The sequence below is a fragment of the Panicum virgatum genome, chromosome 9K (assembly GCF_016808335.1).
Source record: "Panicum virgatum strain AP13 chromosome 9K, P.virgatum_v5, whole genome shotgun sequence".
NCBI classification, from domain to species: Eukaryota; Viridiplantae; Streptophyta; class Magnoliopsida; order Poales; family Poaceae; genus Panicum; species Panicum virgatum.
In genome coordinates this window covers 61,080,747-61,212,402 of record NC_053144.1, presented here as the reverse complement: position 1 = coordinate 61,212,402, position 131,656 = coordinate 61,080,747, and the positions used below count along the sequence as shown (strand labels likewise).

At 48.5% G+C, this 131,656-nt stretch overlaps 13 protein-coding genes and 1 non-coding gene across 24 annotated transcripts; 7 read left to right on the top strand and 7 right to left on the bottom strand.

Annotated features, from left to right (window-relative positions):
- Positions 1 to 10,138: 10,138 nt before the first annotated feature.
- On the top strand, positions 10,139 to 18,281 carry LOC120646690 (cell cycle checkpoint protein RAD17-like). Of its 5 annotated transcripts, none has more exons than XM_039923115.1 (12): positions 10,139 to 10,538; positions 10,950 to 11,010; positions 11,956 to 12,038; positions 12,313 to 12,360; positions 13,279 to 13,374; positions 13,755 to 13,854; positions 14,224 to 14,369; positions 14,464 to 14,833; positions 15,854 to 15,979; positions 17,166 to 17,355; positions 17,438 to 17,498; positions 17,771 to 18,281. In XM_039923115.1, exons 1-12 carry the CDS (start codon positions 10,314 to 10,316, stop codon positions 17,978 to 17,980), a joined length of 1,716 nt encoding a protein of 571 aa, XP_039779049.1. In that variant the 5' UTR covers positions 10,139 to 10,313; the 3' UTR covers positions 17,981 to 18,281. The 5 variants fall into 5 exon arrangements, with proteins under 5 accessions (XP_039779049.1, XP_039779047.1, XP_039779048.1 ...); XM_039923113.1 differs by having other exon boundaries at positions 10,140 to 10,538; positions 14,059 to 14,369; XM_039923114.1 differs by having other exon boundaries at positions 10,141 to 10,538; positions 13,318 to 13,374; positions 14,059 to 14,369.
- A 313-nt stretch (positions 18,282 to 18,594) lies between these two features.
- Positions 18,595 to 22,856, top strand: LOC120646689 (small GTPase LIP1-like). Of its 2 annotated transcripts, XM_039923112.1 has the most exons (8): positions 18,596 to 18,974; positions 19,543 to 19,580; positions 20,802 to 20,893; positions 20,977 to 21,115; positions 21,516 to 21,820; positions 21,923 to 21,976; positions 22,058 to 22,185; positions 22,361 to 22,856. In XM_039923112.1, the coding sequence occupies exons 2-8, from the start codon at positions 19,544 to 19,546 to the stop codon at positions 22,551 to 22,553; spliced, it is 948 nt and encodes a 315-aa protein (XP_039779046.1). In that variant the 5' UTR covers positions 18,596 to 18,974; position 19,543; the 3' UTR covers positions 22,554 to 22,856. The 2 variants fall into 2 exon arrangements, with proteins under 2 accessions (XP_039779045.1, XP_039779046.1); XM_039923111.1 differs by lacking the exon at positions 19,543 to 19,580 and having other exon boundaries at positions 18,595 to 18,974.
- Positions 22,857 to 24,754: 1,898 nt separating this feature from the next.
- Positions 24,755 to 26,447, bottom strand: LOC120646688 (predicted GPI-anchored protein 58). The gene has a single exon (XM_039923110.1). The coding sequence runs from the start codon at positions 26,020 to 26,022 to the stop codon at positions 25,282 to 25,284; it is 741 nt and encodes a 246-aa protein (XP_039779044.1). The 5' UTR covers positions 26,023 to 26,447; the 3' UTR covers positions 24,755 to 25,281.
- Positions 26,448 to 37,603: 11,156 nt separating this feature from the next.
- Positions 37,604 to 40,646, bottom strand: LOC120646687 (subtilisin-like protease SBT1.6). The gene has a single exon (XM_039923108.1). The coding sequence runs from the start codon at positions 40,511 to 40,513 to the stop codon at positions 38,168 to 38,170; it is 2,346 nt and encodes a 781-aa protein (XP_039779042.1). The 5' UTR covers positions 40,514 to 40,646; the 3' UTR covers positions 37,604 to 38,167.
- Positions 40,647 to 45,661: 5,015 nt separating this feature from the next.
- Positions 45,662 to 49,149, bottom strand: LOC120646686 (actin-depolymerizing factor 5-like). Its single transcript, XM_039923107.1, has 3 exons — positions 49,023 to 49,149; positions 48,650 to 48,909; positions 45,662 to 46,225 (listed from the first exon to the last, which is right to left on the bottom strand). Exons 1-3 carry the CDS (start codon positions 49,143 to 49,145, stop codon positions 46,075 to 46,077), a joined length of 534 nt encoding a protein of 177 aa, XP_039779041.1. The 5' UTR covers positions 49,146 to 49,149; the 3' UTR covers positions 45,662 to 46,074.
- Positions 49,150 to 54,130: 4,981 nt separating this feature from the next.
- On the bottom strand, positions 54,131 to 58,735 carry LOC120646685 (26S proteasome non-ATPase regulatory subunit 4 homolog). 3 transcript variants are annotated; one of them, XM_039923106.1, is made up of 11 exons: positions 58,573 to 58,735; positions 58,371 to 58,484; positions 58,127 to 58,232; positions 57,835 to 57,949; positions 57,539 to 57,748; positions 57,148 to 57,457; positions 56,160 to 56,280; positions 55,346 to 55,443; positions 55,182 to 55,250; positions 54,702 to 54,784; positions 54,131 to 54,352 (listed from the first exon to the last, which is right to left on the bottom strand). In XM_039923106.1, the coding sequence occupies exons 1-10, from the start codon at positions 58,582 to 58,584 to the stop codon at positions 54,725 to 54,727; spliced, it is 1,215 nt and encodes a 404-aa protein (XP_039779040.1). In that variant the 5' UTR covers positions 58,585 to 58,735; the 3' UTR covers positions 54,131 to 54,352; positions 54,702 to 54,724. The 3 variants fall into 3 exon arrangements, with proteins under 3 accessions (XP_039779040.1, XP_039779038.1, XP_039779039.1); XM_039923104.1 differs by having other exon boundaries at positions 56,160 to 56,283; positions 58,573 to 58,734; XM_039923105.1 differs by having other exon boundaries at positions 54,702 to 54,781; positions 56,160 to 56,283; positions 58,573 to 58,734.
- Positions 58,736 to 70,158: 11,423 nt separating this feature from the next.
- Positions 70,159 to 75,276, top strand: LOC120646684 (acyl-CoA-binding domain-containing protein 5-like). 3 transcript variants are annotated; one of them, XR_005664542.1, is made up of 5 exons: positions 70,159 to 71,821; positions 73,855 to 73,960; positions 74,044 to 74,102; positions 74,450 to 74,530; positions 74,928 to 75,276. XR_005664542.1 is itself a non-coding variant. In XM_039923103.1 (4 exons), the coding sequence occupies exons 1-4, from the start codon at positions 70,329 to 70,331 to the stop codon at positions 74,938 to 74,940; spliced, it is 1,671 nt and encodes a 556-aa protein (XP_039779037.1). In that variant the 5' UTR covers positions 70,159 to 70,328; the 3' UTR covers positions 74,941 to 75,276. The 3 variants fall into 3 exon arrangements, 1 of the variants encoding a protein (XP_039779037.1); XR_005664541.1 differs by having other exon boundaries at positions 74,433 to 74,530; XM_039923103.1 differs by lacking the exon at positions 74,450 to 74,530.
- Positions 75,277 to 77,838: 2,562 nt separating this feature from the next.
- Positions 77,839 to 81,205, top strand: LOC120646683 (endo-1,4-beta-xylanase 5-like). The gene is made up of 6 exons (XM_039923102.1): positions 77,839 to 78,110; positions 78,222 to 78,253; positions 79,163 to 79,319; positions 79,404 to 79,576; positions 79,680 to 79,781; positions 79,923 to 81,205. Exons 1-6 carry the CDS (start codon positions 78,008 to 78,010, stop codon positions 81,045 to 81,047), a joined length of 1,692 nt encoding a protein of 563 aa, XP_039779036.1. The 5' UTR covers positions 77,839 to 78,007; the 3' UTR covers positions 81,048 to 81,205.
- A 1,201-nt stretch (positions 81,206 to 82,406) lies between these two features.
- Positions 82,407 to 82,601, bottom strand: LOC120653140. Its single transcript, XR_005666821.1, has one exon. It is a non-coding gene; the product is annotated as a U2 spliceosomal RNA (small nuclear RNA).
- A 177-nt stretch (positions 82,602 to 82,778) lies between these two features.
- On the top strand, positions 82,779 to 87,318 carry LOC120646682 (calmodulin-lysine N-methyltransferase-like). 2 transcript variants are annotated; one of them, XM_039923100.1, is made up of 7 exons: positions 82,779 to 82,984; positions 83,838 to 84,057; positions 84,273 to 84,352; positions 85,002 to 85,062; positions 85,963 to 86,078; positions 86,239 to 86,371; positions 86,749 to 87,318. In XM_039923100.1, the coding sequence occupies exons 1-7, from the start codon at positions 82,858 to 82,860 to the stop codon at positions 87,035 to 87,037; spliced, it is 1,026 nt and encodes a 341-aa protein (XP_039779034.1). In that variant the 5' UTR covers positions 82,779 to 82,857; the 3' UTR covers positions 87,038 to 87,318. The 2 variants fall into 2 exon arrangements, with proteins under 2 accessions (XP_039779034.1, XP_039779033.1); XM_039923099.1 differs by having other exon boundaries at positions 82,780 to 82,984; positions 83,835 to 84,057.
- Positions 87,319 to 90,860: 3,542 nt separating this feature from the next.
- LOC120646681 (thaumatin-like protein 1) lies at positions 90,861 to 93,822 on the bottom strand. Its single transcript, XM_039923098.1, has 3 exons — positions 93,155 to 93,822; positions 92,379 to 93,066; positions 90,861 to 91,554 (listed from the first exon to the last, which is right to left on the bottom strand). The coding sequence occupies exons 1-3, from the start codon at positions 93,210 to 93,212 to the stop codon at positions 91,308 to 91,310; spliced, it is 993 nt and encodes a 330-aa protein (XP_039779032.1). The 5' UTR covers positions 93,213 to 93,822; the 3' UTR covers positions 90,861 to 91,307.
- A 6,429-nt stretch (positions 93,823 to 100,251) lies between these two features.
- Positions 100,252 to 103,502, top strand: LOC120646680 (thaumatin-like protein 1b). Its single transcript, XM_039923097.1, has 3 exons — positions 100,252 to 100,848; positions 100,972 to 101,725; positions 102,902 to 103,502. Exons 1-3 carry the CDS (start codon positions 100,788 to 100,790, stop codon positions 103,071 to 103,073), a joined length of 987 nt encoding a protein of 328 aa, XP_039779031.1. The 5' UTR covers positions 100,252 to 100,787; the 3' UTR covers positions 103,074 to 103,502.
- An 8,555-nt stretch (positions 103,503 to 112,057) lies between these two features.
- Positions 112,058 to 116,609, top strand: LOC120646679 (auxin transporter-like protein 3). The gene is made up of 7 exons (XM_039923096.1): positions 112,058 to 112,460; positions 112,609 to 112,794; positions 112,901 to 113,013; positions 113,109 to 113,292; positions 113,379 to 113,476; positions 114,476 to 114,941; positions 115,973 to 116,609. Exons 1-7 carry the CDS (start codon positions 112,272 to 112,274, stop codon positions 116,294 to 116,296), a joined length of 1,560 nt encoding a protein of 519 aa, XP_039779030.1. The 5' UTR covers positions 112,058 to 112,271; the 3' UTR covers positions 116,297 to 116,609.
- Positions 116,610 to 124,410: 7,801 nt separating this feature from the next.
- LOC120646678 lies at positions 124,411 to 127,017 on the bottom strand. Its single transcript, XM_039923095.1, has 2 exons — positions 126,806 to 127,017; positions 124,411 to 126,765 (listed from the first exon to the last, which is right to left on the bottom strand). Exon 2 carries the CDS (start codon positions 126,597 to 126,599, stop codon positions 124,650 to 124,652), a length of 1,950 nt encoding a protein of 649 aa, XP_039779029.1. The 5' UTR covers positions 126,600 to 126,765; positions 126,806 to 127,017; the 3' UTR covers positions 124,411 to 124,649.
- Between the last annotated feature and the right edge of the window lie 4,639 nt (positions 127,018 to 131,656).

Here is a 131,656-nt window from a genome sequence, read left to right as displayed (position 1 = left end):
GTCTCCACGACCTACCACCCCTCTGCATTGCGGCAGATGAACTTGGCACAGCAGGGGCAGAAGTCAACGTCCTGGGGTTCTGAAATAATTTGGGTAACAACAAACTCTGAGCATCTAATACTCAGCAAGACTTACCCGACCAGTGGGTATAACTTAGCCCACATACCTAGACATGCAAGACTTTCTGGCTGTTGGTTGGTTTTGCAGAAAAATACGACTAAAGTAACTCCTTACTTTCATTATTTTAGCTCCAGATTCTATGTAAATCAACCATAATCTAAGCATTTGCATAACCCAACTATAGCAGACATGGTAGAGCATTAAATAATAGTGCAATGTACTCATCATCATATATTCATATATATAATCATCCTGCTATCATAAAACTACGATGTGACGCAGTTGATCAAGGTGCTCATATCCGAGAGCGACTGACGGCGAATCGATCCGATTTAACCTTGAAACGTGAACCTAACCAACACGGTACGCGTATGCCCCATCGGACCACACGCACCAACCATTCCCCTCGCCGCCTCGAACTATAGGAACCAGCCCAACGACATATGGTCAGCCGAGCTCAACGTGAGACCACCAAAAGTAAACATATGCATCCCCATTTCTCCGCGACTACTCAACTACCCCAGGAGTTGGGTGCGGGTTCCTGTACTTTCGAAGCAAGGCAGTACTCGGCTTACCGGTTTCAACTACCTCCTACTCCCGGCATGCGGCTAATACAATTCAAACATGATCAGCAGGGCCAACAATGGTACGGTCCTTAACTGACTCAGACGGGACTAAGACAACCAGTAACCCTATCCTGCTGCCATACCTATATATCATCATCAATTCCCGTCCGGTCTCAAATTTTCATGCATTCTATATCAATTTCAACAGCTCATGTATTGGAATATAAATATATCTCATAACTCGCGAGTAACCGGAAATTACTCGACTTCTAAATATACTATATCTCGCGAGTGACATGAAATCACTCGACTTCTACCGAGAACTATTAAGTATAGCATTTCTATCGTCCTATACATACTAGTATAACTCAAGTAAACCTAAGGATCATGAAACTAGGGTTCCAAATAATTTCTAAACTTAATGCACAAGTAATAGACACATATATAGGTGTCATAATTTAAAATAATAGGACATGCACCAGGGCTTGCCTTCTGGCTGCTGCTCAGGACTAGGGTGAACTGGGCCTTGGGCCGGGTGCTCACAAATCTCCTGCTGCGGATCTTGCTCTTGCGGCTCCTGTGGCTCCGCAATCACCTCATAAACCACCCCCTCCGCTGTGGATGCTACACGTATGCATATGATATAAGTCAATGTAAATATTATGTGTAACTTTAAAATAAATAACCATTGAACGAGTATACTACTAATGATTTATATTACTTTAAGTAGTTCTGATAAAAAAAACCGGTGGCACCAAATTTCCAAAACCGGTGGCACTGGTTTCGGCACCGGTCAGGCTAAAACCGGTGGCACTGGATTTACCAAACCGGTGGCACCGGTTTCGGCCTGTGGCGCACAACTTGGTGCACAGCGCCCAGAACGGAAGAAGGGAGGGTTTGGGAAGGTTGAGGGGGATGCTGTGATGCTTACCCCATGCTTAGTTTGCACGGCAAAGGCGACGTGGCGCATCCTCGGCGCAGCTCAACGACGGCGACGCTTGGCAAGCCGAGATGCGTGCTCTACCCCTGACCCGCGGAAAAACCGGTGGCACTGGTTTCCAAGCCGGTTTTGGTCCAGTCAGACAGAAAAATACTTAACTAAGGGTTTTGGTCGTGTAAGTTTAACTAATGGCTGTGATTAGCTTAATTCTAGGTGATTAACACCTGAGGTGTTACAGCTGAGGAGGATGAATAGCACCCCATGAAGACTCACAATGCGTGCCATATATATCTTAGCATATTGATGGGATGAATATCGCGTCTTCACGGAAAGAAAATGAGCGGATTTAGTGAGGCGGTCAACTATAACCCAAATATAATCATATCCCTTTGAGGTGGGAGGCAAGCCAACAATGAAGTCCATACTATTATCCTCCCACTTCCATGAAGGAATATCCCGCAGCTGAAGCATACCGGTGGGTTTAAAGTGACTCGCTTTAACTCTCCGACAGATGTCACACTCGGAAACATAATTAGCGATCTCCCGCTTCATCCTTGTCCACCAGAGCCGCTGTTTCAAATCTTGATACATTTTATTGCTACCCGGGTAAATTGAATACCTAGAGAGGTGAGCTTCATCAAGAATTAATCTTCGTAGCTCAAAATCCTTAGGTACCATTAGCCGGTTCTTAAACCATAAAACACCCTCGCCGTCTAGCTGGTGCCACACGAGGGTCACCTTCTCTGAGCCTTTGCCTAATCTTTTCCATGCCAATATTATTCCTCTGAGCAGCAATAATCTGATCTCGAAGCGTAGGGGTGAGGGTAATATTAGCAATTGTGCCTTCAAATACAATAGCCAAATTCATCTTCTCCATTTCTTGGCACAAAATTTCATGCCGAACTGTAGCTGAGACACAGCTGCAACTTGCCTTGCGACTCAGTGCATCGGCAACGACATTAGCCTTGCCGGGGTGATAATGAATCTCCAGATCATAGTCCTCGATCAATTCTAACCATCGCCTCTGGCGCAAATTTAGCTCACTCTGGGTAAAGATATACTTGAGACTCTTGTGGTCAGAGTATACATGCACCGAATTGCCCAGAAGATAATGGCGCCAAATCTTTAAGGCATGCACTACTGCTACCAGCTCCAGGTAATGGGTAGCATAATTCTCCTCATGCCGCCTGAGGGCTCTGGAAGCATAACCAATTACCCTCTGATCTTGCATGAGTACACAGTCGAGACCCGTACCTGATGAACTACAATAAATATCAAAGGGCCCAGGAATAACGGGCTGAGTCAACACAAAAGTGAGAACGCAGCGAAAACTCGTACCTGATGCATCACAATACACATCAAAAGGTCGAGTAATATCCTGCTGAGCCAAGACAGGGGCCGGCGTTAAGAGCTTTCTCAATGTCTGAAAAGACCGCTCACATTTGTCATCCCAATTAAATCTCACCCCTTTCTTGAGTAATTCAGTCATGGGCCTAGCAATTTTTGAGAAGTTCGGAACAAACCGCCGGTAATACCCTGCTAGCCCAAGGAAACTCCGGATCTCTGGAACAGAGGTGGGAGCGCTCCAATTCAGGACATCCTGAATCTTGCTAGGATCAACAGAAACACCATCCTTTGAAATGATATGGCCCAAGAATTGGACCTCTGTGAGCCAGAAATTACATTTGCTAAACTTGGCGTATAGCTTGTGCTCTCTGAGGCGTTGGAGAACAACGCGAAGATGCTCTGCATGCTCCTCTTCATTCTTGGAATATATAAGGATGTCGTCAATGAAAACCACGACAAACTTATCCAGCTCAGACATGAACACCGAGTTCATGAGGTACATGAAGTGAGCAGGGACATTGGTCAGCCCAAATGACATAACCAGATACTCATAGAGCCCGTATCTGGTAGAGAAGGCCGTCTTGGGAATATCCTCAGCTCTGATTTTTATCTGATGATAACCGGAGCGGAAATCAATTTTTGAGAATACTTTAGCCCCGACTAACTGATCAAACAGAATATCAATTCGGGGTAAAGGATATTTGTTCTTGATGGTGACGGCATTTAAAGGCCGATAGGCCACGCACATTCGGAGGCTCTGATCTTTCTTCTTGACAAAAAGTGCAGGACAGCCCCAAGGTGAAGTGCTAGGGCGGATATACCCTTTATCAAGCAGTTCTTGCAATTGCTTCTTTAGCTCTGCTAGCTCATTGGGTGGCATCCGGTAAAGCCTCCTAGAAATCGGTGCCGTACCCGGTTGCAATTCAATGGCAAATTCCACATCACGGTCAGGTGGCATTTCTGGCAGATCCTCCGGAAATACATCCGGATACTCACATACCACTGGTATGTCAGCCAAATTCCTGCCCTCAACCTGATTCACCGTATGTGTCAAAGACATATGATCCCTCAATTTCAAAGTCATAGAACCATGAACAGGGGATTTCATGTGCACAGAGTGGGAGGTCGTGTCCAGAATAACTCCCTGACCTTCCATCCAGTTCATGCCCAATATAGTATCTACCCTCTGGCTTGGTAACATTATAAGAGCCGTAGGAAAAAAATTTCCTTGCAACTGTAGGGGTACTTGCTTGACAAATTAATTTGTGATTAACGTTCCCCCAGGTGAGTGAATATGGTATGGCTTGGGCATACTTTCTATCTTCAGCCCCAGTCTAATAGCACATTCCTTACTAATTAAAGTATATGATGCCCCTGAATCAAATAATGTTGTAACGGGTTGATTGTTTACTGAGAACGTATCCGCCATCACTAAAGCTCCCTCCGGAATGCCCTCGAGGGTGGTGTAGTGCACTTGCCTCGGCTTGAAATGAGCCATTTGCTACTTCTGACTCTACTGACCGGACGATTGGCCCTGCTTTGGTGGCATCGGGCAGTTCCGTGCAAAGTGTCCAGACTGCCCACAGTTGTAGCTCGGAAACAAATTGGGGCGCATCCCCGGCTACTGCACCCAAACCTTCTGCTCACTTTGTTGAGGAACAGGAGGTCTGACTGTGCCCTGTGACAGTGTGTACTGAGGGGGGCGATAGCTCCACTGCTGCTGCGACTGGTGCTGAAAGGGGGCTCGCTGCGGGCCCGACTGCACCAAGCGAAACCTCTAGGGAGCGCTGCTTGAAGATCCCGCTGCCGGCGCCTTTCTTTTCTTCTCTGCCTTGTGAGCTAGGTGAGCGTCCTCCTGAATGATAGCCCCATTGACTAGCTCACTGAAAGTGTCAAACTTAATTATTGCCAGGGGATCTTGGAGCTTGCTGCTAAGCCCCTGCCTGAAGCACGCTTGTTTCTTCTCATCAGTGTCTACGTGATATCCAGCACACTGCGATAAATTATTGAAGGCATGGGAATACTGTAGGACACTGTTGTTACCCTGTTTCAGGGCCAAAAACTCTGTGAGCTTCCTTCTAATCACTCCTGCTGGAATGTGGTGTGCCCTGAATGTTTCCTTGAACTGTGCCCAGGTGAACCGAGTGCCCTCGGGGAATATGGCCACGTGATTGTCCCACCAGGTGCGTGCGGGACCCCTGAGCTGCTGGCTGCAAATCCTGCCTTGTCCCCATCATTGTACGGGTGCAGAGTGAACTTAGACTCAATGGTCCGGAGCCAGCTATCTGCTTCCAGTGGCTCGTCTGCTTTGTGAAATAGTGGCGGTTGAGTGCTCAGAAACTGCTCATATCCGGGGACAGCTGGCTGGAGGTGATGTTCATGCCGCTGCGCTCTGCCCTGCTCCACAATCTCCCGAAGGAGTGCCGTCTGCTCATCGCGTCCGGTGAGCATGGCCGCAATGGCCTGAGCCAAATCGGGAGGGTTCGGGGGCCCTGCCATTCTGTATTCAACCATGATTGGATTAGTCACATTTTTCTGATTACATAAAAATAATCCTGACAGCAACTAATATCCGAATCATGGAAGAAATCGCATAGAACAAATTATCTGAACACGACTTAGAGGCTTCTGTCTGCGCTCAACCGGCCAGACCGGTCTGCATGGCTCTGCACAGTACTGTAACTGACCCAACGTAGAGCAACCGATCAGACCGGTGTCAAGGACCGGTCAGACCGGTCGCCACCCAGAAACTAAACTTCACTTCTAAACTTGGGTGACAACCCTTAAACTAATTCCATACATGCAAACAAAAATAATAGATGCCATGATGCATGATATAGTGCATGAACTCCTATAAAAACTTTCAAATGTAACTGAAAGTTCAATGACATGATGCATGAACGTCTTACGTTTCCCCTTCTCACAAAACCCCCATATACCCACTCGATCACTACTTACTACATAGGGCTTGTGCTAGCTAATACCAACCATACCACTAAATGACTTTTACCCTAAATTAAAAACTCATTTTTAATTTGCAAACCCTTAAAATTAGTCATGCTCGTACCACCCCCGATGCGTTTCGGCTCTGATACCAGCTGTGACAGAACCGCCAAATTAAAACTCTAAATTAAGCATAATGGCCGTCATTTGATCACATCAAGTGCATTTGCTTAATGGTTTAATTCGATGGTCCTTTGTCAACCCACGGCCCGATCGAAACAATACCGGTAGTCCCACGCGAAGGCGGACGCAGATGGTACAAGCACGACAATTACTTGAAAATATAAAGAGGTACACGCGATAGAAATTTAAGTTTTACAAACCGAGTTCAAATATACAAAAGCTTGCATAATTTACATGAATTAAATAATTTACAACAATAACCAAAATTCAGAAGGATAAGAAAAACTATAACTACATTAACCTCACTGGTTCAAGTTCATTACAACCGGTCAGACCGGTACACCTCACCGGTCAGACCGGTGCTCAACGGCCTACCCCAACCACCGGTCAGACCGGTCCACTGACCGATCAGACCGGTTTGAACAAAACTGAGCGCTGCACACTCTGCCCTCAAGTGTACGACCCGCCACAACCCTATCCTAAGGGTCTCTCTCCACGACCTGCCACCCCTCTGCATTTGCGGCAGATGAACTTGGCATAGCAGGGGCAGAAGTCAACGTCCGGGGGTCCTGAAATAATTTGGGTAGCAACAAACTCTGAGCATCTAATACTCAGCAAGACTTACCCGACCAGTGGGTATAACTTAGCCCACATACCTAGACATGCAAGACTTTCTGGCTGGTGGTTGGTTTTGCAGAAAAATACAACTAAAGTAACTCCTTACTTTTATTATTTTAGCTCTAGATTCTATGTAAATCAACCATAATCTAAGCATTTGCATAACCCAACTATAGCAGACATGGTAGAGCATTAAATAATAGTGCAATGTACTCATCATCATATATTCATATATATAATCATCCTGCTATCATAAAACTACGATGTGACGCAGTTGATCAAGGTGCTCATATTCGAGAGCGACTGACGGCGAATCGATCCAATTTAACCTTGCAACGTGAACCTAACCAACACGGCACACGTATGCCCCGTCGGACCACACGCACCAACCATTCCCCTCGCCGCCTCGAACTATAGGAACCAGCCCAACGGCATATGGTCAGCCGAGCTCAACGTGAGACCACCAAAAGTAAACATATGCATCCCCATTTCTCCGTGACTACAAAACTACCCCAGGAGTTGGGTGCGTGTTCCTGTACTTTCGAAGCAAGGCAGTACTTGGCTTACCGGTTTCAACTACCTCCTACTCCCGGCATGCGGCTAATACAATTCAAACATGATCAGCAGGGCCAACAACGGTACGGTCCTTAATTGACTCAGACGGGACTAAGACAACCAGTAACCCTGTCCTGCTGCCATACCTATATATCATCATCAATTCCCGTCCGGTCTCAAATTTCCATGCATTCTATATCAATTTCAACAGCTCATGTATTGGAATATAAATATATCTCATAACTCGCGAGTAACCGGAAATTACTCGACTTCTAAATATCCTATATCTCGCGAGTGACATGAAATCACTCGACTTCTACCGAGAACTATTAAGCATAGCATTTCTATCGTCCTATACATACTAGTATAACTCAAGGAAACCTAAGGATCATGCAACTAGGGTTCCAAATAATTTCTAAACTTAATGCACAAGTAATAGAGACATATATAGGTGTCATAATTTGAAATAATAGGACATGCACCGGGGCTTGCCTTCTGGCTGCTGCTCAGGACTAGGGTGAACCGGGCCTTGGGCCGGGTGCTCACAAATCTCCTGCTGCGGATCTTGCTATTGCGGCTCCTGTGGCTCCGCGATCACCTCATAAACCACCCCCTCCGCTGTGGATGCTACACGTATGCATATGATATAAGCCAATGTAAATATGATGTGTAACTTTAAAATAAATAACCATTGAACGAGTATACTACTAATGATTTATATTACTTTAAGTAGTTCTGATAAAAAAACCGGTGGCACCGGATTTCCAAAACCGGTGGCACTGGTTTCGGCACCGGTCAGGCTAAAACCGGTGGCATTGGATTTACCAAACCGGTGGCACCGGTTTCGGCCTGTGGCGCACAACTTGGTGCACAACGCCCAGAACGGAAGAAGGGAGGGTTTGGGAAGGTTGAGGGGGATGCTGTGATGCTTACCCCATGCTTAGTTTGCACGGCAAAGGCTGGAGAATGGAGATCGACGCGTGAGGCGAATCTTCAAGCGGCCACGTTGGTGAGGAAGTAGTTTCTGCCGTGGAACGGCTCAAGTGAGCTCGAGGTTGGGTGGAGGACGAGGCGAGGTAGGTTTGGGTGGGAGGAATCGACGCACGGTGACCGGAGACGGCTGGACGGCGATGGGGGTGGCTCAACCTTGAGCTAGGGCACGGGAGGAGAAGGAGAATGGAGGAGAGAGAGAGTTACGGTGCCCAAAGGGGATAAGTGAGGCCGGGATAAGGCGACGTGGCGCATCCTCGGCGTAGCTCACCGACGGCGACGCTTGGCACGCCGAGATGCGTGCTCTGCCCTTGACCCGCGGAAAAACCGGTGGCACTGGTTTCCAAACCGGTTTTGGTCCAGTCAGACAGAAAAATGCTTAGCTAAGGGTTTTGGTCGTGTAAGTTTAACTAATGGCCGTGATTAGCTTAATTCTAGGTGATTAACACCCGAGGTGTTACAGCTGAGGAGGCGCGTTGACGAGGACAGGGTCAACTCGACGGCGACGAGGCGGCTTGTCCACAAGAGGCGGCGGAATATTCTTCGTAACATTGCTGATGAAGTCCTCCATGACTGCGAAATTGCCGTCCTTCGACGCTCCGACCATGCCGGTTGCCTCCTCAGAAGTCGGCATTACAATCTCGGCCGATGGTGGCACCTCCACAGCCGGCACCACCTCGGTCGCTGGTGGCACCTCCACAACCGGCATCACCACAGCCGACACCACCTCAGTCGATGGTGGCACCTCCATAGGCGGCACCTCCACAGGTACCACGGGTGTGGCAGCCCCAGAATACCCCAGCAGACCACTGGAGAGCGATAGCCTCTTCTGGGAAACACTCGTCGCCGAAACTCGATCTCGGAGCTCCTGAGATCGGATGGCGGCCACGAATAGCTCGGGGAAGGCAGGCCCGAGGGTGAAGTCGTCCCCCTCGACGCGAAGTGATCTCATATCCCAACTATGGAATAATGGTTTTTGCACAGTGATCTCATATCTCCAACCTCAAGCAGGAGCTTGGATTTCACGATAAGAACATTCCCCGTGGGTGTGCCATCGAATGCATTGGGAGTACACGCGAGCGGTAGTTCTAAAAGAGGAGAACTTGAATGAAGCAGATATTTGGCCGATGGGCTACACACAATGAAAGGTGATAACCGGAAATACAACATTGTCTATGCATGTAAATTTATATGGTGAGTATACATTCGAGTGAGTATCTTGCATAACGTCTCTTAGACACTTACAAGGTTCCATTGTAGTTATACACGTGTCAAGATCCACAATTTAGCAATGTCACACTTCGGTTAAATTCTTTCTTCTCAACGTTGGTTCTACAATAATCTTGGCTTCACTTGAATTTTGTATCCTTATTCGCTGGCTCTACAATCTTCAAAGCAATCCATTTCTCTTTTTACCGCTCACTCACCAGGCCTAGTAGTTACCGAGGACGGGTAGTGACCGTAGTCGCCAATGCCTTGTTCAGTTCATCTGGTTAATTATTTTGAAATGGAATCTTTTCTTTGAAGTATTAAACATAGACTAAGCACAAAACTAATTATAGAACTCGTCTGTAAATTACGAGACAAATTTATTAAGACTATTTTATCTGTAATTAGCACATGTTTACTTTAGCAATTTATTGTCTAAAATCACGGACTAATTAGGTTTTTCGCAATTTATAGGCAATGTGCGAAAACTAATTTTTTCGTCTATATTTAATACGCCATGTATGTGTTCAAATACTGATGTGATTAATGGGTAAAGTTTTTAAGGAGAACTAAACAAGGTGAGTGGATTTCATGTAAAGCTGTGAATGGCTAACAAAAAAATAAAAAGGACTGAAGGAGTGTGTGGATCTGGCGGCCGCAGAGGATCCTCACCTCCTCGTCGCCCCGACGCCGCCTCTCCCTGCAGGCTGCAGTCCCATTTTCCCTGTTTCCTTCCTTCCCCGCCGCCTAGACTCCGCCCAAAACCCCCAAAATCGCGCGGAGCGAATAAATCTTTTTCGAAAACGAAGCCCCAAAGCCCAACCATCTCGCCGCCGCCACCAATGGGGAAGCGGCCGCCGGTGGTCGTCCTCTCATCTTCCTCCGGCGAAGATGACGGCGGGGGGCGCCGCGGCCCTTCGGCGCGTAGGTCGAGGACGCCTGCGTCGGCGCCGGCGCGGGCGCAGTCTCAGGCAGCGAGCGGCTCCAGGAAAAAGCCGCGCCGCGAGAGCAGCGCGGGGAGAGGCCGCCGCCGCTGCTCCGAACCCGCGGCTTCGGACTCCTTGAAGGTGATAAAACTCGACCTAGAGTTTGGTTGGGATTCGATCCACATTTCTCCATTTTATTTTTCATCTAAATAGCAAATGCAACAATGGTTCTATTTCAATGTATTATAGTTTCTCATCTGTTTTTCGCTGGAATAAGTATTAGTGAGGAATGATCATTTCTGCTTCATTTTGTATTTGTAAGTAGTTTGGACGTGTGGTCTCTTGTGTTACTATTGATATAAGCTACAACTGGATGTGGATGGATAGTTTTACACGAACAGGGATAAAACATTCATTTAAATTATTTCCTGCCGTACCTTTTTCTTAGTCTTATATATACCTTTTCTATCCACTATCATCTAGTCGTTTTCTTACTTGAGCTGATCCTTTTGTGTAATTGATCACTGATACTTTGTTACCTTATCTGAAAAGGCTGAATTTGATATGCTCTCTGAGGATTTTTCAGAATGTTTTGATGACTTGGTCATGTCAGGTATATTTACTTCACCTCCGTTCTTGTATAATTTTATTTTTTTGAGTGTATTTTGAACTTCATATAACAGAACAAAGTTATGAACATAGAGTTTCTATGGAATTTTTTTCCAAATAGTGTGTATTTCGGCCATCCAATAAACGTTATGTGTGAAGCAGTTCTGAGTTTAGTTGTTTCTTTGTTTGTATGGTCTGGAAGTCTTCTACATTGCACAATGTTCAGTTTGCTCCATTCACTGTGTTACCGTACTGTATTGCACTGTTAAATCCTGTATACTGCTGAGAAACCAAGCAAAGTAGACTGTGAGATATGGAACACAAAAGAGATGCCTAATGCCTTGGATGCTGATAAATTAGCAATGTGAACTGCCCAAAAAACAGAATAATAAACAGCAGCAATGCTATACTGAATCAGCACCTGAGAAAGTTACATCTCCTTTTCCCCCATTCCATCCTTTTGGATTTTTCATCTAGTTTGTGAAATTCTTTTGGATAACCCATGACATTTGCTATGTAAATTTTAAGGGCATGTGGATGACACTGCACAGCTTTAATATCGGTAAGAGAATCTTCACACGTAATGAACGCTGTGCTAGTTTGCTGAATATATAAGACAAATAAGAAATTTGAGAAAATAAATATGTACAAGCTATACATTGATCGAAAAAGAGCAGTGCGGATTTCGGAAAGATATTTCTGTCGTTGATAGCAAATGAAACATCCAGATCAGCATATAGGAGTATTTCACTGGATTCACATGTATACATATTTTTTGCTTTTAGATGAACCTTCAGTTTCCTGTTTTTATCTGGAAACCCTTTGGCTTGGAACATATCTTTCTTTCCTTGATCCTGTGATGTTCTGATGTTCTCAAACCTTTGTGAATGTGAAGTTACACTATTTCACTGTTTCGATTTCTTCTGCTGATTAGCCTACTTCTAGGCAGGATCCAAACGGAAAGCAAAAGAGCTTTGGGTTGACAAGTACGCGCCCCGCTCGTTAGCAGAGCTTGCTGTTCATAAAAAGAAGGTCGGATCTTTTGTTACGGATTTACAAGTTACATATATTATGCTGTACACCTTTAGAATCATTTGAATTAGCTCATCCTTTGATGGGGTATGTATAGGTATACTCAATCTATTATATTTCCTGTTTTATGTTTCTCGCTTGATCAATAATTTTTTTAGTGAGAATATATCAGGGTGTTGATTTATTATTTCTGTCTTTTCATAGTTTGTCACCATGCATGAGCAATGAATAGGTATGAACTTCATGTGATATTTTGCACAATCTGTTTTTACAGGTTGAAGATGTAAAGAAATGGTTGGAAGAAAAGCTGATGGCGCCAAAGGTGATTGTTCTTCAAATTGAAACAAATTCAATTGCGAGTTTAACTTAGTCGAATATATTTCGATGATATGCAGATTCGCTGAGTGCATGTACGTAGTGTATAATCTAAATCTTCTCTGACATAGTAGAACTTTTTTTTAGGTTATCAACATATCTGTTCCGACGGATCAGATAGAGCTATAGCATTTTGTTATTTTTTTTCCTTTGGTTATGTTATTGTTCAAAATGCATTGGATGGGGATTTGGTCCCTTTGATGAACTCTCTGCTAGAGTAGAGGAGAAGCCATGCTATTGTATATGCCCTTCCTAGCAGTGCAATTTGACCAGCATTGTGGGTTGTACTGATGTTGCAGTCTGGTGTCGACTCATGAGAGTATCTCATGAAAGCACGAGTAATCAGGCCAGTAAAAAAATTCAGCAAAATTTCATGTTTATTGCTGTGGTCAGATGAATTTATGTAACAAAATATCTTGTAACGAGTCTATCTAATGTGTTATACTTATGATACATTGTCTAATTTCTTTGTTCTTATACAATTTATGATGCATCATGGACAGTTTTTAGCGAAATCATGATAGTCAAAATTCAAAAAATCTTGGCGAAATTCTGAGAACATTTCTGGAATTTCATGTTTACCAGCAGGGTTCGATAAATTTTATTTTGCAATATTTTTCTTTTCCAAATCAGGAACCTTTTTCTTAGCATGTTAAAATATTTTAATTGTTAGGATCAAGTGAAGTTCTTGTGCATTCCTTCATGGCATAAGAACCATGTATTGATAGAACTAATTTAAATTTTGAATTGCAAAATTATTGTTCAATTTTTATTCCTGCTGTAGGCAGATCAAAATTACCAAAATATCAACTCTGCTCAGCTACTTTTATCTATTTCTATTATTTATATATTTCAACTTTGACAGAGGATTAGAGATACTAATAGTGCAAAGGCAAATTTGCAGCAAACAGTTGGAGGATGGACTCTTGTCCTAACTGGGCAAACTGGTGTTGGAAAATCAGTATGTCCTTCCCTTAGATTTTCTTCTCTGAAATTTTTGTACCAAATGATGAAATTGAGTTTGGGCTCATCGTCCTTAAGTTCAATAGTTAGTTCACTGCACCTGTTTGATCCCTAGTTGGTTAGATTGATTTGGTGCATCATCAACCACAACGTGGCACAACATGTTGACAGCTCTAAATTATTCACCATATCATTGCAAGAATTTGATCAATTTAAGGCTGGAATTTGTTATTAAAAAAATAATGGCACATCTCAAAAATCTAACAATATCCTATGTTGTCTTTTTTTATATGGTTTTATATGTTAATTATGCTATACTAGTGAAGAACATGGTTCTGTTGCTCTGGAACTGTATTTAGCTAGTTAATTGTATCGCAGGCAACTGTGAAAGCGATTGCTGCTGACCTTGGAGCGGAATTATGTGAGTGGACAACTCCAGTACCAACGCTGTGGGCTGAACATCTTCATGCTAATTCAGGTAGCGTTGTTGTCGTCTAAACATTCTCTCTCCTATTTGTTGGGATTTTGAAGAGCTGTTCGAAGTATGTATGAACTCCACATCCACACACTTCTGTCATACTGATGAACTAGTCCACGGTACTCTGGCATATTGTCAAAGCATTCTAATTGCCAGAACTTTTCTGTTAAATATTTATTATTTTTCTTCAATGTTCAATTGAAGGATTACGCTATATATCCAAGCTGGAAGAATTTGAAAACTTTGTGGAGAAAATAAGAAAATATGCAATGCTTTGTCCAATGAGCATCACTTCCAAAAGAAAGCTGATTATTAATCTGATTGATGACATCCCTGTAACAAGTGGACATGCTGCTTTTGCAAGACTAGGAAAATGCTTAACTGGTTTGATTCAAAGTACCCAAGTACCAACTGTCATTTCACTTACTCACTATCACAACAGTGAGAGTAATGATACTGCGACGTGGAACTCTGAGGACCTTGACTCCTTACTTCAAGGTTCTGGTGCTCATAAGGTAAAAAAGACCAAATGTTGACAGATTTTATGATGATGGTTACATATGTTTTTTTACCGCTTGTTTCTAAAAGGGCACCACCAATTTCTTGCAGATTGCTTTCAATCCGGTAACCACAAATTCTATCAAGAAAATTCTTATTCGAATATGCAAAGAAGAAAGATATGATGCACCTGAAGAACTACTGCATCAAATAGCAACATCCAGTGGAGGTGACATCAGACATGCAATAATGTCTCTTCAATATTATTGCCTTGATCCTAGAAGGCATAGTTCTGCACTGGCAACAAGTGCTACTTGTGCTGGTTCAAAGAGTCGTAATTCTCTGGTTCCACGGCAGGAGAGCTATGGCCTCAGCAGTGTACTACCCTCTCCATGTGGAAGAGATGAGACTCTTACACTATTTCATGCCTTGGGGAAATTTTTGCACAATAAGAGGGAAACTAATTGTGAAGTTAATATTGGTATGTAAGAACTAAGCATTATCTCACCCTTTCAACAATTCACCTTCAAATGTTTTTAATTTTGCAAGAAAATATTTCCTGTGTCTTCATGTTGTGATATTGCTATGTACACTCTTCCATTCAAATTTGAGGGTATGTATGTTGCGTGTGAGCAATACTGCGTGTGAGTATATTCTGGCACCCTGTTTTTTGTTGACATGTTGTATTTAGTTCAACTTGAACTGTCAGTGCATTTTTGGCCACTGTTTATTTATTTTATTCATTACTAATTGGTTATTAAGAAGGGCGGGCCTGGTGCAGCAGTAGAGCGTACCGTCTGTAACCGGAAGGTCCCGGGTTCGAGCCCCAGCCTCTGCACATTTGTGTGGGTAAGGCTTGGGGCTTAAAAACAACCCTTCCCCAGACCCCGCACAGTGCGGGAAGCCTACGGCACTGGGTACGCCCTTTTTTTTTATTACTAATTGGTTATTAGGCAATGGCTGACCATCCTTTTCAGTTTGCTGGATCTAATTTTAACATATACTTAGAGAGTTAGAATGCAGGAATTTCGCGAGAAATAATTCAATTTCAACAAGACTAGGGAGAAATAATCCCTGTGAACCAGATGTTGGCTTGTGCACTTCTGCCCCCTGTTTAGGATTTACATTGGACTCTTTCGATGAAAAGAAGGATTTACATTGGGTTTATTTGGCTATGATGACCAACATTCAGTAATCCAACAATTTACTTTTTAAAGTTCCAGTATACTTTTGCACTTTACAAGGTCGAGATTAGTGTTTCTTTATTAAATTATCAAATTCGTTTGCTCTGATCATTGTCTAATACCGACCAGATATCCATACTCTTGACTTCCATATTTTTCAATTTAGTGCCCTATTATTAGATAAACACTACAATTGTATGCTGTGGCTTCTATTTGGACTGACTACTAACAATAGTGTGCTTCAGAAAATCCGTAAGAGGATTTGTTCATCATTTACTTTTGTTTTCTCTCTGAAATTTATGATGTTTCATTCCTAGACCTGGATCCGTTCCCTCTTCAAGAAAAACTGAGAAGAAATTCACTCAAAATGGATGTTCCTGAAAAGATTCTTTCACAAGCACACGGAAAAGTACGGACAGTCGCAGATTTCTTACATGAAAATGGTAAGTAACTATTTTTGATCATAGGAGTAGAGAACATACACTTGACCTGTGTTTGCCTCCCATGTATTATATAGTTCTCTCAGGCATGTTAATGAATGTATATTGGGAACAGCATTATTTATATTTTTCTCAAGTTTGCCGGTGCTGTCAGTTGATCCTATGTTGATTTGTGAAGCACTAATTCTTGAGCTTCCAATTTTTTTCATGCAGATGAAGTGGAGCATTTGAAAATTACTGACTAAATGGCTAAATAATAGTAGTAGTATGCCTTTTTTTTGTTAGTGCTGTTTTGTATGCCTTTTTTGTGGGCTGATAATTTATCAGGTTTTTACCTTGTATAACTTCTGTTAGCATTTTGTTCCGATGGGCAAATGAGTTGGACCAACTAACAAACTACTAACAAAGTATAAATGCATTCCATTAGGATTTAACCTTGTATCATTTCTGTTAGCATTTTGTTCCGATGGGCAAATCAGTTGGACCAACTAACAAACTACTAAACTAACAAAGTATAAATGCATTCCAGTAGGATTTCTACAGCAAATTAACCTCTGACTGGTGGCCCTGAAGTTATTCACACACTGCTATTACTATTATTGACACTAGGATGCTACTACCGGTGCTAGCTTGCTACTGTTTATCCAGGGGGCTCAACCCAACTAGAGTCTCAGCTTTGTGGCTATTGCTTCCTTGATGTCTTGGGTCTTCCTCTAGTCTTTTAGGATTAACTAATGTGCATCATCAAACTAGGTGGGTAGTTGAAAGGACAGAGGATCTTTTAATTGTATAGAAAATAACTGTGCACGGATTCACAGGCTAGCAGGCTACTGAATTATATGCTGCAAAAAGTATGTGTGCTCACCTTGAATATTGTTAAGGCTTCTTTTCTTTTAATGTGCTTTTACTTAGCAGAAGTAGCAACTGGTCTGATTCAATTTGCAGTAATATGCGATGCTAAGCATCTCTTGGGGCCAAATGGGTAGCTCATTCATAATTCCGTCATTGCTTTTATGGATTCCTTATTGTTTCAGTTTTTTTTTAAATGTTCATTTGCTTTGTCGTATTTGAACTCAGAAGTGTGCCTTTTGAAGCCGCTGCTCCCTCAGGGAAAATGTGTACTCAATAACTGATTGTTCACTCACTATTTAAATAGATTAACGAATAGTTGATATCTGATGTTTTGCAGTTCTTGATTTCATTGATGATGAAGCTGTAGATGATGCATGGGTTGTGTTATCATATTTGAGTGATGCAGACTGTCTTCTTACTGGTAGTCCATTCACATCATACAACTCAGAAAATATGGCACAACTCATTGCCGCATCTGTTGCAGCACGAGGGGTTCTTTTCGGAAATGCTCATGTGGCTCCCTCACGGTATTTTAACTGACAACATAATTTTATCTGACAGAGCTAGGTGTTCATGTTTATTTGGTTCACTATGATTTGGCATAAGCAGGTGGCATACTATCCGGAGCCCGAAGCTTTGGCAAACTGAGCAGTCATTTCGATCTAATAAGGTAAATTCAATAGCTAAACCCTACAATGTTTTATGCAATTACCAAAATGATGTACGGAAAATTGGTATGCTTATTGCCTTATTCTCAACCAATTTCTTATACCATACACATACCTTTTCATGGCTCTTAGAGCTTGTCTTCTGAAGTCAATCTGTTCATACATTATTCACGTCTAGTTGACGGAATCAATACAGTGATTATATCCATTATTATCCTTACTAAACAGCTGGTACATGACAACCTGTATTTTTAATTTGTTGGGGAAAATGCAGAACCAGATTTTAAAGGAAAGATTTGATTGTTCAAGTTCCTGTGGTTCCTGCAACTTCTCTGACATAGTCAGAGAATTCAGACCGTTGGAGAGATGGATTGGTCCTCGCAGCGATGGATTGCCTCATGGCAGTAGCTCGCTCTTGGTTGATAAACTCGATGCTGATGGAAGTCAGGATGAAGAAGATGACGACGTGATAGAAGAATGCTAAAAGTTAGATCATGCATCCTTACTGCATTATCCTAAAGCACCAAATTTTTCAGTGACCTCACATCCTGAAGCGCATGTTCAATCGAGCAAGTTACCTTTTTATTTTGGTTGATCACTGATGCGGCTGTTGAACTGGAGCTGGCAATGCAGTAGGATCGTTCTCACCAAATGTTAGGCAGGTGTCAATGAATGTTCATTTTGGCGAGCTGATTTATCCTGTTCATATGTACCATGATGACTCACCCTACAGAATCATTTATGATCTGACATGTAAATCATCTGAGCGGGTCTCTTCCACATCATATTGTCTCGCAAATGTGTTTCTTCTTGTTTTCCCCCCACCTTTTGCATATTCGATCGTGCCGCACGCACGGGATTGTGCTGTTAAACCTAACCGCGCTGCGCGTTTGGCCGCATGGCAACAAATCGAGCTAAACCTCTCTTTTTGTCGGAAAAAAAAATCGTTGAGCGATCCGACGAGCACAAAATCTGAGTTGACTAATTTTGGGCATCATGTGCCCACGATCTAAGCGCACATATTTTATTGCCAGTCAATCGTACTCGTAGAGTGTAATCAACTTAAAATCTAAAAAAAATGAGTGTAATCACCTTAATGAAGGCTTGAACCGAAAGAAAAACAGTGGGAGAGATTCACGTCTTCGGCCATCCGGTCGCGGCCATTCACGGCCTCCGTTGTCGGTGCTCGGACCCTCGCCTGAGAGAGAGCCGTCCCTTGATCCCTTGCTTCCCGGAATCCTGCCTCCTCCGGGCCGGCGCGTCGAATTGCGCTCGGGGCGGGCGGGTCCCCGTCGAGGCCGATCCGGCGATCCCAACGTCGGGGCGTTTCGTCGGTGCCGTGGGGTTCGTGCCGCGGGCGCCGGCGCCGGCGATGTTTTGGAAGGATAGCGGCAGCCGGAGCAGCAGTGGCAGCGGCCGGGATCAGAACGGCGTGGGGCCCTTCGGCCAAGTGCGCGTCCTCATCGTCGGTGATTCAGGTGTGCCTTTTGCAACTTGTCATGAACCTGATACTTGGCGTATTTACGAGAATCTGGGAACACGAGTAGGCACTGATTTTGAGCGATTCTGCATTGTCCATTTTGAGGTCTTTTTTTTTTAAGAAGGAAAGGCCGCACGGCCCCTGCCCCATTTCATAGAAATCAAGCAGAACGTAGCATGCTCAAGCATGTTCAGTACAAGTTTTCAGCAACTAAGGCCAAGGGAAGGGGAAAACCTGATACTTGCCATCAGCAAGATCAGCCCCAGGTCCCGACGAGACACAGAAAGAAACTGAAGGTTCAAAAACCATTTTTCGGTCTTGTTAGAATACGATATGAAATGACTTGATCATAAATTCAGAATTAAAACAAGGCCTGAAGCTTCTTGAATCAGTGATCCTTGTAGTCTGAACTCAAAACTGTTACGACCTGCTGTTTGCTCGGCGATGTAAAATGTTTGAAGTTCGAACCTGGTGGTCCTTTATGCGATGCAATCTGACTGGGGTGATCCCTGTAATTCTTAAAAAACAGAACGTCACATTCCTAAACCTATATTCAAATTTTTCAGGATGGTGTATTGCAGTATTGGTGTAGCTCTGCTTGAAGGTGTGGTTATTCTGTTAACCTTTTGGCCTGCTTTGACGTAGGGAATTGGATGACATATATAGGTGCAGTGGTAAGCATGGGATCAGTAGAATCGAAACCATACAAAGGTCGACACATTTGTTTGCCTTGTGGAGACTTGGATTTTCTGAACTGTGGAATGGGAACCATCATCATACAGAGTCACTGAATTTATCATACTTGAAAGCAGTATCTCTAAGTGACAATGGCCAATGTTCCAGTTTTGAACTTTATCCAGTATCTGAAACTTAATTGGAAATTTATTCCGGGTGTTCGGTGATTTAATTATTCATCAGGCCCTCACCTTTATCGGTGGTGTACTGTTGCATGTATTCTGAGATTGAATCCTTCTCGGAGCTAGTTTGTCTTTAGCCTGGAAACTTGATCCTTCAGAACCTTTGCAAGAATACCTGCAACATCGTCTTCTTTAATTTCTTATTGTATCCATCACCTTTTTAAATACCTGCAACATCGTGCTTATCCTGCTTTCCATCATATTACGAGCTAAAAGATTGAAATAGCATAGAGCAAACTGAGCTTTGTTCAATTTCTTTTGTTTTGAGAACAATCAGTGCACATATTTCATTTTTAAGAAGTAACAAATACCAAATATATAAGGGCCAGTTAAGTGGTAGGCTAGTAGTAGCCTGACTTGGTAAGTGTCCTAGGATAGAATTCTGGACCTAGCAAGTACATGAATCAGTAGGAAAGAAAAGAAAAAAAAAGAGGTTTCTAATAAAAACCCGCGTGGATGAAAGAAACTATTCAATTCTATGAAAACAACACCACAATTACTACAGCAGATGTTGATAATGACACGGGCACACGGCCTGGCTCCAGTTCAAACTTGAGAGCTTCATTGGCAATTTTGTGACTTCTTTAATCGTGCATGTATGCTATTTCTGTATGGAGGTGATATTTTGCTCTAAAGAATTGGCAACTGAACCTCTACAATACACAGTGGCGGAGCTATGTTGGGGCCATAGAGGGCCATGGCCCCCCTTAGCATGCAAACTTTCCATTACTTAAACAGTAATTTAACACTGTTCATTGCTTTAGCGGCTAAATTAACAAAGGCTGGCTCCTCCTAATTCTTTGGTAAGGCTCCGCCAGTGACAATACATTTGCATGTTTCTGAATATTACACTGCTGGCTATAGTGCTTCAGTTGTATGCTTTGTCCTTAACTTTTCTCCATTCTTAGGTGTTGGGAAATCTTCACTGGTGCATCTTATTTTAAAAGGTTCTGCTATTGCTCGGCCAGCACAAACAGTAGGATGCACAGTGGGCATTAAAGTAAGTACATTTTCTGTGCTTTCCTGACTTGTAGGTTTTGCAATTTATGCCTAACTTACATTTTGTACTTTTTGTCATTTCAGCATATTACTTATGGAAGTACAGGTGGTTCATCCAACAATGTCAGTGATGCTGAAAGGAACTTCTTTGTTGAGCTTTGGGATGTCTCAGGACATGACCGATACAAAGCATGTCGGTCAATATTCTATACACAAATCAACGGTACATGCCATGTCTCTTCTTATTAGCAACATATTACTGTCTTTGTCACGCATCTTTGTAAGCATCATGGCTTGATTTTGGCAGTCTTTTCCTACGTGAGAGTGAGAGCCATTTGATAGTTTCAATTGACGTTCGACTCTAAAAACTGTTGACGGTAGCTCTCTAAATTATACTACGTTGTAGTGCTAATGCTTCAATCTGCATAACCTACTCGTACCAGTTCTTGATCGGCACCCTTTGTATTTCTATATCATTTTTGTCAGGGCTCTGGTTTATTTATAATTTGGTTCTAAATTTCTTTCGACTTCAATCTGCCAGCTACCAGAACCTCTAGTTTTGTGCTTCTTATCAATCAATACTGTAAGCATTTGAACTCACTGTTTCTGACTTTGTCCGTCAGGGGTCATATTTGTTTATGACCTTTCTCAGAGGAAGTCCAAGTCAAACTTGAGCAAATGGGCTGTTGAAGTTGCTGAAATGGGCACCTTCTTAGCTCCTCTCGGATCTGGTGGACCTGGAGGACTTCCAGTGCCTTATCTGGTAATCGCTAATAAAGTGGATCTCGTGCCAAGAGATGGTACAAGAGCAAGCAGCGGGAATCTTGTTGATCTTGCTCGCCAATGGGCTGAGAAGCAGGGCTTTCTTCGGTGTAGTGAAGAACTCCCACTCACAGAGAGCTTTCCGGGGAACTCCGGCCTCCTGTCGGTTAGATCTCATATTGTCCTACTCCCATCTGACTGACTTTACTTTTACACTCTGTTTGTGCTTATCGAACGTGTTGCAGTGCTAAATATTTATTGATTCCAGGCTGCCAAGCAAGCAAGATATGACAAAGAAGCTCTGATCAAGTTTTTCCGCATGGTTTGTATAGACGAGTTTCATTGATTTATTTTCTCCGCTCCATGAATTTCACGTTTAATGCTGTTAAACCAAACCTTTCAGTTGATCAGGAGAAGATACTTTTCAAATGAGCCTCCTGCCCCAAATCCCTGGTCTCTTACTCCAAGAGAAGATACCATCCTTCCTGTAGAGACTCTTGGAGATAGCACGGATAGCTTCCAAAGGAAAAGGTGAGCGTGCCTAACATGAAAGAGACCCTTAGAAAGAAAACTCGAATGAACCAAATAAAATAATGCAGAAACGGGAACACTTAATTCATCTGTGGCTGGGGCGCAATTCTGGCGTAGATTGCAAAAATGCAGAGGTCGTGTACTTATCTATAGTTCTCTTTATTTATTTTTGCAGCCTTAGTGGTGAGGGCTTTTTGTACAATGGAGTGGTCCCACTTCCAGCTCAGAGGAACCTCGCACCGCCACCCACTCTGAATCCGCAGCAGCCCGTGTTGTCCTTGGATAACTACAGGTATCACCGGTTCTCCTCCTCGTCGCTTCCAGACGTGAGCAGCGGTCGAACAAGCCGAGAAGATATGAATGTATGATACACGCCATCATACCCGCAAAATGTGGTAAGCATATGGTGCCCTGGAATTGAGTTCCTACCGGCATCTTGAACTGCCTAGTGCCTTGCTTGCAGCATTTGAATGGTGCCAAGGCGAGCTCTTGTTTCGGTTTAATTGTCCTGTCATTATCTGATCACTAGGTGATTCCTTCTCTCCTTTTCCTTTTCTTTCCCTCCCATCTGTATTCACTTAGAAGAAATGCATAACTGTCATGAGGACAATGTGCATAACGGTGCCTATATGACTATATACTAAAAGCAATAGAATAATTCTTTCTTTTTTCGGTGGTGACTTGATCTGTCCTTACCTCCCGAGCTTAACTAGTCGAATTATATTAAGAAGCAAATTCACATCCAGGCTAAGCTGAGAGCCTGAACCGGTGTGAAGCCCTTCTGAGTTGTGACCATGAGGGCGCGAGCCTTGATTAGATGGACCTCGCACACCATTCTGCCGGGGGCGAGTGGCGACCCCGTCACGCAACTTGGACGGACCGGGCAGGCATGGGTATCATATCGCGCGCACGTTTGTCTTCAGCAGCTAAGCCGACGCCAGCTACCGGCGCGACCGCGACCGGCGCGGCGCGGCGGACGGCGACGCCACGGGGGCGTCTATTCCATAGTACGCGGCCCATCTATCCGTCGATCGCAGCGGCCGCCGCACTGCGCTGCGCGTCTCGTGTCGGAGGGGTACGACGTCGACGGTCGCCGCCGTGGAGTGGAGACGTGGCGCGCGAGCAGGCCCAGATGGTGCTCGGCGTGCGTCGGCCGCGGTCGCGCGCCGCCCAGAACGAACTCGACGCGACGACCGTGACCCCGCCCGTGGACACTCCTCCGGTTCGCGCGCGGAGGCCGGAGAGGGGCAACCGGACCGGCCGGTCCTACGCGTTCACGCTGCGGCCGAGGAATCCGGTACTACTACTACTGAGTACGAGTTCCTATACGGTCTCGCAGATGTAGGTATGTTGCTTAGGCCTTGTTTAGTTCGCGAAAATTTTCACTTTCGTTGTTATTTTTGTTGTTATTTGATAATTAATATCTTATTGTGGATTAATTAGATTTAAAAGATTCGTCTCGTCGTTTACAGTTAAACTGTGTAATTACTTATTTTTTCAACTGTATTTAATGCTCCATGCATATGTTCAAAAATTCGATGTAACGAGTTCTGTAGGAAAATTTTTGAGAACTAAACATGACCTTAATAAATCGTCTTCATGATCGTGATTTACAACCACCTTAATTAATTATCCCTGCACTTTATAGCGTCAAAATGTATTAAGATGTTTTTTTTGTCTTTCGATTGCAACGGTTTCTTTACTTTAATGAAGGTGAAGTTGTATATCCAATGATATACTGGCATACTGCCGATGTGTATGCGTCCCTTAGCTAGGGAACTTACTAATGATGCTCAAGGCGTTCATTATCACCTCCTTTTTTTTTCCATATGCAATTGTACAAAGTGAACAAAATCATTGTCCACATTTCAGTTTCAACACGTCAAGCGGGCATTATATTCCAATAATGATACAATTTCCTTTATTTGTCAACTTCATTTTGTTACCATGTGTTTGATTGTCAAATTAAGGTACTCGTAGGCCCATTGTTTTATTTTAAAAATTAACGTACATTTAACAATCTAGATGTTATCTTAGCTTCTTGTAATATCGATCTACTCTGTTGGCGTTATTGGAGAAGAAAAACATCGGTTAGTTTTTACAAAAACTTAACCCAATACAAATACAGAATGTTTTTCCCAGATGAAGAGCTAGTTCGGTTCTCTGCTTCAAACAAACTTTCATCCCTTGCTATATGAGTACAAACAAAACTGTTCATTATTTTAAATAGTTCATCATCTTAGCACGAGCCTCGCACGGTTATAATTAAGTGTATTTTGTTCGCTATGGTCACTTAGTTATCCCAGGACAGTACAAATTAACAATTTTAAGATGCTAATGTTCATCAGTACATCATACATGTGTTTGTTTTCTTCCATTTCCAAGTGCTCAAAACACATAATAATGCTCAATTTCCAAGCACTCAAAACACATAATAATAGCATTAGGAAATTTGAAGAAAAAAGGTCACAAGTACTTGTTTTGAGGAGATTATTGCAAAATAAATGAGCATCAAGACTATAATTTTCTCGACCCATAACATGCATATGAATTCTTGCTGCCGCTTTCATAACATATTTAATACAGGTGGATTTAGATCACAAGGAAGCAACATTTTCTCACTTCAATACTTTGCCAAGCACACAATTTTTTTTGTATATATATATAAGTAAAAGCCACACCACTTGAATACACCATATATGTAGTAATCTCTTGATACAAGGTAATTCAAAAACCCATCACCCAATCAAGAAAAGCTGTACTGCTTCGTACACAGTAGTTACGTACTCACGTCGGTAGACATCACGTAAAACCCTAGATATCTACCACATGGCGTCTTCCACAGACTAACCTCATTAGCTGACATCGTCTTCTTCCTCTCGCTTTTGCACCGCCAGAGATAGCATCCATCCAACGCCGCCATCACAGTCACACTACGGACAGCTCGACCGACCATAGCTCGAGCATCACATATTTTCTCCCAATATTTTTCCTACCTTTAGTACGCATTTAATTTTCCCGGCCAAAAAAATAGTATTGGAGGGAAATATTATAGAGAATACCAAAACGCGGCGGAGAAACGGCCTTGCTTCTCTCCTACAGGCGGAGGAGGCCGTGGATGCCGTCGGCGGTGGCGGCCTCCACGTTGCAGGACGGAGCGGCCGGCGCCACCGTCCTGGAGGCTGTGGCAGGGGCTTTCATGACGAGGGAGAACCTGGGCATCGGCAGGCTGCTGGGCGGCGGCGCGAGCGCGTGCAGCAGTTCCTGGACGAAGTTCCTGGCCACCTCCTGCTCGAGGTCGTCCAGCGCCTCGGTCACCACAGGCGCGGGCGGCAGAGGCGTCGCCCGCTCCAGCGGCTTCTTCTTCTGCGCCCTGGGCGCCTCCGCCGTCGACGGCTTTGCCGGCCTCCTCCTCCTGTCTCTCTCACGCCGCGCAGGTGCTGGCGCTGCCTCTGCTGCTGGAACTGTGGTGGTTACCGCTGCGCCCCGGCCGGCGCGTGGCGCCGGCGGTGGTGGAGGCGGAGCTGCTGGTAGGCAGGGGAAAGTGGCGTACTTGGCGGCGGTGGGTGGGAGCGGCAGGAGCGGCGGTTGGTTGGACGGTAGGAGAGGCAGAGATGGCGACGAGTATATCGGAGGCCTCGCGTACGGAAGCGCGGGAGCGGAGGTCCACGCGCCACCGTTGTGGAGGTGGTTGTATGGCTGGAGCATCGGGAAGGAGCCGTACGCGCCGCCCGGCGCCGCCGGCTTCGCGCCGGGGCCCCGCCGGATGCGGCCGAGGGACCTCGTCTTGGGGAACTCGAGGCTTCCAGACGATCGATCCAGGAGAACGTTTTCCATCTTGTTGATCTGGGATGAAAGGTCTTACTTCTTAGGTCTCTCTGCGCTATTTTGCTCTAAGAAAGACACAGGTAAGGGAAAAGGAAATCAAAAGGAGAACTGCTGATGAGAAGGAAGGTTAAAAGCTGAAAGAACTGTATTAGTTTGAGTGAAAACTGCAAGATCGAAAAAGCTAGCTAGATCCTTGGGGAAGAAAAACAGCAAGGATGCTAGATTGCTAGGATTGATCGATGCAGCGGCTTTAGATCAAGAGCAGAAGAAAGAAACAGAAAAAAAAAACCGAGGAAGAAGCTCTATCTATTCTTGTGTGGAGACTGGAGAAGATGTTGTCTTCCTCCAGCTGCTGTCTAAGGTAGAGAGGGAATGGCCATGCACCGAGACCAAGCCCACCCTCCACCACCGGGCTACAGCGCGGTGGCATGCGATGGCCCCCTCTTTATAGCCGAGAGATGAAGGTTGAGAGATGGGTTAGGTGTCACACCGTCTAACGTTGGGGAAAATATGGGAGGGGATTTGACAAAAAAAATTGCGAAAAGGGATTTGACAATTGACCACAAACTACCGTCCTCGGTTTCTTCTCTAGCGCTAATGGCAAGTTTGCACGTGTTCTTCCAGGTTAAGTTAAAAAATACTTTTGGTGATGCCCCCTGAGAGAATGGTATTTTGTTCTTTGCCAATTGTGAGCATATTGTTCCGAGAACACTACCACGAGGACTTTAGGAGCAAAAGATAAGCTATGTCTACTCCCGAAAAGAAAATACTACCGGCATAATTAGGACAAATATATGGGAGCGATACTTCACGTATTATTTGTTGTATAGCCCAATTTGTTATAATTCAGACAAACGCTTAATTAACTACACACATTTAAACTTCAAAATAATCAAGGACATAAATGTAGTCAAATTAAACTGCTCATATATACTGTATCAGCATAACAAACAAACGCCTAGATTGTTTGAGAGACAAGGGATTATGGAATAAAATAAAATCCAAGTGGGGGTAGTTTTGCATTTTTGCAGAGCGAAAATGCCGACAGCCACAGTAGACCAGCCTAGTCAGCCAACCATTGCCAACCACAGGACTCGGTGGGGGAAAAAAACAACGCGCAAAAACAAAATGCTCCATATTTCAAAGAACCCGCAGCACGTAGATGACAGTGGGTCCACGACGCCCGCACAAAAATCGTCGGCCCCACAGCACAGTGAGCGTAGAGCGCGCCGCGCCACAAAGACCCCCCCCTCCCTGGGCGAGTGATTTAGGAGTAGGTTTTTACTGTAGCTAGCGCGAATCTTGAGGACAGGGACCGACTGCGGCGGGTAGGCCGGCAACCGCCAAACCGACGCCGGCCGCCGGATGGGGATTCCGGCAGGTGCCGCTCGGCCGCATCGGGCCGTCCGTCGATCGCCGCCGCGCGAGAGGACGCGCGGAAAGCGACGCCGCCTTGCTTTTCCTCCGGGCCTTTTGCCGGGGTCCACCGGCCGGCGGGCGGCGGCTCACTCTCCCCGCGCCTGCGCAGCACGCGGGTTTTTTCTGCAGGCTTTCTTCTTCTTTTTTTTCAAAGACTCGCGTCAAAGGGGAGGCTCCGGCTGCCGGCCGGCTTTGCCACTTTCTCTGAACGAGGGCTGTAGCACGCCACCGCCAAAACCACAGGGATTTTTTTGTTGATGCTCCCATGCACGAATGGAGGTTGAGGCGTTGAGCTGTTGCTGTTTGACATGCATGTTGCCGATGCAAATGCAAGACAGAAAAGAGTCGGATCGACGGTGCTGCTGGATGGAATCTTTGTACTTTCGGTCGGTAGTCGAAATGATGGTTTTGTACTGAAAAAGAAAATGACCTCAGTGCCACAAGCCTACGAAGAATATATTTATTAACGTCTACCATATGCGATCAGCCTACCAGTGATCATTTGGTTCAACTTTAACAACAACATTGCAGTAGTGATGTTCTTACATACAGTGTATAAAAAGAGGAAAATGCATTAGAAAATAAAATGTTTTAGACTCAAATCTTATCATGTAGTTTGAAAAAAATAGCATGGTGTTCAAGTAGAATACTACTTTGGACACAAACATACTCTTTTCGTTTTTCCAAATTGAAGTTTTCAAAATAAATCATGCATGGTTTAAGTTACGCAACTCAAAATGTGTCCTTTTCCTAATTAAAATCATCGTTTTGCGAGAGAGAGAGAGAAGATTTCATGATTGAGGAGGAGATACGAAATGTGTCCTTCTCTAAGTAAAGACATTGTGTTATTTGAACTTTTTGCATAATAGAGTGTCTAGAACAATGCTACTTATGTATTACATCATTACGTGAATTTCTTTAGAGAGGATGGAAAGAATGCATTGCAAAGATCTCTCTCTCTCTCTCTCTCTCTCTCTCTCTCTCTCTCTCTCTCTCTCTCTCTCTCTCTCTCTCTCTCTCTCTCTCTCTCTCTCTCTCTCTCTCTCTCGCTCGCTCGCTCGCTCAACAAAGAACCTCTCTTGGTAGGATGTTAATCTGCAGGAGCTTTGAAAGGTGCAATGAATATGCATATTTTCTATTTGTGCATTTGGCGCAGCTGGAACCTTATGAAGGGAAAAGAAGAAGGATAGTTGCGTAGGTAGTAAAATAAAACGGTAGATAGATGCCTGAATCGATAGTCGTTGGCTAAAGATGTGAAGCTTACCGGAAAGGAAAAGTGTATATATTGACATGGCTGTAGACTAATACTAGTACATGCATGTGTGTAACATGTAAAGAGAAGGGTCGATCTATTCTTTACCACTGGTCGAAGCCCAAGCATCTCTCATACTGTCATACACCAGCTTGCTGATGGGGATTTTGATAAAAAGGCAGATTTATTTAGAGAAATTAAAGTGATGCGGTGATGACCCTTTTGGTGCTGTTCCCCGAGAGGGAAGAGATCTACCGTGAGCATCGTGGAAACCGCGTGGGATCACGATGAGGTGAATATCTACTTTTATTCGAGGATAGACTCTTGAAGATTTGTTAAGCACCGACCAGGTTGAAAAAAGGAGCTTTTAGTGAAATATTCCTGCAGAGAAGTTAAAAACTATACTAAGGAACTGGTAAAATACTCTTATATTAATTAAGGCTAGCATGTGCCTGCGTTTCGTGTCAATAGCTTGGAGGAATTTGTTTTGCTTGTAAAGCAAGAAGTACACGCGAGGAAAAATTCCAGCAGAACTCTCCTAGCATTACGTATCTTGTGTGTTTTGCCATATTTATTTGTTTATTGGCAAAAAAAAGTAATTTTTTGAGGAAAAAATAAAGTAAATTTGTTTGGCCATATCCAATTTCCCTGCAATTTCAAGGCCTCGCTCGTGTAGAAAACATTTGTGATTGTTAAATGGTCGTCACTTGTTGATTGTTGAGTGCTAACTGTATATCATATGCAGCTAGCATCTTTTCTTATGAATGTACCATGCGATGCGAATATACCGCAATGTTATAAATATTACTCCCTTTGTTCCAAACTATAAGACATTCCAAGAATCTTGGAGAGTCAAAGCAATATCAAGTTTGACTAAAATTATAGAGAGAAATATAAAGATTTATGATATCAAATTGATGTACTAAGAAAATATAACTAATAAAAAATCTAATGGTACTTAGTTTATATAATAAATATTATTATTCTATTATATAAATTTGGTCAAACATAAAATTTTTTGACTCTTCAAGATTGTTGGAATATCTTATAATTTGGAACGGAGGGAGTAGAGTTTACAGGAAACGCAAAACTAATTGCTCTGGTTGCATTAGCTGTATAGCTGCATCTTTTTTTTCTTTTTGAGTGGGTATAGCTGCATCCGTTTTATTTGTGGCTATTGAAAGATGCCATTTATAGTCACCTTGTTTACTACTCGATTAAGATAGCGCAACCTCGATAGCATCGATCGGTTGGATCTTTTCTTAGTTTCTCCAAGTGGGCGTATACAACGCATGTGCAGGTCAAACAACCTCCATGGGCGGCGCTCCACAGAATTTCTTACGCCCAATTGCGCATTCTCTTCTCCTCCTCATGACGTACGAGACCAATCGATTAAGCTAATACCACTACTCTTTCCCATAAACAAACTGGCCGCCATCATTAGCGCCAAGCCTTTCCGAACATAGTTATTTCTCTGGAATCGTCTCGAACCCATAGCAGTAGCAACTAGCAACCACTCCTGCATAGAAAAAGAAACGCCATGTATTTCTCCGATCCCATGAGGCCATGACCCGTGAGAAGGATCCATAACAACCTTAGTTATTCTGAGCTGAGGTAGCCATCCAGGACGCACGGGAGGGGCCCGTTTCGGAGCTAGAGTAATTCGGAAAGCTACCGCTAACTAATTCGGGAGAGCGAAATGGCATTCCGCTGATCACGCTCAGCTCAGCTACCATCAGCATGCTATGCTGCTCGCGGGACACCACACGGCCGCCACCGCCCATACAAAAAATGTCTCCGTCTCCGGTAGATCGACGGCGGTTCGGAGCGCGATCTGCGCATGATAAATATCGGCCGGCCATCGATCGGTCGCATTCGACCGGCCGGGCAGGCGCCGGTCGAGAGCCAGAACTTTTTGCCGTAAGCGAGCGAGCGAGCTGCCCCGCCGCGCGGCGGCCGGTTTTCCCTTTCAGAGAAGGAAAGGTCGGCGCGCCACCGCCACCCTCCGCGCGCGGGTCGCGCGGCGGGCAGCGTCAGCGGCGCCGCCACGACTGCTGGCTGGCTGGCTGGCTCCGGGGCAAAGCTGTGGATTTGTCGGCTGATCTCTGCGGTGACGTGTGGCGTCCTGGTCGCCTTTTTCGCTCGCCATCGATCCTGAGGTGAGGCGCCCGAGCAGGAAAGGAAACGCCACGCCGCCGCGCTTCTGCCGCTGCAGCAGTCAGCGCGCGCGTATCTTTCTAGGCGTGCGTGCGAGCTGCGATGTGACGGTAGCTAGCACAAGAAAAGTAGGGAGCTCGGGAGGTCGGAAGAGTGACTACTACTGACTTGCAAATGCCGTCACAGCAATGGCGGCAAATTAACAGGCTGCGATGGTCTGACCTGTCAAAATATAAATCGCATGGTTGTAACACACACGCACGCACAGACTCAGTGTGATCGTCAACTAACTCCCGTTTGACATTTGCTATCACCAATTCCATGCTGGGCGTTTACTTAGATCAGTAGTGCAGGACAATAGAATACTACAGGATAACCCCGCCGCCGGATCGGCGTCGCGCTGGGCGCCGACCATCGCATCACGTCCACAACACCTCCGTCAAGTTGCGAGGCGGGGTACCTACGTGACGGACAGGGCCGGTTCACAGAGGGGAAAAGGACGTCGCCGAGACCCGTGGCGGCGGCGTTTTATGCCGCCCACCGCTCCGGCCTTCCCGGCTGCTCGTGGACTACTCGTGCCGCGCCGCCCGACGAAATAGTGGTGCCCCGTCCTGCGCCCGTCCTCGCCGGTCGGCGGCTTTTAATTGGCAGGTGGCCCGGCTACTTGCAGAGTTGCAGGTGCAGGCTCGTCGATCGCCTCACGGAAATTTGCTGTTGGAAAATTTCAAAAAAAAAATTGCTGCCGGTTGGACTCGTTAGCCACGGGCGCACTATACAACGCTCATCAATCGACGAGCACTACTCTAAAAAAAAAATCGACGAGCACGGCATGGGCCGCATGGCATCACGCGCAGAAGGGTACGGCGGATTCGCAACTTGGCCCACGAACACGGACATTGGGCTGCATTCGGCTGGTCCCCGAAGAGAGGCGCAAAACAGCCTGCTCTCTCATGACATGACATTCGTGGGCCAAATTGAAACCCGCAAGAGGCCGAGCGTGATGTGATCCAGCAAAAGTCTGGAGGATGTAGCATAATTGGCAAATTTCCGGGGCTACTCGGGGTAGCGCAGTCACGTTGCAGGAGTCCTCCACCACCATATTCTATGTTTTGGGCCTAAATCGATCAAACAAACAGATTCACATGTATAATTCGGTTAATTTTTTTTTCCGACGCGGGGTTCCTCCCCATTTCCATTTCATTAAACGGAAATACCAAAGTACACAAGCACAAAAACAGGTTCACGAATACCCTCAGCGGGTGGGGACGGGACGGGGAGGGGGGGGGGCAAACAGTATCTAGCCTGTTTCAGGCTAAACATCTCAGCAGTTGAACCCAGGATTCCCAGTTTACTATCCAGTTAATACAGACCAAGAGCGAGCTACTTGAGCAAAAGAGACAGAAAGTTTTCAGCATAAGGAGCGTCCCAGGCTTTCTTCTTTTATTGAGCCATCGCCATTTTTTTGCCTCCTCTCTTCAGTTGGAATCACCTTCATCTTGTTCATCAGCAGGCGGGGGGAGCATCCGCACCGTTGGCGAAGTCCCTGGGTGAGACGCCAACACCTTGTGCGCGCACGCCAGCAGCTGTTGCACTCAGGCAAGAATCTTCTCCTGTGTTGCCCCATTGTACAAACCTGCCCAATATGTTAGAAAAGAACAAGCAAGGATTAAAATCTCACAGGGGTTCTTGAGTTGCTTTTTGTCAAAGCAAACTTTGTTCCTACATTTCCATGTTGCCCAGCAAACCGCGGCACTACCGCTAGTATAGATGATATTCCCACCAGGGAGCCATTTGGTAATCCAGATTAGGGAGCCATTTGGTAATCCAGATTTTGTATTGTTGTATATTTTTGGGAATATCATTCGCCCCAAAGCAGGATCCTATGATCCCCCAAGTGATTTTTGCCATTGGGCATTGGAAGAAAATGTGATCAATTGTTTCAGCCTCATGGCAGAAGTAGCAGGTTGGATCCCCCGTCCACTGCCTGCGTATCAGATTATCTTTGGTAAGAATGGCATTATTCTCAACCAACCACATAAAAATTTTAATTTTATAGGGTATTTTGGCTTTCCATATGTGCCTGAAATGTTTTCTCGAGTCCTCTTTGGTGAGGAAGTCATACACTGATTTTGTAGTGAACAAAGAGCTCTTGTTCCATTTCCACATAGGGACATCATTAGCAGCTTCAAAAGAGTGTTGGTAAATTGTATCAACAATCCCCAGCCACTGTTCGAATATCATAGGTGGCAACCATCTGTTGAATCCCACCTAACCCTGATGGAGTAGGAACTGATAAATAGACATATCTTTGTCTACACAACAATCATAAAGAACAGGGAAAAGGATACACAGTGGTTTGTCAGTTATCCATGTGTCAGTCCAAAATGCAGTTCTCTTCCAATTTTTAACTGACATGGATCTACCCTTTAAGTACAGATGTTTGATCTTGAGTAAGTTTTTCCAAGCAGGAGAATCATCCAGTCTGTGGTTCACAGATCTGACAGTGTCTCTGTGCAAGTATTTTTTCCAAATGATTTGTTGCCAAAGGCCATCCTCCCTTTCAAGTTTCCACCACCACTTGCAGAGGAGGCTGATATTCATAAGCTGAATGTTTTTTATCCCAAGACCTCCATATTTTTTTATTTTTGTTGATAGTATCCCATTTAACAAAGTGATACTTTTTTTTATGCCCACCCCCTTGCCAAAAGAAGGTTCTCCTTTGCTTGTCTAGGATATCAGTTGTGGTTTTTGGTAGGAGATACATGGACATATGATAAATGAATGAGTTAGAGAGGCTTGAGTTAATGAGAGTAGCTCTACCAGCTATAGATAACGACTTGCCTTTCCAAGTTGCCAGTTTCTTTTCATTTCTCTCTTCTAACTGCACCCAATCTTTGACATGCAATCTGCCAGTGCTAACCGGCACCCCCAAGTATTTGATGGGGAATGCCCCCAACTTGGCAATTAAACAGCTCTGCATAATTCGAGCACATCTCATTGTCTCCATTAATAAGGATTACTTCACTTTTGAAGAAATTGATCTTGAGCCCCGACATAAGTTCATACATGTAGAGCACCAGCTTCATGTTTCTAGCATTTTCAACATTTTCTTTCAAGCAAATGATGGTGTCGTCCGCATATTGCAGGACAACCACACCTTGGGGATACTGTTTTCAGCTAGTCCAGTTATGAGCCCATTTTGTTGTGAGTGTCTGACCATTCTGGTTAAGTAGTCGGCAACGAAATTGAATAGGATGGGGGAGAGAGGGTCTCCTTGCCGTACTCCGTTATAGCTCCCGAAGTATGGTCTCATTTGGTCATTAAGTTTGACACTCACAGTGCCCCCAGAGACGACTTGCTTTATCCATGAGCACCATTTCTCACAAAATCCTCTTATTTTGAGGCAATCAAATAAAAATTCCCAACACACCTTATCATATGCTTTCTCGAAGTTCAATTTTAAGACAATACCCACTTCATTGTTCTTCTTGGTTTCATGAAGGATTTCATGTAGTGCCATGATTCCGTTCATAATGTCTCTTCTTTTCATAAAAGCAGTTTGGTTCACCAGGATCAGTTTCTCAGCTATGTTTTCTAGCCTCAGTGTGAGGACTTTAGTGATCCATTTGTAGATGCAATTTAGTAGACAAATAGGTCTGAACTGTTGGATCTTTTCAGCATCTCGGATTTTGTGGAGTAGGGTTATGATTCCATAGTTCATCCTACTCACATCAAGAATGCCAGCATGAAATTCTGCAAACATTTCTAGGACATCTTCTTTGATAATGTCCCAACAATGTTGATAGAAATCAGCAGGAATTTTGTCCGGGCCAGCAACTTTGTTCTTCTCCATTTGAAGTAAAGCCTCCTTAATCTCTGTTTCAGAGAAAGGTTTAACTAGCTCAACATTGTCTTCTTCAGACACCTTTTCACCATCTTCCCATAGTCCCTCATTCAGTGGGAAGGATTTTCTAGCTGCTGGGCCAAACAAGGTTTTATAATAATCAGTGGCATGGGCTATTAGGTCAGAATCACCTTCAATGACATTATCCCCATCCATTAGGGACATAATAGTATGTTTTCTTCTCCTACCATTTGCAACTCTATGGAAAAATTCAGTGTTGTTGTCTCCTTCCAAGAGCCAAGTGGAATGTGCTCTTTTGCGCCAGTACAACTCCTCCTCAGTTAAGATCTCAAGGATTTGTCTGTGCACCTCCAGTTTCTTCTGGAGTTGAGCAAGATCAAGATCCTGAGTTTCCTCAAGGAGTTCTAATGGCAGCAGCTCTTCTTGTAATGCTAACTTCTTTTTCCTTTGTTCCCCTTGTCTATTGAAACCCCAGCCTTTGAAAAACTGTTTGAATCTTTTCAATTTCAACTGGATTCTCTCAAAGGCTGTATCAGTATGGCAAGGCTTATTCCATAGTTCCTGGACAAGGGGGCTAAATTGGGGGTCTTTCAGGCAGGAAAGTTCAAATCTGAAGGCAAGTTTCCTTAAGGGTTGGTGATGGGAAGTGTAGAGAATGAGAGGATTATGATCAGACATCTCTCTAGGTATTTTGCGAACCACAACTTTTGGGAACATATCTTCCCAGCTTTTTGATACCAGGATTCTGTCCGGCCCCTCCAGAGTGGGAGGGGTCTGGTTGTTGGGCCATGTATATTTCCCACCTGTCATGCCCAAGTCCATCAGATCATGACAGGAGATTAAAGAGTTGAAGGTCCTAGAATGCCTGGGCAGAGGAGTTGCTTTGTTTTTTTAGATAAGAATCTGATAAGATTGAAATCACCTCCAACAAAACAAAGGTTCCCGACTACCACTACAAAAGGAGGCTAACTCAGTTAGGAACATAGCCTTTTGATCCTCATGAGGGGAACCATATACATTTAGGAAGTTCCATTTTGTTTTGTTCTTTTTATCCCACAGATTTAACTGCAGAATGAACTCTCCTTCTTTAAATGAGCCCACATCCAGTACTTCCATCCTCACACCACTGAGGATGCCCCTTGATTTTCCTTTAGATGCAACCCACTTCCAGAGGTAAGCTTGTGAAGGATCAATTTGTCTGAGAATGTTATCATCAATTTTAGGTTGCATGGTCTCTTGAAGACCTATAATGTAAAACTGGTGTTCCAGAATCATATTTCTGAGGAAGGAAGAGACACATTTGTTTATAACTCTACAATTCCAAATGAGTGCCTTCATTTTATAATACTTGGTTTATTATTTTTAGAAAGAGGTTTCATGGGACCAGGGTTTCCCTTGCCCACAGTACCATCTTGAGAAGGGTTGCAAGCTTTTGTCTTGCCAATCCTCTTCTTCTTTTTTGGTACAGAGAGAATAAGTTTATTTGGAGGCCTCCTATTTCTTTTTGGAGATACTAGGATGAAATCATCACTAGCATTGGAATCATCATCTTTCCATTCAACCAGTTCAGAGTCATTATCAATAATATTACTAGTACATAATTCAGTTAAATTTATTCCGAAATAAATTTTTTTGTTCCGAAACAATTTTTCATTTTTTCAATTGTTCTAGCAAAAACAAAAAAACTATTCCGACTTGTGTTATGATTTGACTGCTAGTCACACGTGACTGTTAACATATGCTTGATAATTTTAAAAAGCGACATATTTTTAAGCAAAACTGAAATAATTCAAAAAACAATTTTGTATACCCTAAAAAATGGCAACCTATGGGCCCATGTTTTTTTTACACTTCTTATTACGCCACGGGTTCCAACATGGGGTTTCAGAGAAGAGCAATGTCCTACTGAGCCCACCATGTTCGAGCCCATAGGCATTTTTAACGCCCACATTGTTAGTCAAGCAGCAACGAGCGCCCTCGCGTGCGGAACACAATTTATTTTTTAATTACAAAATACGACTCAGACACTCACAACACACTCACCTGTATGAACGCAGGTACACAAATTCTATCTCTATAAGTATCTTCAAAGACTGAGCTGGCAAATTAACAAAATTGATAAAATCACCGCATGACGCATCGCTGTTGACGGAAACATCGCTTACCAGTGAAAGTCTGAAACCACGACGTCGTTAAATCCTAGCATATTCGCTCTTACGGAAAGTCGAACCTATTGACATAGGATGCTACGTAGGCTCTTATAAAAACTAGGCTGCACACCCTCGTCTTTCAGCTTCATCATCAACTTATGGGGAAAATGAAATGGTCCATAGTTTCTCCTGCTGAAAATAAAGACATGATCTGGCTAGGTGAAAGAGAGAGAACGTTATCATACGCTGTAAAACTATGGAGGAAAAGTGGCTATCGTTACAAAGCAGGGGAAAAGGGTATTGCGAGATTGCCTGTTGCACTACTTCCCTAATGGTAATGTACAACGCAAAAGGCTTAGCTTAAGAAAAACTGAGTGCTCTAATGACCCGCCAGCCGCACGGTTTGAGGGGAGAGCTCTGTCGTGGGTGTCACTGTCAAGACACCATTTCAACCGTTAGATTTGTACTCGAGTATGGGCATCCATGTACAATGCCTGGTGCCTAGAATGCTGGCGTTTTTCTTATTCGAGTGCCTCCCGCACAGCTCGAGACGCATCAAGCCCGGCTTTCCTGGTTGTCGCCGCTGCCGGGCAAAGCGCTTGTGGAAAACGACCCAAAAGGCGCCGAATACCGAGACTGGCCCACCCATTTGTATACGAACGTCCAACGAACTTTATCAGGTCACGAGCCCTGTATCTGCGTGCACCCACCCATACGTCAAAATGTCCGACAGAACGCAGCAACATCTGCACGACCAGATAAACGAGGACACGAAAATCCTCCACGAACAGACAAAACTTCGACTAGGTTTAGCGAGAGAGAACGCGACTACTCCGACAGTAAAATTACTACTAGTACAGTGCAGATAATCCACATAGAAATACCCATGCTAACGGCACAAGTATTTCTTAGCTTTGTCATGTTTCTCCCTTACTTTCCGTTGCCGCTGTCCTCCAGTGCAGGCACGTACTGCAGCCTCCGGAAACGAACAGGCAGGTAAAAACAATCACCCTGACTCGATAGCTTTGGCACACCACTGTCACTCACTATACCCCATGCTTTTACTGTGTCGCAGGCTAACAGCATGCTTACCCCGCGGTTAATCAATTTCTGCAGCAGAGCGCCAGAGCGGGCGTCCTGGGCCCCACCCAATTAAAGTTCCGTTCGCCGGCCCACTTTAATGGCCCAGTCCCCGACCGCACGACTTTACCGTTACTGGCCCACTGCGCCTTGACTCCTGCCTGCTGCCTTCCACCTTATCGGCAGCCCCCGGCCCACTTCACGAGCCGTGGCGGCGGCCCCACCTGGCGGTCACATGGGCTGCAGCCACGTCACCACGATGGGGCTCCGCACCTCGTGCCCGCCGCCGCCGTCCGACCAGGCGAGGTACCCGTGCACGGGCGCCGCGGCGGGCGGGGCGGACGGCGCCGCGGCCACGGTCACCGCGAAGCTCTGCTTCCTGGCGCCCGGCGAGAACACGAGCCTCTCGGGCTTCACGGACACGGACACGCCGCTGCCCGCCGCCATCTGCACGCGCGCCGTGTACGTCGCGGACGCCGGCGCGCCGACGTTCGTCGCCGTGCGGGTCACCGTCCGGGACTGGTTGCCGCCGCGGAGCACCACGGAGATGGACGGGTAGTTGAGGTCGGAGCCCGCCGCCGCCGCCGCGGGGCACGACACGGGCTTGTGCGTCACCACCTCGATCTCGTTCGGCTCGTACCCGATGCTGCACATGAACGCGACGTAGTCCTCCTCCCCGGCGTCGTACACAAGGCCGGGGTCCAGTGCCTTGCCCAGCGTGATGTGCCCCGCGCCGTAGTCGAACGGCGTCGCGGCGCGCCCGGGCTCCGCCTCGTCGCCCACGGGCCCGCCGCGGTTGTCGGTCACGACAGCCGTCGTCATCATCGCGGACCGTATCGCCGCCGGCGACCACCCGGGGTGCGCGGACCGGAGGAGCGCCGCGGCGCCGCTCGCGTGCGGGCACGCCATGGACGTCCCCGACAGTATGTTGAACTCCGTGCGGCGGGTATCGGCTTCCAGGCCGGTCGGCCCCGTGGCGCCCGTCCACGCCGCGAGGATGTTGACGCCCGGGGCGATGAAGTCCGGCTTGAGGATTTCCGGGACGAGCCCGTTGGGTCCACGCGCCGAGAACGAGGCCACCACTGGCGCCGGCTTGACGCCGACCACCGTGCCCTCGAAGCTAATTGTTGCCGTCGGGTTGGAGGCGTTTGCAGCGTAGGCTTTCAGCGTGTCGCCCTCCTTCTCCCCCACCGCGCAAGCAGGGAGGACATGGGCGTCTCCAACCAGGCCTTCGCCGTTGGCCTCTCCGTTGGTCAGAACCATCGCCGCGCCACCAGCTTCCTTGACAACCATTCCCTTGGCCACGCGCGGGCTGCTGCCGCGGTCGCACACGACGATCTTGCCTTTGATCAGTGACGGGTCGATGGAGTTCTCCATGCACAGCGAAGCGGACAGCCCGCCTGTCCTCCCCGGGTAGTACAACGGCAACGATGCATTGGTCAGAGGCTTGCCGGAGTACAGCGACACACCTGACAAGCGTCTGCCGTCGCCGAGCACGATTTCAGCGGGGAAATTGCGGTCGATGGTGCCGGCGCCCACGGTGGCGAGCCACGGGGCGACGTTGGTCACGGACATGGAAGTTGGCCCCTCGTTTCCAGCAGAGGTGGCCACGAAGACTCCCCGGGAGACGGCGCCGTACGCGCCGATCGCGATGGGGTCGAGGTAGAACGGCGCCGTCACGCCGCTGCCGCCGCCGATCGAAACGGAGATGACGTCGACGCCGTCGGCCACGGCGCGGTCGAAGCCGGCGAGGATGTCGGAGTCCATGCAGCCTGCCCCCTTCCAGCACACCTTGTACGCGGCCACCCTGGCCTTGGGCGCGACGCCCTTGGCGACCCCGGACGCGTACCCCTCCATGCTGGCCTCGTACGCGACGCTGCCCGCGGCGGTGGTGGCCGTGTGCGTCCCGTGCCCGTCGGCGTCGCGCGGGGACATGAACTCCACGGACCCGTTGGACGCCACGGCCGATGCGCCGTAGTGCGCGGCGTGGCCCTGCGAGAAGAAGCGCGCGCCGACGAGCTTCCTGTTGCAGGACGACGCCGGGAACCCGGGCCCGGCGTCGCAGCCGCCGCGCCACCGCGCGGGGATGGGCGGCAGGTTCCGGTCCGACAGGCTCCGGCGCTCGGGCCAGACGCCCGTGTCGAGCACCCCGACGATGACGTCGGAGCCGTAGTCGGCGAGGGACCAGAGCCCGAGCCGCGCGCGGAGGCCCATGAACTGCGGCGACCGGGTGGTGTGCAGCGGCCGCGCCAGGTCCTCGAAGGCGGCGAGCACGGCCGGGTGGCGCCGCAGCTCCGCGGCGCGGGACGGCGGCACGGACGCGGAGAAGCCGTGGAAGACGGTGCCGTAGACGTGGAGCGGCTGGAGCGGGGCGGCCTGAGGGGACGAGGCGAAGGCCGCGGAGGCGTACCAGTGCGCGTGGGTGGGGAACACGGACGGCTTGGCGCGGTGTTCCACGCGGAAGATGTACGTCTTCCTCGCCTCCTCCGCGCCGTCGGCGCGCGGCAGCGCCGGCGCCGACAGCGCCAGCAGCGCGAGCAGGAGGAGGATGGGGAACGGGCAGCGAGGAGCCGCCATTGGTGGCTAGTGAGCGAGCTCGGTGAGAGTGAGTGGAGTGATGGCACCGCGCGTGGCGATGCCGCCGAGAGCGGTGGAAGCGGCGGTAGACCGGTAGTGCGCGGGGAGTGGGATGGGACGGTTGGGTTGGGACTCGGGGGTGCGGGGGCGTAGACGTGGGCTTCGTACAGCAGAGGCAGTAATGCCAGGGCCCCGCTCCCAACGTCCGTGGCATGGTTAATGCCGCCCTGGTGGGATTTCAGTCAGAGGAGGCGAGGAGCAGATGACGAGCGCCATGGTGCGAAAAGGTCTGGGCAGAGTGGCCGTGGGCTCGTGGCAGCAGGAAGCTGCCGTGTGCGTCCGTGCGGATAGGCTTCGGCCCAGTGAGCTGTGAGCTCTCACTCGACCAGTGACACTGAGACCATCGCCATCAACGTCAAATAAACTAGCGGCGGGAGTCGGGAGTCTCGTGTTAATTATACTGATCTTTCTCGATCATCTGTGTCCAATTCCGTTGATCAGCTCGACAGGATACAGCTGCACGAAAGCACGGCTGCTGGAGGACTCGTGGCACCTTTTGCGCTTTGTGACACTGGTGCCAAATAAGATCATCATGCTGCCGGCCCCAGGAGAAAACTGACAAGCATGTGAGCCTCCGCGAGAAACTCGGGAGGGGACCTGGACCTGGACCTGGCGCCTTCTCGACTGATCCGGGCGCAACAAAGGCGAAGCTTGGATTAAGCACCCGTGCTGATCCGCCGCATTAATGCGGGCACCGATTCTAAGCCGGATCGGGGAGTGGAGCTGGAGCTGGAGACGGGAGCGTGCTTTCGCGGCAAAGTGGTCTTCGGGGCTCTAGCCACGCTCGTTTCTCAGCGGCATCTTGCAAAGGCCTGGTACCGAATGATGAGGTCCCTGCCTGCCAAAGCGGTGGCCTCTTCCATTGACTCCTTGTCTTTGTTCTCTGGCGAGTAAAAAGGTCACGAGGCGCCCAATTTGTGGCGTAAAATCGGTGGCTTCGGATAGAAAAAAAAATGTGGATTTGTACTAGTGTGTAGCTAGTAGACAACCGCGGCGGCTTCACCATCTTCAAGGGAAAGAATCAAAGAGTTGGTTTGAGCAAACCTTTTTTTTTTGAGATTGCAGTTAATGTTAATGGTGGTTTCAACTCAGTGCGATAATGGAGGTGTGCGTTTGGCTTCAAAGTGAGCAACACTGCAACAGCACATCGTGTCCCCGCGAACCGGAACGAGACGAGGCCCAGGTAGGGGTGGTAATGGGCCATGGCCCTAATGGCCTCTTCACAGCCCAATAAAGTCCTTAAAATTTTTAGTTCAAAAATACATATGTTTAGAGCCCGATCCTTTTAGGGCCCGATCCTTAGATTTTCTAGTTCAAAATATTGGGCCCTTTACCACCCCTAGGCCCAGGCGCGTGCAGCGAGTTCCGCTTTACCTCCACCGGGCCTTGGGTGGGCTTGTTCGGAAGGTTGCGCAGTTTGGGCCTCGTCTTCCGATATTCATGAGCCCATGTTTGAGCTAAGAGTTCGCGCGCAAAGATGTTTAGGGCAATGACGTCATGTTTTGGGCCACGCTTTAGCACTTTTGTGGGCCTCTGGACTATAGGCCGCAATCAACAACCGCCACCAATTACGCAGCTTCACCGATTTAGACCCATGTAACTGGGATGTTTGTGGTGAGGATCTTACAAGAATGGTGCTGAGGGTTCTCAACGGAGATGAGCAACCAACAGAAATTAATGGTACGTTCATCGTTTTAATCCCGAAAGTGCACAATCTATTATCCTTGAACCAATTTCGGCCAATAAGCCTTTGCAATGTGGTTTATAAAAGTATATCCAAAGCATTGGCAAACCGGTTGAAAATGGTTCTTCCGGATATCATTTCCGAAGAGCAATCAGCTTTCGTTGCTGGTAGAATCATTATTGATAATGTCCTAGTGGCTTATGAATGTTTGCACTATATGCGCACAAATCGATCAAAGAATAATGCTTATTGTGCTTTAAAGCTAGATATGAAAAAGGCATATGATAGAGTAGAATGGAATTATTTAGAAGCAATAATGCTAAATTTGGGATTTGGTCATCTATGGGTGGATAAAGTTATGAAGTGTGTCACATCAGTCTCCTTCTTGATCCTATTTAATGGAGAAAAGTTACAAGAATTTAAACCATCTCGAGAAATTGGACAAGATGATCCCATTTCTTCTTATTTGTTCTTGCTCTGTGCAGAAGGACTGTCCAGCATGCTCAAAGAAGAAGGTGCAGATGTCGGTGTTCAAGGAATTCAAATTTCCCGTACAGCTCCAAAGGTCAATCACCTCTTGTTTGCTGATGACAGTATCCTATTTTTTAAAGCTGCAGCAACAAATGCACGAGCAGTACAAGAATCCCTGAGGAAATATTGTGAAGCCTCTGGTCAAAAGGTGAGCCTGGCGAAGTCATCAATATTTTTCAGCAAAGGATGTAGGCAAACTATTCGGGATAAATCTATAACACATGTTGAGAATGAGTCTTTGAATGAAAGGTATTTGGGGCTGCCTACAGAAGTTGGCGGAACAAAAAATGGAGCTTTCAAGTATCTTAAGGATAGAGTTTGGAACAAAGTTCAAGGGTGGATAGAACAAACTTTATCTGCCGGATGGAAGGAGGTTTTAATTAAATCTGTTGCTCAAGCAATTCCTACCTACACCATGGGATGCTTCAGACTACCTAGAGGATTGTGTGACCATATAAATTCGTTGTTAAGGAAATTCTGGTGGGGTAGCAAGAGAGGTGAAAGGAAGACAAGTTGGGTTGCTTGTGGGAAGATAGTCCAGCCAAAATACATGGGTGGACTTGGTTTTAGAGATATAGAGATGTTCAATCTAGCTTTGCTGGCAAGGCAGGCATGGCGTCTTCTCACCAAGCCACAATCAATTTGTTCACAAATACTGAAGGCAGTTTACTTCCCCTCTAGTGAACTACTCAACGCATCAGTTGGGAACAATCCATCCAAGACTTGGAGGGCAATCTGTGATGGGATAGATGTGTTGAAACAAGGGCTCGTCAAATGAATTAGAGATGGTGAAAGCACACAAATCTGGGGCTGCAACAGGATCCCAAGAACAGGCATGTACAAACCTTTGAGCTCAAAAGTACCTTACCCGCCAACTCGAGTATGTCAACTGATTGACCATACTTCTATGACATGGAAATCTGACATAGTGAGGCACTATTTTTTCTCCTATGGATAGTGAAGCAATCCTTCATATACCACTAAGTTTGAGGAAACAGGAAGATTGCTGGGCTTGGCATCATGAGAAAAATGGTCTTTTTTCTGTACGCACTGCTTACAGAATGTTAATCCAAGCAAAAGGGAGTAGAGGGGATTATTTTGAAGGTCGGGCTAATTGTTCTGATATTGAAACAAGGTAGAAAGAGTGGAAATATTTATGGGGTAGACCTGGGCATGGGCTGCCCGACCCGACGGACCCGACCCAACCCGCCCGAAAATAGCCCGACCCGACCCGACCCGAAGAGTTTGATGGGCGGGCTCGGGTCAAAATTTTTGACCCGGTATGACTGACGGGCCGGGCACGGGCTAAAAATTTTGACCTGAAACCCGAAAAAACCCGAAGGAACCCGACATTTTACATAGGCCCGACCCGACCCGACTGGCTGTCGGGTCGGGTGCGGGCTCAATTTTACGGCCCGGCCACCGGGTCGGGTCGGGCACGGGCCGCTAGAAAAAACACCGGGCTTTTTTTGGCCCGACCCGAACCCGACCCGGCCCGGAGGATGCCCAGGTCTATTATGGGGCATGCAGTTGCCTTCAAAAATTAAAGTGTTTTGCTGGCGACTTGCTCTGAATTCAATACCTACCGGTGAGGTGCTCAAAAGTAGAAATCTAGCAACTTCAGCTGAATGCAAAATTTGTGGTGCAGGGGAGGATTCGTGGGAGCATGCATTGTTACACTACACAATGTCAAAATGTGTCTGGTCTTTGGTGGAGGAGGAGATAACGGAGCTACTAGCCACTCTACATATTTCAGACCCAAAACATTGGGTTCTGTTCATGTGCTGCAATATTCCTCAGGTTGAGGGCATAAGAATCCTTATTACCTGTTGGGCTATATGGCATGCCAGGAGGAAGGTTATTCATGAGGGTGTTTTCCAAAGCCCTCTCTCCATAATGGCAAAAGTCAATCAGTTAATACAAGAATTGGAGACCATCAAAGGGATTAAACCAAAAGGAATGAAGAAGTATCAAACAAAACAAAAAGCTCAGAGGTGGATAGCACTTGAGCAAGGTCTGTGCAAGATAAATACGGATGCAGCTGTTGATAGGGTGGGATCCAAAGGTGCAATTGCTGCCGTTTGCCGAGGGAATCAAGGAGAATTCATTGCAGCAAGTACTATGGTTATACCCAACATAACTGAACCTGAAACACTGGAAGCAATGGCTTGCTTTGAAGCACTTGCTCTTGCTCAGGAATGTGCCATCCGAAGGATAAAAGTGGCATCAGACTGTTTAGGTGTTGTCAAAAATATTATGGAGATGAATCGATGTGCATATATGATGATCCTTCAGGATATTCATTAGAGATCAAAGACTTTTGATTGTGTGAGATTCGCACATGAAGGTAGGGATTTCAATAAAGAGGCCCATTATCTTGCTAAGCATGCTTGTCAATTTGGAGCAGGCCGACATGTGTGGCTTGGCTCCCCTCCTGTATTCATGGATGTAAATGTTTTACATTAAAGAAATAAAATCCCTATCTTCCTAAAAAAACAATTACGCAGCTTTTTCGCCGGTCGACACGGAATTAGGCCTAGCGACTAGCGTGCTGTTCCATTTACAGAGTCCTGTTCGACAGAGTGGTAAGCACCGACAGGGACAAACTCGTGGCATGCCCATCTCGCTGGCGCTTTGCACTGGCCGCAAACCATATCTTCTCGTGATTGATCCTCTCTTGGAACCATGTACCATGAATGCGACCTGGAGATCATCTGTGTTCACTGTTCTCTTCAGATCTGAAGAGTTACTTCTGTGCTGAATTACATCGCGGAAAAGAGTTGCTTCTGGAGAGAGATCTTTTTATGAAACTTGAACAGGTACATCGACACTAAAGCAGGCAACAACATTGCTTCGGATCGTAGTAGGAAGGAGGCCAAATAATCTTCTTTTTTTCGGGTAAGGAGGCCAAGTAATTTGCACTGCCTGAAGAACGCAACAACCAAATCCGAAGCACCATATCGTATTGTACAGGAGCAATTGTTCAGTGGAATTCTACGTCGCGGAGATGGACGTTTCATTAATCCGCTGCCACTCCCTCAGCTTCGTCTACTCCATCCATTACACACCATCAGCACACCGAAGAGCCAAAGCAAACACACCAAAACTCTACTGGATCACACACACACGAACCCTCTCGTCAGATGGCATCATCGACGCTACGGGAGCACACACCAACGCCAATTAGCATCCGGCCGATCGATCAGACACGCAGCAGTGAGTAGTGGTGACAGGAGACGGGCACAAGCGCACACACACACACACGTAGGGGAGGCCGGGAGCGGCTTCATTGCGCGCGGCCTCTGATGACGTCGAAGCCCATCTCGGAGGGGTCGGTGGCCTGCACCTCGTAGTGGACCCCGTCCAGCAGCCGCCGCAGGCCTTGCTTCGACGTCGCGTACAGGATCTTGGCTCGGATCCTCGACGCCGCCGGCGACCTGTGCAAACAAGAGCAACGAATCCGTCAGGAAACCAAAAGCGCCCAGACCCACTGCCTGCGCACGCAGACGCAGCGCCGCCCACGGAAAAAAATGCAGCCACCACCAGCAGCAGCAGTCGCCAGCAGAATCATATCATAGCGCTTTAACAAGTGGAAGCCGGAGCCAGTGGACTTGCTAACACTAGTTAAATAATATAATTCTGGTGTGCAGCTTAGTGATCAGGTTGTGCTTAGTTCTCTTGTTCCCGGACGCGGACAGGCCAAGAAAGATGTATATATATTAAAGATGTGTATATATATTAAATATATATACAGTAAGGAGATTAAACTGTGGCAAGGATCGTGAGGTTGATAGACTGGACGGAATGGACAGTCTTGCCTATGGCTATTGGCATGGGCGAAGCGTGCTTTCGGTGAGGGATCAGCAGGGCTCACAGATCTAGACAACAGGTGGATTCAGGCTAGATCAGATCTGATAAAATAACAGCACTTGAGGTGTTGGAGAAAAATCATGCGTGTAGAGAGCGCTCAAGACAACAACAGTGACAGGGAGAAAGGGAGGGAGGCCTGGCCGGGGCTTATCTGGAAGGTTTGGTCCCCGTCATGATCCTGACTAAAGGCAGCGGGGATGAGTGCAGCAAGCAAGCTTTTGTTCCGTGGAGAAACGAAAAAGCTTGGCGCACCCTCTTCCTTTGCGAGATAAGGATGCTGCGCTGATTGAACAGTCATTGCGTCTGCAGATTTCTAGTCAATTGTGTGATGCCTTCCTGCAACCCTAAGGATCAAAGATGACAGCTCTTCTTTTTCCTTCAGACAAGCGACAGGACATGTTCTAGGCTGCAACTCTTGCCTTCCTTTCCTAGGAAATATAGGCACATTCTGCCAATTTATGTCAATTTACCAAACGACTTCGAGACCATTTTGACTTTTCAGTTGATAGGATGCCATTTCGTTACTTGCATTCTCAACCGTTCCAACGGCAGTTACCATGTTTTTACTACGGTTATGATCACCAACCCAGATATTTTTCAACGGTGCAAGTGACAGAAGCGGACTTGGTTTGTTCCCAGGTCTCCCTAATTTAGGGTTGACCGTAGGGAGCCGCTCGACCGTGTTTTTTTCCCCCATTTTTAGTAATTTTTTTGTCGTTTTCTGATTTTGAAAATTTTTTATAAGAGAAATTTTGGAGAGAAAAAATTTTTTGACGAAAAAATTTGGAGACCAAAAAAAATTTCAAGCAAAAAAAAGGAGAGCAGAAAAAAATTTCAAGAAAAAAATTGGAGAGAAGAAAAAATTCAAGAATTTTTTTTATCATTAAAAAAATATTTCATCCGAAAAAATAAAAAAGGAATTCAAAAAAAATGTTGAAATTTTTTTGCAAAAAAAAAAACTGGATCTGCGCGGCGGCGGGCGGCGGCGCCTCCTCCCCACCCCGTCGCCTCCCCTCCATGCCGCTGGCCCGGCGCCGCGCGCTCCCGTCCCTGCCGCCGCCACGCCACGCCACCCCTCCCCTCCTTGCCGCCGGACCGCCGCGCCTCCCCTCCCCGCCGCCGGCCATGGAGCAGAGAGAGGCCCGCTATGCCTCCACCTCCCCGCCGCCGGCCATGGAGCAGAGGGGCCGCGCCGCGCCTCCCCTCCCCCGCCGCCGGCCACGGAGCAGAGGGGCTCCGCCCGCCTCTCCTCCCCCGCTGCCGGCCATGGAGCAGAGAAAAAGGGGAGGGGGAGGAGGACGGCAGGGAGGAGTAGCGTGGGGCGCTGCGATGTGGAGAGGAGAGAGGGAGGCCGCTGGCGGCCGGGCTGCTCCGCCGAGCTGATGACCCCAAGGTCGGAGAGAGAGAGAGGAGGGGAATATGGTGGAGAGCGAGAGAGACGGAGAGAGCGAGACGGGAAATATCTAGGAGGCGCCGGTGGGGGGGGGGAAGCAAGAGGAGTGAAGGGGCGCGGACAGACCCGGAGTGACCGTAAAGTCACCCGCAGATTCATCATCTCGTTTGTTCCCTTCCGTAGTTTACGGTTCAGTTGCTCATCTTCCAAGCCGCACGAATGCTTTCAGAGAAAAACTTGACAGAAACAGTTTTGGACAGTTGGCACTGCTTGGTTGCAGGTCGGATTTATGAACACTACCGTAGAAAGACTATTTACTATATTCTGCGATAAAAAAAGATTACCGTATTCTGTACATGAATGCTCAAATTAGCAACGAGTAAATGGGCATGGACCGGATTGTCAAATTAATTGATTCTGCAGCACAATTTACCGAGTTTAGAAGTATTGCCTTTCCAAAGAAAAGTCCTTAAGTTACTGCTGTCAAGATCGCCATGGACCATGTCAGAGAAGGAACCGAGAGCTTTGCGAGGTGATGAGAATTGGTTGAGGGATGGAGCGAAAAAAAAAAACTGAGACAGACAGTAGTGAGATTTACCAGGCGATGAAGAAGATCTTGCTCTTCTGGCAGTTGTCGACGGTGACGAAGTCGAAGTCGAAGACGGCGTAGCGGCAGTCGTCGCCGGGCAGCGCGGCGACGAGCTCCTCGTACCCCTCGCCGGGGCCGCCCACCTTGTCCACCAGCACGGCGCGCGACCGCTCGTCGATCTTGAACACCACGAAGCGGTGCACCTTCTTCCACTTCATCTCCATGAACCAGCGCTGGCACTCCTCCTTCACGTTCATCCCCTCCGTCGCCTGCAACCCACCCACGCACGCCAGCACAGCGCAGAGAACGCCGTCAGCCATGGCTGCTCTGACATACACACGGCAGAAGCCGCGGCTCCGCTAACCGAGACGCCGGGTCTTACCATCTTGTAAGCCATCGCCATGGCTGCAGATCGTTGCGGATGGACGCCCCGGCGAGGGAACGGTGGTGTTCTGTTCTTGGGACCCCCTCCTCTCCTCTTCCCTGCCGCGGGTTCTTTTGACATTAGGTGAGGGTGGGTCGACTTTATAAAAAGAGTGGCAAGCAGGCCCAAAATTCCCTTCTCTCCCTCAAATTGAAAAAAAGGGGGGCAATAATGCAATGGGCACATACTACTTGCCCCCACATGGTTTCCTTGTGCTCTTTTTGCTTACATGTGAGACCAGAATAAAGTTTCGGTAAAAGATCACAGTAATTTTTAACAAGTTTTCTGACCTTCACTACATTTGGTGTTTGAAAATGTATGCTGTGAAAAATGGATGACCTTTTTTTCTGGCTGAAAAAATGGATGGCCTGGAATATCAGAGTTTTGTAGAGGTCAAGAAAAAAAAAGATTTTATAGAAGATATTCTATCCAAGAGAATTTGGAACCTGATCGATCCAAATTTTCTGTCCGCTTTAGGCAACGCACATTGCGTTACCATCACCACCGCGACCATGCAAGTGGCAACACGATCCCCCCAGATCGGCCTCGACGGCCGTGGGGCACAGCCGGCGGACGCTAGGCCCCGCCACGCCTTGCCTAGCATCATCCAAATTTCAACACGGCCCCCGCCCACCGGCCACCACTCCTCGCCGACGCCGTGCCCCGTTCCTTTCCATTGCGATCCATCCTTCGCTTGCAAGGCAAGGCCGCAAAGGGAGGGAGGGGATGCCCGGCCTCGCCGTTCGCCAATCGGAGATCGAGCACACCGGCACCCGCACCAGGCCACTCGCGGAAAGAAGAGAAAGAGCCGTGCGTCCGCACGCCGCGGCGGTGGGCGCCGGCGTGGGGGGCCCTGTCCGGCCGTGGCGCTTTCCACCCTTTTCCCCCCACCTCTCGCCTGTAACGGTCTCCGCTTCGCGTTAGTTTTCACGAGCGTGTCGGCGGGGCGGGCAGGTAGGCAGCAGCAGCCAGCAGGCTCTTGCCGCGGCAGACGGGGACTTCGGGCTCTGTTTTTCTCTTGCGTGCGCATGGATTTCTTGGTGCGACGAGGAAACCCGTCCGCGCGTGCGAGAGGGTTTGAGGGCTGCGGGCGGGCGGGCCGTATCTTTTGATTCCTGCGCGCTGCTGAATTTCAACGTGGCGTCCGTTTTGTTCACGAGCACTGATGATGGGGATGATGAGCGCGACGATGCTTTGCTTATTTGTTATGCAATGCAGCGAGAAGGGCACGAGCCAAAGGGCAAGCGGGGCTTGAGTACATGACCGTGAGCTGACCGGATCATTGAAGTCTTGCAGAGCTTTATTTTTTTTTAACGAACCGCAGGCGAGTTTCTATTGATATAGCAGAAAAAATATAAAACTATAGTCATGGGAGACCATAGGCAGGACCGCAGGAAAAAAACGAAAAAAAGAAAAACCCAGTTGGATTGGGACGTCAACACGGGAAACTCTACAACTCGACTCTCCCGAAGAACTCCACGCGTCATCATGGGTAAACGCTCAAAACTGCAGGGCCACGGCGGCCGAGCAAGCCAAGTTGCCACGACAGTCAACCTTCTCTTGGCTAGGAAGTCGCCGTCAAAACACGATCCCGCATCGATAAGAAGTCGAGAAAAATAGATCGCACCACACCGAGAAGGCCGCTGCCATGCAGGTTCTGTCGCCGTAGTGCCGCTGCCCCACCAAACACCATCTGACAGAGTGAAACCACTAAATCCGGACCTCTCGCAGGCTGTCATGCCGTCACCACGGCAATGACACAATGCGCGGGGGCCTCGCCACACCCGCCGCTGGACCTCCTCCTCGCTCTCGTCGCCATGCAGAAGACACCGCACGCGGGGGTCTTGCCACGTCCGCCGCAGTACTATGTGTCGCGGATCCGTTACTTAAGTCGCCATCAGGATGATGAATGGTGTTGCCCTGTGTTTCAAGATCTCCATCAATCAGCCAAACCGTGCCCGCCGAACGACCGCATCACGTTGCGCCACCCACGCAACAGCCTCCGCCACCATACTAGCAAGCCAAGTTGTCGCTTGCTCCATCTTTCGACGATGCACCACACCGGAGTTGCCGAGCAAAACTAAGCAACCCGCCGCAGTACTCTGCAAGCCAAGTCGTCCCACGATGATGGTGCTACAAGCGCCGCCTTCCGACGCAGTCCCACGCCGTACTGACAGTTGCCAAGCATTGTCAGCCGCCGCAATCCACTGCAAGCAGCCATATCCAACAACCACGTGACAACCCCTAGCCGAAAGTATGATTTTGGTCGTCACCGCAAGAGCTCGACAACCCCCTTCGAGCTCGCCACCTGCACCGATCCGCCCCACCAAGCCACCGGTAGGCCTTCCACCGCCTGGCTGAGTAGTGTTTCCACCAACGACGCTTCAGGAAGGTAACGACGCCAAAGGCGCCGCCGTCGCTCGTCCAACAAGTGGACAGGGCTTTCACCCGGAAAAACCCGCGCAGAAGGAAATGGGCTCCAAGATGACACCCCCAACAGGGAGAACGACGCCCTCAGACGCCGTTGTCATCACCACCAGCAGAAGGCCAGCGAGGCTTTTGCCCGAAGAATTCCATCCTAGGTGCACGTCCACAGCCTGACAAAACAAGAAGTCCCCCGAGGCCGACGGCGCAACCGTACCACCACGCGCCATGGCCAACTCGCACCTCCACGCGCCGCACCACCCACAGTTGCGGTGCCACTCACCGCCGCCATTCCGCCTCGCGCCGCCCACGGCCACCGCGTGCGTCGACGGTGGCGGCCCGACAGTTCCGGGGCGTTGAGGCGGCGGTGTGCATGCGGAGGCGCCGCGTGCAGAGTTTTATTGGATGTTGCGAATTGCAACACGCTGTTGGTATGAAGAAAACAGAGGATTGCGGGCGATTAGATAGCGTACCAACTTAGCAGGACCCATCGAAATTTGGCAAAATGTTTAGCTGCCGGAGATTGATGGGGGAATATGGATTTTCTTTTTCCCTCTCAAGATTCACGAGAGGAGTCACTAGTCAGGTACAGCGGACGCATGATGGACCCAGGTAAAATAGCATGAATTGCCTACGACTAGAGCCGTGTCCCCGAGTGATCATTTTTTGTAGCCCGTAGGCGTGCTCGAGACTCGAGAGTGAGGGTGTGCGTGATAGACAGTTGATGAATCATGAACCCCTCGGCTCTATGCTACTAGACAGCCCTCCAGCATCCATGCTGATGTTACATATAATTGCAATGCTAAAAAAGAAGGGGGGAAAACTAGCCATGATCCAAACATTCTCCGAGAATAAAAGGAAGATGTTTGGTAACGGAAAATAGTATAGAAGCAAAGGGCGTCCTGCAAACAGAACTTTGCCCGGCTTTATTAATACGTTGAAATCGATGCATTATTCTCCCCATTAACTCGCAATCTTAGGGAGCGTTTAGTTCCCAAACAAAAAAAATTAGGTGTCACGTCAATATTTGATCGGATGTCGGGAGGGCTTTTCGAACACTAATTAAAAAACTAATTTCAGAACTTACTTGGAAATCGCGAGACGAATCTTTTGAGGCCTTTGACCGCATCATTAGCACATGTGGGTTACTGTAGCACTTATGGCTAATCATGCACTAATTAGGCTCAAAAGATTCGTCTCGTCGTGTACATCCAAACTGTGTAATTAGTTTTGTTATTTAATTACATTTAGTGATTCGTACATGTGTTCAAAGAGGAGTTGAAAGAGGAGTTGAAAATTTTTGGGTGAAAAATTTTGGTAACTAAACGGGCTCTTAACTCCCCGTCGCTATTTGCCTATTTGCTGGCCTCAGCCTGCCAATGATTGAGTAACGATGCGCGCAAGCAGAGCGCCGCGTCCCTTCAACGGGTCAAGAGCTGCAGGCGGCTGCAGGGTGGGTGGGCCCCCTTGGGGACAGAGCGACGACGCAGACATCCCAGCAAAAGGTACGTCAAGAAGATCACGCCAAGAACGTAGTGCCCCACTATCTCTGAAGAACTCATCCCATTTCCATCGACAGCAGCGCACGGGCCATCAGCCGATCGCGCGACGTCCGCCGACGACGAAACCCCGCCAAACACGACAGCTGATCCCGACCTAGCGACCTGTTCTCGGCGCTGCGGCGGGGGATTAGAAAAGGCTCGGATCCATGGGGGCAGGGGGCGACACGGCACACGCTCGTCTAGTCATCTGCGCGCGAGAGCCGACGCCGATCGATCAGGGGCGCTAGTGGATCGGCACCAGCAGAAAGCGATGGGATGACAGGCACAGCACATCGTCGCGGGGATCCCCGTTGTGGGGAGGCTATCCTGACAAGGTACGCGACAAGCCTCCCTGTCAGTGGCGTACCCGTTTGCTGCCCAAAGGAGGGGCACCGCGCACCGGCTTGATTGGCAGGGCAAGGACTCCAGCGAACGTCGGGGCGCTGATCCAGAGGGAATCAAAGGACGTTATACAATCAGGATGTCCCGGGCACGGGCAGGCAAGAAATGCGCGCTGCCAATGGCGTACGAGGGGCAGGTGTGTTGCTGGTATGGTTGCTAGAGACGTCATGTACATCGGAGGGCAGCTCCCCGTTTCCAAGAACTATTCTTCACGGCCGGAACATCAGCAGCCGCAACCCGCAGCGCAGGGGCGAACTGGCCAAGCAGTACATTGGACCGGGATCGGCAAGATACAACCTCCGTCTAGCAGTTCGCTGAGGGCAAGCCCAAAACCTAGCCTCACGTGTCCGAATAGTTGAGGTAAGGGCACCAGTAGTGGTCAGTGGCGGGTCGATCTTATACGTGGACCCCTGATATGTATAGACCGGCCCTAAGCATCCACTCACCCGCCATAATAGGATATAGTCCAATCAATTGGAGAAGCGAATCATGCAAACCAAAACACATGATCGTCAGTTTAGCCTACTTACTGGTTACTACTCTGGACTCAGAACTGCCCCCTAGGCATGATGTACCATCAGCATAGAAATGCCAAGGTGGGGTATACGTGCAAGCAAAGTGCTAACGCAAAAAACAACAGATAGCTCATACGCCTACCTAGTCATTTCTTGTAACCAACAATCTCGAACAGCTTACACATGCGGTTGAATTGCCAGTTTAGCATTTAGGAATAAACACAGCAAACCGAGCTTGAAATACGGAATCATTTAAACATATACGGAAGAAGTCTGTAGCAAGTCATAATACAAATTCCCTCGGCATTAAGTTATGGTCAAAGCACAGTTCAAGAGGATAAGGAAACTCGATGACCAACAGGGCAAACGCATCTAATGCCGACAAATCTTCAATTGCTTTGTGCGCCTGCAAAGTCAGAAAGACATGTTAAATTCTCTGCTTACAGAAGAAAGGAGTCAGAATAGAAGGTATGCATAATCAGAGGTTGCACTATCACTAAACAAGGCGATGATGACAGTATATTTTGTGCCTCTCCTCGCCTGAGATTGCATACTATAAGGAAAATGTGGCACTGAACAGTGAACAGTGACCAAGAATGAATGTTGGATTGCCTAAAGTCCAACTACATCTAAAACCCCACCAGCTCTTATTTAACATCATCTTAACAGCAATGTGATAAATAGGTGATAAGAGCTGAACAAGCTATGCTGCGTATGCATTTCAATTTTCAACAATGGATATTATGAACTCTTACATGGAAGCAAGAGCATGGCTACATTAGTTCTTCCCATCTTCTGGTTTGTCTGACTTATCCTTATCTTCTTCCTTCTTCTCCTGCTGCCAAAAAAGGAAAAAGAAAAAAGAAATCATCAGATTTGCACATACATTTTTCCAAGAGAACAACCTAGACATGATTCCTAACATTGCATGATAGCACTTCAGTGTGAAACTCAGGTCTATTGCTTAGAGCACAATTCACTTCCACCGAGCCCATAAAAACAAAAAAAAAAATGTGAATTGCCATTACATAGTGAAAATGTGAATTGCTGTACAAATGCGCATAGAAATTGTGTCCCAATGCAATGAAAACTTTCTAAAAGAAATTATAGATTCTTATTGGGTGAAGGTAAAGCTGAATGGTGATCTCATATAAGATTCAATTATCTAAAGGAGGGAACATGGTAGCATCACTGCACCGACAGACCTAGTGAAAGGAAAACATGTAAGAACATACCTCTCCCTGACCGTGCAATGATGCCAGCAAATCTTTAACAGATGGATCGTTGGGATCAACACCAGGAAGCTGTTATTTCACACAAAAAAGGACCATGAATAAGTGGCTGTAATGAAACTAAAGCTGTATCTGTATGTTATTAGTGGTTTAAAAGAAAAACGTACCGAGTTAAGGATAGATGTAACAAATGATCTGTCTTCAAACACCTTACTCATATCAGTGTCACTGGACATGTTAGCATCCTGGACAGACATTTGAAGAGCTGCATATATAAGCAATCAGAATACACATCAGAACATGGGAATATTCTACATGTGGACGATATAAGAAAAATAACTGTCTAATAATAGGTATCAATAGAAAATAAAACAAGTTAGCGAAACAGAGAACATAAATAAGTTATGTGTCGAGTTATTTGAAGATATGGCATTGAATGATACAAGATTTACTTAAGTATAACCTGAGAGTTAAAATATTGCGAAGTACAGGTTTCCTCAATGAATTATATATTGTTTTAAGAGGGTTCATATTAGGAGCAATTAGGTAGGTAGGGTGCACATTAAAACTTTAAAAGGATAGTATTGAAACAAACTAACAAAGGAAAAAGTAGATTGGGTCCATAAAAAGAGGCAGATGCTGAGGGGGGAAACATCTATTATGAAGATGACATGCAGGGACTGGAAACATATCACCAAATCGGCCAGATGGTCGCTTTTCCAGATAGGACATTTTTGCTGACTACTAGTCAATAGCCACAACAAAAATATTTTTAAGTTAATGCTAAGACAAATAGCTACTCAAAATTGGTTGTTTATATGTTTCCTACTGGAGCAAAAAGCATAAACAGAAGTTTGAGTGAACACTACCAAGTAGTAATTTGCCACTACCAAAATGAATTGATTGAATAGATATCATATTAACTAGCATTGTAGTCTTGTAAAGACTGCAAACAACATGAGAAAGTAGAGAAATACACACCCAGTGCCAAATCGGGGTCAACTGCACCAGCTTCTGCCATAGCAGCATCAGCCACAGCTGCAGATCCTGAAGCATCACCCTCCATTGACATAGCAAGTGCCTGTTGTAGTAGATCATCATCATCCTGTGATCACAATTATGTTAGCCATCTGATGTCCACATGGACAAAATTAACTGCATATATAAAAAAATATCCAAAGAATAGAGAAGGAAGTTACAGAGTCAGGCATTTTATTTGAAAAAGGTCCTTGGTACTTGCAACCTTTACTATCAAAGCAACGTTACAGAGGACAAAGCTATACTTACTATAAAGTAGTCAAACAGCTTGTATAAATTAAGCAAAAGTTGTGATGGGAAAGAAGGTTAAGCAGGCAAGGCAGATAAATTGTGGTAGAATCATCAACAAAAAAGTACCATAGTGATGCTTACTGACAACTGGTTTTAGTGACCAATTGATCAAAAAAGCATTGAGCAGTGGCTCAATTTATTTGGTCGGAAGCAAGTTGCAACTCGAAATTCATATGCAGAGCCCCAAAAACTTAACAAATATCTGCCCAAGTAGGTAAATCTATAGAAATCGAGAAAAGATGCACCTCCAACCTAGTACTTTCCATATATTTCTTTGTTGAACAAGAACAAAAACTGATTACCGCGTAGTTGTCAATTAAGGAAAAAAAGGAGGGTGCAAGTATCAAGATAATTCATTGTTAATTAATGCAACAGTTGCATATAAAGGGCTGCCTATAATATAAGGTTTCAACCTGTGTTGCTGCTGGGTGAGCCTTCACAGACAATCACTAGCGTACATCATCTAAGTTTTGAATGTAATCTAGACTCTAGAGCATATGGAAGCAAAGGCACTATCAATTTCAAAATTCACAGAAAAGTGCTCATGACAGTACATAGAACAATCAAAACTTGAAACATGAGATAAACATTTTCAAAAGTTGCACTAACATTTAGAGCGTGGGTCAGGTCATTGTTATACCTTTGGCTGCTCTTTTTTGTCATCATCAGCAGCATTTGAGGCAGGTTCTGCTTCAGCCATAACAGAATCGCTGTTTGAGCTTGAGGCATGGTCCTTGTTTTCAGTATTTGAAGTATCCTCAGCAGCCTTTTTCGCAATAGCCTCTTGCCTTGCTCGCTCCTCTTCCATAGATAACCGCAGGGCAAGTGCCAATTCTGGATCTACATTGGGGTCCACACCAAAATCAAATCCAGATGCTCCAGTAGCTGCAGCAGCTGCTGCTGAAGCAGCAAAACCGCTTCCACCTTCTTCCCCCGTAAATATAGGAGTGCTGGGAAAGATGAAAAATAAGATCATCAACATATATGCAGCATTGGAAAACAAAGATCCCAGTAACATGGCACACAATTACCTTAAAAGGACATCAGAGAGGGCATTGTCACCAGGAGGAACATGAACAATGTGACTGCTATCACTGCTGTTGACAGCAGCAATCAACGCTTCCAGTTTCTCAGGCTTTTCATCATCAGATTCACCAAAGTCAACAATGTCAAGAGCAACATTGTTCTTTTTCAGCTTCTTTCCAATTGTCTCCAAAACTTTCTTGTCATATTTCACAGGACTGATAGATACGACAAATAACATTAAGCACAATTCAAACAAAATAGTAATAATAATGGCCGTACAAGTTATGTCATCTCCGAATACCTTCCAATAAAAGCTATGATCCTCTGCTGCTGCCTCTTGTTCTGGCGATGCTTTAGTGCCAGCTGAGCAACCTGGATGGCCGCAGCCAAGTTTGCCTCAGCACCAACTTCCAATCCTACACCAGTACATTGTTGTGAATCAATTTGTCACACAACTACAAGTACCATCATTAAGAAATTATGGGACAGATTAAGCAGTTACACTGAATCCCTAAACTAAATCGCACAATTCTCCTTTGGTACCACCAAAAGACACAGTAGTAAAGCAGGTATTCGGATCGATGTGAGCTTACCGTGCATACAGGCGAGGATCTTCCCGAGGTCACTGGTGGGAGTGACAAGCACGCGGACGCCCTTGCCGGCCATCGTCATGACGCCTACCGTGTTCTCCGGGTTCGACTGCACCCGCCCAACACAGAGAAGGAATCAGATCCAGAATCCCAGAAACCCTAACCCACAAGAAATTGCGAAAATCCGATCGATCGGATCCGAGGACGGGGCGAGACGGGCCGGCGGGGCGAGGCGGGCGATTGGTACCTGAGTCTTGGCGCCGCAGATGAGGTTGACCGCATCAGCCTGCGCCTGGAACCGCGACGGCGCGTAGTCGCCGTTCCGCATCCACTCCGAGTTGTCTATGCAGATCATAGTCGCCTGCAGGGGAAAACCAAGCCCAGGGGAGGAGATTAGTTCAAGACCGGAGTTCGCCGAGGGAGAAACGGCGGCAGGGCGCACGGCATACCTCTAGCACCATGGCGTCGCCGCTGGGGGGTGTCGCCGCCGCACTGACGGGAAGGTTTGGTCTGGTTTGCGGAGCAAGATAGAAACGAGAAGGGTCGGGTGCCTGCGTCCTTATTTGGAGCCCGAGGGTACGGGTGGAGACGGGCCCGACTCCGAACCCAAGGCGAGCCCAACTGGTATGCCGAGCGGTAGTGGCCGTCGGATTTTGGTTTGGTTGTTCGGGATGAGCAAGCAATGAAAAGCTACTATATCCTCTAATCACAATTCACAAATGACGTTTTCTTCAAAATGATAATTTAGGAAATACTTTTTTGTCACAATATATTTGTAAAACATAACAAAGATATTGTTTTCTATCCATACTCAACATAAAAATAATGTGTGCTGTATCATAGCAATATGCCATAGATCGAGTACGGTATAAATATTCTCCTTTTTCATATTTGATTTGCACTATTTTCTACTTTTTTTTAATCCAAGCCAAGCCTTCAGATGCTGCTGCTTTGCTCTGGTGGGTGAGCACCTGGGGCCATGCAACTAGGGGTGGTAATGAGCATGGCCCTAGTGGTCACTTCACAGTCTAATTTAGTTCTTAAATTTTTTAGCTCAAAATTATATAAAATTAGTGTAGCAGAGTCGTCCAAATTAAACGGCTTAAGTATGCTAATTATCATCTTAATAACTAATTAAGTTACCTTGCACTTAAAATGGTGTAATCTGACAGTCTGTCGGTTAATTTCCGATTAAACTATTGTACTCCAGGATCACAATTTGCACTAGAAGTCTCGCACGAAGACAAGCACAGGTGATAGAAGCATACAGATATCCTCAAATTAATTTATAACATTGGCTTTACATAAAAGATTTGAATACAAACTACAAAGTTCAAACGAAGCGGAAATTAAACAGAGTTCGAAATACAATACGGTAACTACGAACGACGATACAAATGAGCTCCACATCCTGCCCACCGATGTGATGCCAACCTGCCCAAGCTTCACGGGGAAAACGGGACCCACTCGACGGTCCACCCAGGAGGAAGCGGTTGTCCAATCCAGGACGCACAGACCTCCTCGAAGAAGCGGGGGCACAACCTGCTCAGATGGGTTACAACAACAATCCTGAGCATACTGATACTCAGCAAGACTTACCCGACTATGGTATATACTTATCCGACTTCTAGACATGCAAGCTTTTGGCTCTGGAGTTTGTTTTGCTGGAAAGCTGCTAATAGTGAATCCTTACTTTCAATATTTTAGCTCAAATTTAGTATATCGAATACCAACTAGATTTGCTTAAGTATCTAGAGCACACATGGTAGATCAGATTAATCCTCTAGTAAAACACAATCAAAACATCTCTATTCCAATTCTCATTTCCATCCTTTACTACGATGTGACACAATGACCAAGGCTCTCATATCTGCGAGTTACGGCGAATCGATCCGATTTAACCTTGTCAGGTGGACCTAACTCACACGACACGTGCAATCCCGTCGGTCCACACACATCAACCGTTCCCATCATCACCCTGACGTCTGAACCACGCCTGCCAAAACTCAGGTGTGGAGCCCCACACGGCGAACACCCAGTGGACCCGAGGGCAACTACAACACCCGCCATCATTCCACTCCTAGAGTAGCAGGTCGCGATTCAAAGTATCGTTGCAATTAAGGTAATTAGCTTACCGGTTTCGACTACCTCCTACCTCCGGCATGTGGTTAGTACTGTTCAATCCTCAGTCAAAGGGCCAACAACGGAACGGTCCTCAATCGACACAGGCGGAGACTCAACTTTCTTTTCTCAATAGTCATGTCCAACTTTCCCTCCGCCCGGTCTTCAATTTCCTTCTCATTGCATTATTTCTCAAAACACTGGCTGAAGCAACAACCCTATATCTCGCGGGTGACAGGAAATCACCCGTCTTCTACCGAGTTTACTTAAGCCTAGCAGTGCTAGCGATACCTACACTAGTAAGGACACTGGGTAATCAAGATTATGCATCTATGGTTCCAATCAATTCCTTGAACGTAAATGCACAATACTTAAAGTATAACATGAAGTAATTAAAATAAGGGATATGCTCCGGGGCTTGCCTTGCAGGTCAGCGGGGTTAGTGGCTTCTTCGGGAGCGTGCTTGACTGCGTCTTCCTGCTGCTCTCCCGCCTGCGGCTCCTGGATTGGCTCGGCGATCGGCTCGTAGGCAGCTTCGTTTGTGGCGTCTACACGAATAAAGATATGCCATGCAACAATTAGAACACAGTGCAATGCATGAGTGTTTATGATGCGAAACCAAAGTTCAAACATTTAGCCTGAAGTGTTTCCTTCCAAAACACAACTACTAGACTTGCCTAGAGCAGCATGAATTAAAACAGAGGCTTGCCTTGCTGGGGTTACACATACATGAAACAATAGTTAACAACCATAATTAAAAGAAGGGTGCTGCTAGAAGCCAAATAAAAGCAAAGATTTGAATTACAGGGTGATCTAGCAACAAAAATTTATCCAAAACAACATGATTTTGACAAAGCATGCCATACAAATTTTCCCAACCTTTACGGCTAAACGGAAGTACTTAAAATAACCCTAGCAAGGAAACGAAACATAAATAGATCTACACAAAAGTGCACAACACCAGCACCTGAAATTTTTACAGTGGATTACACGTGCAAAGAGTAGGTTACCACAAAATTTTCAGGATTTTAGACAAACAGAACAACCGATACAAAATAATCTAGCTTAAACGCAAACCCTAAAATTAGCAGGGGCAAAAGTGACAATTCCCTTGCAAGAGTATTTTTATATTGAAGATCTTGATTTTAGAAACCTAACAAAATTTGGTTTGCATTTTTAGGATTTTCCTGTGATTTATTATGCCTTTATGAAATAACAGCCAAAATACACAATAAAGAAACACCAAAACTACCCTTAATCCCCCCCTCTCACACACTGAACCGCGGGCCCCACTTGGCGGTGGCACAGAGGGGAAAGAAAAGGGGAAAGCTCCCCTGCTCTGCTCCGGCCGCGCACCGGCGGCGTGCTTGGCGCGCGCTCGGCGGCCGGGGAGGGGCCGGGTGGCCAGCCCGGGCGGCGCGGGCGGCCCACGCGCAGGGGCCAGCGCAGCTGCGGCCCGCGCAGGCACGAGGCGGAGCAGACGACGGCGGCGCGCAAAGGCAGGGGCGGCGGCTTGCGGCGGCGCGCGGTGGCGGCGCTGTTCCGGCCGTGGCGAGGCAGGAGGACCGCGGGATGGGGCGGCGCGACGGCAAGGGAGGCTCGGCGGCCTCGGGGCGCTCGGCGGCCTCGGGGCGCTCGGCGGCGGTGCTCGGGCTCGCGCCAGGGCGGCCCGCGGCGGCACAGCGGCGGCGCCATGGCGGCCGCGGCGGCGTGGCAGTGGTGCGGCGGCGGCGGCGCGAAATTCGGCCGGGGAAGAGGTCGGGTAGGGAGAGGAGAGTGCGGCCGAGCTCACCAGGGGCTCGATTTGGGCGGAGATGGACCGGAGGTGGGGTTCAACGGCGAGGGCGAGCTTCGGGGCGGACGACGAGGGTGGATGGCGGCGGCGGCCCGATTCTGGCCGGGTGGGGGCTCGGCCGAGCTCAAGGACGGGCGGAGGAGGTGGAGGGCGATGCTGCGCAGCTCCGGGTGCGACGAATCGAAGCACGGTGATGCTGGATGGTTGGCACGAACGCCGGCGTGGCGAGCGGCGGGCTAGGGTTACACGGCTCGGCTCAGCTCGTCGTGAGCTCGGGGAAAGAGAGGAGCAACTGGAATTGGTTACAGACGTCGAGGAGAGTGGCGAAGCTTCGAGGCGCGACGCTCGCCGCGATGGCCGACGCGTGGCCACGGACGTCGAGAAACGGCGACGGGCGGCGTATCGAGCAGCAAGCAGAGGCGATGTAGCAATGGCATTTCTGTAAATATTTCGAGGTTCCAAAAATCCAGTTCGTAACTCACCTTTTCTCCTTCTTCAGGGCCTCAAATGAAAAACTTTTGAACATGAAAGTTGTTCACAATTTTGAGATCTTCAACTTTTGTTTCAGGCACTTTTTCATTTGAACAAAGGTTTGAAAGATAAAATTTCAAAACTTAGGTGCATTTGAAAATGTCCTACTCAAAGCAAAATTAAAGATTTTCTTTAAATTTCGTGCTGAAACTTGAATTTTGGCCAAAATAAAAGTTGTAGAGAAAAACAAGGTCTACAGCTTTCGTTTTGGGCGAAAATTGATTTGAAGCCCGGATCAGTGACAAAAACGAGATCGAACATCGCTAAGCAGATGTTTACTCTGCGAACGCGATTAGCGCTGATGACGCGGTTAGAACACGATTAACGATTAAACACGATATTACTGCCAAAACTAACACCGGGGTGTTACAATTGTACGTGGCTTGATCTCCACCACGCCGGGATGGTGAACGGAGACTCTTAGTGAGCACCCACGTCTCGGTGACATGGGAGGTGACAAAACTCTTTGTGAGTGTCACAACGTGGATTAGGGGTGTGTGCCAACACATCGATACCACGGGAAAAAATCCGGTCGTCTCTTGTCCACTCTCTTTATTCAAGCATTTTCTTTCATGCAATTTATTCATGTGCTTGACTTAGAGATCATAACTTAGCTCTACCTTGCTAGGCTTTACTTCTCATTATATCTCTCATAGCTTGTGTAGGTAGCTTAGTTATCCGGTTGGTGAATTGGTGCCTTACTAGCATTGCATAGGTTAAGGTTGCTTTATTGTGTTTTAGAAATTGAAAAAGGCCCAATTCACCCCCCCTCTTGGTCCATCGATCCTTTCACCGGTCTCCAAAGAACTCCGAGGTTAAGCGTGCTTGGCCCAGAGCAATTTGAGGATGGGTGACCGACCGGGAAGTTATTCCCGGGAGCGCACGAGTGAGGACAAAGTGCACAGAAAAGACTTGTGTTGGTTTGTGAGGGTAGTCTATGCCCTATAAAGCTGACAGATGTAAGCGGGCCTGGCCTCGGGGAGGCGAGACGTTACAGAATAGTATCAGAGCCGACTCTCGCGGTTTGACGGGCACGTACGGGCGTAAGTGCGCGGGTATGAGCATGGATGCATGGGGGCGCAGATGCCACCGGCATGTGGACGGGCGCGTGGCGGGTCAGTGCGCGGGCATCTGGGATGCGCCGTTGGCACTGAACGCACGGACGTGGCACAGGGACCATTGGCACACGCACGGACATGGCACATGGGCCGTTGGCACTGGACGTACGGGACGTGGCCAAGAGAGAACGTTCCCGACTTGGGATTGACTGACGAGGACGTCGGTCTCCTAAGGGGGTGAGGATGTGACATCCCACTACAGGACTTAATAGGATTGATAGAATACTCATGTCAACAAGTTGCAACCTCTTTTCCGGAAGCCGGTCTCCAAAGAACTCCGAGGTTAAGCGTGCTTGGCCCGGAGCAATTTGGGGATGGGTGACAGACCGGGAAGTTATTCCCGGGTGCGCACGAGTGAGGACAAAGTTGGTTTGTGAGGGTAGTCTATGCTCTATAAAGCTGCCAGATGTAAGCGGGTCTGGCCTCGGGGAGGCGGGATGTTACAGGAAGGGCAGACCCGCAAGGAGGCCAGGCGGCGGCGCTGCGGCGTCCCGGCGGTGGCGGCGTCGGAATCGAGCTGGGAAAGAAACGGACGGGTTGAGGGGTTCACCACGAGTCCGTTTTGCAGGTTGGATGGCGAGGAGGAGGGCCCGAAGGTGGGGATCGACGTTGGAGGCGGAGCTCGACGCGGAGGTGCTATGGTGGCCGACGGCGCAGGAGCCGATTCGGCCGAGGAATGGCTCGAACGGGCACGGGGAGGGCCGGAGGAGGTGGAGGGCAAGGTGAATCGGCTCTGGGCGCGAGGGATTGGAGCAGGGGGCGAGGGGTGGCCGGCGCGGCGCCGACGGCGGTGCTGCAGCGGCTCAGCTCAGCTCGAGCTCGAGCAGGACGAAGGGGATGGGAAAAAAGTACAGGGCTATGTGAGCGGATAAGGGCGGCTCGCGTGGAGGGCGAGGTTCACCGGCGCGCGACGCATGGAGGTCGCCGGCGCTGTGCTGGTCGTCGGCATGGGCGCACGTACGGCATCGCAGGGAGCAGGTAGCATAGGAAACAAGTTTGAATGATTTTGACTCGATTTGATCGGATAAAACTCAAAATTTCATAAACTTGAAATTTGACCAAAACAAAAGTTGTAGAGGAAGGCAAGATCTACAACTTTGATATTGAGCAAAACTTGATTTGATACTTGGATCAAAGAGAAAAATGGAGTTGAACTCAGCTAAAGGTGAAGTACACTATGCAACTTAATTAGTGCTAATGCCAAGCTTAAGCCCATGATTAGCTAATTAAGCACAATATTAGCACCGTGGTGTTACAATTAGAGCCCGGTCCTTAGATTATCTAAGCCAAATTTGACAGCCCGTTACCACCCCTAAATGTAACCTAGTCTTTAGGTCTACCTCTCTTTCTTCCCGCTTCACAAATCATGTATGCAACAATCTCGCATTAATACAAAGTTCAGGATGGCTTCTTGCCTGCCGTAGTTTTCCTAAAAAAATTATTTGAATCAAACATCTTCATGTTTAGCAGGCTCTATGCTAACAACAAGTCATTGGATTAAATTCAATACGATGAAGTAAAAGTGTAAGAAAAGGTTTAGGGAACTGTCAAAACTTTATATAGGAATTGGTCAAATCATATGTAAGAACAAATTGCATCTCTAGTACTCTCATCATGTTGGGTGGTTAAGCATTCACATTTGATGATTGCATATGTAGAAGGTATATAAAACTTCCAACAAAACTAAGGATGGGTAGAGATTATATCCATGCAAAAACAAAATTTTCACAAGAAAATTGTGTAAACATAACAAAATAGAAATCATTTCAAGCTCAGCTTTGCATGAAGATGGACTATTACATTCTCAATCCATGCACGATTTTGTTGGAAATTTTCATTGCAACCATCCGGACCACCTAACTTGGGGAGCAACATAGATGTTCTCGTAAGGACAGGGATTGTAAATTGTAAAAAAAAAATATTAAGGAGGGAGTGGGACAGAATTTGCCCCTCCCCACAACTCTTGTTAACTCCACTAGTTTAGAACAGAGGCGCTCCGTCCTGCAGTCTCAAGCTCCAACCCAACGTTGAAGACACTAATTGGTTATCAAGCGCAAAGTTACATATTACGATGTAATAGTTGGGGACAGTAGATATTGAGAAAATGAGAAGTGCCCTCAACATCCTTCCCTCCAAGCAGGTACAAGTGGCAACAAAATTACACCCATTTGACACAAATATGATGGGGTAATTGCATAAGAGCAGCCGCAGTGTGTATAAAAAGTGATGCCCTATTTTTCTCTTTCCTTACCAAGCATCGGTTTTACCGAGGTTTGCACATTGCATGCCGCGATGCTCAAATGTAAAAAGCTAGCATCGATGACTGTTCTTTCCTCGATGCCCCGAGTACACAATATAATTTTCTATGGGCTAGAGTACTGCTGCTCCCCGGCTCACGGGTTCGCAGTGAAGAGGATTGATGTTTATTTTGATTTTCTTTAACTGCTAGCGGGTCCTACACAGGCGATGCTCATTTGCTCAACACTGTGGCACGAAAACAAAATGCAGTACCGGCCGTGATGTGATACTTTCTGTAACACCTCAGGTATTAATCACCCATAATTAAGACTAAGCCCAGCCATTAGTTTTGAGAAAAAACTAAACGATAAAACTCACCGATCAAATTCTCTTGGCTCAGTTCAGTCGGACCGGTCTGACCGGTTGAACCTGTTTTGTGGGTCTTGGACCCACATCATGTAAACCACTCTTCTCTCTCTCTCTCCCAACAACTCACTTATCATCACCAGCTCTCTCCCTCACTCTCCCCGAGCTCCTCCCGCCCCAAGCCCTAAACTCCCCAAACCCTCCCTTTCCTTTGATTCCCAAGGCCAAAGAAGGATAAAACCGGTGTGGGGGAGCTTCCTCTTCGTGATTCCCTCCCTGGGGAGCTGAGGATCCAAGTTCTTCGCGGGGGGAAAGGTCATCCAAGGTATTTTAGCTAGTGAGGGTTCGATCTCTTTTTCTAGATGGTTTTAGGTATTTTCCTCTGGTCAAAAACGTCCAAATGTATCTAGGAACCAGTGTATAGAAGGGTTTTAGAAGTGGTGGGCGATTTTCGCCGCACCATGGATTCCAGCTTTTGGTCTGAGCAGGACCGGTCTGACCGGTCGGATGGACCGGTCTGACCGGTATCATGGCTAGGTTAAGTAGGACCGGTCTGACCGGTGTGGGGTACCGGTCTGACCGGTGGGGCAGTGGCTGAGTAGGTCAATTAGGTAGTTGTTGGTGCAATTAGTTAGGAATTTTATTTGGATATTAGTTATTTCTAATTTTTATAAATCATGCATGCATTCTCATGTCATATGCATATGCTCACATGTAGCAGCCGTCGCGGAGGAGGTCGTATACGAGGTGGTTGCGGAGCCACCAGAGCCGCTAGAGCAGGCCCAGCAGGAGGAAAGGCGTGAGAACCAGGGCCAAGGCCCAATGGACCCTAGTGCTGAGTAGCAGACTCAAGGCAAGCCCGGTGCACATCCTATTATTTTAAATTTATGACACCTAAATATATCTCTATTACTTGTGCATTAGATTTAGGAATTATTTGGAACCCTAGTTGCATGATCCCTAGGTTCCCTTGAGTTATACTATTATATATAGGACGATAGAAGTGCTATGCTTAATGGTTCTCGGTAGAAGACGAGTGATCTCTGGTCACTCGTGAGAAATAGGATGATTAGAAGTCGAGTAATTTCCGGTTACTCGCGAGATACAAGATATATTAATATTTCAGTATATGAGTTGTTGAATTTGATATGTAATGAAATGGAGAGTTGAGACCGGACGGGAATGATGAGGATATGTAGGTATGGCAGCAGAATAGGGTTCCTGGGTGTCTTAGTCCCGTCTGAGTCGGTTAAGGACCGTGCCTTTGTTGGCTCTGCTGATCATGTTTGAATTTGTACTAACCGCATACCGGGAGTAGGAGGTAGTCGAAACCGGTAAGCTGAGTACTGCCTTGCTTCGAAAGTACAAGAACCAGCACACAACTCCTGGGGTAGTCGAGTAGTCGCGGAGAAATGAGGATACATTGTTTACTTTTGGTGGTCTCACGTTGAGCTCGGCTGACCATATGTCGTTGGGCTGGTTCCTGTAGTTCGAGGCAGGGAGGGGGATGGTTGTCATGTATAGTCCGACGAGGCAAATATGTGCCGTGTTGGTTAGGTCTACCTTGCAAGGTTAAATCGGATCGATTCGCCGTCAGTCGCTCTCGGATATGAGCACCTTGATCACTGCGTCGCATCGTAGTGTTATGACGAGATGATGAGTATATTTATATACATATGATGATGAACACCTTGAAATTATTGTTGATTTCACCACCATATTTGCTATAGTTGGTTCATGCAATTTATAATAGAGTTAGTTTGTTTAGAATTTGGGGCTAAAATACTGAAAGTAAGGAATTACTTTAGTCGTTTTTCTGCAAAATAACCACCAGCCAAAAGCCTTGCATGTCTAGATATGTGGGCTAAGTTATACCCACTGGTCGGGTAAGTCTTGCTGAGTATTAGTTGCTCAGGGTTGTTGCCACTATTAATTTGTTTCAGGGCACCCCGACGTCGATTTCTGCCCCTGCTGCGTCAAGTTTATCCGCCGAGAGGCAGAGGGGTGGGAAGTTGTGGAGAGAGACCAGTAGACTATAAAGTCGGCGGGTTGCACACTAGAGGGCAGAGTGTGCCGCCCTCAGTTTTGTTCAGACCGGGTTGACCGGTCTGACCGGTGGTGTTAGGCAGAACCTCTAGGGGTAATGTAGTATAGTCCTTTCCTAGTGTAAATTCTAGTTTTATTTGTTGGAAGACTTGTATATCAAGTATGTTTTTAAACCCGGTTGATAAAATTTTTTGTATCTGACTTTGGTTTGTAAGAAGTTATGTATTATTTGTGTCGCGTTGTTCTATTTTCAAGTATTATGTCGTGCTTGTATCATCTACGCCCATCTTTGCGTGGGACTACCGGTGTTGTTTCGATCGGGCCGTGGGTTGAGAAAGGATCGCCAAATTAAGCCATTAAGCTAATGCGCCCGATATGTTCAAATGACGGCCATTACGCTTAATTAGAGTTTTAATTTGGCGGTTCCGTCACACTTTCTGGCATCGATATTGTACTCCACGCTGTGGTTGCCCTAATCGGTGACAAGCAAGCTAGTGATTGGCAGGATACCACCATGATCTATGAATGAGATGGGGAAAAGTGGATGAATGGAGTTTCACTGTGCTTGCACAGCGACGACCGTGGTGGAGTTATCACAAGGATTCTGGTCCTCCGTGCCAACTCAAAACTCCAAACTCCAAACTCCAAACTCCAAACCCCTGATCAGGCCTTTGTAGTGCTGCTAGATAGGCGTGGCGACGAGCACTCGTCGACGGCAAGTGGGGTGACCATGCATGCACGGCTCGAGAGGACAAAGAAACGATGTGCGTTCGCTTCCTGTTTGCGGCACCACGCAAGGAAGAACAGTATCATTGTCCCATACTGACCGCATTCATTTCAACGTCCTCCACGAATTTATCACGTACACAATTGAACGCATCACGCAACTACCTGGCACGACCACACTGTACAGTAACCATTGAATAACGACGGCGACAACGTCATGGCTCTCTCTTTTTTTTTTTGGCAGTTGGCACTGAACTGTTCTCGAGTCTCGACAGACCTTTCTTCGTTAACAAGTCAGCATTACTACCCAACAAGCGCACTCGGCTCAGCTAGAGTAAATCCCGCGAACAAGTACCTTTGTGCAAGTTGGCAATATATCAGGTGCAAACCAATCTTTTCGTATAAATTATAAAAACTTTAATCTGAATTATTGGATCAACATCCAAGAGGTATGGGACATTGGGTAATTTTAAAATCTGGACCCGCCCTTTAATTAAGTAATCACACTTTTGCAAATCTCCCCTCCCACCTCTCTGCGTCCTTCCCTTTAAATGTTAATCTGATGACCCAGATTGAAGTTTCCATAATTTACATAAAAAAATTAATTTACACCTGATATGTTCGTGCAAGTTACCCAGCACTGATGGCCGCATCATCAGTGAACTGACCAGCACCAGCCAAACCACCTGCAAACCATCCCTGCCGCCTCGGCAGATCGGCACGCCGCAGCCTCGAGTCTCCGCGCCGCCCTTCCACCGGCGAGCGGCGAGCACTCGCCGACTTTGCGGTGGGCGGCAGCTCCATGGCTGCACCTGCCTAGCTCGGCCCCGGAGCTCGCCGCCCCTAGGCCCCGGGAGGGGAACCGAACCGTACCGTGCCGGAGGGGGCACACGAACGAAATCCCCTGACGCCTGACGGCGTCGGCATCTGCCGCTGGCAGCTCCCGGACGAAGAGACTTTTTCGGCGTCGCCCCGCCTGGCTTACCCGCGGCCCTCGTGGCGATCGTATCCGCCGGCCCGAATATGCCTTGCTTTGGCGCCCCACCTCCGCCTTTACCCCCCCCCCCCCCCCCCCCCCCCCCTCACCCACCACTTCGAGCCTGCTCGCCCCCCTAACCGCTTAGCCTTTTCCCTTCCGCTCTCCCCTGTCCCCCTCCTCCGGCCCAGGCGCCCAGCCGAGCGAGAAAGCGAAGGGGGGAAAAGGGGGGCCGCGCCGCGCCCGGCTTTCCTTGGCACCACCACCACCACCACCACCCCGGAGAAGATGGAGCTGTTCTGCGAGCTGCTGCTCACGGCGGCGGTCACGCTCCTCGCGGCCTTCCTGCTCGCCACGCTCTTCGCCGCCAATGATCCGCCGCGCCGGGCGGCCGATCGCGCCGCAGCCGCGATCGCCGAGGAGGCGGTGGAGGAGGAGAGGATCATCGAGGTCGACGAGGTGAGGCGTGGCGGAGGGAGGGCGGTGGCGGAGGGGTGGGTCGAGGTGGAGAAGGCGCCGGCGGTGGCCGTCGAGGAGGTGCGGGAGCTGGAGTGCTTGCCCGAGGAGGAGCTTCCCGTGAAGGTCGCTAGGGAGGTGCGCCTTGGTGCTGGAGTAGGGGAGGTGGAGGAGGGCGGTGACGGCGTGAAGCGGCGTGATTTGACCCCTGCGACGGCGGTGGTTGCTGAGACGAGCCCGCAGGTCTCGGGCGCAGATGAGGCTGTGCCTAGGGAGGTTATTGGTGTGGCGGGTTTGGAGGAAGGGAGCGTACAAGATGTTGAAGTCAAGCCGCATGATCTGGGTGCTGAGGTTGCTCCCATTGAAGTTCTCGGAGCAGGATCGGAGAGGCAGCGAGTGGGAGTTGCTGAGGCGAGCCCGCAAGTTGTTGAAGTCGCGGAAGTCTTTCCCTTGGAAACAGAGGCTGTTCAAGTGACACAAGACCATCTGGTTGCCGAAGATGTTCTTGACGCGGGACTGGCAGGGAAGAGTGCGCAACCTATCCAAGCGACGCCGGATGAATTGGACTCTGAGACTGCTCCCAAAGAGATTGAAGCAGAGGCTGTTCAAGTGAAACAGCACCATCTGGCTGCCGAAGTTACTCCTGCCGAAGATGTTCTTGACGCGGGATTGGCAGGGAAGAGTGTGCAACCTATCCAAGCGACGCCGGATGAATTGGACTCTGAGACTGCTCCAGAAAAGATTCTTGACGTGGCATTAGAGGAGGAAGAGCAAGTAGTTGAAGTGAAGGAACGTGAATTGCCTGCCGAGGCTGCCACACAACCAGTTCTCGATGTGCCATTGGCAGAGAAGGAAGAGCTTAAAGATCATCATCCCGCTGAAGAATCTTTCAACTTACACGAGGAAGTGCAGAGCAAGAAGGAAGCTAAATGTGAGGCCCACCGAGTTGATCAACAAGAAGAACTGGTCCCCAAAGAGGAGCCGGTGGGAAGGAAAACTGATGTTGTGAATGTTAGCGCTAAATGCAGTTCTGGTGATGAAGTGGCCTTGCCCGTGGAGGCAGTGACATTGCCAGGGCTGCCGGAAGGACACACTGAATCAGACATGGACTTTGAGGAGTGGGAAGGGATTGAGAGGAGTGAAGTGGAGAAGAGGTTTGGTGCAGCTGCAGCATTTGCTGCTAGTGGGGCTGGGGCGGCTGCCCTGTCAAAGCTCGATAGTGATGTGCAGCTGCAGCTTCAAGGACTCCTCAAGGTTGCCATTGACGGTCCCTGTTACGACTCTACACAGCCACTTACACTGAGGCCTTCATCTCGCGCAAAATGGTACCAATTCTTCTTCCTGATACCTTGGATACATTTCTCATTGCTTCGCTGTGGTAGGATGGATTCCAAAGATAAGCAAAGCCTGGCCTGGATGTCATCAACACTGGAGTGTCAGTCCTCTGCTATATTTTATATCAAGGCAGAGCAAGGGTAGCATACTGATACTAGTACTTTCCAATAGGAAAAAAAATAACGTAAACAAAACCTATTCAAAACTAAATCGTTTTGTGATTCATTGATTCAAATTGACAAAAGTTGTACATCAGGAAATCTGGCACATTGTAAGTAGCAAGATCCTTATAGCAGCTAAATTCTTCAATACTGTAGAGAGATCGCTTGAAGCTAATTTGTTTTTGCTCTGCTTGGAAAGGCAAACAACACCTTTTTCACCAGGTTTGCATTGTTTGTGGCTTATATGTGGAAGCAGGTTTCTCCGTTTCAGCTATTTGGTAAACCGTTATGAACTGCACATCAGGCACCTCTGCTTATAAGGCTAAAACTGATGCTAAAGTTGAGGCAGATATGTCCAAATCAACTTTGAAGTTCAAAGCTTTTGCTATAGTTAGCCAGACCCCATCAGGCACCTCATCCTTGCTGATAAATCATGTTAGTTAAAGTAAGCCAGAAGTGAAGAAATGTAATGCTTTTTTGGTCTGATGGACTTTTGCATTTTGGCGTATTATTGACTATTGATTTCATAAGATGTGAGGTTCATGAAAATAGAAAAAGTGCAATATGCATATATAATTCAACATGATTAGGTTTAGGCATCTATGTTTAAGAGATTAGGATGTCCAGTTGGAATAGGATTTATGGCAACTCTGCACTAGTAGTCTTGAGTTTCCTCTTCTCTTCTTCTTAGTTACTGAATTTTTTTTCGAGGGCAGTTCCTGAATTTGGGTTTTATCAGCTTCTGTAAGCTTCATTGAAGCATAGAATTCCTTTCAGAAGAGCAAAAGAAGCATATGATGTAGGCATTATATGCCTTGCCTCCTTGGTAGCAAAGAGAACATTTCACTTTCCTTCACCAGACAATTAGAATCCACACTTTCCTTCTCAAATTTGATCAGGGGTAGTAGCCGTTTTTAATTTGTATTGATTCTGAGCAGGTAACAAGATCAGTGCATGATCCTGCATGGTTTATAGGACAGTGTTTTGAGTTTTTGAAATAAATTAAGAATGAAGGTATGTATCAATAAATAAAGAGAAATGCAAAAAAGAGAGAGGTCAAAATCGTAGAGATGGATCTGGTGCAAGTGCAATGATTGAATGAACTCACAATCCTGGATCAAGTGAATTTTTGTTTCTTGTTTAGTTTAGGCATAATTGGCAGCAAGTAGTCACTGGCCGTCCTCTGTTTCAGCAAGTTTTGCACCTATTAGTTAAAATAAAGCACTGCCCTATGATACTATGCATATAATTATCCAAGGAAAAGCCTCCCATTTCGCAGTTATCCCTGCAGTCATCTCTTCAGAATGGCATCAACTTTAAAACCTTGTCTAGCCCATAAATACACTTCTGTATTTGATCTTGCAATAGATTGCTGATATGCATTCCGTTTCAAGGATATGGTGGTTGTTTGATGCTGCCTTCGCTGCACCTGCACCCTGTTCTAGTATTGCAAATACTTCTTGCCACCTGAATTGTGGGGCCACTTTACTGTGCCAATTCATTGTGTATGAGAGCACTATATATAGAAATGCTTCATCCAGCTAACAATTAAAAGGAAGCTAGGGGGAAAATAAGAGCATCTTGGTCAAAGGAACTAGTAGCTGTTAGTTTGCCTTCAGAGTTCAGAATGAGTTATTGTTGCGACCTGTCACCAAATGAATATTTCTAGCAATTTCTACCATGAACCACCGGATAGGAGCAATTAACACAGAAAGATGCATTGATACGTTTTGCACATGCACGCCATTACAGCTCTTCTCTTTTTGCCCATGATTTTTTTATGGATCAATTAAAGGAGCAATTAACACAGAAAGTAGGGATTCGTAATGATTACTACTAATATCCATTCATTTTTCTCTCAGGGTGGCTTGGCAAAAGTTAGGGAACATGCATCCTGAGATTGCTATGGAGAAATACATGAATCTTTTATCAGAGACAATTCCAGGGTGGATGGGAAATGAAACATCGGTAATTTATTAATCATTATCACACATATTTTCTTGCCTTGTTGTTTCGTGTAAACTGGAGAATTTATGTATGTTATGCTCTAGGACGCAAAGAAACATGACGTAACCATGACTGCTACCAGTGTTCAACGGAGCAATCAAGGGTAAGTTATTACTCCCTCCAATCAAAATACATATCTCATTTAGGATATTAACACTATCTAGTTTCTACAAGCTGAGCCTTTGACAAACAATTTATATGAAAAGATGGCATTTCAAAGAAAGCTAAATACATGTTTTGAAACTACTTATGTAGTAGAATGTAGCTTACTTACATTGTAAGAACACTACCACCATAAGTCCATAACCATGTTATGCTGGTATCAATATGTTTAAATGATTTTTTCAGTTGTTTGTACCAGTTTGTTTTGCTGGTAATATCTAGCGTTCGCAAATGGTAGTTGTGATGTGAACCAGTATGATAATTTTTTTAGAACAAGGGCATATACAGATGTTGGTGCATGACTTTCTGATGTGGATTATGAAGATAGTACTAGCATAGATGAAGGAACTACCCCTAACCCAGAGAAAGGTATATCTTCACATAAACTCAACATTGTGGCATGGTTTTTCTTCCTCCTAGAAAAATGAAAACATATTCAGAATTCATCTACTATAAGATGCACTGGGTCGATGATTGGAACTACTGTGCTGTTGTCAGTTAATTTTACTATTAGATACTCACTTCAAATTTTGTGCAACCTATGTTTTCTATCTCCCATAACTGGATGTTGATAGCGCTCCTACCATTCATGCAATATTTTGTAGCCATATGGTAATATAAATTCACTATGGTCTATTAAAAAATCCTAATTCACTTTTTGTTGCCTTTTTGTTTGTCTGCTTCTTTAATCTGTTTTATCACTTTTTCCGCAAAAAAAAACTGTTTTTAACACTTATTCGATTCTGTTATCCCTGTAAATTTTCAGGCCAGAGCTCTGATATCCCTGCTGAATGAATGCAACGCTCATCGAATATTCTTGCATCAGCGGTTCCAGCCCATTGCTGGGATCTCTCTTGATGCCTTCCTCATAAGATTAGATTTGTACAGTTGTGGTGGTTGTGCTAATACTAGTGCTATGATGATGTTGGTTCGTGTATATATATATGACTGTATATATCTGTAACTGCTGCTGCTGCCGGTATATTTGGCCAGTTGCAGACATGTCATCGGTTGTAGTCAATATTAACGTTACCCTTGGTAACTGGTAATTATATTTGTTACCACGTAGTTTGGAACGAAGAATTTAAGCGGTTCAGGTAAAGACTCTTATCTCATTCCGAATTGCCGAAATCTTCTGATTTGGATCAGCACAGTACCACTACTATTTTATCCAAACCAGTAACTTTTCACGCTATCTTCATCTGAATGGTTCAGGAACGCTTGGGTTTGTTGAGGGCGACCCTGACAGCGCGACAAATGGTAAACGCACGTTACGTGTCGCGTTCACCTCATTCCGCCTTTTCCCGGAGCAGGGAATGGACTCGTGAGGCCAGCGGCGTCCCGAGGCTTTGGCTGGACGTACGTACGCCTGGATCAGGATTCAGGACAGCGGTAGCCCACAGCCGGGCGGGCCCTTGTGATGGAGACAGCTGAGCAAAAAGTGCAGAGCGCCATGGCCCCCCTCCACACGTACTCCACCGGTGAAATACTTGGCACGGGTCGTCCGACGACACAACCGGGACAAAAAGGCCGGCGTCGGCCGCAGCGTAGGCGCAGGCGCAGGCGCAGGCGCAGCTGTGTGCCGGTAAATCTCGGCCACGAACTGCCCGGGTCACATGATCCACAAGAGCCCCGGCGGCACGGTCGCCGAGCAAAGCTGTGCTTGCCCAGCGCCCCGCAACAAGTGTCCCGCGCGCGGGCGCGTCCGTGACCGTGCCGCCGAAGAAGCCCCCGGCGCCCGGCACTATCCGGCGTCGTGTCTTTCCGCCGCAGCGAGTCAAACGTACCCCGTGGCCGGGCTCGCGCGCCCCCGCCCGTGATCCCGCCGAGGCGTGCCCCTCGCGGGCCTCGCCTACCAGGGCGCGGGCCGCTCCAAACCGAGCGGGCAACGTCCGCGTCTCGGCTCGGTACCGCCAAAACGTGAGCCATCCATCTCATTCTCGAGGCCGCCGCCCTCCCGGCGATGCGCTTTTCCCTGCGGTGGCGGCGCCTACAGACGCTTTTGCGAGCGTGGGATTCACTGGCACTGTGCGCGCGCGTGCGAGCGCCCCACTCCGCGGATCCCGTACGTAGCTTTGCTCGTACACGGCCGGCCGGCCGGCTACGGGGCAAAAGACCCTCTGCAACCTCAAGTGCCCGGCGGTTCTGTGTATTTTGGGGGCGAGGGGCTGAACGTTCTACCGATCGCGTGCATTTTTTTTCTTCTCTTTTTTGCATTGGATGACATGGTCCGGCGTCGCAAAGGGGATGGATTCTTTTTTGGCCGGCCGGCAAGGCGAGTAGCTTTGGAAACCCACTTCCGAAAGGAGGGCAATAATTCCGGCGTCCAGAGGAGAGCGCGGGCAATAGTTTGGCCGGTTATGGTCGAATTCTAGCGCACCAACCGCCTCGGCGTGCGTCGCCTTTGGAGTTTGGACCAATTTCCCAGTGGAAAAAAGATGGGTTTAAACTCCCATCCCCCTTTTTCGTTTGGTAAGGGGGATAAAGAAAAGAAAACAGAGGAAGATAATAAGATGATGCGAGGGTGGCATTAGATTTATGGATACGCGAAAGGCGGTGGTAGGTTGCGGCTGCATGAGTACAAGGTTGCAAGTTTATAAAAGGTGTCTCCTTTATTAGGCAATCTGGTGTGCTGCTGCTTATAGCAATGGAAATATGGAATGGTGTCAGTGGGAGTAATCAGCTGAGAGCTGGCCACGCGATGCATGTCGTCTACGTCCTGTTTTCGCGATGGGTTAGGCTGTTTAGCACGCACCCCACTTCTTTATTTATCCAACACTGCCGCTAACAACCAACAGAGCGTAAGATGCATCAGGGGCATTTAGCTGTACGAGTACAGGTCAAGTAAACGAAAAAAACTAAGTAGACTCCCACGACATCGCTGCTGAATGATCGAGCAGCTTTGCTGTTTGGTCCGGTACGTGTTCTCCCACGGAGTGTGATCTCTCCCCCTCATCATGAGCCTCAGGCGATGAAGCACAGCCGGCACGGCATCACTGTTACGCCCGCGCGCGGCACTCACTCGATCGCTCCGCCGGACACGTGAACAGGCGTCGCGGCCGTAAGGCGCCCTAGAGCTCGTAGCGCAGCCTCCTCCGGCGCCGCATTAACACGTACGCACCACCGGCCGCCTGACCCGCCCACCGATTCCGTCGCCGGAGCCGAGCCAGGGAGGGAGGAAAACAACAGGAGAAACTTCGAGGCCCGCGGTACAATACAATCCCCATGGCACGACGCGGACGCAGAATAAGCCGAAGGGTGTCGCTCGCGTTCACGACCCTGATCTCACTGGCCCACTCCGTGCCCGCCATGCTGCCGCCTCTGAGTCTGACCGGCCTCGCCGTTCGGCTCGGCCCCCTGGCCTGGTCGGCCGCATGTGAGCCTCCCTCCACCCGGCGAACAGGCGCTAGTGCTTGGCTAGGCCCGGCGCAGGAGCGCACCACAAGGCCACCCGCACCGAACCGGGGGCAGCGCGCTGGGATTGCGTGCGGAGGCAGCCAGCCTCCGAGGACCAGGCGTACGTGAGGAAAGCGCCGTGGGCGCCCGCGCCGGCCCGTGACCGCGGCGGCCAATGGCGGGCCGCCGGGTGCGGAGAGGGCGCGCGCGCGGCCTCGCCCGAGTGCTGGAGCCGAGTGCCATGTGGCCGGGCTATATATAGCGCGCCACGGCTCCTTGCTCTGATCACGACCCGTGTGTGTGCTGTCTGCTGTGTGTGTGGCCTCGGTTGCTCGCTAGCTGCTGCTAGCTTCCTCCTCTCGCTAGCTGCTGCTTGCTTGCTCCTCCATAGCCCGCAGCTTGAAGCCTTGAGCAGAGGAGGAGGTCGAGCTCGCTCGTTCGGTCGCGGCGATGGGGAAGCCTCGCCTCGCTCCGCGTGCCGCGGCGGGGTTCGTCGTCGTGCTGTGGATGCTGCTGCATTGCGGCAGCGAGCTCGTCGCTGCGGTGCCTCCTGGTCAGTGGGGTTACCTGCTCTGCTGCTCATCCTCCACACCTCGCTCCCTCTCCTCCTCTCTCTCAAGCGTACAAGTAACTGACGTTGTTTGAACTTCCTGTTGAAATGCAGATGGCTGGTACGGCTACTCCGCCTATTCTGACGTAAGTCGTCTCTCTCTCTCTCTCTCTCTCTCTCTCTCTCTCTCTCTCTCTCTCTCTCTCTCTCTCTCTCTCTCTCTCTCTCTCTCCAGAATTAGCAAGCTTTCTGCCCATTCTGTCGCCATGCATGAGTAACAGCAAGCTCGTTAAACCGTTAACTGTTCACTAAAACTGCAATGCACCTGGCGGTTCTTGCATCGTTATCAAAGACCATTCCGGTGACCACACCCCAAATAACCAATGCCATTAGAGAACTAGGCAGCAGAGGATGAACCGTAGGAAGATGACGAAGCTTTTTTTTTTGAAATATTGAAGATGACGAAGCTCAAAGCCACTGCTGGACCACAACAATTCAACAGATGGTTCGTTCCTCCCTGCAAGGCCACAACCCACATGATCCTCCCCTCCGGCTATTCCAGTTTTGTTCCCATGCGTGCGCAGTGCGCTGGGGGCACCCCACAGCCCCCACCAGCATCTCCTACCTACCACCTGCTAGCATCCCATAAACATTATCGCACGGAACCAGATGACACAAAACTATACTACGCTTCTCTGAATTTTTTAGGCATGGACCACAGCTAATAAGCCCTGGGATCAGTGGGATGGTAGGGAGTCTCCTGATCAAGTGATCATGCATCGGCCCGTCTTGTTTGTTCGATGCTCTTCTCTGAAGCCAAGCCCTTGCAAGGCGCCAAGCAGCAGCGCCAAACTGTGCAGGGGGGGCGAACATGCGTTTCTGGGCCGACCGAGTGACCAACCGACGCTTAGGTGTACACGCTTAGCTGCGGCTTTCTGTGTGCGTGGCGTGTCATCCGTCGCTGTCAGGCACTTGATTGTCAATGTGTTTAAGCTTGATAGAATAGTTTTGCTTTAACTGTCGTGATTGGGATTTATTTGCTGCATGGCGTGCAGTGCAGAGGGCAGCCGGAGCCGGCGCTGTACAACGGCGGCATCCTCAAGTTCGGCAACAGCGACGACCCGGACGGCTACCGCACGACGGAGACCGGCGTCTTCTCCCCGGCGTTCGTGGTCTACAACCTCAACAAGACCACCATGTACACCTTCTCATGTGAGCTCGGCCGCCGCCCCTGCCCGCATGTCGTCCTCCCCCTTTGCAGTCATGTGAGCTTCAATAATTTGCGGCATCGTGCAGGCTGGGTGAAGCTGGAAGGCGCCTCCAACGCTCTGATCACTGCGAGGCTGGCGCCGGACAACACCGGCGCGAGGTGCATCGGCACGGTTCTCGCCAGGAGCGACTGCTGGGCCTTCGTCAAGGGCGGCTTCGTCCTCGACTGGCCAACGCAGACCGCCGTCATCTTCTTCCAGGTGCATATCGTCGCATCTGACGAGCTCCACACAGAAAGTTCATTCAGAAATCTGAATTGCTCGCTGATCTCTTTTTGCTCTGTACGTGTGTGTGTGTGCCCAGAACGCTGACAAGACGCCCATGAAGATCACCGTCGCCAGCGGGTCGCTGCAGCCGTTCACGACGGACCAGTGGGCGATGCACCAGCAGGACACCATCCGGAAGGTAATTAACGTGTCGAGATGACCCGGCCGAGCAGCTTATCAGCTCGTTCTTGGACGCGACTCAGAAATCCTGATCTGCTTATTTATTAAAAAAATTAAAGAAAGAAATTCTGATCTGCTTCACTCGATCTGTTGGCCGCAGAGGAGGAAGCGCGTGGCGACCATCCACGTGGCCGACCCGCAGGGCGCCCGCGTGGTGGGCGCGTCCGTTTCCGTGCAGCAGACCGCCAAGGACTTCCCGATCGGGTCGGCGATCGCGTCCACCATCCTGGGCAACCAGGCGTACCAGAAGTGGTTCGTGGACCGCTTCAACGCGGCGGTGTTCGAGGACGAGCTCAAGTGGTACTCGACGGAGCCCACGTCGGGGCTCCTCCGCTTCGACGTGCCGGACCAGATGCTGGCGTTCGTGCGCTCCCACCGCGTGATGGTGCGCGGCCACAACATCTTCTGGGAGAACCAGGACGCGACGCCGCGGTGGGTCAAGAACCTGACCTCGCCGGACGACCTCCGCGCCGCCGTGAACGCGCGCATCCAGGGCCTCATGACCCGCTACCGCGGCGAGTTCGCGCACTGGGACGTCAACAACGAGATGCTCCACTACAACTTCTACGAGCAGCGGCTGGGGCCCAACGCGTCCATGGAGTTCTTCAGCGTGGCGCAGGACGCCGACCCGCTGGCGACGCTCTTCATGAACGAGTACAACGTGATCGAGACCTGCGACGACCCCTTCTCCACCGTGGACACGTACGCGGCCAAGCTCAGGGAGCTCCGCGCCGGGGGCGCCATCCTGGAGGGGATCGGGCTGGAGGGCCACTTCTCCAGGCCCAACATCCCGCTGATGCGCGCCATCCTGGACAAGCTCGCCACGCTGGGGCTCCCCATCTGGTTCACCGAGATCGACATCAGCAGCAAGTTCGACGCGCAGACGCAGGCGGCGTACCTGGAGCAGGTGCTGCGGGAGGCGTACGCGCACCCGGCGGTGAGCGGGGTGATGCTGTGGACGGCGCTGCACCCCAGCGGGTGCTACCAGATGTGCCTCACCGACTGGGGCCTCAACAACCTGCCCACGGGGGACGTCGTCGACCGCCTGCTCAACGAGTGGCGGACGCTGCAGGCCGGCGGCCAGACGGACGCGCACGGCGCCTACAGCTTCAGCGGATTCCTCGGGGAGTACATCCTCACGGTCACCTACAACAACAGGACGACGCAGTCCACCTTCTCGCTCTCGCCGGGCGATGAGACCAGGCACATCAACGTCCAGATGTAACTGCCTACCAGGCACCAGCCCTCGTGCTGTTCTGGGAGCGTCTCTCCTGACTCCGTCGTCCCATACGGGTAGTGTGATGTATGCAACGGCTTACTACTAGCTAATGTAGTGTTTGTATAAGTGATTGCTGTGGAAGAAATTTCACATGGTTCCCATCCTGTCATGTGTGGAATTTAGATCAATTTTATTTGTTGATACTTCCTCGGTTAGTGAGAAAAAATATACACGGACACTTGGGCCAGACATCACACTTCAAGACTGGAGACGAGGCCCAAACAGAAAACAAGGCTGGCCAAATAGAAATAGAAAGGCCCGATAAGGGTCCCATTAAAAATTTGGCAAAAGTCTATTTTACCTCCTCCAACTATCACCAAAGTTTGGTTTTCCTCCTACAACTATAAAACCGGGTATTTCACCTCCCTCAACTTTTCAAACCGTCCATTTTACCTCCCTCGAGCGGTTTTGAAGGCTGTTTGCTACCGTAACCGTAATTTTGTCTTTTTCTTTTTTAAAAAAATTCAGTTGAATCTTTGAAAAATCATAGTAAATCACAAAAAAATCATAAAATAGAAAATTCAATTTTGTTGGACTCCACACGAGTAGATATACGCAGTGAATATATTATATGGTATACTTTAGTATAATTTTTTTACTGTAACTTTAGATATATACTTTTCTATAATTAATTTATAACTACAGTTTTCGTCGTCCCATTATGGTGAAATTTTTACGGTGAGCTAATCATTATATGATTGAGCTATAGTAAACATTTTATGATTATTAGATCATGTTTGACTGATCTATAGATTTATCTATATAAACTAGATAAATCTATAGAAAAATCTAGACGAATCTATAGATAAATCTATAGATCAGTCATACATGATCTAATAATCATAAAATTTTTACTATAGCTCAATCATATAATGATTAGGCCACCATAAAAATTTGACCATAATGGGACGACGAAAACTGTAGCTATAAATTAATTATAGAAAAATATATATCTAAAGTTACAGTAAAAAAATTATACTAAAGTATACCATATAATATATTCACTGTATATATCTACTCGTGTGGAGTCCAACAAAATTAGATTTTCTATTTTATGATTTTTTTGTGATTTACTATGATTTTTCAAAGATTCAACTGAAATTTTTTTAAAAAAAGAAAAAGACAAAACTACGGTTACTGTAGCAAACAGCCTTCAAAACCGCTCGAGGGAGGTAAAATGGACGGTTTGAAAAGTTGAGGGAGGTGAAATACCTGGTTTTATAGTTATAGGAGGAAAACCAAACTTTGGTGATAGTTGGAGGAGGTAAAATAGACTTTTGCCTAAAAATTTTTATTGCGAATTGGGCGGGGTGCGCCAGGCTAGGGCAGTAGTGCAAAGCCCAAGCGACGCCTAAGGGCCCAGTGGCAAGCCACTATGATGGACCCTCCCCTTAAAAAATTAATTTAATATCGAAGTGAGCACATGGCCCACATATCAGATATTAAACTGATAAGAACAGATACTACACTTGATCTTAGCCAAAAGGCCGAGAAAGGTATGAGTTGAAAGAGTGCCCTGGAACTCCTTTTAGGCACGCTCTCCGGCTCCGCTCGCTGAAACCCGCCGAGGTGGGACTAAAACTGAAGCGTCGCACAGACGCACAGCGCATCGCATGCTCTGTTTGATATTGGGCCGTGTGGGCTGCCAATTTGGAATCCCACCAACCCCGTACGAGCCCTCCGATCCACACAAAATAGACGCCTTCCTAGCCTTGCTGGATCTCTCTCTATCTCTCTCGTCGAGCTCGGAGCTCCCATGGACTCTTCCTCGTCGCCGGCGCCGCCGCAGGCACCCGCTCGATCCCGTGGCAGCTCCAATGCCTCTCAGCGGTGGAGCATCCTTCGCCGCGCCCTGCTCGCTCGTTCCTCCTCGCGCGCCCCAGGTTCCGCCGATCTCCTCCCCTTCTCCGCGCCCCATGTCCGACACTTGCGTCTGCCTCGTTCTAACGTAGCATAAGGAAAGTCATGCCGTTTATGTAGCATTCGATGCCCGTCATCGGCCGATCCAAAAGGACGAGAAGACCTCCTGCGTAGATGATAGGGCACAAGTCAGCTTGCTCGTGCAACGCTGTCGTTTCTTGTGCTGCCACAGGATAATTCTAGCATGCGATTTGAGCTCTTGACACGCTGATACACACTCTGGTAATGTTTGGGACTACTGATGGCAGGGGAATGATGCACAAACTTACGGGGGCATGTCCTGTTTGATGGTTACCTAGTTAAAGCCTTAAGGGAGTCAGTATGGTCTGATTTGGAGTTTTAAAACTTGCTTGAACGAAATGTATCTAGAGATCTTGCTTCAGTAGTATATACTTTGGGCAAATATGGTGGTTCACCTTCAAAATCAATGTTCCCATGAAAGTGTGTATGTGCATTTTACCTGCTAAATTTCATTTTAGTTGTGGGCACTTTTACCGGTTAACTATTCACCTACAAACTACACTTGCTGGTTTCTGAGTGTATGAGCATACAGGCTATGAATGATTTGTTTTTGGTCCTCAGTTTCATATAGAAGCACTTTGGAACCATTAAATGTAAGTTGATTTATTTTACCATATTTGGCCAGAAGGCAATGGTAGTTTGCCCCTCTCAGTACTTCGGCAATTTGCATAGAATAATTTAATTGTATATCTTTGTTATTATTTCCTTTATTTTCAACATGGCAATTTTGAGCTGTTTGAATTGCATGGTTCTATTGCATAAGCAGCTCATAATTGCTAATTTTCCATGCAGAAGGAACGTCTAGGGACCAGGATATCAAAGATGGTACCATCAACATTTCAAGAAAGGCCTCACGTGGCTTTAACCTGATTGAATGCCATTCATTGCCAATTTCACGGCTAATGAAATCACTTGAGAATTCAAGTAATGGAAATGAAAATGATTTGGGATGCCAAAAGGATGTTTGTGTATTTTATAAGCTGCCTTGTGGAGGTTCCTCTAAACTTAATCTAGTGTAAGTAATCTACTGTTTGCCCCTAGTGTACTGGCGTACTGTATATAGTTTTTCCCTATCTTCATTTTCCCTGATATAATTGGGAATCATATTGTTTTCTCGCCAGTAAGCCCTGTGCGTAACTACACATTTAACTAGCCATCATGAAGTGTTCAACCAGCTAGAAAGGTTGGCACATATTTGCAGTTGGTTATTATTTTAGTGCATGATTCCAGATACAGAAGAGAGGATTCCCTTGAACTAAATGACATTGAAGCTTCGAACAGATACAACATCGATACTACTGGACTAGTATGTAAGTTTTGTTCAAGCAAGTTTTTTTTTTTCTGTTGCCATACGCAATGTGATTCTATCTATCTACAATTCTACATCAACTCACGTGTATGGTCATGTTTATTGCGTTTTTCAGATTGTTGTCTATTAACTCTTGCCAGATGTTTTTAGTTTTGCTGTTTTCTATGGAAATAGGAAGGCTCTTGCGTAGAAAAGAAATGAAAACATATGCATATTGTGAACTTTGGCGTCTTGGCCACTTTGCAGAATACGGCTATTTACATACTGTTTTGTCCAAGAAAGGCGATTGATACAATCCCTCTATGCAAAGCATCTTTTCCTTCTTCGACTAAAATTGTACTCCTACACACCTAATGAACTTTAGAACTTATCTAATACAAAGTTTATTGTACTTGCTTCATAGACTATACTCTCCAGTCATTAAGCACTTAAGATTGGATATGGCTGACTTTAGAAGTAGGAGTGCTATAAAAAATCAGTATATAATTGCGAGATCAGTAAAAGAGTTGAAAGTGCCATGCTATTCTGAATTTCCTTTGGTTCTTCCACTTTTTCATGTTATACCCTTCATAGAATCCAAGTTCAGTTCTAAGTTGATTTCAAAAAAAAAAGGTTCAGTTCTAAGTTTGCATGTGTTTTTCCCCCTGAAGGTTGTTGGCCATCAGAAGAGGTCCTTGCCTACTACTGTATTAACCACTCAGACATGTTCAGGTTTGTTGTGTCTTGTTAATTGCGAGATCTATTACACATGTGTCATTCCTGCATTAGTATGCCTTTTTTGGGGAAAAGAACCTTTAACTGATTTGGCACAGCATGCTGGAGTCAGGCGATTTGTAGTTGTGTTTTGCACGGGATCACAAATTCTCCACTTTAAGTCCTCCAACTTAGGCACTCAATGTTGTTGGATTTGGCTCTAAACCTTTTTTAGGGATTCAAGGACCTAAGTGAATTTCTTATTCAACCAGTGTTGGGTTTTAGTGAATAAATAGGCTGACCTGGCTTCTGTGTAACCTACGACGGGTGGAATTAGGATTGGGGCAACCACAGTCCACAGATTTGGGCGTGGCCAAACAGGACCATAGTCCATAGAGGTACATTACCCTTTTTTTTATGCAAGCATGTCCTTCTCGACAAGCAGTGTGGCCTTCTAGGACAACCTGTTAGACAAATGTACAGGATATACAGGTCCTTATTCATGCAAATATTTTCAAAAGTTGTTTAGATAAATTCATCAGAGGTTTAAGCTGAGTTTGGTTTTACAGTTAAATTCTTACCCTAGTTTTTTGTCCATGCTATTTTTCATCATATATTTTGTTTTCGATGAGATCAAGAGCAGAAAATGGACAGATATCTGAGAGCTGCGTCCTGTGTTAGCTCATGATTTTTGCAACAGTGCACAATTTTCTTGTGTTGCAAAACTTTATTTATATGAAGAATTGTAAATACCTTTTGTTCTGCCATATTGGGCAATAGTCTAAATGTAAAGCTTTTGCATAATAGTGTGGTTCATTGAAAGCTTTTTCCATGATTACAGAGTAGTTCATTTCTACTTTAACTAAAACCAGTTTCTATTATATTTATCCCATAATTGAATTGTTTAATTCATTCTAGGGCCAAGAAAGTGCTTGAACTTGGATCTGGTTATGGATTGGCTGGGTTTGTTATTGCAGCCTGTACAAATGCTGATGAGGTTGTTATTTCTGATGGAAACCCGCAAGTAGTTGGATGTATCCTTCCCAATTTCATGTATGCACAATTGAGTTTTTGCTAATTTTTGTAAATGGCGCAGAAAATCAGATTTGATTACTCCCACGTATTAATCTTTTATGGTCTTTGTTTTAATTTTTCAAAAGCACATTGTGCCCTTTGTAAGCCATTAACCCGCAGATATTCAGAAGAACATATCCATCAATGCAGAAACTTTTGGTGAAACAAAGGTTAAGTCTATGATACTGCATTGGGACAAAGAGCAAGCTTCAGAAATGTTGAATACTTTTGACATCATTGTTGCAAGTGACTGGTATGTTCAACCCTTTTGATACTTTGTAATTATTGAATGCTGATTTTCTTGTCAATCCTGTACCTGCTTGCTGTTTTCTCAATTCTCATGTGTCAGTGATACGCTGTGAGGGTGATATTCTGTGAGGCTGTTAATTTGGTATTCAGCAATGCATCTAACCAGCTAGTGTTTTTTTTTATTTAGTAATATATGGCTTGGAGCTCCTTCTTACCATCTTTCTGTAAATGAATGTTTCAGAAGCTGTACCTTGTAGCGGTTGGTTGATTTCATCTGTACTTTGATTGCACCGTGCATCCTTGCTAGTAATAAACAATTGTTAGGTTAATAAGTTCCATTTGATTTGAATTTTCTTATTCACATTTTGCTTGGTCCTGCAGCACATTTTTCAAGCAATTCCATCAAAGCCTTGCCCAGACAGTCAAATCCTTGCTGAAGCATTCAGCAACCTCACAGGCCGTCTTCCTGAGCCCCAAAAGAGGTGATTCACTCGACAAGTTCCTGGGAATAATTAAAGAGAATGGGCTTAATTGTGAGTTGATAGATAATTATGATCCTACTGTCTGTAATCTGCACAAAAAATATGAGGCTGGTGATGACAGAACCTGGCCCAATTATGACAAGGAGCATTGCTACCCTCTGCTGGTTAGAATTAGCTCATTTTGTTAGTAGTCATTTTAGGATATTTTTGTTTCATTGGAAAATCCGTTTACAATTCATTAGCTTTACCTGTTATTTAATCTACTCCATCCAGCACCATAGTGTAAACCGAAGTTGGATATTGATTGGACATTTCAAATCCCCCCCCCCCCCTTCTCATTCCAGTTGCAAACAAACCTTTCCTCATCTGACAGGCTTCCATGACATCACTGATATAAAGTTCATGTGTGACATGTAACCATGCATTATTTTCATAAGATGATATGACATTATGTTGCAAGTTGTTGCCATTGTGTATTCAAGTCCTCTGTCCTCATTATGATTTTACAGACACCCTTCATCGTGGCTTGTTTGTCTAATAAGATAGCAGGTTGCAGGTTGAAAGTAATGTTATTCGTTGCCGCTTTCTATGACTTTTCATCTGCTAAGCTGAAGTATTGACTAACAATGATTGAGGACTTGTGTTATCTTAATCTAGTGGTTACTGCATTACAGCACCGAAATTGGTTTATTGTCTGATGCTCTGATGCTGCGTCTGTGTGACAAGTATCCTCTCAAATTTTCTTTTCAAATGCAATTGGTTCCTAGGCTGTTGCAAACTCTTCATGGTTGCTGACTGGATGAAAGCGATCTTCAGAGATGCCAGCAAGGGTTCATGGAAAACTGCATAGCTGCTAATGCTCTTGAACTTTGTTTTGCCAGCAAGTGCATGATCCACATCCTTCTGCATCTGAGTTTATTCATGAGTGGATTCAGAATAGTTTTCATCATGTGTTACCTATCTCGGTTCATAGAACTAAGCACGTTATAGACCTCATGAACCTCTTTTTATGCGATATGATTGCCTTATTTGGTCTCGATGAATCTGAGCATACAAATGCTCATAGTTATCGGGAGTAATCAAGAATACAAGACACGGTTTGTAACTGATGAGTACTCTCTGAAGGGTCGTCAAGGACTCAAGGCGTAGTCATCCCAGTGAGGCTTTCGGCAGTTGCTTAGGTGGTCCATTTTCGGTTGATGCTAGGTGTATTGTTCTTATCAATCCCCATCTATGAACTTTGCATAGGTACCCTAGGATCGGTGGATATTTTCATGACGAATGATTATTTTTGTTTAATAGGTTCCGTGAACATAGTGGCACTTCCCCAAAGCAACAGCTCCTTTTTCTCTCCTCTTTCCATTGCTACGCCATTACAAGAAAAGCCTCCGACAAATCGTTTTCTTCTTGTGTCGTTGACGCCATGTGCGAGCTTACACGACCTGTCAAAAGTATGACCTTCACACGCTTTTTGATACAAATACACTAATGTGCTCAATCTGCTTCTTCCTGAAGTGAGACTGAGGATGCATTGAAACTACTGCCAAATGTTAGAATGTCCATGGAACTGCCTATGTTTTTGTAATAATGCATTCTTGTTGCCTGCTACTGCTAGTTTCTGAATTTCATCAAGTATATCATGTTAGGGCAAGGTCTCAGTGTTCTCCCCTAACTTAGTACATATTTATGGAACGTAGAAACGCATTGAAAATGACCGTGTATGTTAGCACAATTACGCCCATAATCTAATAATCAAGAGCAAAGCGGTAGTATGCTATCGCTAAGCATGTGGGACACCGATGCAGAACAGGACATTCCTTAGCGATGGACCAGTAGAAGGTAGCCTCTGCTAACTGTCGTCGGCATGCACCCGTTCCATTCCTTTTTTCGCCGTTCCCTGTTCACCTTTCTTCTTTACAAGCATCCCTGTCGTGCCCAAAGGATCCTCGATCTTTTAGCATCTTTTTATCGCGGGATTGTTGTCAGTACACTCAACTTTTGACTCAAGATTCCTCCGTCCGGTTTAACAAACCTCAATTACAGCTAAACCTGTCCTACTTTCAGAGCTTCGGTTGCTAAACGACTGGGAGTCAACGAAAAGGCGAACCCTTCGTTCACGAGGGTGCAACTAGGCAACCACAATGCCCAATGGACATTGGACAACAACTTGCAGAAGCAATGGGAGTTAGCAAAGAAAGGTGACAATGCTAGCTGCTGCCTTACAACTAATGCTGAATCACACACACACACACACACATGAATCAGAAAGCTCCTTTTGCTGCAGGCAGTGCAGGGCCCTGGTGTATCTTTTCTACTAATAGGCAGCTAACTGAGGCGCAGATGCTGTCGTAGTAGCTGTGCTTGTACTCTGATCGGTGATTTCTGAGGCACCGTCGCGTATCAGAATCGGCACTTTGGCAAGCAAGCACCCCTTGTGAGCGAGAGAACTGAAAGAGACGACCGGGTCGGTGGCCGGTCAGCGTCGCGGTCACCGGACAGCCTCATGTGCCGGCCCGGCATTACCTCGTCTCGTTTCCTTTCATCCTAACCGGCGCCTGCTTAATGTCACATGAGGCCGGGCCTCGCGTCAGGTTCATGTCAATTGCCGGATCTCCGGCGGTTACGGCGAACATGGCCGTCACTGTCTCGCTGCTGTTTAAAAACTGGCCAGTTTGGGGAGGAAAAGACTACTGAAGTGTGCTGTAATCGCTAAGCTGAGGACGCCCGTCTCATCCTTTTCGTCAGCAGGCAGCATGTACGTCGTGTCGATCTGAAAGGAGGTTTCTCTGAGAGTTCGGCAATGGTGACTTGATTACTGAACGCAGGGGCTGGGTGTTAGGTATGACCCGGAACTAGGTGCCTTTAGCTAACTTCTGAAGCAAGATCACAAGGCCAGCAGTTGGTGCGATTAGATGTTGGGTCTAGGTACGCACCAGAACAGAACAGAACTGTACACGCCTGCACCTCACCAGAGCATGCCATCGCGTCTAGTTCCTGGTGCTGAACGGTGAACGCAACCCCTAGCGCCGCTGCCTTCTGAAGTCTGTCTGCGTCAGTAGCAGCACAATCGTACCACCAATTGCCGAGTTGACATGGCAGTAGCAGCATAATCGTACTGCTAACTGCCAAGCTGACAGTGCTTAGTACTACTTCTCTTGGTGGGCTATCACAGATCGCATCAACGACAGCAGAGGAGGAGGCGGCCACTACGCTGGCGCTGAAAGGCGATCGGCCTAGGCCTGCCTGATAAGACGCCGCTCAGAAACCAAACCCCGATCATGGGCAGGGCAGGCATGAACGCCCCGGGCACCACCGATCCTTCTTCCTTTGGCTTCACTCAAAAGCAGTGGACCTGACCGGATCAGTGGCCATCACGGCATCACCACGCCCATGTCCACCCCACCCCACCACGCCCGCACCCCACCTGTGGCATCTGATTGATCGGCGCGCACAGGTGGCGGCGCGTCTTCTCCCATGTGCCGGACGCCGAGGCCTGCGTCACCAGTGTACGCTACTTTAAAGTGGCACCGGTACAATACGATTGGCAAATTAGCATTAGTATTCTAGCATTTCAGTCCATGCCTTAGCAGGCCATTAGGTTTTCCTTTAGCTGTTGATTGGGGCACTACACGTTCAGGTAGCCATCAAGATCATCTCTTCCTGCACGGCTTGAGAAAATGTTTCAAATGGTTCTTCAAAAAAAATAAAATGTTTCAAATGCAGCAGGAGCGTTCGGTGGCCTGTCCGGGAGATAGTGCACCCTCCACGTCTCTGAAAACGGCCGTTCGGTGCCAGCAACCACTGCAGGCCCGGCCCGCCGGCCCGGACGGGGCGGCTTCAAAGAGGCATAGCGTAGGGACTCCCCGTAGCAGGTGTGCGTTCCCGTCCGTTGAATGATGCGAGCTGCTAGTAGTGATGGACTTTTGTTAGCCTGATGATCCGTGGACCGTGGTGCGCAAGTGTTGGTTGGTTCGCCACTAGCGCCTGATGGCCGGAGTGTCGAGTGCTGAGTGCGTGCACAATCATTGCTCTCTCTTTGGTTACCTGCGGGACAATCTTCTTGTACATTTTCTTTCTTTCTTTTTCCTGAACACAACGGCACAGACCCAAAAAGAAGAAGAAGAAGAAGACGGCGAGTTTTACAAATGGCGTGATGCGATCCTGGTCAAATCGAATCATATCATCCCATCCCCACGAACGCACAAACCGGCCCCAGCCCCGGCCACGGCCAGCCCCACCGCCGCACCGCGCGCGACACACCAACCGCCCTTCTTCCGTCGAGCTGCTCGCCGTCGGCGTCGGCGTCGGCAGCGGCCGGCCGCCGAGCGCGCCCCGCGGCACCTCGCTTTGCTCCGGTGGCCCGCCCGCGCGCGCGACGCCCGCTTCTTTTGACCAAAAGTTTCGCTTCACTTGGTGTGACGGGTTCGGTTGGTTTGGTTGGGTGCCGCCGCTGCTAGGCTATAGCAGGAGCCCGAGGAGCAGGAGCGGCGCGAGCGGCGAGGCCCGGAGCGCGAGCCCCGGCACCGGCGGCGCGGCCGACGCGTCGCCCGTGGCGAGGCTGGCGAGCCACGAGTTGTCGCCCAGCATCACGCCCTGCCCGTCCGGGCCGCCTTGCTGCCCGCCCGCCGTCCTCGGCATCTGCGGCGTCGCCCCCGGCAGCGTCGGTGGCGCCGTAGTCGCTCCAGGCCCGCCCGACGATTTCACGCTGCACGTTTTTGTCAAAAGAAAAAGGGACAGGCAGTCAGTGAAAAAGAACGCCTAGTAAATCTACTGAAAGTAACCTTTGCGCGTGCCTTTTAACCCTTTCTGCAGAGTAAATATTCCGTACCGTCATTTCAAAATAGAAAATATATTCCCTACTGCCGTCGTGAAGGCAGCAGCTACGGTTTGTTTTGCGTACCCTTTCTGCCCTGACCTCACGAGATAGGAATGAAACCGACTGGCCTATCCCACCACGACGTTGACATGTAAACCGGCAGCAGTAAAAAGGATCCACACCGGGGGTCAAACCTCTCGTTAACAAGTTAAGCACCAAAGGAAATGGGCGGCAAGATCCTCTGCGCATCAACCTAATGAGATTATGCTTACCATCTTCGATCCAGGCCAACGATCACATCACATTGCAACCCTCCAAACCTCTCGCTCTCACTGCCCCATTCTGCTCCACTTGAGAATCTTTTTTTTCTTTCCAAAAATCAGTTTTTTTAAAAAAATCAGATTTTAGTAGCGTGGCGTATTGCACCTGCACTCATTTTCTATGCATTTAAATAGGACAGATAAGGTGATGTGGCGCGCTCAATGCTCCACCCATGACCACGCACCAACCACTACAGGTACACGACGGCTCCGTGCCGCCGTAGCCAATTCAATTCATTGCCGCGGCCCGACTCTACGTACGCGCCAATCTCGCGAGCATTTATTGTGGTCATCGGAGGAATTTAAGTTAATTACTGGAGCGCAGTGGCGTGCGAAGTGAACCGTGGCCATGTGAGGCGGAGGGGGATGGAGAAGAGAGCTAGCGGACCGGACCTCGGGGTGGCGACGGGGCAGAAGGTGACGGTGTAGTCGCGGCCGCCGCCGCAGGTGAAGGTGCTGGTGGGGTCGTCGTAGGCGTAGCTGTACGACTTGGGGCACGCCGACTTGAACACCTGCGAGTAGGGCGTGGGGCGGCAGGTGTTGGGGTTGGCGTACGCGCCGCTGCAGCAGTACTCGGGCTTGCCGAAGGCGTCGCAGGCGCTGCGGCACCCGGCGCCGCCCTCGGTGCGGAGCTCCGAGGGGCACCGCGCGTTCAGGTCCGCCGTGCACCCGGCCGCCGCGCACGTCGTCGCGCCCGTCGCGCCGCCCGCGGGCTCGATCAGGATCGGCAGGTTGTACCCGTCCACCAGGCTCACGTCGTAGAAGTCGTCGCCGTTGCCGCCGGCGAGCGTGAACTCGGCCAGCGTCGCGGGGGTCGCCGCGTTCTGCCCGTTGCACTCCAGGGAGCCCGACCCGCAGTCGCCCGTGGCGCACACCATCCTCCCGCCGCCGTCCTGCGCGCAGCCGGTGCGCGCCCAGACGCGGCCGGACCAGCCCGACGGCGCCGGCACCGCGCGGGACGCGCCCGGCGGCAGCACGAAGCCCGTCGGGTCCAGCCTCGAGCTCCCGGCGTTCGACTGGATGCCCGGCCACACCGTCCCCGTGCACCGGTTCACGAACGTGAAGGTCGCAGCCCTCCCCTCTGCACCCAAAGCCGTCGATTCAGCTCACCATTACAGGAATTCCATTATTACTTCTCAAAGAAATTACTCTTCAGCAATCGAAATTACCTCTGAGGAATATGCAAATCAGAACAAGAAGGACGACGAAAACTCTTGCAATTCCCATGTCCTCGGAGCAATGCAGCTCTGCGTGGTGGGTGGCAATGGCAATTGGCTTGAGCAAGAAGAGGTATATAATGTCAGCACAGTTGACAGTACAGTGGCTACAAAGCAATCAGTACAAGTAGAGGCAGTCCAGCTCCGGCACTGCTACTTTAGTACAGTGGTTAGAGTGGAGTGGGATAGGCGAGGAAGCTAGACGACTAGACAGGGCTGGGCGAGACGGAAGAGCCACCGCCCATAAACTATCAGGATTAGGACGAGGGATGGAGACGGGTGGAGCGGAGAAGAAGGGGGAATCCGAGCACTCCCTCTTGGGCTACACTTATAGCTCAAGCCTCAAGAGAGTCAGTTTGCTAACTCGCTTTCCGCCCAGTATAATCATGCTTTCTTCAGCAAAGTGAATACGGCCTGATTGGATTCAGATGCCCTTTTGCCCTGCAATTTGCAGTGGGAAGCGTAGCTCTGCTCTAATCGCCCTGTGCAGTTTCCAGGATGGATGGGAGCATGGTGGCTTGGTGCTCGGTGATGTCCGTATCTTTTAGCAGAAAGGCGTCGATCGCGATGAGATTTAGTGGAAGGGTGACAGGTATGGCTGAACCAACGTCCGTGGCCTGTGGGGGATTAGAGGATAACATTAGGAAATGGAGGACGTTGTCCGAGCTGTTCTGCCGGTAATCATGGTGGGTAAATGCAGCAAAGCTAACACACCTTTGAAGTCCCGGTGGTCAGGGCCTGCGTTGCATGTGCAGACGATAATAACAAGGTAGTTGGCCTGTCCGATTTCCGAAACGAGTAGTACAAGGTGCTGAAAGAGAAATGGAAGCCGAAGAACCGAGGCGGCAAGCTATTGGTAATCAGCTCCCCAACATTGTGTCCCGTTCCTGAAAACGATTTGATTGTGATATCTCGATTATGAATGTGTACAGTCTGAATTGTTTGTTGGGGAAAAATAGAAGGAAATGAAATGAAAATACAGGAGCAGTAATGCAGCAGCGCAAAGAAAAGCACTGAAAGAAAATGGATGGCTCGCTGTTAAGCGCACACTGCGACCACATGTCGAAACAATAGACGCACAATGACGGCCCGGGGGAAAGAAAGAGGATGACGCTTTTGGCACATATTCAGAACTTCTAGTAACAGAGTTCAGGTTGCAATTTGTCAAGACTTTCGTGCTTCAGCACCTTCGCTGTCCAGTAAATCCCATACAAGTTGCATCTTTTATTTCTCCCGCGTATTGCTGCATTCTTCGGAATCGTCGGGTGAATTTACAGCAGCATTCTATCAGCTCATGATGCTGTGCCAATAGGATAAGTATTCACACCTTGGTAATGAGAAAACATATGTCAAGGGCCTGTTTGGTTGCGCGTTGTAAAAATTTTGAAAAGACATCTTTCTACATTTGAAGTACTAAACATAGACTAATCACAAAAATAATTACAGAATTCGTCTGTAAATCGCGAGACGAATCTAATGAGCCTAATTAATCCGTCATTAGAGATTGTTTACTGTAACATTACTGTAGTAATTTAGCGTTTGATTACAGCCTAATTAGGTTCATTAGATTCGTCTCGCCATTTACAGACAACTGTCGCAATGCGTTTTTTATTTCGTCTAGATTTAAGTCTCCATGCAGGTGCCGGAAATTTTTTTTGGAATTTTGAATTTTGGAACTGAACACGGGCCAATTCATTTATTTCTGATCGCCTGGATGTGCAGCATAAGAAGTACGTTGACCAGTTTGCTGTGAGGGCCTGAACGCAGCCCACGACGCTGATTATCGAAAGCAAAGATGCCAACTGAACCGTGTCATTAATTTGGTCACACCGAACACGACATCTTCACGCAAAGCAGGTCCATCATCTCTTTGCATTTTGAAACAGTTGCAGCAGTTTGTTGAGATTGCAACTGCCTCTGAGCCTCTGACTCCATTCACAAGTTAGCGCGTGTACTAAAGAGAGAACCTTCTCATTTCCTCCTGCAACACTTTGTGCAGGTGAAGCTTCTTCTGATGTGGCAGTGGCAGCAATAGGCATCATTCCACACACTTTGTGTTAAGAAACTCACACGATACAAGCTGGTGATGGCATAATAACATTTGCGTGTGCGATGAGCATTGGCGGGGTGCGGGGGACGACGACCCTACGTTAGCCGAACCTGAAAATTGCTAGGACTGTGTCCCACACCCCCACTACCTCCCACATTTGCCTCGAGCACAACACCTGCCGCCGAAAAGTTTGTGTTAAATACACGCCTGATGGTTATCCCCGATATTTGATCACGAGGAATTGTACCTCCAAGATAGGTGCCGTCATCCTGATGAAGCATTGAAGCACATGTTATATGAACATTCTATTTCCATTCATGTACCCAAAAACGTGTCTATATTTCGTTTTTTTTAAAAAAAAACGTTTCTATATGTTTGTACAACAAATTCAGCGCCTGCCAGTTCTATCGACTCATAAACTTTTTGCTATCTTTCGTTGTGGATTGTACTTTATTATTTTTTTATCAAATACGCAAAAAATTGCACATCTTTGTGATTAAGGTAGAAAAGTTGGTTATAGACAACGCGCTTCAAGTGAGCGCTCTAGGATACAGTCTACAGGATTACATCCGTGGGTTGGACCATCCTAGCAAGAGAAACAAAATTCGATATTACATAAATAATAGACAACCGGAGAAGACAGCGAAACAGCCTAGGAAGCTAGCTTGCGCTTCCGCCTCTGCCGGCACGACTCATTTCCGACCTCGTCGTTGAAGAGTGCTGCTACCGCCTTGACGTTGGAAGCGTCAGGCTTGTAGAGGTCCTCGTAGGCCTTCACTGCCGAGGTGCTTGGCGTTGCCCCAACGGTGACCAAACCCAGACGCTGCATGACTAGGATCTCACCTCGCTTAGAAGCAAGCACCCGAGAGAGGCTTTGAGCCGTTTGGCGCTTGCTTCGCCGTGGTAGCATGACCTTTGCGGACGTTTGCTTGGGCGGTTCACGGATCTGCCGATCGTACTTTATTATTTGATAACGTTTATGGATTTTAAGCAAAGCATCAAAGAGATATCAACCTGATTATCCTTGGAGACGGGAAGTACGTGAGAAGTGAGCTAAAGAGAAAATGGAAACACTGTTTTAGAGCTTGTCTTGGCAAAAAAACTTTATGTGCAATGTCTATAGCACATTATCTGAGATACCTACCCTACATATATCATCATCATCATCGTCGTCGTGCTGTACGACTTACGGTGTTTACACAGCCAGCATACACGCACGGTTTATTTTTTACAGTCAACATTTTTTTTTACAACATCATATGTACAGGGTTGTTTTCTATGCTTGGCCTCCCATGCCGGGAGGCGAGAACAATCAGCCCACTAATCCTTTTAAAGGACAATTTGCCGATACGGTACTATTTCCCGGCCCAGGCGAGAACAAACAGCCCCCGGGCTCGAGGCGCCCTTCGCCGCCGCAGGGAAGCACAGCCTGGCTGCGGCCGCCGGCGCGACGGCCGCTCCTCCGCCACCAGATCCCCCTCTTCTCCGCGAGACGCGCCGATGCCGCTGCCAGTTCTTCCACTGCACGCCTGGGATCCGTCGACCGTTGCCACCCGCCACGGCCGGCCGGCGGCGCCTCCCCTTGCGGCGTACGCTCCACGGGACCCGCCGTCCGCTGCCGCCCGCGCACCGGACGGCTGCGGGCGCCTCCGACAGTCCGATCGACGCCTGGTTGCGCTCGCCCTCTTATCCGCGTCGCCGGCTCGCCGCCGCTGCCTTACATGTCGAACTCGGTTTTCCGAGAGGTAGTCTGAACGTCTGGTGCCTGACCCGTGTTTGCAGGACTCTTGGATTGGAATTCAGTGACACGGACAAAACAAAAACCCCGGGATAAAAACTCTGCACACGCCAGAGCAAGCCGCGAGGATGCCCAGCTGACCGGGAAACGAGCTCGCGTCAACGGCGATAGGCACGTAAACAGCGACGTGGATCGCCTGCCTTAGATTCCGGTTCGATCCATACATGGCTGCAGGCGGAGAAGAACACCCATAGACAGTGCCGTGCTTACCTTGTGTTAAGCATGCAGATTTTCGTACTGGTCAAGAACACATGACGGCACGGCACTCAACAAAATGGTCCAGATCCAGAACATCTCTGGTTACGGCTGAAAACTCTGTGGATGGTCTGACTATGTTCATGCATCAGCTGTCAACCGCTGCTCTGCTCGAGCGAATCAATGGAGGTAGCCACTTGTAAAAAACACGCCGCGCGCGTGCGTGCGACTCGATCGATTCCTCTGAACCCCAATGCAGACTTTGGCGAGAAGATGGCCGCCATGTTCCGCCAGTCACTTTCCGCTTGGCAACGGGGTCCAACCCCTAGGCGAAAACCTGAAGCCGCTCAAATAGGCAGCAGCCCGAGCCACCTTTACGTGAGCTTCGTCGCTGAAAGGTGCCTGCATGTTGCATCGTCCATGTCCATGGATGGATATTGGATAAGCCTCCATTCTCTGTCCTCCACAAAAGCTCCGCTCGCGTCACCACCCACTCGGCTTGGCAAGTCAGAACGGAGTGGAGCTCATGCCGCCGTGCGCCCGGCGCACTTTCCTGCCACGCCGATCTGGCACGGTGCCCTCCCGTCGTCGGCCTCTCCCTTTCCCGCAAAGGCACCAGTCAGACGGCGTCGGCGGAGTTGGAAGGAGACACCGTGCTGGCAGCTCCATGCTTCCGCTGGATACGAATGTCTCCGTTCCAAATTACAAGTCATTTCAAAAATTATATGACAAAATAATAATATTTATGATACCATTTAAGTATCATAAGATTCTTTATTAGTTATATTTTCATAGTATACCTATTTAATATCATAAATCTTTGTATTTTTCTCTATAATTTTGGTCAAACTTTGAGATGATTTGACTCTCCAAGATTCTTAGAATGACTTATAATTTGGAACGGAGGGAGTACTTACCTAGCTAAACACCATGACTCAGCCACGTGGACGTTCAGGCCAGTGGTCGCAAAAGCAAGTGCACATCCACTCTCGCTGATCTGTCGCGAGGACTTGTGCTGGAATTCCAGCCCGAATTGCCACGAGTAGCAGGAGTTCGTGTCCGGAGACACGTAATGTGGCCTACCAAACCGCTTGGAAAAGACGGGAGGGGCAGATAGAAGAAGATGGCCGAGTCAAAAATACGGTCGCAGATGCGACCTCTTTTTCCGTCACCGGTATAGGGCACACGTCCGTCCGTCTCCATCAAAAGCTTCTACCATCCACGCGCATTTTTCTCCTCGTCATATCGAATGGCTTGAGATCCTCTGAAACTTTTTTTTTAGATCCTCTGAAACTAAACATGTGCGCGCGGTGCGGTGCGTCGGGTCGTTGGTCTCAACTGTCGGCAAGCGGGCATCTCTTTTTTTCTGCTGTTGAAGTGACTGGAATCATGCGTACCATTGTACCAAACCGTGGGAAAGAACATGGAAATTAGTTAAAGATGAGCAGGCAGAACTGCAGGAGTCAGAGAAAACTGCCTATCCAAAACTCCAAATGCGGGGGCTCCTGCATTTTTATCATGCCTGTTTCATCACCTGCTTTGAGCCATTTGGTGCCGCATGGCCGTTGCAGTACGTGTGGATTTCACCACTTTTTTTTTGGCGGTTTGGCAGCGGTGTCCAGTGTGGTGTTAAAGTGCACTGCATGAAGGCCAAAGTTGGAAATAGCGGGCTATGAAATTTAGCGGTAACCTTCTCTAAAAGCTATAGAATAACTATAGCGAAAGCTAAATCATTTAATGAAATGATAAAAAAATAAATAATCTCATACAAATTATAAGTATCGTTGGTCTAACACCTAAAATTTGAGTCTAACACGTCTCTTAACTACCCAACAGTACCCAATTAATATTTAGCACTGCTAAGTCTCACAAAAACCTATTTAGCGGACATTTAGCATGGCTAAATCTCATAAAACCTCCTTTAGCGGATATAGCGGACAAATATTGTATAGTGTAGCGGTAGATCTCCTAAAAAACTATTAGCGGGCTATTTCCAACCATGATGAAGGCTAGTCCTCCCTCCATCTTAGAAAGACCCTAGTTGTAAAATTAGATGAAAAAATCAAAAAAATGGTAAGAAATTTAAAAAAATGCCTTTGAAAAACTAGTCTGACATGTAACCGTACAATTTTGCAATCATTACAATACGTGAGCAACATTACAAAATTTGTGGTCACCAGGGCCACAAGTGGTACTGAAACAATGCGGCACAACTAGCATTACAAACTTATGATCTCCTACAACAACACACAACAACAGTCGTTTTGAGATAAAACTTAAACCTTACAGCTACTTTTTTTTTGGACGGAATGAGTACTATGCAGCATGCATAAACTTTTCGGATAAGATGGCAACATACGCATGTGCCCGACTAGACCGGTCGTCCCTGTCGACGGATCCGCCGAATTCCATGAGCCGGCGGCCACAGGATCTGCGGCGGCTCGGCTCGCCGCTTTCGGAACGCCCTGTCCGGCTCGGGGCATGTTACGCTTACGCTCGCTGGCGCCGGAGAATGATATGCTCTCGCCCTCGCCGCCCATGTGGAGCTGCTGTGTTGTGCTCCCCTCATGCACGGGCGATTCCGGGGAGGGGATGCGCTCGCTTGCCACCAACGGATCCCCCGCAGATGTTTTGCGTCGAGCTCGTCGCTGTCGTTGTCGAATCTGCTAACCCAGGGTCGTCCTAAATTTATTCCATGCGTGAATCTTTAAAACAGGCACATGCACACACCATACCTGATGGACGCCGTACTCCACCCCTGTTATTCCACGGGAAATAGCAGCCGTCAGCCGTGCCTTGCGAAGCCGGAGAAACGGCGCCGGATTCCCCCCCCCCCCCCCCCCCTCTTCGGTGTCAAAATATCGGTCCTATTTCCTGTAGCAGGATTTCCGGGTTAGAGGGAAAATCAGATGGGTGAACACTAGTACAGCGCGCACGTAACCAAAAAACCTCACGGGCACAGCTTCTCCCGCCGCAGAGCTTTCTTTCCCTGCTCGACTTCCCCTTTTCTTCTCGCGTCAAAAACCTCCGTCTTGCCCATACCCGCCCCCGTACCCTATAAAATGGAGGACCGGACGAGGCGAGGGGATCATCACAGCAGCTCAAGTCGGTTGCTCACTGGCGCCGGCGTCGAGATATTTTCCAGCCTTCTCGCGGACCTCGGCTAGTCGGCTCGGCGCTGCCGTGCACAGAGCCCAGCCTCGCAGCTGCCCCGCGCGCGGACAAGGGAGCAAGTCGGCGAGAGGAGTTGCGGCAGCTGCCGACTTTGCAAGGAGGCTGACCCCCCGGGCCCAGTGTCCGACGGTCCATGTGCGTCGGCGGACGGCTGGCTCTCCTTTCCTCTCATCATCTTGGGCTGGTGAGAGCCTGAGATTCCTTCTAAATAATTGGGCGACCGCGTCCGGGGTTGGTCGCCACCCTCTCCCCGTCTTCTCCCGGCCCATTACGCGAAAGCAGAGGCGGGCAAGGAAGGAGCGAGCGCCGGAGAGCTTGGAACTGAGACTTGTGCCTGCGCGCTACCCGTTCAGCGAGTGAAGATCGAAATGGCGCGGAGATCAGCTCATGCCGCTCTCTGCTCACTTGCTCTGCTCCTCCTGCTTCCAGGTGAGAAGTGCTCTGCAGTCTGCTCTGTTTCTCCGCATTGCGCATTGGGTGTTTGCTTGCTTGCTTGCTTGATGCTTTTGTGATCCGGGCTGAATTGAGCTCTGGTTTTCTCGGTGGTCGCAGCCGCGTGGTCGGCGACGTTCACGATGACCAACAACTGCGGCTACACGGTGTGGCCGGGCCTGCTGTCGGGCGCCGGCACGGCCCCGCTGTCCACGACGGGGTTCGCGCTGGCGCACGGCGCGTCGGCGACGGTGGACGCCCCCGCGAGCTGGTCGGGCCGCATGTGGGCGCGCACGCTCTGCGCCACCGACGCCGCCACGGGCAAGTTCACCTGCGCCACGGGCGACTGCGGCTCCGGCAGCGTCCAGTGCGGCGGCGGCGGCGCCGCGCCGCCCGCCACGCTGGCCGAGTTCACGCTCGACGGCTCCGGCGGCCTCGACTTCTTCGACGTCAGCCTCGTCGACGGGTACAATGTCCCGATGCTCATCGTCCCTCAGGGCGCGGGCGCCGCCGCCGCCGGCAGCAGCAACGGGTCAGCCGACTCCGGCAAGTGCATGGCAACGGGCTGCCTCGTCGACCTCAACGGCGCGTGCCCGGCCGATCTGAGGGTCATGGCCACCGCGTCGGCGTCCACGGGCGCCGGCGGCGGCGGGGCCGTGGCGTGCCGCAGCGCATGCGAGGCGTTCGGGACGCCGCAGTACTGCTGCAGCGGCGCCTACGGCAACCCCAACACGTGCAAACCGTCAACCTACTCCCAGTTCTTCAAGACGGCGTGCCCGCGCGCCTACAGCTACGCCTACGACGACTCCACCTCCACCTTCACCTGCGCCGCCGGCACCAGCTACGCCATCACCTTCTGCCCGAGCACCACCAGGTAAATTCCTATTCTTGGCCCCCACATTTTAACTTCTCCTGCTTGAAAGCTTCGCCGCCGTATAAATTAAGCTCGAACGCGGCACTTAATAGCCAAAAAAATGACGCGAAATGCACGGTCAGGGCAGTTTTAACCAAGAGGGCTTAATAGTGATAGCGACCATTCTACATTTCTACGTCGAAGTCTCTGTCTTGACATGCACGATTCCTGAAGGCTTCACTTTCAAGTTTGGCAAATACTCCTACCAATCTTGGCTTTGAATTCTTGGAGCCGGTTTCGTGTAGAATTCTGCAAACACGTTGGTTGGGATTTCCATAGGACCGGTAGGAATCAGGCTCCATCCCACAAGAATTGCGTGTTTCGGATGTGAGAATTCATAGTAGTTTTGGTGGCGCGGGCTGGCTGGAGAGGTAGCCCAAGAACTTCCACATACCAGATAGTCCACACGGAAATCCCCAAAATAAGCCCTTTTTCCAACAGCTCTTCTCTGACCGAGCAGCGCTGCTGCTTACATGTTCCTGTCAGAACAAAAAAAAAAATCTTGTCGCATCGAATCTTACATGGTGGAGTATTAAATGTAGTTAAAAATATAATTAATTGTACAATTTGATTGTAAATGACGAGACGAATCTTTTGAGACTAATTACTCCATGGTTGGACAATAGTTGCCAAATAAAACCGAAACATACTACAACAACTTTTTCGCAAACTTTTCGCGAACTAAACACACCAAAAACGGTAACGACGATTCAACGGCTACAGGATGTACTGTAGCCTCAACGGCTCTCCGGCGCTTGATCCGTTGATCCACGAAGGCGTGGGCCCAGTGCCACAGTGTGAGAGAGGAGGGGTCGCTGCTTTTTGCGCCAATAGCCAACAGGCCAACGGGCCGCTGACACGCAGCACTGTCCTTTGTCCCGGACTGCCTCGTAGCCGCCGTCGGGACGTACGGCCCCACGAGCCCAAAATATCAATGCGCTCGAACCACTGTCCTGGCCAAAAGATCTTGCATGCTCACGTACGTATACCAGTGTACCGCAATTTCCAACTTCAATTCGAGTACTACTACTGTCACGACGTTAAGGACTTCACTGTCGTAGTACTCCAAGACTTGGAAGTATTTTTTTTTTGTTTCTACCACGTGCTAACGGTGATTCTCTTGCTTTTTTTTTGCAGCGGGAAGTACTCCGGCGAGAACCCGCAGGCCGCGGGCTTGCAGCCCTCGAACGGCAGCATGGTCTACCTCGGCGGCGATCAGCTCGCCACCGGCGACGCCCGCATCGGCGCCGCCCGTTCCTCGCCGCTCGTCTTCGCGGCCGCCGCCCTCGCCGCCGTCGTGCTGCTCTGAGCCGGCCGGGCCGCCGCCGCTCCGTGTGAAAACGACTCGCCGCTGTACAGCAGCAGCGAGCGCACCCGCCACCCGCTGGCCTGGCTTGTGCTTGTCCGGCGCGCCGCTTCCGGCGTGACGGGGGCAGAGATAAGATTCGGGAGAAGAAAATGGGGGGCTCGCCCGCCCTGTCCATGAAAGGCTGACGACACGGCTAACCGATCGAGAAAACAACGATATCTCCCCACACCGGACCGCATCGCAGCTTTAATTTCTACTAGTAAGGAGTAGCTTATGTGGTAGGGTTTAGGATAATCAAAGCATGTGATGACCCCTTGCATTCTTCCCCACGCTTCCTTCCTCGATTCGTTGGCTGGGCCGAAACGATGAAATCTGACCGGTGTTCCTCGTGCTATGGATTACAGTGATGATGCTTATTTTACCTTTTAACTGTTGTGACTGTGGGGAAAGTACGAAAGGGTTGAGATGCTATCGATGTCCCTTGAAAGTTACTCTTGCTTTGGCTCCTCGACCCGTCGCGGTCGCAGGGGCGCTTACGGGCTCGCGCGCGCCGTGGCATGTGAACCGCTGGTTCTTCGATCTGGACGTGTTTGGTTTGCCGTCACACTTCACCGCGCTAGAGTTGAGGTCACCACTCACCACAGAAAATAGAGTGGGTTGCTGTGCTTGGTTGCTGGCTAACCTACTCTGCGTGCCACGGCCTTTTCAGGTTATTTTCTCGCCACAGCTGTAACTTCGGCGCCGCCGCATGTGCGGCATGGCTATCGATGGCCGGAAACCAAACGTTGCCGTTCGGGCGCTCGTGCGTCTGGTGCGCTAGAGCCTCATCCTCGTGAGTGGTAGATGCTGCGGTGTGCAGGTCTAGAATAGCCAGATCCTGCAGTTGGGGTGTTGCAACTGAGGTCGACGAAACTACTGCTCAGCCTCTTCGTGACCACACGAGGAAATCTAACGGGAAGGCTTTTCGAGATCGCTATGATTGAGCTTCCAGCCTCATGTCGTAATCTTCCGGTGATGGATGGGAGCGCTGTGCGCCTGCGATTGATTTCCGATCCGTGACCATCTTGCAACAGAGCAATTGACCGATTGCAACCAGGTACAGTGATCGGCTCCTACCACGGCACTTATTAAAGTTCAGACTTCAGAGCATGCTCAAGCAGTCAAGCATCGGTATGAGCCAAACACGGTTCGTCCGTGTCTGGAGACCGGTCTAGTGTTTGGTGCGAAACAGCAGTCTTCAAAAAAAGAAAAAAAATCAAAATCGAATCTCTTGATAGCCGTCAAAAATAGAACCCAACTATAACCCATCGGCGGCCTAGGGCAAAAGTTTTGGAAGTTTAAAATGGGCTGTTAAGGCCCAGCAGAACCGCACTCATTAAGCCCATCGACTTTAACTGGGCCCAACATTGGTAAGGCCTATATACACAGAAGCTGGACTCGGATCGTTATCTCCGTAGCAATAATAGTTAGGCCCATGATGATGAGTAAAACGAAACTCGTTGTACGCCCCCATACTAATCATTTTTTTTTTGAAAAAATTGCAAAGCTGCCCTTATTTTGAAGTCCAACTACACGTTTCTTCTTACTTTTTAACTTTGCATGTTTGACCCAGTTTTTAGTCTTCCAGTTGCAAGACTCCATAAAAGACTAAAAACTTGCAAAAAAAATTTCGCGACCGTGCCTGAGCACGTTTTTCATTAAGAGGAAGTAAAAACTTGCAACTGAAAGACTAAAAACAGAATCAAACATGGAAAGTTAAAAAATCAAAGACAAATGTGCAACTAGATCTAAAAATAAGGGCAGTTTTGCAAATGGTCTTTTTTTTTGCGGGTATGCTAATCATATTTTACTTCTGGGGGCGCATAGTTTGATTAGGTGGTCGATGCCGATGATTAGAGCTAGGCGGAGGACAGCAAAAAATATTTGAGACAATCGTGCAGCCGTCAATTTCCTTGTGGAAGAATATGAAAGCCAGCATTTGTGATTTGTGATCCACAACTTGCTTCGGCACTCCGGCTGCAACCTTCAGCTGACCGCACATACACGGTGAAAAAAAGAGAGAAGAAACTGGACACAAGGAACCAGCGACGGACATGCACATGCTTAACTGAAACCAACTACGTGTCAAAAAAAAAAACTGAAACCAACTACTAGCATGGGGGCAAACGAACCGCGAGCGTGTCACATGGTCTGCTGATGCTGCCCTCCGATTCCACTGACCGCCATGATCAAAAAGGCACGAGACGGCGAGGAGCCTGCCAAAGGCGTCAATGGATGCTGCTGGCCTTTGTTCCGCTAAGATTATAAAGATTCCTCCCTCCTGCGCAGTAAAGCTCATCATCAGCCAGCCATTGCATTGCATTGCATCACCCCCTCCCCCCACCTGCCGCTGCCACGCTCGACCTCCATGGGATCGGCATCAGCGTACCACGCAAATTCACCGGGGCTAGCTTTTGCCGCCGGCCGATCGTGCGCGTCGGGCCGTTCAACCGGCGGGCGCCCCACCGCCGGCGTGCGTGCTTGCGGCGGCCTCCTTTCGCCGGCGGCGACCCCACGGTGATGTAAGTAGGGCGACCTCGCAGGTCGGATGCGCGCACACGCGGCTGGCAAAAGCAAATCTAAAATCGCCGCCCGTCTTTCCGGCACCTTTCTGGCACGGAACAGGCCGGGCGCTTTGCGGATTCAGCCGCGGCCGCCGGCCGGGGCTTTGCGACGGCCACGCGGCCGCGGGGAAAAGCGAGGGCTCTGCTTTGACCTGGTCGCGGCGTCGCGCCGAGCGGGCGGGATGAGCCTTTGAACGAAGCGTGCTCGAGGCCTTTGGTACCAGACAAGGCGGCAGCGTCGCGTCCAAGCTCAATGCGCAGATGAAAGGCCTGCGATGTTCAGTGCGAACACGCTGTGCGACCACGCACAGACATGACTGCACTGCACCTGCGTGCTGCCGGCGTGCCATCGGTGGCTGGCTGGACGCCACACGCTGCCAAACAAGGAGGAAGGAAAGAGCCCCCACCGTTTGGCTGGCTGCAGGTCCCCGACCACGGCCACGGGGCAAGGCGACGACCAGCCGGGCACCGATCGATCGATCGCGGTTGTCGTTTGGGGCCGTGCACCACTTCCTCCACGCGTGCCGGATGGCTGGGCGCGGATGGGGTCGATCGGGCGGGCAGAATGATAAGGTCTTATGGGAGCGGCGACGAAGGCCGGTGATCATGGTGTCGCGGCCGAGGACGCCCGGCCCTCCTGGTGCGGCACGAGCAGACAGGCATACGCAGACGCTGGGCCTAAGGCTTGTGCGCGCGGGCGCGGCCTTTTTGCACGGCAACGTTCCTGCGCCGAGGCACCACCGTTCCTGGCCTGCGACTCTGAGTGGGCTCGCGCGGCTCGGGACAGATTCCAATGCGCGCGCGCTCCCTACAGCTTCCGTCGCCACGGGTCGGGGTCGTAAAAGGAGAGCCGACGCCATCACGGGCTCGTGCTCTCCGGGCTATTCATTGCCTTCAGGCTTGCGAGGGCGCGCGCCGAACACCAAAAGGCGCAGGCGCTTTGCTGTGGTGTGCCAGCTCGGGGGGCCAAATCCATCATTGCAACATGCCGAGACCGCAAATCCAACACCAAAGTCTGAAGATGCTGTGAACGATGGGATGCTTCCATGAGGATCAAGGGAGGAAATCAGAATCCCGGTCAAAGGGGATTAGCAAAGCGGACGGTATAATCCGGCCATGCTTTGCTAGGTCTGCGGCCTGGCAATGAGCGCGATCTCGCGAGACACGATCGCAAAGATGGGAAAGCTTCAGCATGCCTAATAAGTGCACCAAGAGAAGACAGTGTGGGGGTATGGCATTGGCATGCCACGCCCACTTCTGCTGATTGAGATCACAACCTCAAAAAGATCAAGCTGAGTAGTAGAGTAGTACTCGATCACTAGAGAATCCATAATCATGGCAACATGTATGCACATCAGGGTTTCATGCGTTCATGCTTAGCAGAGGTATATCAGCTAGCAGTCTGACCACTTGAGTGAACAGTGGAATCGCATTATAAGGTCATTGGCGGCAGGAGCTCGGCCGATTAAAGTATCAGCTGCTACGGCTGCTAGTTGCATGCACATCGAAGGCTTTGATGCTAAGCTACCTGCGTGTGATCAATGGCCATAAGCAGCTTTATTGTGCCATCCAATGCACTCTCATCAGGCAGACGAGAGACGACGGCAGGCATTGTTTATCGACACATGAATTTGCTTTGTTGTATAATCCCAAGGAGCGGGTTTATTCAGATCCATAACCGTAAGAAAAGATGTGCAGGTACAGTACTGATTAAAAGCATAGCTAATACTACAGCTCTGAGCTTTATCATGCCATTGATTCCAGGACATTCTTCACACAATGTCGCTTCAGGTCGTCTAATGATACGAGCTTTACCTGGGAGAAACCCACTGAATCCGGGACATGATGCCAGGATGGTCTCATGGGCTGCTGCTGCTTGCCCCTGGCTCGCCAGTATTTCCAATGAATCAGGGAGTTTTTGCTTCATCATATAGGCACCGCGTGTACTCTGTATTCTGTACTCATAACGAATTATAAGCTCCATCAGAAAGGGAATCTATTAATGGCAAAGCCAGCTCGTACATGGGAACAAAAATGGGCTCTCAATCGATTGCAGCTCGTGACAACCTTTTGGTGTAGAAGAGACGATACACATCTTTGCTTTTCCATTTTTCTTTTTGGACACGAAGAGACGATGCTCCTTGGAAAAGAGAGCGAAAAGAAAGTGGCTTTCTGAATTGAGAATAAGTTGCGCCACCTGATTTTGAGTGTTCGTCAGAGCTTGCCAGCTTGGTATGTACAGTACATCCGAAAGATTAAGAATGTAAATCTCTTGTAGTCTTGTGCGTAATTTACAGTTGGGGAGATCCTGGCCTGTTCCAATATTTGGGGCTTAATCAGACATCATGGAGCCCTGTGGGTGTTTTATGCCTCTCATGATCCTGGCCTTATGATGATGCTGACCCTTCTTCGTTGCCGGAGTGGATGACGCCAATTGTGCGACTAGCGAGCTTGCCAGACCGATTTCATGCCATCAAATCATCAATAACCCTCAGTTTTCACCTGTTTCATCCATGTCTGCTTTCCTCTCTCAAAAAGGGAAACAGTGTACAGCTTCTGGGCAGCAGATAATCGAATGCGCAGTTGCTTGTTGCAGCTGCAGGAAAACTTGATTTGATCATTGCTTATATGCAATTTACTGAATATAGTTGCCCTCTCTCTAATCAACAAACCAAACTTTGAATTTACTCAGTATAGCAGGACTATAAATATTCTTCAGTTCGCGGTGGTCAGTGGTATAACTGTTATGGCGATGCAGGTGCAAATGAGAAATCGTGGACGCGTCAGTTTGAATATCCAGAAGGGATCGAAGCCCAACATTGCCAAGAATTTGCAGCCGAGCTGTCAAATGATACTCCTACCCATACTGAAAAGATAGTAGATGAAATTCAATGAGCGCTTGAGCAGCCTTTGCTTTTTTTTCACCTCGACAAAGTTTGGACCTGCGAGCACTGCATCGAGTTGAGCAGATTCTGAACCTCACAACAGCAGCTAAATCCAAGCAAAACCGTATAGCGCTTTGGAGTTTGGATGCATGCTGCTGTAGCTTTTCCGTCCCCACTTTGCAGAGATAGTCTGACAGCTGCGACAATAGCAGGGCTTCGACTGTTTTTTGCCTAGCTTATCGCTTAATTGCAGGGCACAATCATACTGGTTCTTCCCATAAAAAAAAATCATACTGGTTCTTACTTAGGCTCTGTTTGATTTCAAATAAATCATCTACTTATAAGCTAAAAAGTGAAAAAATGACTTAATTTGTCAAACAACCCTAATTTATAAGTCACCTCAACTTATAACTTATAAGTTTTAAGCAGCTCCACCCCAAATTAAAACTTATAAGTCCCTTTTTTCCACATGAGACCCACATCTTTTAAGTCACTTAACAACCAAACACCTCTGACTTATAAATCACTGGTTTTAAGCCACCTGACTTATAAGTCTCCTTGGTTTCTTGGTTTTAAGCCACCTGACTTATACAAAGTGTGTAATAGTAGTTTCTATACATAAAATTATTTATTCTTTTTCTTCCATCACAAGATCCATGGACTCCACGTCCCCTCCATAACGCAAGTCTCCTTGGTTTCTTGGGCATTGAAGGGCGCGTAGACTTGAGGTCTTATCTAGAAATCAAGTCTTATTTTTTTCCTTCTCTTTTCAATAATTAGGGTGCCACATCAGCAAAAAATCTATAAATAGAGGACTATAAATATACTTAGACTTTATGGTAGAGTCTGGGTTGGGACTGCTCTTATCCTGCACCTCGGGGTGCTTGCTTGGCCATCTGAAACCGTGCTAGCTTGCTCGATTGGCGCCTCGATGGAACGCCGCCGCCGGCGAAGTCAAGAAGTAAAGGCCATGTTTGGTTACAACTCTAAATTTTTTTTCACAAAAAGACGAATGTATGCATGGAGTACTAAACGAAGTTTATTTGTGAAACTTTTTCACGGATGAGTGTAATTTTTCGATACGAATCTAATGAGCCAAGTTCCACCATGATTGGCTACAGTGATGCTAGAGTAACCGCCAATAAACATCTTCTAATCATGCTGTCAAAGACTTTATTAGCTACAACATATGCTACAGTATAACAATTATGGAGGTTGCTCTATAATTAGACTTCATTTAATACCTTTAATTAGTGGTCAAAGACACCCAACAAGCCCTACACCGAAACGGGCTCTTGCTCCCCGGGCAACATTTCGGTGACGCATGGGAGTTCGTCAGGCCAATGAGGACTGCGGACACGCCCATCCCCAACTGGATCAGTGGATTATCTTTGCTCGCCCCCATGCTTTCTTCAAGAATTGCACGTTCAGTTCTCAAGGACGAGATGGGCTGGTGCCTGGGACCGTTCAGTATACTCCATTCCTTTCCATCTGTATTCTGCAGCCTCTCTGTGACGAAGAACGGAATAGGCGGCCCGGCAGGGCTACAGAATGGGCGAGCCGGCGGAGTCGCCACCACGGAGAGCTACGGAAGGAGAGGATGGAGTTGTTTACTGGGCTGGGCGGCTCGAGGGCGTGGGGCGCGCGCGAGAACCGGTGCCTAGAAAGGCTCCAAGGAGCGTCGCCAGAGCGGGGGACACCGCCCCGGGTGAAACGGACGGAATGTCCCCGGACCAGGTGGCCGCGTCGCGCGCCCCGCAGGGAGAAGCGCGCCTCCTCGCTGCCGCATGGGGCCGGGCCTCCCCTTGCTTGGCAGCGTGGCCGCTCAAACCATCTGCCGTGCCCGTGCTCGGAGGCGGCGAGTGTGCCCCGCCCCCGCGTGTTTCGTGGAGTGGGCCGGTGGTGCTCCGGTTGGATGCCGGGGGGGGGGGGGGGGGGGGGGGGGGGGGCGGCGGGGGCAGCAGAACTCCTCTCCCGTTCCGGACCATGTGGGCGGGCAAAGCGCCTTTTCCTGGCTTGGCGCAGGCGAAGCGCAGCGACGGCGCGAGGCGGCGTGTGGGAACGGAAGGAAAGGGGCGCTACGCGCCTCTACTGGTGGCGAAAGCTAACCCGGCACGGCGTGCACACAGGGCGAGCAATCATACGCCGCGCAGGCCTCCAGTTCAGCGAGCCGCCGGGCAAGCGCCTCAGCGAGCCAGCGATCTGCCGATGTCTAGTGGCAGCTCTCGCATGGAGCGCAGGTGCTGATCGTGTGAGCGCTCGGTACGCGACGAAATATCAGAGAAAACATTAAAATGTTTCTACCAACAACCCTTTGAAACTTTAATTCTTGAAAAAGTTTCCAAAAAATATATTTAGGAGATTATTATTTTTAAGTAAAATATTCAGAGAATTTTTTTTAAAGAAAAAGAATGAACTTTTTCTATGAATTTTCTATAGAAATTTTTTAATTTTTTTGAAGAAAATAAAAAATGCATTGACGGTTTCCCTTTATCTTATTTTTCTTTTTTGCCAAGTTTTTGCAAGAGGTGCTGAGAGCGAAGCTAAATACTGTCACCCCTTACCACGATATACCCTACTCCATCCTTTCCAAATTATAAGTCATTCCAAGAATTTTGGAGAGTCAAACCATCTCAAAATTTGACCAAAATTACAGAGAAAAATATAAAGATTTATGACAAGCTAACAAAGAATCTAATTATACTTAATTTTTTTCATAAATATTATTATCTTGTTATATAAATTTGATCAAATTTGAAAAACTTTGACTCTCCAAGATTCTTGGAATGACTTATAATTTGGAACGGAGGGAGTACCATTGTTTGGTGAAATATTTGGAGATTTATTGTCTCAAATAGGGCATGCATCAAAGAGGGTAGCCTTCGGCCCCAAAAGAATGTATTTTAAGTTTAATCAAATTTATATAAAAAGTTACTAATATTTATATCTTTAAATAGACTTAGTATAATATTTATTTTCTAATATAAATGTTAATATTGTTTTGTACAAATTTGATCAAGTTTGAAAATGTTTGACTCTTCAATCCTTATAAAATGAGAGTTGCATTCTCAGAGACGGAGGGAGTATACATCATAACCGGTGGTCTAACAACCAACCTCATCTCGTCCATATCACTTTCCGGAGGAAAAAGAGGAGCGAGGTCTGGATAGTAAATTTTATAATTTGCACTGTTTATCATCACTGGATCCTATATAGAAATGAGAGGCATCATAAATTGCGGATCCACATTCTTTCAACATTGATACTACCAAGATCTACATGTGTGCCATGCACACTTAAACATTCAATATTAGTTGCCTCTTCCATTCCGTCCGGGTTTCGCCATTGCCACCGATACTTTGCCCGAGAAACACAGAGCAGCAAATGGTTCAAAAAGAAAAACTCTGGAGGACTCACTTTCCTTTGTCTCTTTTTATTCATGCTTGACTGCTTGTATCCAAAAGAGCTCCTGGAAAGGAACAGAGAGATTAGGAGAAAGACGGGCTTCTTTATCCTTACCTGTCGGACGTGCTGCACTGCTGCAGTGCTTGCTTCACCCCGCCGGCACCTCATCACTCTCGTCGCCTGCATATATATCAACCCCCTCTCCACCTCTTCATTCTCGACTTGAACCCGGTCGAGAGAGGAGAGGTCTTCCGCGCAAGCCGCTCTCTAGCTAGGACTCTAGGAACGAGAGCGAGAGAGGTGTGATGGCCTCGGAGGCGGCCAATGGGAGCCTGGCCAACGAGAAGGCACCGGAGACGGTGGGCGTCGGCCGGTACGTGGAGATGGAGCAGGACGGCGGCGACTCCAGCACCGGCGTCAAGTCGCGCCTCTCCGGCCTGCTCTGGCACGGCGGCTCGGCCTACGACGCCTGGTTCAGTTGCGCATCCAACCAGGTGATGAAGCGACCTTGCTTGCCGTTATTTCCTTCTTGTGCATGGCCGGCGAGCTGGATCGTTCGTGCTGCCGCAGAGGCCAGCTGGCTAGCTAGTAGATCGATGGAGCTCATGCGTGCGGGCATCTTGTGTGTGTGCTTGATCTCAGGTGGCTCAGGTGCTCCTGACCCTGCCCTACTCCTTCTCGCAACTGGGGATGGTGAGCGGCATTCTGTTCCAGCTCTTCTACGGCCTGATGGGCAGCTGGACGGCGTACCTCATCAGCGTCCTGTACGTGGAGTACCGGACCCGGAAGGAGCGGGAGAAGGCCGACTTCAGGAACCATGTCATCCAGGTATGCCTACTCGATCGTCTTGCGTGCGTGTATGCATGTGTCCGTCTGAACTTTGTTCTAAATTTAACCGTGCATGCATGCATCTCCTGCTGATCAATATCTGCAGTGGTTCGAGGTGCTGGACGGGCTGCTCGGCAAGCACTGGCGGAACGTCGGCCTGGCCTTCAACTGCACGTTCCTGCTCTTCGGCTCTGTCATCCAGCTCATCGCCTGCGCGAGGTACCATGCACTACTGCACGCACTCATGGATGTTGTGCTCTGGCTGTTTGTTTCTACTAGCTAGCAAGCGATGACACGCTGCCTGCTTGCTGCAGCAACATCTACTACATCAACGACAAGCTGGACAAGCGGACGTGGACCTACATCTTCGGCGCCTGCTGCGCCACCACCGTGTTCATCCCCTCCTTCCACAACTACCGGATCTGGTCCTTCCTCGGCCTCGTCATGACCACCTACACCGCCTGGTACCTCGCCATCGCCTCCCTCATCCACGGCCAGGTAACACACACTGCACGCCCATCTTATTTCAAGTGCGTCGTCGAGTAGCACATGCTGCCATTGATGGCCCATGCATGTACTCGCAGGTTGATGGCGTGAAGCACTCCGGGCCGACCAAGATGGTGCTCTACTTCACCGGGGCCACCAACATCCTCTACACCTTCGGCGGGCACGCTGTTACCGTGTAAGGAGACAAGCACGCACCACCCTTTTTTATGTCCATGAGTGAACAAAACTACTCCTACTAGCAATGTGGATCGATCGATGGACGTTTCTTCCGAAAACAAAGGAGTATAATGAGTTGGTTTCCTAAAAGATACACGCAGCGGTCACATGCGCCATGCGGAGGTAGGGATTTGAGCTTGAGCACGCACCATAGGGGACCACATGACCTGATCAGGCCGTGCCATACATTTCGTCAGTTCACGCCATACGCTTTCAGGCATCTAGACATACATGCAATGCACAGTTTAATTTACACGATAACTAGTTTTGCCTCTCGCTTTGTCGGAGAAGGATGTGCATGGCAGAGCATTGCTCTTGCCTTCTCCATTTCGGTCTTAGCTTTGGTGTTTGGCTCAAGGTAGTAGAAGACTAGAAGTAGAGCAGCTGTTGCAAATGTGACATGCAAATGCAGGCGACCGAATGGCAAATGCACTTTCTGCACTGTGCACTGTTCCATCTTGCATTGGCACCACCAGACCCGGTGCAAGCTGCGGGTTGCACACTGACACAAGTAGTATCTCTCATCTCATCCCTGCCTCGTGCGTCTTCACAAAACCTCAGGCTCAGCAGAGGCACGCAGCAGATCAGGCCTAGGAGCGTGCACTTGCTCTGACTCTTCCTCTGATTCATTCATTGCTTGCACAGTTGTACAGTCAAAGGAGCCACTCCACCCTAGGAGCGTGCACCGTGCAGCGCCGCAGGGCTCCTGCTGCTTTTGCACTTGCAACCACGGGGCTCTGACTCCCTCTTGATAGATCATAGATGCCGATACGATACCCCTCCGCAGATGCCACCAACACGAATGTCCAAGCTCCTGCGTGCACGAAAAAAGAAACGCAAAATTTTCAAAAGCAACGGCTCCGCCAGTGTCCAGTCTAGTCCTGTGGAAAACTGGCCATCTGATGACCAGCAGCAGCTAGTGTCTGAAAGGTGACTGAACAATGCTCGATCCATGCAGGGAGATCATGCACGCGATGTGGCGTCCCCAGAAGTTCAAGGCGATCTACCTGCTGGCGACGCTGTACGTGCTGACGCTGACGCTGCCGTCGGCGGCGAGCGTGTACTGGGCATTCGGCGACGAGCTGCTGACCCACTCCAACGCGCTGGCGCTGCTCCCGCGCACGGCGTTCCGCGACGCCGCCGTCGTGCTCATGCTCGTCCACCAGTTCATCACCTTCGGCTTCGCCTGCACGCCGCTCTACTTCGTCTGGGAGAAGCTCGTCGGCCTCCACGACTGCCGCAGCCTCTGCAAGCGCGCAGCCGCGCGCCTCCCCGTCGTCGTGCCCATCTGGTTCCTCGCCATCATCTTCCCCTTCTTCGGGCCCATCAACTCCGCCGTCGGCTCCCTCCTCGTCAGCTTCACTGTCTACATCATCCCGGCGCTCGCGCACATGATCACCTTCCGCTCAGCAACCGCCCGTGAGGTATGGCCGTATGGGACACTTGTTTGGATTGTTTTTTAACTACCATGTTAATATTTTTTCGCGACCGTGACTGAGCACGTTTTTCACTAAGAGACATCTTAATATTAGCAGCCAGTATTATTGGTTTCTTTTACCTTGCGTGTTTTTTACCTTTTACCCGACGGTTCTACTTTTATCGTGCATAGGAATTTGGTAGCCTGTCGCCGGGCTCAGCAGCGCCGCACGCCTATGTTCTTTGGGCATTTCGTAGCTTTCTCGCTTTGCACAGCTAGCTCCTCTGCATGCGTAGATGCCACTTTGCACAGCAGCCTAAAATATTCACGAGATGCAGTAGTCATCCGATTGGGCCCCACACCTTCTACAAGGCAAAAATGATGCTAGGCCTTGCTTAGATGCATAAAGTTTTGGGTGTAAAAGACTATAATACTTTTGTTTGTATTTGATAATTATTATCCCGCCATAGGTTAATTAGACTCAAAAAATTCGTCTCGCAAATTATAGATAAACTGTGTAATTAGTTATTTTGTTTAGCTATATTTAATACTTCATGCATGCGTTAAAAAAATTGATGTACTGGTAGTGCTAATGATTAGTGCTGAAATCATTAGGGTACTAATCATCAACGCTGCCTCTAAAAGGCTGCTCGTACTACTGATTACTGAAAAGTCTGAAACATAAGACAAAACAACGGCACTGTCAAGCTTTGTATCTTTCAGCGTAGCCCGTACTGGTAGCAAGAAAGAAGAGAAAGGGATGGCGCAAAGCTTGGCGACAAAGGGAAAGAACGTTAGAAGCAGAGCAAAGATGCTTTATCTGCAGGAAGTATTTGTACCATCATCTCTCGGTAGAAAGGAAAAAAAAAGGAACAAAAGCATAGAGCACACGTTAAACCTTGTAGGCTTGTAGCACTGAGTTCCATGCAAATGATAACCTGATCCTGCCTACCTCTGGATGCTCTAACGATGCTTCAATTCTTGAAAACTAAGCTTATTCCGTGTAAATATAACTAATTAATCCCTTGTACGGTGCAGAACGCGGTGGAGGCTCCGCCGCGGCTGGTGGGGCGGTGGACGGGGACGTACATGATCAACGCGTTCGTGGTGGCGTGGGTGCTGGTGGTTGGCTTCGGCTTCGGCGGCTGGGCCAGCATGACCAACTTCGTGCGCCAGATCGACACCTTCGGCCTCTTCACCAAGTGCTACCAGTGCCCGCCGCCGCCCCTCCCGCCGGCCGCGTTCCCCGGCGGCCACAGCAACATCACCATGCCGTTCGCCGGCGGGCACCCGCCGGCCGCGGCCCCGGCGCCGGCGCATTCCCTCCACCACCACCACCGGCATCACAGCCACGGGATCTGAACTCTGAAGAGAGACGATCGGCCAAGCTACCTGGGCATGACCCTGCTTCAGCTCCAGCTAATCCAGTAGTTAACCTAGCTTAATTAGCAGCACCAGCACCTTCGTGGTCGCAGACTTCTCTCGCTTATTGTTGTCGCTCGCTTTCCCGGGTTCAGTGAGTGACTACAGGAAGGCTGACGAGGGTGTATCACTGTACCAGTAGCATGGAGTCTCTTGTGTTCCGAGCTGTGTCCTGGCGTGGAGCTCAAAAAAGAGGAATATTGCTGCGGCCGCAGATGCCAATGCAAGTCTAGCTGCCTGCTGCTTTCTCTCATCCTCATGCGAATGCAACAGCGTAGCCCGTCACCTTTGCAGCTGTCTGGCTGGCGGTATTCCACCATTCAGTGCTGTATCATTGGCAGTACTTGGCCTGCTGGTGCGCTCACGAGTCAGGACTCTGGAGTCAGGAGCTCTTTGCCCCATTCCTCGGTTGCCGTGAGCTTTATTTGGCACCCTATGCCAAGTGCTCGGGCCGTAGCTAGCTACCCGGTATGGAGAATTGGAGACTGAAACTGCTGTCGTTTGTGGCATGGCAAGAGATGAATGGGTGAACGGCCGTCTTTAGTCAAAAGAAATTAGGCAACCGCCAAATTTGCAAAGGATGATGATTATTGGGCCTGTCCCAGCCACATAGTAGATCCCATCTTGAATTAGGCGGGCCGAATTCGGGCCGGCCCGTAACACGGAAGTTCGACGCAACGACACGCCGAATTTCCTTCTTGCGGGCCTCGTTACATCGAACTTCCTCGTTGCGGGCCGACCCGCTTAATTCGCAATACGCGGGCCCTTGTCGTCCTAAAGTGAAGAAGGCGGTTTTTTTATTTTTATATTTTTTATTTTCGTTTTTTACAAAAATATATTTTCATGTTCCAAATTTACATGAATATAACCCGGCCGCTCTGCTGCCGGGCGGCCGGGACCTGGCCGCCCGGCAGCCGGGCGGCAGACGCTTATCTGCAAAAAAAGTCGACAAAAAATTGCGCCGAGGTCCCTGTAGGACCGGCCGCCCGGCAGCGGGGCGGCCAGCCCTCCAGGCCGCCCGGCAGCGGGACAGCGGACCCTGGCCGCCCGCCTGCAGGGTGACCGGTCCCCCCAACCCTATATAAGGTGTTGGCTGCCCCTCACCCCCTCATTTGCCTCACTAAAAATCCAGAAAAAAAGAAAAGAGAGGGAGGGAGGGAGAGGAGGTGTGAGAGAGAGGCAAAGCGGCGAAGCCCTGCCGGATTTTCAAGCCGGCGACTGTAGGTAACTAAAATTTTCTACATTTTATAAATATATTATGTTGTAATTATTTTTTTGAAACAGTAGATTAGCAATCAGTTCAATTATTGTTAGGAGTGATTAGTGGTACATTTAGGTGCAGTTACTTATAGTGATTAGCGTTGATATAGTACATTTAGTGTTAGATTTAGTATTAGAAAATATTAGAAAATTATTAGAGAAGTATTAGAAAATCAAAAAAATTGCAAGATAATATTATAAAATTGTAGAAAATGTTAGAAAATTGTAGAAAATTATAGAGAATGTTAGAAAATTGTAGAGAATGTTAGAAAATTGTAGAAAATGTTAAAAAATTGTAGAAAAATTATAGAAACTATTTTGTTGAAACAGTAGATTAGCAATCAGTTTAATTATTATTAGGACTGATTAGTGGTACATTTAGGTGTAGTTACTTGTAGTGATTAGCATTGATATAGTACATTAGCAATCTAATTAATTAATGTTAGAAGTGATTATTGCTAGATTAAATATTAGGAAGTACTAGAAAATTGTTAGAGAAGTATTAGAAAGTCTTAAAAATTGCAAGATAATATTAGAAAATTTATAAAATGTTAGAAAATATTAGAAATTATTAGAAATTGTTACAAAATCTTAGAAATTATTTAGGAAATATAAGGAACTATTAGAAATATTTAGATGTGTGTGATTGTATTGTATTGTTTTGATCTTACGTGGTAGGTATGGCCGGGGTTACTCCTGCATTGCTGGACCCAACAATAGACTCGGGTCACCGGTCCTTCCTTGCGAAGGTTCAGCATCAAGAACTAAACATTCTGCGTCCACGTCCACCTGCAGAGTTGGTTCCTGTAGACCCACGATGGGTGCCCAGGTGATATGTCGTCTATTTTCTGTTTTTATCCGTTATATATTTCGTTATATAATGTATTAACATTTGTGCACTGTATAATGCAGGCTGAGCGAGGCAGGTCTTCTCACTGTGGCTCGTCTTGCTGAGAGTGCTTTGGTGAAGCTAGACAGGTCTCGACTTTCAGCTCTCGTTGACAGATTGAGACCTGAGACATACACGTTCCACCTCCCTTGTGGGGAGATGGCACCGACCCTGCAGGACGTTGCGATGCTGCTTGGTCTTTCTATTACCGGAGACGCTGTCGGGCCCCGCGTGGTACCTTCTACGTGGCTGGAGGATCTTGAGGAACGTTTTGCAGGTGTTGCCACCACGATTGATCCTGAAGATTTCAATGAGCACCCACAGTCGAAAGGCCCTTCCAAGTCATGGCTCCTACAGTTTCTGGTACAATTTCGTACAAAACGATGTGTTGATGTATTTTATGGCTTTAAAATACCTCATGTGTTTCTTATTCTCAATGTTCGTACTTCATTACAGCCGGATCTGTTGGCAGCCGATGCTGATGAGTACAGCGTGACTAGATCACTCGAGGCATACCTGTTGTGGTTGTTTGGGTACATCATGTTCAACAACTCACACGGGCACTGTGTGGATAGGGTGCTTCTGCCCTACGCACAGGAGATCGCCGATGCAGATGAGGATGTCATACCCTTATATAGTTGGGGTTCAGCGGTTCTTGCATGCACATATCGTGGACTCTGCAAGGCATCACAGCAGAATGATAGGAATGCTGTCCTAACGGGGTGCCCAATTCTGCTACAGCTTTGGTCTTACGAGAGGATTGCTATCGGTCGTCCCATGATTGACCAGTCACCGTACAAGCCGGATATGTACGGTGACACGGAGGACGACAGACCCACCATGGGGACTCTCTGGTACTCTCGACAGGTATGGACCCGATAAAAATTTATATTCTATGCATACTATGGTTATACATTGTTCCCTCAAAACCTTTCTTATGGACACATAATTTTTATTTTTGCAGAAAACATGGGCACATGTATAGACCCGACGGTCTTATCCTGAGTTTGTTGCCGAATTTGATCGATTGACCCCAGAAGACATTGTGTGGGAGCCATACAGTCCTTCAGCTATAGCCGCACGTGCACCGCTTGGGATATCTTCGGTGTGCACACAGGACCAGGGCCTATGACTATTGCAGTTTTGGTGTACGACGTTGCAGTTGAGGCCCACTGCCCGGATAGAGTCATGAGGCAGTTCGGTCGACGCCAGTCTTTCCCTGTGTCTTCAGCGTTGGATCGTGTTCAGCGCCACGATCATAGGTAACAAAAATGTATAAGTCCCCATTTACTAATAACGTGAAACTAATTTCTATTTAACGTGCAGTTTATCAAGGGCTGGACATCCTTTCTCGACAATGTGGGTCACTAGATTACAACCATGGGTGGCTGTGTGGGATGATGTAGGTGAGCAGTTGGCTGAGGATACCGGTCCACACACTGAGCCTTCATTTCGGGCGTACCTGACCTGGTACGAACCGAAAATTTGTTGTCGTTTGACGTATGTTGACATGCATCCACAGCCACATGTTGCGACTTCGCAGGATCGCTATGCACGACACATGGATGAGGCATTAGCTGGGGCAGTGAGTAAATGTTGATGGCATTTTCGATCTTTTAAGATTTGTATACTAAGTTTTTTGTTGCAGTTCGAGGCCTGTAGGTTGCTTGAATTAGATTGCTCACTGAATGTAATGAGGATTCATGGCAGGTCTACAATGAGCATGTCGGCACAACTCGAGGCCTGGACCACTCAACGTGATAGAGCCCGAGGCATCCTTCAGGCCTTTGGTACGCGGACGGAGTACGAGGATTCCTACGGATCGTCGCAAGCGTCGACGTCGGTTCCTTGTGGTCCCGCATGGCAGCAGCCTTCCTTATACCACCGACAGTATGAAGGTATTGTGTGATATTTACCGATCCGTATGTTTATATACAATATTTAAATACGACTCCACATAGGGTACGGGTACCCCGGTTCTCAGCCCTATGGAGGGCCAGGTGCCTCGCAAGGGGCTCCATTTCAAGGAACCCAGTTTACCTCTATGCCACCAGCTGGAGGGACTTTAGGTAAATATGTGGTGCATAATTTTATTTGCTTATGTTTTATGGTCGAAGGCTCATACATTATTATTTATACTAAGGATCACAACAGTTCACCGGAGCGGGGCCGTCTTCGTATCACCCTATGCCGCCACCAGGAGGATATGAAGGAGCTTCTTCCCATCCACCACCACCACCTGAAACACAGAGTACGTAGTATAATTTGTACGGAATTACATTCACCTATTGAATGTTGCTTAAATTTTTTTTGTGATATGTAGGGTGGTCTAAAGACAACGACGCGGCCTCCTTCGACGACTTTACACGGTTGTTTGCTACGCCTGCCCAGGACGATGTTCCCAGCTTGCATACACCTGTGCCTTTGTTACGCCGTCCTGCCAGAGACGTTGGGCCACCGGAGCGTCGTAGCTACCCTACAAATCACGTACACGCACAACGTAAGAGAGGTCGGAATGGTAGGGGTGGTTAGTTGTTGGCACTTGTTTCTCTATTGTTATTATGGACTGTTTCGACTGGTCGGATTATGGTTGTTTATGATTGTGGTAGTTTACTTGTCATTTGTTTCTATAGATATTATTGATATGAACTTGTTATGTTTGTGGGTTCCATAATGCTCGTGAAATAAAAGAAGTTCTTGTGAATTTTTTCCGTGATTTAATGAAGGACAAGTTAGGTGCGGGAGGAGTTAGCGGCCGAGATCCCGCCGACGATGATGACGACTACCGCATACAGCGTAAACTTTGTGACATGCTCGTATAGCTCAAAATAGGGACCATAGTATATGTAGCTGCGAGTGTGAGATCACAGGTTGCCACTGCTCAGCACGATGATCACAGGTTTCCCATATGTCGCATTGTTTGCCCAGACAAACGTGACAAAAGACGACAACCCAATAGCAGTGCTCTTTCACCATTTCAAAAAGATGTGACAACACGGCAACCACACCAGCTCACATTCAAAGCAGTCTCTCGGGCGAGGACGACGGAACTGTCATTCTACAGCGAAGGTCTGTGGCGTGTAGTGGGGAAGGCGACATCTAGGCACGATCGACCGAGCGGTAGCGATGCAGTGCTGTGAGTCTGCATGCACTTAGATGCTCTGCATGCATAGAGATGCATCGAGTAGTCAGTTCGAGAATTGAATCTAGCATTTTCAGTGTTCGGTCAGTTAACCTCTTCACTGTGTTGTCATGTAGGCTTTTCAGGTGCATTTACACTCCACACTCCGGGTATCAGACCTTTGTGCGCCTATAAATACTCCAAAGTTTGTGAACTCCCAGCAGCACTCAAACACCAAAGCTCATTGTATACCCAATGTCTGGAGGTGGGTCTAGCGGGAAGAATTACTACAGTTTTGAGAAAGGAAAAGGGGGAAGAAAGGGAGACCCCATAATATGGGAGGGGCCTCTTGGACCTGATTCCTTTTCGGAACCAGTGTTTGAGTTTCCGCCACAGCACAAGAGTGAATTTACCAATGAAACTCCTCTTCGACAATACGATAACCGTAGAGAACCATGGCCAAAATGCAGACATGGTGAGGACTGATTAGTGCAGATGTGCACCGACGGGATGGATGGCGGTCGGTGTTTCTTCAAATGCCCACACGCATGGGTAATACTCGGTTGTTTTATTTCTTTATCTTCATTGAGACACCTTACATGAAATTTATTTTGCAGACTTCAGATGCTCCAGAAAACTGTGGTTTTACCAGGTGGGTCGATCCTGCACCAATTGATTCAGTTCAGGAGTTCATTGAGTACCTCCAGATAAAGGTATTTGATCTGGAATGTAAGGTGAACCATTACGAGGAAGTGAGCGAGGGTAACAAAGACGACGAAGATGATGATACCAGCAATGCTGCCGCTTCACAGGATGAACCATGCACTATTCCGTACTGCAACTGCCCTTGTCACAAGAAGAAGGGCCCTGCCCCTCCGGCACCACCGCCTGCACCACCTGCAATGGGTGGATACTGCGGAGAAGGCTCAACGCAGTTTGCTACGTGGGGGTACAGCTACTACGACTATCTAGTGCTAGTGACATGCTGCATCGTTGTGTTTGTTGTATTTTTTTAAATTACCTAAGGCATGTTAGCTTAGTTCATAATCTGTTTACCGTAGTTGCAACGGGTTCTGCCATGCCATTGCATGTCTGATGTGTGTTTTATTAACGTTGTATTATGATGTAATTTCTATTATTTACATTGTGTAATGCAGTTTTTAGTTCTTAATTCTTACCGTTATATTTGATGTGTGGTTCACAGTATTCTAGTCTCTTAAAAAGATCCGGAAATATTAAAGGCAAGTTCGAAGATTTACTAGATTGCTTGTGCATGCATGGCACATCGGCGCCGTGATCTGTGGCGCCAAGACGTGTTATCTCGGCGCCACATATTACGGCGCCGACCCCAGCGTCTATTTCTGCAAAAAGTTACAAAAAAGGCACATATGTGAAATTCTTTCGCGAAAAGAGCTAAATTGCAAAAATTACGGCCGGCCGCCCCGCAGCCGGGCGGCCGGCCCCCAGGGACCTGTGCGTAATTTACTCCGCGAATTTTTTTCCAGAAATGCCTCTGCCGCCCCGCTGCCGGGCGGCCAGGTATATTCCTGTGAATTTCCAAATCAAAAATATATTTTTTGTAAAAAACGAAAATAAAAAATAAAAAATAAAAAAACCGCGCGGAGCAGCCGGTCCGATCTTCTGGATTGCTGCAAGTATACGAGGCCCATTTTCTTGTGAATGGTTACGCCTTTCTTTTTCCCTTTCCAGTCAACGGTTGGTCAGCTGCTCGTGTTCCGTACTCAGAATCCCTTTTTCTTTTCTGACGCTTGATTATTTTACGCGAGACTGACCAATGCTCGTAGTTGTCAGAAGCGAGCACATTTCTTTGCTTCGAATGCTAACTTTGCATTGGTTAGCATCCACTCAGAAAACGTGTGATCGATTGTCCCAGAAAATCCCCACAAAATGGCATAAAAGCCGCTGCCCAGGAGCTACCAGGAAAATAGCAAGCCGTAGAAGCCATGTGCATTTCCCCCTCCTGCTCTTGATCAAATTGTGCACGAAATCAATATCGAGGAACTTACCTGCAATATCGCCGTAGGAATTCATCGTTTTCAGCCGCTTAAAAGTCAAAATTCCGGAGGTCAAAAGTAGCACAATTCTGACAAGAGCAATGATAGACAATAGCCCCAATATAATACATTTTGCATACGCCGCAAGATCCTCATTGACGGACATGTTTGTAGACAAAACTATCCTGCTGAAGGGTCGTCGAGGTTGAGCACTTGCCCATATAAAAAACATTGTACCCACCAGGTGTTCATTCTTTAGATGTGTGCCAACTCTGACTAAAGTACCCCACTAACCCGGTCAAAGGAACTAAACATTTGAAATGAATGATTAGCTAACTGGTCTGGGGCCTTGTATTGCAAGATTTTGATCGACCTCAATTTTCTTGAGATTTCAACGGAGCCGACAAGTACCATTGTAAATTTATCAGGAAGTACAAGTTCACAGATATCGTACTGAAGTAAAATTGTTTGCAGAACCCTCACAAGAAGAAGTTTCTAGAAATCCAACAGTACTCTTGCAGAATAAGTATTTTGCTATCTCAAAAGGACATACATAATTGTACAGACCTATCAATAAGAAATTAATTCTGACCAGAAAACATTTTCTTCTGAAAACAGTAAACATGATAGAGCAGTGTCCCTGCTATGCTGTAGTATGATGTGTCCTAAATGATCTACTTAGATTCGACTATATCGATACACAAAACAAGAAAAAGAGCGGCTCAGGTGCGTCGAGTTAACCTGCCATTATGTCTGAAGCTACATAAACTAATTGTATGAACACAACTTTTATTTTCATTTCGACTTTACATGTACAGAGAAGAGATGAGCAACATGAATTCCTTGGGAGATGATCCATTAATTGATTACATCAACATTTTCTTGAGACAAAGAAGAACCGCGATATGTACACTCTAATAATAGGAACTTGAAAGTAGACACAAATCTAATTTGTTTCTGTAAATGCAAGATGAACTAGTTCATCTCCACCGGTGATTGCGGCAACCATCATCTGGATGCCCTGGACTGGAAGAGATCCAACCGAGCCTTGGCGTTCGGCAGCAGTGCCTCAACACGCAGGTCCTGCGCCATGTGTGCCTGCTTCGACGCCCACAGGAGCACGGCGAGAACCCCGGCCTGCGCGAGCTCTTCGCTCTCCGGGACGTGCAGCGCAATGTAGCAGAGCAGTATGAGCGCCTCGACCTGCAGGTGGTCTCCGAGGTAGACGAGCTGGACGAGGTGCCGCGCCCCGCCGGCTTCCACGATGGCCTTGCAATGGTTCACGTGGAGGTGGTTCTCGGTGCAGGCGAACTTGGTGAGCGCGACCACGGCCTCCTTCGTTACCGGAATCTCGCGGTCGTCGAGCAGCTCCACCAGCGGGCCGATCACGCGGGTCTCGCTCGCGGTGAACGTGCGGGACAGGCAGCCCAGGGCAGTGATGCACGGCCGCAGCAGGTCGTTGTCGTCTCCCTTGCGCACGATGCGGAGGAGCTGCTCGACGACGGCCTTGGCAGCCGGGGAGCTGGGCTTGAACGCGGACTGCCGCAGAGCGAGGTTGTGCTCGGCGACGCGGGTGATCTCCATGATCGCCATGGCCGAGTAGAACTGCAGGTGCGTGCCCGCGCCGCCGTCGCCGTTCTCGAGGATCCTGGCGAAGCAGAGGAGCGCGCGCGAGTCCGTAATGCTGGTGCAGACTCCCACATGGCCGCGCGCGAGCATCCACAGAGCCTTCGCCGCCGTGGCCTTCATGTGCGCCTTGGTGGCCGGGTCCTCGGCCTCGCGTGATCCGCGGCCGCTCGAACCGTTGGAGTTGAGCTGAGGCCTACCAGGTGGAGGCGCGACTACGTTTGGCGTCGTCTTGGCAGCTATCGCGGATTTCACCACCGATTGCATCTGGTTCGATCTTCCTCGCTGCTGCTGCTGGCCATTCGAAGCTTCCGATGGGTTCGGCGGCTCATTTGTGGAGGAACCTGCAGGCCCTCCTTGTCGCACGCTGCGCGATTTGGCGAGCACAACGGAGTGGAGCTTGTCGAGCGACGTCATGGGCGCCGCCGCGGTAGGGGCGCTCCTTGAGCCGTACCCTCCGACAGAGTACTTGCTGTGCTCCTGGATGGTTCCGGCGGCGAGGTGGCTGACGAGGTGCCGAACGGCGTAGTTCTGCGCGAAGAGCTCCTGGCATTTGTGGCTGTGCTGCGCGAGCGACGCGATGGCGTCCGCGACCGCAGCCTGCACGCGCATCGGTGGCTCCTTGAGCGCGGCGGCGAAGACGGAGCAGACCCCGGTGTGGAGAAGCTTCTCGACGCTCTCCTCGTCGCGGCAGAGGAGGCCGAGCGCCGTGGCGGCGGCCTCCTGGCCGTCGTCGGTGCCATCCTTGAGCAGCTTGACGAGGGGCGGGACGCCGTCCTCCTCGATGATGTACTTGGCGTAGTGGGAGTTGTCGCGGGCGAGGGAGGCGAGCGTGGCGGCGGCGTCGGCCCGCGCGGCGAGCCCGCCGGTTTGGAGCCGCGCGATGTTGTCCCAGATCAGGGCGAGCACGGGCTCGTTCTGCGCGATGTTCGGGAGGCCCCGGAGGTCGCCGTCGTCGTCGGCCTGCGGGGACGAGATGCGGATGAGCCAGTCGATGTCCTCGAGCGCGGTGTCGAGCAAGGCGATGGTGCGCGGGAGGCCCGACACCGGGTTGAGCGTGAAGAAGCGGCGGATGCGGGAGTGGCTCTGGAAGCAGCGGGCGGCCATGCCCGCGGCCTTTGCGAGCGCCCGCTCGGTGTCGACCATGACGCGCGCGGCGGGGCGCTCGTACAGGTCGGCCCGCGCCGCCTGCCGCAGCAGGTCGGCGAGGTCCTTGGCGCGGGCCCGCAGCTCCGTGCAGTCCGTCCGGAGGCACTGGTACCCCGCCTGCTGCGCCACCTGGTCCGCGAGCTGGATCGGCTTGGCCAGCAGCGCCTTCGCCCCTTCCCCCATCGTAGAAGAGATCACGAGGCGATCGCACGAAGCTGTGTGCGCCGGCGAGGATGCAGGCAGATTTGGGCGGCGTGGCAATCGGAACGCCCCGATGCCCCCCTCGTCCCCCCCACGAATTGGGCTTAAATCGAGGGGGCTGCCTCCTACTTCTGGGGTTGCTGGCGGCACGCCGCCGAGAGGCCGGGATATATGCCCAAGACGGCGGCCGGGGGAAATGGAAGGAAAATCCCGCCACTAACGAACCGCCGCACGCCCAGCGGGGCGAGAAGGGCTGGGCGGCGGCGCCGGCGCGTTGGTTCCTAAGCTGCTCGCTTGGCTCTGTGGCCTGTGGCGTTGCCGTCTCCGGTTTCGCCCCTTGGACAGCACGGGATGTGGAGGAGGATTTGAGGAGCAGGAGCGAGCTGGGGAGGGCGGGAGCATCAGCAAGTCAGTCGTGAGACCGGGTTGGTGGACCGGTCGCGGCGGGCGGCTCCCCGGGCTGGCGGCCTGCCGCCGCCGGGCCCTCACGGTGCCTTTACTGGCCTCCTGCGGAGAGGGTGTGGTGATACCGCGGCCGCGCGCCGCCGGGGGGAGACATATCATCAAGTTTATGGTGCAATTATCGTGCAATCTAACTAAAAAAAGTCTCAAAAAATTCTGAAAAAAATCTTGAATGTGCATCTCAACCTACTTCATCTATATATAAAATTTCAGGGTCAAATTCGTCTTCCTCTGGAAGTTACAAAAAAGACAAATTTAGGTTGCATTTGAAACTATGGGAAAATTCGATTCATGCCACCACAACTCCGTGAAATTGGGTTTCACGTTGAAAATCATGCCACTTAATGGCATGGATTTCAACATGAAATCCAACTTCGTGAAATTGTAGTGGCATGGATCCAACTGACCCTTGAACTATTACTTTTGTCAGAAAATTTGTCTTTTTTGTAACTTCTAGAGGAGGACGAATTTGACCCTGAAATTTTATATATAGATGAAGTAGGTTGAGATGCACATTCAAGATTTTTTTCAGAATATTTTGAGACTTTTTTTAGTTAGATTGCACGATGATTACACCATAAACTTGATTGCACAGGATATGTCTCCCCGCCGGGGTGGTCGTTGCCTGCCGTTGGCCCGCTGCTGCGTTCAGCAGCATCCGCTCGTGTACGTGCACCCGCCGGGGCGCCGGGCAACGGTTCTCGCTGCCCGCCTCCACTTCATTTCGCTCTCTCGAGGTCGTAATCCTCGCGGAAACTGTCGCGATGCGCGGCTACGCCTGCTACCGGTGTGGTTTGTGCAGTTTTCCGGTCGGTCAGACTGCTACCCTTGGTTTCTGTTCGCCGGGTCCGAATTCCGGTATGGGTTCTTGTCGATCCATGGCATGAGACCCCTCTTCGATTTGTCTTCACCACGCAACGCAGCTACCGGTCATAACACAACGCGAGCGTGTCCTGTCAGTCCAAACAAAGACGCGATTGATTGACCCGGTCCAACGGTTAGTTCCCACCACGCCCTTTGGCGCAACCGCAACGTTCCCATCACCGGCGGACAGCAACGAGAGTAATCCCAAGGCAGGTGCTGATTGGCACGGTGTGGCACCCCCAGGCTCCAGCGCTACTGACCAAATCGCCCCCAGCGAGCCGACCTCTTTTCCAAGGGTCAAGGCCTCAAGGGGCATGAAGTGATGTGACAGGGACAAAATCGAGGTCGATCTGACTACGTATGCCAGCAAGTCAGCAAATCAAAAAGAAACGCAGATCTCCTTGGTTTTACAGGGCGGTTACCTGTCCATAGGACCCAGTAGCACACACGGCGTACTACGGCTCATCATCGCGGGAAAGATCATAAACTAGTACGGCATTTTGCAGGCCAGTCAAATTGCATTTGGGTCAAATTAACTCAGCACCAACCGAGGTCGACAGCTACGGAGTACTAAACAATATTAACCCCAAGTTCTAGTTTTTTTTTCGCGCGGCTAGACGATGTTCATTGAGCTGTTGGAACCAGATCCTCTGCAGTAGAGGATTCTACCTCCGACGAACGTCCAACTACGCATCGCCGTTGCTTGCACATCCAACGAGGAGGAAGCTAGCGCCCACGCAGTCATCGGCCCACAAACAACTATGCGACCCAATTCGACCTCCGAGCAACACAAAGACCGAGAATCCCCAAATTCCCCATGGCCACCGGCTTCCAAACCCTCGGCTTCCAAAGCTCCTGGTTCAAGGTCACCGTCGAATCCGCAACCGTGCGCAGCCTTGTTGATGATGATGGTCGCGTCCTCGCCAAGCTCTGGAGGGGCCACGACCACACGGGCTTATACAGGAGGGGGCACCAGCAGCTTGAGGAGACTATCTTCATAAGGAGCAGACAACGTGGTGATAGATTGTTGAATTGAGACCAAGAATTGATGTGAGATGGGATTGTGATTCAATATTGAGTGTCCTTGTCAATTTGAAACTCAGATTGTTGTGACAATTTGAGCTGAGAAGAAAGGTTCACAATACATCTGAGCAGAAATTCCTATCATCTGCTGAAGAAACACTCGCCATGAGTCAACTATGAAATAACACTGATTTTGCAAGGAAGCAAGCTGAGAACAGGGAGAAAGATTGCACGCAAGTCTGTAGAATTTAGAACATTCGGCAAAGATCATTCAAGGCAGGATCTGCCATGGCGGTCTCCCTACAAAATCTTCATGGCCATGATCCCTCGGATCCAGCATGACGAGACTGTCCCCTCGACGCCGAACTTTGCTTCCGCGCCACCCATACACGCACCCCACCCTTCTGAACAGGAGAGGACCTGCGCAGAGAGCGCGCTGGTGTTCGCTGGGCCTGCCGGGGTGGCCAAGCTCGACAGCACGGTGGTCATCGGCTCATCGCTCCTCCGCGGCGGTGCGAAACTGCTATGGGGGCCGCTATGCGGAGCTGCAAGGATCCGATCGGAGAGGGATGGATGGGTAAACTTGGGCCGTTAGTGGGCTACGGAGAAAATTTGTCCGCCTTTTATGCTTATTAGAAGGATGATGTCCCCAGTTCGTTGGATGGACGATCGACGTCCCAAAGCTTCGAACGTCCCTCTGAGGTAGAATCCTCTACGGCAGAGGATCTGGTTCCGAGCTGTTTGGGTCCAACCGTATAGCTGAATGCAGCTATTAGCCTATTACAGTTCAGCTTCTTGTGATCTTAACGTCTCAGCTCATCATAGCTCTAATTTACCTGTGAGACAACCGCTCTCCACAATCTGAGTAACATTCAAATAGCTCACAACTTTTCCAATCCACCATTTAACAGTACATCTCTTTTAACGATCCACACAGCCCTTGTATGACAAGGTCCAAATAGGCCGTAAACGATGCATCAACGAACCCCGGCTATCGGTCCCAGATTACTACTCCCTCCGTTCCAAATTATAAGTCATTCTAAGAATTTTGGAAAGTCAAATCATCTCAAAGTTTGACCAAAATCATAGATAGAAATATAAAGAATTATGACATCAAATAGATTTACTATAAAAATATAGCTAACAAAAAATCTAATAATATTTAATTAGTATCATAAATGTTATTATCTTGTTATATAAATTTAGTCAAATTTAAAAAACTTTAACTCTCAAAGATTCTTGGAATGACTTATAATTTAGAACGGAGAGAGTATTTATGGGGTAGCTAAATGATATGCAATGATGAAGGACCGAAGCTGGCGACTGGAGGGGGGTGAATGAGAGCCGATCAAAATTTCTTCGAAATTCGAATCGTCGGCCTATGTCTCAAAATCGCCCAAGCCCTCAAGCGTTCTGACCAAAGTTTGGAGTAGCTATTGAAAAGCTAACCCAACACAAAAGGCCTCGAACGAGCGACCGAAACCACGAAGCAAATCGGAAAAACTGCAGCACTGATCTACCTGGACCGGTCTGACCGGTGCACTGGACCGGTCTGACCGGTCGAGTCTGTTCAAAATCTAGCTGACCGGTCTTGCCTACCGGTCTGACCGGTGGCACCCAGAAAACCCCGAAAAACTTAGATTCAAACGGTGAATCTCGACCAAACGACCACGAAAATCGATGAAACTTGGGGGATTGCTTCGCCCCTACCCCGTGAACATATCCACAAAAGATCTCGTCCTAAAGATCAATGAATCTTGAGAATTATGAGGGAGATCAAAAGGGATTGGGGTTTTCTCAAGAACTCAAGAAAACGAATTCGAACAAGCCAGTGAATCCAGAGGGTTTAGGACAAGTCTAGAAGCACGGAAATCACCGCAAAGAACTTGTGGACTCCTCGCAATCAAGTGCACCAAAAACGAAATCAAAATTTCATCAAACAAGGCACAAAACGAGGAGATAGATTGATTCAAACCGCCCAGAGGGCACGAGGAGGTTAGGGACTCCTTTCCCAATCAAACCCACAAGAGTTCTCACACAAACAGCATTCAAATCTACCCTAAAGAGATGAACAGGGGGAGAGGAACACAGAGGCGGCGGCCTGGGAGTAGAGACAATTCACGGACGCAATTACAAAAGCCGCCTCTTAACCTAACACAAGTGAAGGAGTATTTATACCCGCGGGACCGGTCAGACCGGTTGGTTAGACCGGTCAGACCGGTTGGCCTGCAGCACCCCCTGTACACGATCTCATCCGACGGCCGAGGTTCTTTCTTCGAAACGAAGTCTTCTCCGCGATGCCGCCGTTGTAACATCCCGAAAACTCACTAAATTAAATCGTGCACTAAAACTGTTTCTCATCGTTGAGCTCGACCCCTCCGTAAAGCCCTAACCCTAAATTTTCGGGAATCTTCCCTGTTCCGCCCGATCTCCCGATATCCCGGAGAACCGAGCTCGAGATCTGAATCTCCTGCTGTCACATCTGCTTTATTTGGCCCTCGACCCGCGTGTCACGCGCGACCGGCGCGCGTGCGCGACCGGCCGCGGTCGGCGCCGCGAATTCAGCCCCCTCTCTCTTCCTTTTCCTTCTCTCTCCCTCCTTTCCTTCTTTTCTCTTTTCTTTTTTTTCCATTTTCTTCTTTTTCCTTTTTCCTCCTCTTTTCCCTCTCTCTTCTTCCTCCCGAGCGCGC

Coding starts and splice junctions, on each gene's coding strand:
- LOC120646688 (XM_039923110.1), bottom strand. CDS start 26,022: ATGGAAAACGTTCTCCTGGATCGATCGTCTGGAAGCCTCGAGTTCCCC.
- LOC120646679 (XM_039923096.1), top strand. CDS start 112,272: ATGGCCTCGGAGGCGGCCAATGGGAGCCTGGCCAACGAGAAGGCACCG. Junction 112,795..112,900: donor TCAGGAACCATGTCATCCAG/GTATGCCTACTC, acceptor CAATATCTGCAG/TGGTTCGAGGTGCTGGACGG. Junction 113,014..113,108: donor CAGCTCATCGCCTGCGCGAG/GTACCATGCACT, acceptor TGCTTGCTGCAG/CAACATCTACTACATCAACG.
- LOC120646682 (XM_039923099.1), top strand. CDS start 82,858: ATGGACTCTTCCTCGTCGCCGGCGCCGCCGCAGGCACCCGCTCGATCC. Junction 82,985..83,834: donor TTCCTCCTCGCGCGCCCCAG/GTTCCGCCGATC, acceptor TTTTCCATGCAG/AAGGAACGTCTAGGGACCAG. Junction 85,063..85,962: donor AACCACTCAGACATGTTCAG/GTTTGTTGTGTC, acceptor AATTCATTCTAG/GGCCAAGAAAGTGCTTGAAC.
- LOC120646680 (XM_039923097.1), top strand. CDS start 100,788: ATGGCGCGGAGATCAGCTCATGCCGCTCTCTGCTCACTTGCTCTGCTC. Junction 100,849..100,971: donor TCTGCTCCTCCTGCTTCCAG/GTGAGAAGTGCT, acceptor CGGTGGTCGCAG/CCGCGTGGTCGGCGACGTTC. Junction 101,726..102,901: donor TTCTGCCCGAGCACCACCAG/GTAAATTCCTAT, acceptor TTTTTTTTGCAG/CGGGAAGTACTCCGGCGAGA.
- LOC120646689 (XM_039923111.1), top strand. CDS start 18,869: ATGTTTTGGAAGGATAGCGGCAGCCGGAGCAGCAGTGGCAGCGGCCGG. Junction 18,975..20,801: donor CCTCATCGTCGGTGATTCAG/GTGTGCCTTTTG, acceptor CTCCATTCTTAG/GTGTTGGGAAATCTTCACTG. Junction 21,116..21,515: donor ATTCTATACACAAATCAACG/GTACATGCCATG, acceptor TTTGTCCGTCAG/GGGTCATATTTGTTTATGAC.
- LOC120646683 (XM_039923102.1), top strand. CDS start 78,008: ATGGGGAAGCCTCGCCTCGCTCCGCGTGCCGCGGCGGGGTTCGTCGTC. Junction 79,320..79,403: donor CACCATGTACACCTTCTCAT/GTGAGCTCGGCC, acceptor GGCATCGTGCAG/GCTGGGTGAAGCTGGAAGGC. Junction 79,577..79,679: donor CCGCCGTCATCTTCTTCCAG/GTGCATATCGTC, acceptor GTGTGTGCCCAG/AACGCTGACAAGACGCCCAT.
- LOC120646686 (XM_039923107.1), bottom strand. CDS start 49,145: ATGTCAAAAGAACCCGCGGCAGGGAAGAGGAGAGGAGGGGGTCCCAAG. Junction 48,910..49,022: donor TGGCGATGGCTTACAAGATG/GTAAGACCCGGC, acceptor GGTGGGTTGCAG/GCGACGGAGGGGATGAACGT. Junction 46,226..48,649: donor AAGATCTTCTTCATCGCCTG/GTAAATCTCACT, acceptor TTGTTTGCACAG/GTCGCCGGCGGCGTCGAGGA.
- LOC120646684 (XM_039923103.1), top strand. CDS start 70,329: ATGGAGCTGTTCTGCGAGCTGCTGCTCACGGCGGCGGTCACGCTCCTC. Junction 71,822..73,854: donor CCTTCATCTCGCGCAAAATG/GTACCAATTCTT, acceptor TTTTTCTCTCAG/GGTGGCTTGGCAAAAGTTAG. Junction 73,961..74,043: donor GGATGGGAAATGAAACATCG/GTAATTTATTAA, acceptor GTTATGCTCTAG/GACGCAAAGAAACATGACGT.
- LOC120646678 (XM_039923095.1), bottom strand. CDS start 126,599: ATGGGGGAAGGGGCGAAGGCGCTGCTGGCCAAGCCGATCCAGCTCGCG.
- LOC120646690 (XM_039923113.1), top strand. CDS start 10,314: ATGGGGAAGCGGCCGCCGGTGGTCGTCCTCTCATCTTCCTCCGGCGAA. Junction 12,361..13,278: donor AAAAGCTGATGGCGCCAAAG/GTGATTGTTCTT, acceptor CAACTTTGACAG/AGGATTAGAGATACTAATAG. Junction 13,375..13,754: donor AAACTGGTGTTGGAAAATCA/GTATGTCCTTCC, acceptor ATTGTATCGCAG/GCAACTGTGAAAGCGATTGC.
- LOC120646681 (XM_039923098.1), bottom strand. CDS start 93,212: ATGGGAATTGCAAGAGTTTTCGTCGTCCTTCTTGTTCTGATTTGCATA. Junction 93,067..93,154: donor GATTTGCATATTCCTCAGAG/GTAATTTCGATT, acceptor CTTTGGGTGCAG/AGGGGAGGGCTGCGACCTTC. Junction 91,555..92,378: donor TGCCCCGTCGCCACCCCGAG/GTCCGGTCCGCT, acceptor AAAAACGTGCAG/CGTGAAATCGTCGGGCGGGC.
- LOC120646685 (XM_039923104.1), bottom strand. Junction 55,444..56,159: donor TGACCCCGATTTGGCACTGG/GTGTGTATTTCT, acceptor TTATATATGCAG/CTCTTCAAATGTCTGTCCAG. Junction 55,251..55,345: donor TTACATCTATCCTTAACTCG/GTACGTTTTTCT, acceptor GTGAAATAACAG/CTTCCTGGTGTTGATCCCAA.
- LOC120646687 (XM_039923108.1), bottom strand. CDS start 40,513: ATGGCGGCTCCTCGCTGCCCGTTCCCCATCCTCCTCCTGCTCGCGCTG.